The 144,179-nt window shown below is 44.4% G+C and overlaps 1 protein-coding gene and 2 non-coding genes across 3 annotated transcripts; all 3 read right to left on the reverse strand.

The window, feature by feature from the left end:
- Positions 1–5,429: 5,429 nt before the first annotated feature.
- On the reverse strand, positions 5,430–90,299 carry SPATS1 (spermatogenesis associated serine rich 1). The gene is made up of 7 exons (XM_040348484.1): positions 90,149–90,299; positions 78,728–78,812; positions 74,968–75,092; positions 66,960–67,124; positions 29,680–29,797; positions 10,809–10,871; positions 5,430–5,714 (listed from the first exon to the last, which is right to left on the reverse strand). Exons 1-7 carry the CDS (start codon positions 90,180–90,182, stop codon positions 5,594–5,596), a joined length of 711 nt encoding a protein of 236 aa, XP_040204418.1. The 5' UTR covers positions 90,183–90,299; the 3' UTR covers positions 5,430–5,593.
- Positions 90,300–95,152: 4,853 nt separating this feature from the next.
- Positions 95,153–95,240, reverse strand: TRNAR-UCU. The gene is given in 2 exon segments: positions 95,153–95,188; positions 95,204–95,240. It is a non-coding gene; the product is annotated as a tRNA-Arg (tRNA).
- Positions 95,241–99,434: 4,194 nt separating this feature from the next.
- Positions 99,435–99,519, reverse strand: TRNAR-UCU. Its single transcript is given in 2 exon segments — positions 99,435–99,470; positions 99,483–99,519. It is a non-coding gene; the product is annotated as a tRNA-Arg (tRNA).
- Positions 99,520–144,179: the final 44,660 nt, after the last annotated feature.

Consider the following 144,179-nt stretch of genomic DNA (forward strand, 5'->3'; position numbering starts at 1 on the left):
AGGCGTACGAAGCCAGACGCCTGTCGGATCGAAGCCAAAAGCCGTCGTATCTTGATTTGAGGATTCAAACTAAAGATACGACGCGGCAAATTTGAAAATACGCCAGAGTATCAGTAGATACGCCGGCGTATTTCTTCTATGAATCTGGCCCAAGGTCTTCAAGAAGTAATTTCTGCTAAAGGGGACAATACAAACTTCTAAAGCCAGGGATGCACATACTTTTTTTTAGTACACCATAACATCTATTAATAATTTTAGAGAATAAACAATCGAAATGACAATTTTTTTCCTGTGTTTTTATTCCTGTATATCATCTTTATCTATGGGCACTACTAAAAAAAGATCAAATTCTGATTTTTCCTGTTCAGATATATAAAAAAAAGTAACAATGCTCATTTGGGTGTACTTACTTACTACACACGTAACTCTTGAGTGTATAACGTAAAACTGTTGCCAGGTTATAGACATTTAACTATTTACATATTATTAACAAGCAGTAAAAAAAATCTGTAAAAGAAGATCTCACTGAACTCTGTATCTGAAGGCATCATGGAGTAATACATCCTCAAAATGCTTCAGGATCTCAATCACTAACTAGAAAGAGAAGACATGTGACATCTTGGTGTTGGGCAGCAAGGAAGTGACATCAAAAGAGAAGTAATTTCACAAAATAAGTAATTTCATTTTAAAAAACTATCTCTCTTCAGCAGATGTTTATGGTAAGGTCCATGAAAAACTGGAATCACTTTCTTTCACGGTTTGTTGTTTGATCCTGTCTTTGTTCTCAGTGGCCCAGATTCAAGAAGCAATTGCGCCTGTGTAACCATAGGTTACACAGCGCAATTGCTTACTTGCCCCGGCGTTACGAATGCTCCTGATTCAGGAACATCGTAACGCCGTCAGGTAGATTTGCCCTTTATTTGCGGAGGCGCAGGGCAGCGTTTTTGCCCTGCGCCCCCGCAAATTTACTGCGCTACCCGCGATTCACGGAGCAGTAGCTCCGTAAATTGCGTGTGCGCTGTGTAAACTTGCCCTGCGTAAGGGCGCCTAATGTAAATGATCCCGTAGGGGGGCGGGAATTATTTAAATTAGGCGCGCTCCCGCGCCGAGCGTAGAGCGCATGCTCCGTCTGGAAACTTTCCCGACGTGCATTGCGGCAAATGACGTCGCAAGGACGTCATTTGCTTCAAAGTGAACGTGAATGGCGTCCAGCACCATTCACGAAACACTTACGCAAATTACGTAAAATTCGAACGTCGCGACGCGGGAACGACAGGTATACTTTAGCATTGGCTGCCCCTGCTATTAGAAGGGGCAGCCTTACGCTAAACACGCCGTACGGAAACGACGAAAATTGCATACGCAGGGCTCGCGCAACATTGTGAATCGGTGTTAGTATGCAATTTGCATACTATACACTGAGCACAATAGGAGCGCCCCCTAGCGGTCATCGCTAGAATGCAGCCTAAGATATGCGTGGCATAAGAGCCTTATGCCACGCAGATTTTAGGCTGCAGACGGCGTTACGATGTTCCTGAATCAGGAGCATTCGTAACGCCGGGGCAAGTAAGCAATTGCGCTGTGTAACCTATGGTTACACAGGCGCAATTGCTTCTTGAATCTGGGCCTCTGTGTGTACCCTGTGTCTTTCCAGTGTGCTATTTGGTTGCCCTGTGCCCGCACCGGTGTGCTAGAGAGCTGAAACTTGGGGGCTGCCTCGCACAATATCCACACCTCCAGTGACTCCTTAAACCCTGGTGAAAACCTGGTGGCTCCTTAAACCCTGCAACTATGACACATGTCCGTTTACGTGTGGTTAAACGCTCCCGCAGTTGTGGAGATCCATTCCCGGGTACACCTGGTTAGTTGTCCATTGGTCTTTTAGATCTTGAGCTACAGTCCCAGGTGGTCTTACCCTCTGATTGTGCCATTTTTTCCCAAGTTCTCCTACCTTTCTATCTCCTTCAGCTGTCTGAATGAGCAATGTGTCTTTCTGTCACTTCTCCCTTGCTAATAATCAAGATTTTGCTGCATCCTGGCCAAAGAGGGAGCAACTTCCATTAGAGAAATTGGACATCACAGTTCATTGATTCTACTAATGATGTCTTTAGCGTAGTATTCAAACCTGGTTCAGCTAATGGCAGAGCCTTGGCTGGCAAATGTTTACCAAAGATAAAGAAAATCTACCTGTGCTATTCTCCTCAGAGAGCAACAAGGACGCATTTGGAAAATTACCAACTTTATTCAGAACAAAAAAGTTATTTGTTTCCATAAACACCTTTGTGAAGTATGACCTCTCTTTTCGAGAAGAAGTAAATTAGCTTCATGCATACTGATGGTTACAGAAAAGGTATTTGCATAGGGTTAGGTAGCCCCTATCCCAGGTGCAGAGGCTTGATTGTAACTTGAACCTCTAATAACTCTTAGTCCTAAACCCTTTCTTTCACATAAAATCGTGGAGTATCACGCTCGAAAAAAAATTATACTTAGCAAAGTACCGCTACCAAAAACCTAAACCTAACTCCTCACAACTTCTAAGAATAACCCAACCTGAGTCCAGGGACTTATGCTAAGTACACACCATCACTTCATGTGATGAAAAAAAATGACATTTTTAAAAACGTCAATTTAAATGACCGTGTGTGGGGGAAAACGTCGTTGTATGTCTTGTGAAAAACGACAAAAAAAAATTGAAGCATGCTTTAATTTTATGTGTCATTTTTCAAAACGTCGTTTTTTGTTTCACAGAAATTGACCGTGTGTAGCAAAAAACGACGATTAAAACAACGTTTTTAAACCCGCGCATGCCCAGAAGCTAGTTATAAAGCGAGCTTCAATGGAAAAAAAGTGGTGAACGTAACCTCGCTTTGCTAGAGCATTGTGAAAAAACAATGGTATGTAGGCAACGTCGTTTTTGAAAATTGTAGTTTCAAAAACGTCGTTAAGTCTAAGTCTAAGCCTATTCCTGAAAATGATCCTTTAAAGCAGTGGTCATCAACCTTGTCCTCAGGGCCCACTAACAGGCCAGATTTTATGTATTACCTTGGGAAGATGCAGATTAGAATTCTGCAATCACTGAGCAGCAAATTATATCACCTGTGATGTATTTCAGTTATCTTGCAAACCTGGCCTGTTAGTGGGCCCAGAGGACAGGGTTGATGACCACTGCTTTAAAAGATATCTAAACCCAAGAACAAAAATGTTATACATTTCAGCTTAACAGTCCTTAGATATGGTGACTGCATTCGTTTTTTCAAGGTAAGAATGTTATCTGCAAGTATAGAAAAAATGTTGACCTCAAGATATCCAGTGTGTCCCTGTAACTTTTTGTGCATTGGACTGAAATCTTAAGCTATGTTATCAGCCTCCCCATTTATATTCCATGGACTATGGAACATTTCCCCCCTTTTTATGGAGATGAAGGGAGGGGATGTGTTTGTAGTTTAATCAGGAGAGCAGCCCAGGGTGATAATTCTGCTCCATTATAGGTATAGTATAGTGAGCGTTGTCACCCAATGACAGGAGGTTTGTTACTTAACACTTTCCCTACCGAGTCATTGTAAAATGACGTCGGCGGGAACCCTCCCTCCCTCCCTCAGAGTGGACGTCATATGAAGTCCTTGCATTCCTGGGCGGCTAGGGGGCGTGTGTGTGTCCCTGCCGCATTGCTTGGGACCTGGTGCGCGTGCCCGGCGGCCGCGATGTCTGCCGGGCACCCGTGAAATAAAAATAAATAAAAATGCATCAATTCTATTCCCTATTTTGTAGATGCTAGAACTTTTGAGCAAACCGATCAAATACGCTTATTGAGATTATTTTTTTTTTACCATGATATTTATTAAATCAAAAAGTAAAAGATATTGTCCCGGATTTACAAAGCACTTACGCCGACTTATCTCAAGATACGCAGACGTAAGTGCAAATGTGCGCCGTCGTATCTGTGTGCCGAACCCTCAAACTAAGATACGCCTAAAAACAGGCTTCATCCCGCCGACGTAACTTGCCTACGCTGGCGTAGGGTGGGCGCACATTTACGCTGGCCGCATGGTGGCGCTGCCATTGATTAGCCATTTAAATATGCAAATGAGGAAAATACAGCGATTCACGAACCTGCGAGCACCCAACGCAGGCTACGAGAGGTGCGCGTAAGTTGTACGTCCGGCGTAAAGTTAAGCCCCATGTAACCCAGCAGCAGACATGCAAAGGTCTGCACCAAGGAATACAAGCCGGCGTATTTTACGTAGTTTATGTTGGACGTGTGTCTGGATGGGCGTAGGTTACGTTCATGGCGTATGCAGTGATCCGGCGTATCTTAGGTAGTTGTTCTGACGTGGTTATGAGCATGCGCACGGGGATGCGTCCACGACACGACGCATGTGCAGTTCGTTCAAAGTACTTGTCTGGTTCTCAAACCATCATTTGCATGGTGTCACGCCTCATTTGCATGGCTTTGCATGGGGCAAGCCCACTTCCACCTACGCCGGCCTGCGCCTTCGAAACCTACGCCGACGCAGCTTTGGGAGCACTGGCTTCCTGAATTCCATGCTTGCCTCTCTGCGTTGCGTCGGCGTAGCATACATTGATTTGCGCTACGGCGGCGTAATGTGCGCCTGCTGTCTGTGAATCTGGGCCATTGTGTTTTTTTCAAAATTTACGCTTTTATTTTGTTCATGGCGCAAAAAATAAGAACCGCAGAGGTGATTAAATACCACCAAAAGAAAGCTCTATTTGTGGGAAAAAAAGGAAGTCAATTTTGTTTGGGATCCACGTCGCACGACCGCGCAATTGTCATTCAAAGTGCGACAGCGCTGAAAACTAAAAATTGGTCTGGGCAGGAAGGGGGTGAAAATGCCATGTATGGAAGTGGTTTAAGTATCAACAGGTGAAAATTTAGGGGGGGGGAGCCTCAAAATAGAACACCAAGCAGCTACAATATACTACATTTTTGTTCTTGTGTGTAGATAAGCTTTCTCTTACCCAAACCTTAATCCTGAGGCCCCGTACACACGACAGAGGAACTCGACGTGCTTGGCACGTCGAGTTCCTCGTCGAGTTTTGGGATGAAGCCGCCGAGGAGCTCGGCGGGCCGCCTTCTCCCATAGAACAACGAGAAAATAGAGAACATGTTCTCTATTTTCTCGTCGAGTTCCTCGGCGGCTCCATCGAGCCAAAAGTGTACAGACGACAGAGTTTCTCGGCAGAATCCGGGTTTTGACCGAGTTTCTCGGTGAATTCTGCCGAGAAACGCTGTCGTGTGTACGAGGCCTGACACCTAAAGGATAAATCTACTTTTAATACCAAAGCTCACACCTCTTCACAAAAAATATAAACTCTTTTAGAGACCTCAAATACAGATCCTTGCTGTATTGCACTGCCCTGGTCAAAGCAGCCCTAGGCAGTGTTTTGAACTGGAAAGAAACGAGGCACTGTTGTTTTACTGTACTTATTACTGGCCACAGATTTAAAAATAATATTACCACAATGAACATAATAATATAACAATGCAACAACAATACAAAAAATTTAAAAATTGGATGAAGAAAGTATTGCACTGTGCTGCATTTGTTCCCCTCTATTCAAGTTTTATGTTGCATCAGTTGCTGGGTACGTCAAGGAGGAAGTTTCGTTGGGCAGGTTTCCAGGAGTTAAGCTCTTTTACATTTCTCATTTCTTCTTCCAGACTCTTCTTCTGAACTCTGACTTTATAAGGAACACTGGGGATGTACAAAGTCACTATTATTCAATTAAGAAAACATCAAAATGTAATATATGACATATGTCATCCTTCAATGTCTGCATACTCTTCATAAAAAACTGAACTTAATTGCATATTTATCATAAAGATCTCAACATTCCAAAGCATTGTTCCCCTGAAACAAAATAACACTTTGAGGGCTGGTGAAAATCATCAAAAGAAAATCACCATGCCCCTTACTTAAAGCGGTGGTTCACCCTCTATAACAACATTTTAGCATAAAATTAGGCATAGTAGCGCGAGCTACAGTATGCCTGTATTTATTTTTTTAGCCCCGTACTCACTGTTTAATCCTATAGTGAAGATTCAGACTCCCCGCGGGGAATGGGCGTTCCTATCAAGAGGGAGGATGATTGACGGCCGGCTCTGGCACGTCACGCTCCCCGAAGACAGCCGGAGTAGGTCTCGGCTCTTCATGGCGCTATACAGCGCCTGCGCACAGACTATGTGCAGGCGCCGTGAAGAGCCAAGTCCTATTTCGGCTATTTCCGGAGAAGCGTGACGTGCCAGAGCCGGCCGTCAATCACCTTCCCTCTGGATAGGAACGCCCATTCCCCGCGGGGAGTCGGAATCTTCAATATACGATTGCACAGTGAGTACCGGGCTAAAAAAAAAAAATACAGGCATACTGTAGCTCGCGCTACTATGCCTAATTTTATGCTAGAGGAAATTTTTTTTTTTTTTTTTATAGGGTGAACCCCTGCTTTAAACACTTCCCATCCGCCCATCGACTATTTACAGCCACAAGGTGGCTCTAAAATGCCGGTAGGCCGTCAATATACTGTACAGCCTCTGGCCTCCTGCCGCTGGGGCGCACGCGTGCCCACCGCGTCACTCAGGTGCCGATCCGCTTGCCTGGCGGCCACGATGTCCGCCAACCACCCGCGATCGGCAGTCACAGAGCCAGGGACGTGGATCTCTGTGTGTAAACACAGAGATCCACGTGCTGTCAGGGAGAGGAGACCGATGGTGTGTCCCTTGTACATAGGGACAACCATCGGTCACCTCCCCCAGTCAGTCCCCTCCCACCACAGTAAGAATCACCTAGCAGGGAACACATTTAACCTCTTGATTGCCCCCTAGTGTTAACCCCTTCCCTGCCGGTCAGATTTATACAGTAATCAGTGCATACTGTATTTATAGCACTGTTCGCTGTATAAATGTGAATGGTCCCAAAAATGTGTCAAAAGTGTCCAATGTGTCCGCTGTAATATCGCAGTCCTGACAAAAATCGCAGATCGCCGCCATTACTAGTAAAATAAAAATAATAAAAAAATATCATAATTCTATCCCCTTTTTTGTAGGAGCTATAACGTTTGCGCAAACCAATCACTATGCGCTTATTGCGATTTTTTTTTACCAAAAATATGTAGAAGAATACGTATCGGCCTAAACCGAGAAAAAAATATATAAAAAAAATGGATATTTATTATAGCAAAAAGTAAAAATATTGTATTTTTTTTTCCGCTCTATTTTTGTTTATAGCGCAAAAAATAAAAACCGCAGAGATGATCAAATACCACCAAAATAAATCTCTATTTGTTGGAAAAAAATTACGTAAATTTTGTTTGAGAGCCACGTTGCACGACCGCGCAATTGTCAGTTAAAGCGACACAGTGGCGAAGCACAAAAAGTGGCCTGGTCATTGGCCAGCCACATGGTCCGGGGCTGAAGTGGTTGATAAAGCGATAGTTCCAACTACTGCACTAAGGAGCATTTTATCTATGTTTATCATTTTCTTGCTGCAAATTACAGAGCTGAGTTAAGGACTTCTCTCATTCATCCCAAGGGACAGAGCTGTTGTACAGATCTCCAGTGTGTTGCGACCATTCATTTGCTGATGGTCAGTGGCATGTTGGTAAGTGGTTGGGCTGTTCTTCTTGAATGTCACACTTTTAACCACTGGATGTTCCTTGTGCATGAATAATAATTATTGAGTGGACTGGACTACACCTGTTGTAGTGTCACGTTTGCTGTGTTGAGCGTCGTACACACGCACGGTTTTCTTGGCAAGAATACTGCTGGCAGAGCTTTCTTGCCGAGTAAACCGAGCATGTTTACGAGGCTTTGAGGTTTCTCGTCAAGAAATCTGCCCAGAATCTCAACGAGAAAAATAGAGAACCTGCTCTCTATTGTCTCGTCGTGAGATTCTCGGCAGTGTTTTCCTGCCGAGAAACCCGAGCGTGTGTATACTTACCTCTCCATGGAAACCTGCGCATGCTCGAAATGACTTTGACGCATGCGCAGTAGCTTCCAAGGAATAGGTAGGGTAAAGCAAGATGGCGGCGCGTTCGTGCCATTTAAAAGAACAGCAGTTCTTTTGAATGGCCCGTGTGTACACTCGGCTGGCAAGAGAATCTTGCCATGAATCTCATCAGGAAAAACAAAGCTTTTTTCCTGATGAGATTCTGGGCCTTGTGTACAGGGCTTTAGGCTTTGTTCACATTTGATTATTCACATGTGAGTGTGTACTTTGCCTTTTCATGGTGGTGTTACAGTACATACTACACTGTTTTTTGTGCTGCATACCGCCTTCTTAACATTTGGTTCACAGTTCAAGAAAGAAAGAGCGGAAGCCTCTTCATAGATGTCCATTCTGATTATTTCTATTAACATCAAGCTCTTTATTACCACTCATACATAGGGGGTTATTGAATTCCGGTAAGCCGTATAGTTTGTCATCCTGGATGTTATCCAGATGGTTTCTAAGCTTACAAGGACTGTTTACATTACTGACTCGATTTATCTGTAGCTATATTTCTCACATGGCTGATTAGGCTTTCACCATTTTTAGGTATTCTATGTGGATAAAATGGTATACTTTAAGTGCTGCACTTTTCGCCTGGCCTGAGGTGCGCGCTCTGAATCCTAGTTCCGGGACCACGTTGGCTCGGGGCTGCGGATTGGCCTGAGGGCCCAGTTGTCTGGCTGGGGCCTGTACTGCAAAGGTGATCCTGTGCTGTCCGTCCTGCGGGAGGAAGCCACCTGATGAAGGAAGCCAGGGGAGGACCTATCCTGGAGAGGACCATGCAAGAGGCTGGTACCTTGGAAGAAGGCCTGGAAAATTCATCAGGAAGTGTAAAGCCCTGTACACACGATCGGATATCTGATGGAATCTAAGCCAATGGATTTTTTCGTTGGATATCCGATGAAGCTGACTTTACATCAGTCTTGCCTACACACCATCGGTCATAACACTACGGCGTGCTGAGAAAAATGAAGTTCAATACTTCCGAGCATGCGTTGACTTGATTCTGAGCATGCATGTCGCCCCAAGTCGCGCGACATGAGAAATTCAATTAAAGTGAATGGAGCCGTCTTAACCACTTAAGACCCGGACCAATATGCAGGTAAAGGACCTTGTCCCTTTTTGCGATTCGGCACTACGTCACTTTAACTGACAATTGCGCGGTCGTGCGACGTGGCTCCCAAACAATATTGGCGTCCTTTTTTTCCCACAAATAGAGTTTTCTTTTGGTGGTATTTTATCACCTCTGCGGTTTTTATTTTTTGCACTATAAACAAAAACAGAGCGACAATTTTGAAAAAAATTCAATATTTTTTACTTTTTGCTATAATAAATATCCCCAAAAAATATCTAAAAATATTTTTTTTCCTCAGTTTAAGCCGGTACGTATTCTTTTACCTTTTTTTGGTAAAAAAAATCGCAATAAGCGTTTAACGATTGGTTTGCGCAAAATTTATAGCGTTTACAAAATAGGGGATCATTTTATGGCATTTTTATTAATATTTTTTTTTTACTACTAATGGCGGTGATCAGCGATTTTTTTCATGACTGCGACATTATGGTGGACACATCGGACAATTTTGACACATTTTTGGGACCATTGTATTTTTCACAGCAAAAAATGCTATAAAAATGCATTGATTACTGTGAAAATGACAATTGCAGTTTAAGAGTTAACCACTAGGGGGCGCAGTATGGGTTAAGTGTGACCTCATATGTGTTTCTAACTGTAGGGGGGCGGGGCTGGACATGTGACGTCATTGATCGTCTTTCCCTATATCAGGGAACAGACGATCAATGACACTGCCACTTTGAAGAACAGGGAAGGTGTGTTTACACACACCTCTCCCCGTTCTTCTGCTCCTGTGACCGATCACGGGACACCGGCGGCGATCGGGTCTGTGGGTCCCACGGCGCGGTCACGGAGCTTCGGACCCACGGCTGGGCTCTTAAAGGCGACGTAGCTGGACGTGCTTGTGCCCAGCCGTGCCATTCTGCCGACGTATATGTGCAGGAGGCGGTCCTTAAGTGGTTAATGTACACTACTGAAGTCGCTCCAACTTCAGAAAAGGTTCCTGTACTACTTCAAGGTGACTTCTAGGCAACTTCTACCCATTCATTTCAATGGAAGTCGCCTCCAAAGTCGGATCTCTGTCTTAAAGTGGATGTAAACCCGATTATTTTTTTTTTTTTGATGTCACAATGCATATAATACATAATACTTGCTATCATCTGTGCCCAGTCTTGCCACACATAATTAATCCAGCTCTGAGCAATCCTCTTTTATTGTTCAGTGAAATAAAACAGATTTACAGAGAAAAACCTTAGTCCGTTCCGCCTCCTTGCTGTGAGTGACAGGTTATTTTACATATCTCATGCACTAGCCTGGAGACAGACATTATTTTTTAATTCCCACCCCCACTCCTTTTCTGAAGTCATGTGGTTACTTTTCTGGATTTTGACTGGATGTTACTGATCATAGCAGAATTTAGTGTAGGGAATACACAGGAAAAAATGCATGTTGACAAGGGGAGTGTAGAGGTGGGCGGGGAGTCTACTGATATCATGACTCCACTCACAGAGCTCCAGACAACAGATCCACCCACAGAATCTGCAGTTTTTCAGTTCTTATAACAGACAGAGGGGAGACATTTGACAGGTAAGGATACATGCAGGAGGCATCTATATCCTTATAGATCGGCACTATGGCAGTAGTTTAGAAAGAATGAGAGTGGGTTTACATCCGCTTTAATGTTAGGAATTGAACATACTATACACTAGCCAATAAATGGCTACCATACTTACCTTGGTGTCTTGGGCATTTTCTGAAGAGGAATAAATGTGTCAGCTTTAACTTTAAATGACTCCCTGTAAGACAACATTAAATGCATTAATAACATAAGCAGATAGAAAAAGAAAAAGAAAAAGAAAAAACAGGAACGCAGGCACACAGGCCCAGATTCTGAAAGGGCTTACGACGGCGCAACGCAATGTACGCCGTCGTAAGTCCTAATCTGGGCCGTCGTATCTATGCGACTGATTCTTAGAATCAGTTACGCATAGATATCCATTAGATCCGACAGGCGTAAGGCTCTTACGCTGTCGGATCTTAAATGCATTTATTTTTTCGCCGCTAGGTGTCGCCTCCGTCGTTTTCCCCGTCGAGTATGCAAATTAGCAAAATACGCGAATTCCCGAACGTACTCGCGGTCGACGCAGTGAAGTTACGATGTTTACGTTAGATTTGCAACGCGTAAAGTTGCCCCTGCTATATGAGGGGCAACCAATGTTAAGTATGGCCGTCGTTCCCGCGTCAAAATTAAAAAATTGACGTCGTTTGCGTAAGTCGTCCGTGAATGGGGCTGGACGCCATTTACGTTCACGCCGAAACCAATGACGTCCTTGCGACGTCATTTGGAGCAATGCACCCTGGGATATTTTCAGGACGGCACATGCGCAGTACGTTCGGCGCGGGAACGCGCCTAATTTAAATGCTCCACGCAAGTTCTTTGTGAATAAAGCACTTGCCTGTAAAACTTGCGGCGGCGTAACGTAAACCAGATACATTACGCCCGCACAGTTTTACGCCCAGATACGAGAATCTGGGGCATTGTCTTTAGGAAATCACTATGGATAACCATCTTGGTTTTACACCAGTGGTCATTTTGTATTCGGCTTCATAAGTTAAAGTGTGTATAGCCAAACAAAAATGTGTTTTGAATAGAGTGTGGATGTATAAGGACCCCTGTCAGGTTTGTACTACTGTAACCTGTTTGTCCTGGTGATCACTGTCACTGAAACCAAAACATATTGGAAATCCAAAAATACATTTTTAACATAGCCTAAAGTGGTTGTAAATCATTACATATACAGTGCCTTGAAAAAGTATTCATACCCCTTGAAAGTTTCCACATTTTGTTATGTTAGAACCAAAACTGTAAATGTATTTTATTGGGATTTTATGTGATAGACCAACACAAAGTGGCACATAATTGTGAAGTGGAAGTAAAATGATAAAAGGTTTTAAATTTTTTTTTTTTTTACAAATAAATATTTGAAAATGGGGTGCATTTGTATTCAGCCCTCTTTACTCTGACACCCCTAACTAAATTCTGGTGGAGCCAATTGCCTTTCGAAGTCACCTAATCCGTAAATATTGTTTGGTTGTGTCTAAAAATCCAAGCCTCTTTTCCAATTTTTCTCCTAAGTAGTAACTAGAGTCCACCTGTGTATAATTTAATCTCATTAAAAATACAGATGTTCTGTGAAGCCCTCAGAGGTTTGTTAGAGAACCTTAGTGAACAAACTACATAAAAAACACACCAGACAGGTCAGGGATAAAGTTGTGGAGAAGTTTAAAGGTTCGATTATAAAAAAAATATCCCAAGCTTTGAACATCTCACGGACTACTGTTCAATCCATCATCTAAAAAAATGGAACGAGTATGGCACAACTTTACACCTACCAAGACATGGCCGTCCACCTAAACTGACAGGCCGGACAAGGGGAGCATTCATCAGAGAAGCAGCCAAGAGGCTCATGGTTACTCTGGAGGAGCTGCAGAAATCCACAGCACAGTACAACTATTAGTCGTGGACTCCACAAATGTGGCCTTTATGGAAGAGTGACAAGGAGAAAGCCATTGTTGAAAGAAAGCCATAAGAAGTCCCGTTTGCAGTTTGAGGGAAGTCATGTGGGGGACACAGCAAACATGGTTGCTGTGTCAGAAGGTGCTCTGGTCAGATGGGACCAAAATTTAATTTTTTGGCCTAAAAGGAAAATGCTATGTGTGGCGGAAAACTAACACTGAACATCACCCTGAACACACCACCCCTACTGTGATACATGGTGGTGGTAGCATCATGTTGTGGGGATGCTTTTCTTCAGCAGGGACAGGAAAGCTGGTCAGAGTTGATGGGAAGATGGATGGAGCAAAATTCAGGGCAATCATAGAAAGTCTGCAAAAGACTTGAGACTGGGGAGGAGGTTCAACTTCCAGCAGGAAAACGACCCTAAACATACAGCCAGAGCTACAATGGAATGGTTTAGAATAGATCAAATGTGTGGAGAGCTCAGAGATGATTGGAGATAAGGAACACCCCCCCTCCCCGTTACAAAACACACATGAACAATCACAGCTCCCTCTTTGTTTACCTTTTTTCTCTTGGTGTCCGGAATACTTGTGAAAAGTGGCCCATGCAGATCGCAGAGGAACGAGGCAGGAGACAGAAATGACACTTAGGCCCCGTACACACGACCGAACATGTCTGCTGAAACTGGTCCGTCGGACCAGTTTCCGCGGACATGTTTGTCGTCTGTACGGCTGACCGGACAATTTTCCATCGGATCGGACAGGTTTCCAGCGGACAAATGTTTCTTAGCATGCTAAGAAACATGTCCGCTGGAAGCCTGTCCGTCGGAAATGTTCGGTCGTCTGTACGACTCACCGGACATGTCCGCTCGGCCGAAAGCCCTCACATGCGTCGAAGTGATTCGACGCATGCGTGAAAGCATTGACCTTTCAGGGTCGCGCACGTTAGCGCGTCATCGTCGCGGCGCGGCCACGTCACCGCGTATCCTGTCCGCGCGGATTTCTGTTTGATGGTGTGTACAACCATCAGACAGAAATCTCCAAGCGGACATGTCCGATGAAAACGGTCCGCGGACCGTTTTCATCAAACATGTCCCCTCGTGTGTACGAGGCCTTATTACTCTGGATTGAAACAGGTACACACCATAGAGGGCTATGCTTTGTTCATATTTCATGTCTGAGGTTTACAACCACTTCAATACCGGGCTTTTATACTTTTATGATTAAGCACTAATTTATAGTGCGAAACGCATCAGTTGTTTTACTCCCGTGTTGTGTGCTGTGACTTGTAGTGCATTTTTCCTTTTTTAAATAAAGACAACCATCAAGGTTTTTTGGAGTGCGGCTGTCCATATTTTCTTTTTCCATTTCCTGCTGCCTCTAGATCTCAGGACAGGAAGGAGAGAAATACAAAACCTTTGGCAGGTAAAACATCTCCCATATTTGTATTTCCTCCATGTCTTTAGCTGTTTGTTTGGCGTACGGCTTTAATGAATTTGTTTGCATGAAATTAAACCGATTTTTCAAACATTAAAGCACAGTATTTCTTTTACAGAAATGCCATACTTGTATTTTTTTCTGCTATAAATCATCCCGCGTTGAAGCAATTACCTGGTCATGTGGACATCTGCCCAAAAAAATTTAGTCACATTAAACTTGTGCACTGTTAGCATTTTACTAATAATGATGCAGCTTTGCTGAGACCTCAGCCTGGCCAAGAAGTTCCTGAGATACAAATATAGTGCTGATATAAGTGAATTTCCTCCTATTTACTATGTGGAAGGCTTCGGGAACAGCTGCATGGTGCATAATGCCATCAGAAAGTTATTTGGTAGATTTATACTTCTTTTTTTAAGAAATAAAAGAGGCAATAGGCTTTTCACACACTAATAGAAGCTTTTGTCCAACTGGTGTCTCTTTCAATGCAGAAGACTTTCAATCTAAAACCGCTGCCATGCTGTATATTAACACTTGACTGGTTGTACAACCCATTTCTCCAATGCAAAGATACTGTATCACACTCGACAAAATCCCTATGTTCAGAGGAGATACAAGTCGTTTTTTTTTTGCATTTTTTCCAAGCCTTGGAAGCCATCCTGCCTTCAAGCGGTGGTTCACCCTTATTAACATCTTTTTAGCATAAAATTCGGCATAGTAGCGCGAGCTACAGTATGCCTGTCTTTATTTTTTTATCCCCGTACTCACTGTGCACTCGTAGATAGAAGATTACGACTCCCCGCGGGGAATGGGCGTTCCTATGGAGAGGGAAGGTGATTGACGGCCGGCTCTGGCACGTCACGCTCCCCGAAGACAGCCGGAACAGGTCTCGGCTCTTCACGGCGCTATACGGCGCCTGCGCACAGACTATGCGCAGGCGCCGTGAAGCGCCAAGTCCTATTTCGGCTATTTCCGGAGAAGCGTGACGTGCCAGAGCCAGCCGTCAATCACCTTCTCTCTCCATAGAAACGCCCATTCCCCGCTGGGAGTCGTAATCTTTTATCTACGAGTGCACAGTGAGTACGGGGATAAAAAAATAAAGACAGGCATACTGTAGCTCGCGCTACTATGCCGAATTTTATGCTAGAGGGAAAAAATGTTTTATCAATAGGGTGAACCCCCGCTTTAACCAGATGTGACTATTTAAATTTAGTAGTGCTAAGCTTTAGTCAGCTTAGCTGAATGGATAGTTCAGCTTTCTTAAGCTCTGTATACTGTTAAGCCTAGTACACACAGGCAGTTTTTTTATGGTTAAATCCAGTGGGCGAAATAAAAAAAAAAAAAAAACTGAGGTCGCTATACTAACTATGTAATGTTAGTACAGCGATCTCCCCGCGGTGCTATTGTGGTCTGACAGGGGGGCCGCCTTGGATTCTGATTGTCTGACAGTTTTCCAGCATGCTCGTTTGACAGAAGTGGGTTGTGAGATCGGTTCTGTCGGATGAGAAGCTGTACACACGGCACAAAAGTTGGCCGGTAACTGCCGAACCAATCGTTTTTGATCCATGTGTACCCACCATAATTTTTTATGCTGCCAGTAGGTGTCACTGTCGCCTCTGACAATAGTATGAGAGCTACATCAGCCTTTTTAAGCCAGAGTGCCTCCAGGTTTCCTCAGGGGTGCCTTGGCGAAATTCCCACAAATTGGCCAAAAATGTAATACAAGTCAGTGGGTGGGTCAAACCTGCCTTTTAGTTACAGAAAACCACAGGCTTTCATCATTACACTGGCTGCACCATTACAACCTTCCAGCTGCTGGCGTCCCAACAACCAACAACATCATCAGTTTAGAAGGAGGACATTGGGTACCTACACAGCAACCTTCTTTGCCCCCACCTGCCTCTCTCCACCAGCACTGGGACCACATTAGCTGGGTGAGGGAGAGAAACTGAGGGAGAAGAGAAACATTGGAAGACTAGTCAGTACCCGTGTATATTTGCTTTGAAAGAATATAAGGATCTACCGCTTACTGGGCTGACGGACAAAGTCCCGCCTCCTGGGATGGCTCCTATGATAGGCAGCACACTGGTGACGTCTACCATATGAGGCGGGACTTCGTCTGAGGACAGCAGCTGTGTGGGGTAAACAGATCCCCACTCTGTATAATTCATCTCCTCCCTCGCTATATAGGCACTTGTAACGAGACCCAGAGTATGACAGGGGTTAAAGTCGTTTAGGATATTCCATTCCCGAACACCAAGGCATCTACCAACACTCCACTCAGGCGAACAAGAAACCCATATGAATAATTCTCCCCCAAATACGAGACGAGGCTACGTGTTGAAGGTCAAACAGGAATATGAGTATATTGGAAGGAATACAGGCTCTTTAGATAAAAAAGTGCAGCGCTAAATTATGAAAAGTCTAGACTGGAATCCTGACATTAAATGTAAAGTCCTTGATATGAACTTCAATCTATAATGCAGTCCCTGTGGTGAGAACTTCAAATATAATAACACATCTATTAAAAGTGAATAAAAAATGTAAAGTAAACGTCCAATTAACACAGCAAAGAGTGTTGCTGAATAAAGTCCACACATGTGTTTCCCAGTAGGTGAGTGGAATCACCAAACAGGTGTGAAATAATGAGGTGAAAGAGTTCATAGGTATACTCCCAATGCATGTGTCACGATCGCTACCGTGCCAAACAGACAGCGAGGCGTGGTCACGCCCCCAAGTGGCTCTGGGTGGGATTGAACCCAGGACTTCTCCATTGCTGCTCCAGGACTTTGCCTCTGAGCCACTTCTCAAGTTGATATTCTGCTTGCTGTCCATCAAAGCCTGGTTCTGAACTATGTGCTGATTGCCTGTCTTTGGATCTCCCTGCAATCTGCACCTGCCTATCCTGGTCCAGCTGAGGCAGGTTACCCAATCAACCAGGGTATAAAGCACTGCCTCACTCTGAGGGATTTGTCAGTTCATTGTTCTCTGATGGTCCTGTCTGTGCCAACGGATCCCGTGTTCCTGTGGTTGTCTTCAGCCTACTAGACTGACCCCGGCTTCTGACCCTTTTGGCTTATGTACCCTGGAATGCTGCTGTCTCCTGCCCTTTGACCCCGGCCTGTACTTTCGGATTTTCCCTGCCTTCTCCAGCACTTGACCCACGGCTTGTGCCCCGGATTTGTCTTTGGTTCCTGTCTGCAACCCTGAACTTTCCGTCAGTAGTTACCTGACTCTCTCTGGAATCCTGGACCACGGCTATACTTCAACTATCCTTGGCAAATCCCTATCAAGCCCCCGTGCACAGACTCACAGCCCAGGTAGTGTCTTACCTTATTACTGTGGGCTGTGTGTATTTGTAAGGGTGAGCATACAAACTTGCAAAATGGACTCCACTCAAGGTAAGCCCTTACATAATGAACTGACCCATAACATGGAGTCTGCAGAGTTGTATAAAATGCTCACCTACCTGGCTCTGCAAGTCTCCAGCCTGGGCCATACCATTCTGGAACTACAGCAAGAAGCTCAAGTACTTAAAGGGACAGAACGCCCAGCCCCGGAACCAGCATGTCCTGAGCCATTTGTTGTTATGCCAGAGAAATTTGATGGTAGCCGTGCATCCTTCTTGTCTTTTAAGATGGATTGTGAGCTGCTGTTTGCTCTTAAACCTAGGACCTATGCCACGGACTATGTGAAGGTGCGTGCTTCCATCAACCTGCTAACAGGGCAAATCAAATCTTGGGCTCATCTGCTGTTGCAGGAAAAGAGTCCAGTCTTGGACACCTGGGAAAGTTTCATGTTTGCTCTGGACTCTAACATTTCTGTTTCCAAGAGAACCAGTATTCCCAAGTCCGCTCTCGGTTCACGTGGCCTACGGGTATCCAGGGACAGGAATCCCCACTACAGATATGACATAAAGCCAGTCCAGCATGTGCCAAGGTATGAAGCTCTGTATGTGCCCAGCCAACAAGCTCCAACACCACAAAGCCTTGACGATCCTGTGGATGTACACACGCCTACCTTGGAGGATGAGGAACCCATGCAGATCGGGGCCATCCGGTCCAGCCTATCTAAGGTAGAAAGAGAGCGGAGGAGAGGCTATGGACTTTGTTTTTATTGTGGTGTTAGCGGGCACTTTATATCTCTCTGCCCAACTCGCCCACCTCGGCCAAAGGTTCTTCAGGTGGGTACTATTGGGAGTTTTTTCTCTACCCCAGAATCTTTGCCTGCTATGCAGCTTGAAGTTCCTTTGCCCCAGTCTGACATTCCGGTGACTACTCTCCAGTCCGATGCACCTGTTCTTCAGCTTGCTGTACCTACCTTCCCAGTTGAAGTTCCGGCTCCAGTGTCCCCGGCTCTAGTGTCTCCAGTTCCAGTTCCTGTGTCTCCAGTTCCTGTGTCTCCAGTTCCTGTGTCTCCAGTTCCTGTGTCTCCAGTTCCTGTGTCTCCAGTTTCAGTTCCTGTGTCTCCAGTTTCAGTTCCTGTGTCTCCAGTTTCAGTTCCTGTGTCTCCAGTTTCAGTTCCTGTGTCTCCAGTTTCAGTTCCTGTGTCTCCAGTTTCAGTTCCTGTGTCCCCAGTTTCAGTTCCTGTGTCCCCAAGTGAAGTTCTTCCTCCTGACTGCACATATGCCTCGAATGGTACTATGGTCCGTAAGCAGGATCTAGCAGTGTTTGAACGAGCTTTACGAGCAGTGAGTGCACCCCCTACCAGAACTTCAAAAGCAGCGAAGTCCAAAAAGAAAAAGTAAAAGTCTTCGGACTCTGTCATTGGTGCTTTGTTTCCCCATGGTTTGGACGTTACAGACTGTGCCTATGAGGAAGCTCCTTCCAACGCCCGGAGGTCATTTTTAAGGGGGGGGGACTGTCAGTGGCTCTGGGTGGGATTGAACCCAGGACTTCTCCATTGCTGCTCCAGGACTTTGCCTCTGAGCCACTTCTCAAGTTGATATTCTGCTTGCTGTCCATCAAAGCCTGGTTCTGAACTATGTGCTGATTGCCTGTCTTTGGATCTCCCTGCAATCTGCACCTGCCTATCCTGGTCCAGCTGAGGCAGGTTACCCAATCAACCAGGGTATAAAGCACTGCCTCACTCTGAGGGATTTGTCAGTTCATTGTTCTCTGATGGTCCTGTCTGTGCCAACGGATCCTGTGTTCCTGTGGTTGTCTTCAGCTTACTAGACTGACCCCGGCTTCTGACCCTTTTGGCTTATGTACCCTGGAATGCTGCTGTCTCCTGCCCTTTGACCCCGGCCTGTACTTTCGGATTTTCCCTGCCTTCTCCAGCACTTGACCCACGGCTTGTGCCCCGGATTTGTCTTTGGTTCCTGTCTGCAACCCTGAACTATCCGTCAGTAGTTACCTGACTCTCTGGAATCCTGGACCACGGTGTGATACATTTGCCTATATGTCTCAGTTTACTGCTCCCTGCTAGCCATATGGGTAGAGGTAGAAAGGAATTTCATGTGTGATTCATTCCTCTGACAGGTTATTGACGTGCTAATGTCCCCTCACTATTCTAAACGTTAATTGATCTATTGTGTTGTGTGAAGAAGATCTGTATTTACCCTTAAAAGATGTGTATTGTATCATCAGGCTAAATGATTAGAGAAGTAGTATGTTAATTATTCTGATTGCTTCAGTGTATTAATTAACTCCACTGATGTCTTTATCTAAAGAAACGTGTCTGCATGGTCGGCTCCGACTTGTCTCCTATAATCTGTATGGGAAACCCCACTGTGTGAGGGGGGCGTTCCTAACAGGCTGTAACGACATATAAGCTGAGTTTTTGTGTCATGAAACTGTCTTGTTCTAGCAGTAAGCTTGGCATGTGTGGCTTTCTGGGCGATTCCAGGGATATCCCTCCTCGTGGAATATTGGGGTGATTTTCGTTATGGGAAGAAGGGAACGTTGACGGGGATATCATACCGATACCGTCACAATTGGATGGTAGCAGCGGGATCTTCCCTTCTACTCTCCCTTACACCAGGATTCCAAGCAGACACTGGGAACAGTGAATGGAAAGCTGCTACACCCTGCTTAAAAGAAATACACTGAAAGAACTACTGGAAGTTCGTGGAAGGATTGCTAGCAACAAAACCAAGTGGCTCATCATAGCAGAATCAATGGAGATAGACCAGGAGGACGTGATTGCAGCAACGCCAGCAGTACAAGAGATGGAGACACCAGTGATTCAGGAGGAGTCACCAACCAACAAGCTAATGAGAGAGAAGCTAGCGTGGTTCGGCCCGAGCCCAACGCCGGATGTGGTGCTGAAAGTGATGGACCTGTTAGCGGAGGAAACTAAACAAATAAGAGACGCAGAGCTACAGTTAAAACTGGCAGCAGTCCGACAAGCAGCCGCACATTCTCCAAACAGTGAGTACAGCACAGCAGACGCAAGGAAGATTCCGTTTAGCGCTTTTAAAGCTTTTGATGAAAAGGACTGTGAGATTGATCTACCTGGCAGACTTTGAGCGACAATGTAACCTGCACCGAATAGCTAGAAGAGAGTGGGTTGCAATATTGTCAGGCAAACTGTCAGGCAAAGCTTCTGATGCTTTCCGGACCGTGCCAGATCAGGATATCCATAGCTACGCCCGGGTTAAAGAAGTGCTCCTGGCTCGTTATGCAGTAACCCCAGAGTCCCACCGACAGAAGTTCAGGGACTCACGCAAAACCACGAAAGACTCTTACGCGGAATGGGCATGCCAGTTGTCCCTGTCGGCCTCTAACTGGGTTAACAGCAGCCAGGCCACCACCGCAGAGGACATTTTGCAACTAATGCTCCTGGAGCAATTTTACAATCACATCCAGACGGACGTCAAAGATTGGGTGAGAGATCGCAGGCCCATGACTCTACCAGAGGCCGCGAAGTTGGCAGATGAATATGCGGATACTCGCAAGACAAACCAGGTCCCACCACGGGTACAACCTCCACGACCAACGGCGCCCTCACACCCACCAGCCGCTAGATACCAACCTCCTAACAGACCGGTGACATCTAGCCCTCGCTATCCACGCCAGGAGGACAACGAACAACGCTGCTTCCGGTGCAAACAGTTGGGTCACTTCAAGCAGAATTGCCCCCTGAATGACAACACCAGGTCAAATTGGTCTCAACCTGGGTACCGCCCACCAGCAGCAGCCCATTGTGTAGACTCGGCTTGGGATCCCCAGGAGCTGGGTCAGGAAGAACCATTGGGCACCCCTTACGAAGCCCTCATGGTACAATCTGGTATTACGGACAACAGGGAACACCATTGTCAGCTGGTCATGGGCGACAGCCATGAGCCGGAGGGGCCTTGGAGGGAGCTGGGCAGAAAGAGGCACCGCCAGCTACCCTCCAAGAAGAAGAGGTCCTGGAAGCCGTATAACAAGCTGACCTGGGAGGAGAAGAAGCGACTGGAGGAGAGGGAGTCGCAGCGGGCATCCCAGATGCGGGCCGAGATGTTCACCAAGGGCCCACCGGTGGCCCCTTACACCACCACCCAGTTCCTGATGATGAAGAACCACGTGGAAAGCCTGCAGGACATGAGCAAGCAGGAGCTGATCCGTGAGTACATAGAGCTGGAGGAGTGCATAAGCCGCATGGAGGAGGAGAACAACCACCTGAGGTCACAGCAGGCTGACCCCCCCAGGCTCCATGAACTGGAGATGGAGCTGGAGAAGCTCCAAGAGGAGAACCGGCGGCTGCGGAGGGAGCAGGGGGTGGCTGATCTTATGGGGCTCTGATTCCCCTCCCCCCCCCGGACTCTGAGCACCAGTGCTACAGCATTTCAACAAATATAACTTTTTCTTTTTATGAATCTCCTGTGATTGTCACTTCAGAGCCATAACCTGCCCCCTCCCATAGCGGGACACCTAGACGGCGGCGCACAGACCCATTCGCTGTCTTCACACTGACTTCTGGTGACTTTGCAGATCGCACAAAGACTTGGGGACTGACCGGCGTGTGATCTGACGACCCGGTGACATACTTGAGTCTGAAGCAGTTGCCAAGGGAGGTCAGTCACGCCAAACGGAGTTAACATCGGACTAAAAGCTCTGAACCCGTCAACCCTACTGGACCAGGGAAGGTCCAACCGGGTTTGCCAGAGCAGGGAGCAAAAGGGGGGCCATTGTGATACATTTGCCTATATGTCTCAGTTTACTGCTCCCTGCTAGCCATATGGGTAGAGGTAGAAAGGAATTTCATGTGTGATTCATTCCTCTGACAGGTTATTGACGTGCTAATGTCCCCTCACTATTCTAAACGTTAATTGATCTATTGTGTTGTGTGAAGAAGATCTGTGTTTACCCTTAAAAGATGTGTATTGTATCATCAGGCTAAATGATTAGAGAAGTAGTATGTTAATTATTCTGATTGCTTCAGTGTATTAATTAACTCCACTGATGTCTTTATCTAAAGAAACGTGTCTGCATGGTCGGCTCCGACTTGTCTCCTATAATCTGTATGGGAAACCCCACTGTGTGAGGGGGGCGTTCCTAACAGGCTGTAACCACATATAAGCTGAGTTTTTGTGTCATGAAACTGTCTTGTTCTAGCAGTAAGCTTGGCATGTGTGGCTTTCTGGGCGATTCCAGGGATATCCCTCCTCGTGGAATATTGGGGTGATTTTCGTTATGGGAAGAAGGGAACGTTGACGGGGATATCATACCGATACCGTCACACACGGCTATACTTCAACTATCCTTGGCAAATCCCTATCAAGCCCCCGTGCACAGACTCGCAGCCCAGGTAGTGTCTTACCTTATTACTGTGGGCTGTGTGTATTTGTAAGGGTGAGCATACAAACTTGCAAAATGGATTCCACTCAAGGTAAGCCCTTACAGCATGAGACATTCCACATAGGAATAATTCGATTAGAATCAGTAACAATGGTTTGTCTGAAGCAATCCTCAAAAGGTAAAAAATAGGTAAAATGGATACTCTTACCAGCTCTGGTGGACTTACATGCTAATACTAGCAGTGAGTCAGATAGGCATGGTGGTCACACCGGACCCTGGGCTCTGTATGGATCAGTCAGCGGGGATGGTCACTCCAATGAGGAAGATGGAACCGATCTGGAGCTGAAGCCTTGTTTTTAGAACGGGAACCCAAATGTGTGGAGCCAGCAATGGAATGGCCGGGCTCATAAGACAATGCAGTCGATGGGATGGTAGGAAACAGAAAAGAAAAAATGCTCCCAATGGTGCAGGTCAAAAAAAACCTTTGAAGGCTTTTTATTGAATAAAAATCACGTGATACAATTTAAAAGCAGTATGGGGTACCAGATGTACTACCCGACGCGTTTCGGCTTAAACAGCCTTCAACAGGGGTATAGCGCTGCACTTTTTTCTTTAAATTGCCTTATACTTTGTTTGTTTGTGTGCTGGCTGCTTATTGTTCATTTACTTCACTTATTATTTACCTTATAGCGCAGTTGTTTTTACATATCCACAGGCTCTTTATATACACTTGAGAATACTGCAGTAACCACGTGAACAATGACCCGGATCCACCCACAACATCACACAATGGTTACATAACGAGCCCCCAATACACATTATTCTGAGTGTCAATACATCCCTTAGCAGACAACATGTGAGTTCATTAACTAATCCCTTTAGACAGCCTAGTCATGCCTAGCCTCCTAAACTACAATACACATTATCATACATATCAACACACGATCAGATATCTGATGGAATTTTCGTTGGATATCCGATGAAACTGACTTTCATCAGTCTTGCCTACACACCATCAGTCAAAAATCCGACCAAAATGCGGTTGATTAAAACACTACGACGTGCTGAAAAAAATGAAGTTTAATGCTTCTGAGCATGCATCGACTTGATTCTGAGCATGCGTGGATTTTTGATCGATGGACTTCCACACAGACGATCGTTTTTTTTCTATTGTTTTTTATCCATAGGAAAAATTTAAAACATCAATTTTTTTTCACCGATGGAAAAGTCCATTGGTCTGTTTTCATCGGACAAACCAATCATGTGTACAGGGCTTTAGAAGTTATCCTAGATTCATTTACATTATAACAGACAACAGATAAACAGGTGGTTGGAGATGATGACATTAGCATCGTTAAGCAAGGCCCAAAATAAGGAGTTATACTTCCTGGGCATAGACCTCACAGTGTACAGGGGATAACATCTTCATATTTATTGAGAGATATTGTTAATGAATATTACTGTCCCATTTGAAGTAATCCAAGACATATTCTTAATGTCCATTATTTTCTTGCTCATCCTGTGCCCAAAAGTGACTCACATTAGAGCACTAATCACAGGTAAAGCTGAGCACTAAACAGGCTGGGCTGCTGGGCACTCTTCAAATGTGCTTTAAAACGCATGGTTTTCCCTTTTATGAACAAGAAAATAATAATGTTATGCGGTTGGGCTGGTATAATAATGCTATGGGGCTGGTATAAAATGATTTTCAGAAATAACGTATATAGAACATACAATCATTCTATAAACACATACCACATACACTACACTCCGGGCCGGCACTAGTGCAAGGCAACATGGGCACTTGCCTTACGGTGCCAGGAAACAGGGCGGAAAATTTACCGCTTCGTGACAGTCGCCCGATCATCGAGTATGTGTGGTGTAGGCTGCCGCTGCGGGGGGCATCTGAAGGACGAGTCCCCGCAGCGGCTCTGATCTGTGCAGTCCCTCTGTCTCAGTGTGTGACAGTCTCACTGTCTCGTCCTTGGCTACGCAGCGCCTACGTCCTATGTCAGTGAGTGACGTAAGTGGCCCCGCCCCTGGTTCCCCTGGCTGCTCAGCCGCATGATGTGAAGGAGCGAGGGCTGCAGGAGGCGGAGCAACGGACGGACCGGACCCGCAACAGCAGGCAGTGCAGCCTGCGGCGTCATCCTGGAGGCGACGGCGACCTGTTGAGGGACTCGGGACGGGTGCTGCCCGGTGCACAGATTGGTGTTCAGAAACAGGTAAGGGGGACCGACCTGTTTTAAAGTTTCCTGTTTAAAAAAAAAAGCACTTTACAAATAGTTTGTTTGCTATCTCTCTCTGTAAAAGATAAATAAGTTAAACGATCACTTTAACCACTTAAGGACCGCCTGCTGCACATTTACGTGTCGGCAGAATGGCACGGCTGTGCACATGCACGTACAGGTACGTCCTGTGCTAGTACCCAGCCGTGGGTGGCAGGCGCGCGCCCGCGACCCGGTCCAAAGCTCCGGGACCGCGGGCCCCGCGGACCCGATCGCCGTTGGAGTCCCAAAATTGCTACCCGGAGCTGAAGAATAGGGAGAGCTGTGTGTAAACAGCTTCCCCGTTCTTCACTGTGGCGACGTCATCGATCGTGTGATCCCTTATATAGGGATAAACAATCGATGATGTCACACCTACAGCCACACCCCCTACAGTTAGAAACACATATTAGGTCATACATAACCCCTTCAGCGCCCCCTTGTGGTTAACTCCCAAACTGCAATTGTAATTTTCACAGTAAACAATGCATTTTAAATGCATTTTTTGCTGTGAAAATGACAATGGTCCCAAAAATGTGTCAAAATTGTCCGAAGTGTCCGCCATAATGTCGCATTTACAAAAAAAAAAACGCTGATCACCGCTATTAGTAGTAAAAAATAAAAAATTTAGAAAAATACAATAAAACTATCCCCTATTTTGTAAACGCTGTAAATTTTGCGCAAACCAACCGATGAACGCTTATTGCGTTTTTTTTTTTTTACCAAAAATACTGTAGGTAGAAGAATACGTATCGGCCTAAACTGAGGAAAAAAATGTGTTTTTTTATATATTTTTGGGGGATATTTATTATAGCAAAAAGTAAAAAATATTGTTTTTTTTTTCAAAATTGTCGCTCTATTTTTGTTTATAGCGCAAAAAAATAAAAACCGCAGAGGTGATCAAATACCACTAAAAGAAAGCTCTATTTGTGGGAACAAAAGGACGCCAATTTTGTTTGGGAGCCACGTCGCACGACCGCGCAATTGTCTGTTAAAGCGACGCAGTGCCGAATCGCAAAACCTGGCCGGGTCCTTTAGCTGCCTAAAGGTCCGGGTCTTAAGTGGTTAAGCATCATAACCATTAGGCTGCATTCACACCTAGGCGACAAAACGCCTGAAGCGCGACGCTACAGTATGCTGGAGGGGAGAAATAACATGATTCTCTATGGAGATGCTTCACATCTCCACGCCGAACACCGAAACGCCGAACGCCTGAAGCTCAAACAAGTCCCGGACCCTTTTTTGTCGCGGCATATCGGGCGGCTTCGGCGTTCTCCATACCCGACAATGACCTATATAAAACCGCGGTTAAAAAACGCATCGTTTTGTCGCGGCAAATAACGCCGCAATTTGTCGCGGCAAATCGCGGTAAAAAACGCCGCAAATCTCCTACGCCTAGGTGTGAATGCAGCCTTAAAGCAACACTAAAGGCAAACTTTTTTTTTTTTTTAAATAACAAACATGTTATACTTACCTCCACTGTGCAGCTCGTTTTGCACGAATGCAGTGTCCCCGAATCCAGTCTTCTGGGGTCCCTCGGTGGCTGTCTCGGCTCCTCCTCGCAAAAGCTTTCCACCATCATGCGAGCTCGCACGGTGGAAAGCTTTTGCGAGCGCGCTCCCGTGATACAGCGGCGGGCATAGCCGCCGACTGTATCACTCGGCCCCGCCCCCTGGTGCGCCGCGTCATCCGCTGTGATTGACAGCAGCGCCAGCCAATGGCTGCGCTGCTATCAATCCGTCCAGCCTAGCCAATTAACGGGCAGGCTGGGAACCGAAGAGGATCACAGGGACTTTCGAGGGGTCAGGTAAGTAAAACGGGGGTTCGGGGGGGGGCGGTACCGTCGGATGTTTTTTCACCTTAATGCATAGGATGCATTAAGGTGAAAAAACATTTACCTTTACAACCCCTTTAATGGAGCACATATATAATGTATGGTGTGTGTGTGTGCGCGCGTGTGCGTGCCGGGGGGGGGGGGGGTTTGGGGCATCAAAATGTACCTTCGCCTGAGTTGGCAAAAATCCTTGCACCGGCCCTGGCTGCCTTTATCATTTGAGGAAAATATGCTTATAAAATAGTTTACCATTTGCCAATAAAAAAATAAAAATGTCCCCGGATTTCATTTTAAAAATCTGGTCACCCTACACTAGGGACATGTTACATGTCACACCCTAAATTTAGGTGTAACATGTAACATGCTCCTAAATGTGAAGTTAGCCTTTAAGGGAAAATGTACAACAAGGTAAATTATTGGCACTACCGTATTTTATTTTCCGGCGTATAAGACGACTTTCTGGATGCAAAAAAATGCATCCAAAGTCGGGGGTCGTCTTATACGCCGGGTACGGTCTCCGTGCTGCAAGCGTCAATGATTTAAAATACGCTCCTTCTCTTCAGCGTGTTCTGTGATAGGCGGAACACAAATCTTCCCAGCAGCGCCTCTGTTCTGTGTTCCTCCTATCACAGATGCCTTCTCATCCTCGGACGAGATGAGAAAACGTCCGTGATAGGCGGAACACAGAACAGAGGCGCTGCTGGGAAATTTTGTGTTCCGCCTATCACAGAACACGCTGAAGAGAAGGCGCGGCTTTCAAATCATTGACGCGCGCAGCACGGAGACTGTCACCGCCTGTCTATTCACACAAAAAAGTGAGTGATCGCACTGTCTGTTTGCGGTGATTGCACTGGGGGCAAGTGATGGTACAGAGAGGGGCAAGTGATGGTACAGTGAGGGGCAAGTGATGGTACAGAGAGGGGCAAGTGATGGTACAGAGAGGGGCAAGTGATGGTACAGTGAGGGGCAAGTGATGGTACAGAGAGGGGCAAGTGATGGTACAGAGAGGGGCAAGTGATGGTACAGAGAGGGGCAAGTGATGGTACAGTGAGGGGCAAGTGATGGTACAGAGAGGGGCAAGTGATGGTACAGTGAGGGGCAAGTGATGGTACAGAGAGGGGCAAGTGATGGTACAGAGAGGGGCAAGTGATGGTACAGTGAGGGGCAAGTGATGGTACAGTGAGGGGCAAGTGATGGCACAGTGAGGGGGCAAGTGATGGTACAGTGAGGGGCAAGTGATGGTACAGTGAGGGGCAAGTGATGGTACAGTGAGGGGCAAGTGATGGTACAGTGAGGGGCAAGTGATGGTACAGTGAGGGGCAAGTGATGGTACAGTGAGGGGCAAGTGATGGCACAGTGAGGGGCAAGTGATGGCACAGTGAGGGGCATGGAATGTAATGGTACAGTGAGGGGCAAGTGATGGCACAGTGAGGGGCAAGTGATGGCACAGTGAGGGGCAAGTGATGGCACAGTGAGGGGCAAGTGATGGTACAGAGGGGGGCAAGTGATGGTACAGTGAGGGGCAAGTGATGGTACAGTGAGGGGCAAGTGATGGTACAGAGAGGGGCAAGTGATGGTACAGTGAGGGGCAAGTGATGGTACAGTGAGGGGCAAGTGATGGCACAGTGAGGGGCAATTGATGGTACAGTGAGGGGCAAGTGATGGTACAGTGAGGGGCAAGTGATGGCACAGTAAGGGGCAAGTGATGGCACAGTGAGGGGCAAGTGATGGTACAGAGGGGGGCAAGTGATGGTACAGAGGGGGGCAAGTGATGGTACAGTGAGGGGCAAGTGATGGTACAGTGAGGGGCAAGTGATGGTACAGTGAGGGGCAAGTGATGGTACAGTGAGGGGCAAGTGATGGCACAGTGAGGGGCAAGTGATGGCACAGTGAGGGGCAAGTGATGGTACAGTGAGGGGAAAGTGATGGTACAGTGGGGGGCAAGTGATGGTACAGAGGGGGGCAAGTGATGGTACAGTGAGGGGCAAGTGATGGCACAGTGAGGGGCAAGTGATGGTACAGTGAGGGGAAAGTGATGGTACAGTGGGGGGCAAGTGATGGTACAGAGGGGGGCAAGTGATGGTACAGTGAGGGGCAAGTGATGGTACAGTGAGGGGCAAGTGATGGCACAGTGAGGGGCAAGTGATGGTACAGTAAGGGGCAAGTGATGGCACAGTGAGGAATGTAATGTAATGGCACAGTGAGGTTTGAAAAAGCCTGTTTCTGTCAGCGGTTCTGGCTACCCCTCAGTTTCCAGAAAGACTAGTAAGAAGGGGGTAGTCTTATATGGCGAGTATATCCCAAAACCAAATTTTTTCCTGGAAAATTAGGGGGTCGTCTTATACGCCCAGTTGTCTTATACGCTGGAAAATACGGTATATAAATATCTGTAATATATAAATTCTGTCTTTTTTTTTTATATATCTATCCAAAGTTCAGCTTTAAGCAATTACTGCTCCATATTCTGACAATGTACCTCACTTATATGTGTTTTAGTAAGTAGTAAAAAGGTAGTGAATGGGAAATGGAATTTATATCAGTCAGCTTTATTTGGTTTTAAACATTTAGCATCAAAATGGCTAATCATTGTTTTTTTTTTTAGCATTTAATAAAAGATTCCTATGGATGACTGATCACCTGATCCTGCCAGCACACTGCTGCCCACATTCATTGCTCTGGAGGTGAGGATTTTGGTGCTTTTTTGCAAACATAGCATTTCAGCTAATAAAAAATTAGTTACCAATAAAAAGCTGGATTTACAAGTAATTTGGCTCAGTACACAAAAGATATGCCAATAAAAACACCTAATAAAAACACCCACCTGAAATTCACCACCGGCATTGTTGATCCAAATTTATGGAAGTCGGGGCTGTATTCCACTGTATGGAAAGGTTTATCACCTGGCTGGGCCTCAGGGATTCCATTTCTGAGATCAGAGACTTGAAAAACAAACAGAAAAGGATGATCACCTTAATAATATGCATTCATGTTTAAAACAGAACTCCAGCCACAAATAACTAGATAAAATAAGAAACAGCATTTGTTTTAATATTCAGCTTCAATGCAGAGATTTCCCCCATAGTACTTTTTTCAGCTATCAGATATCCACAGTCTGATTGCCAGCATCATTCAACTCACTTCCTCTAGACCCAAGTTTCCCTGGGCCCTCCCCAGCCTGTGACTGGACAGTGAAAGGAGAAGCAGTATAGTGATGAGTCGTAACTTGTCTCTAGTCACTGTTTTCTACTCCTATCGGCATACTTGTCCTTGCATTGCTTCTTCCTCTCACACTCCAGCCCTGTTGTTCCGGGACTGCAAGAGGAAAATATCAGGTCACATTAAGGTACTTACACAGTTTGTATTAAAGTGGAGGTTCCACCAAAAAAAAAATATTTCACCAAAAATCTAAAAAATAAATAAATAAATGTTACTCACCCTAAATAGCTGTTGCTATGCGGAAGTGCCGAATCTGCCTCTTCATCGTCCGTGGTGGATTCTCTTCCTCCTCCTACACTGGGTGTCTTCTTGTGAATGGGGCGCGCTGCATTCTGGGAACTGTGTGTGTCCCAGAAAGCAGCGGCCCATTCACAAAGCGCCGCGCTGCTCGCGCATGCGCAGTAGGAAAAGGGCAGTGAAGCCGTACCGCTTCACTGCCTGTTTCCCTTACTGTGGATGGCGGCGCTTGGAGCTGCTAGGATCGAGGATCGGCCTCGGCGGGGGCAGACATTGCTGGCGGCTAGGACAGGTAAGTGTCCTTATTAAAAGTCAGCAGCTACAGTGTTAGTAGCTGCTGACTTTTATTTTTTTACTTTTTTAAATGGAACATCCGCTTTAACTGCTTGCCGATCGTATACTGTACGGCTCTCCTGCGCATGATCACATATCTAGTGCATGATCCGGCACTTCCGGGTCTGGAGCACGCAATGCGCGCTGTCGGTCGATCCGCTCATGCTGTGATTAGACACAGCGGGAGCTGGTCTGCGGGTACCGTGGACTCGATGATCGCCGGTACCCACGGTTTGTTGGGCAGAGAGTCAGCCTTGCAAACAAGGCAGATTGCCGTTCTGTCAGTAAAGAAGGCATTGATCCTGTGTTCCTACAAAGCAGGAACATGTATTAATGCCTTCCCATAGTAAAAGCACCTCCTACACAGTGAAAAAACACATTGTTAAACACACAGTTAACCCTTTGATCGCATCATATGTTAACCCTTTGATCGCGTCATATGTTACCCCTTCCCAGTCAGTGCCATTAGAACAGTGACAGTGCATATTTTTAGCACTGATCACTGTATTAGTGACACTGGTCTCCAAAAAGTGTCAAAAGCGTGGGGACCATCGAGACCCTTACAGGTGTACTGCCTGTACCCCCCTGATGGTGGTTCTGGCCATTATATGGCTACTGTCTCAATCTACTCTCTGGTTTCTCAGTGCTCTGCATATAAATCCTTGGCCTTGCTTGGCTTTAGCTCTCTCCCCACTGGCCTGAGGAGGATAATGCATAATAACATCAGTATCTCAGTGGAGAGAGAAAAGATTAAAGGGCAATGTCTCCATCTCCATATTGCTGTAGCCCAGCACCTGTCTACACTTAGGCATCCTCCCGCTGAACCCTGACCCGGAAGTGACGCTAATCCAGCAGCACACTCGGGAAACAAGCTCCCCTTCTCTAGTGTTCCAAGGGCGTTTGGCCCCCACCGACGCTGCCATCTGAGGCAAGGGAACCAGCTGTATCCAGTCCGTTGGTCACCGAGTGATCAGAGTCTTTCCCAAGACCCCCAGCGGGTGAACTTTTATCTTTGATGCCTGTCATATTGCTCCATTTGTGAGTACATTACTCTTGTGATTTTATTTTATTTCATTAAATACTCACTTACTACGCTTAGAAGGCGCCGCTCTCTCTTCTTTCTTAAGCCCTGTACACACAGGCCAGAATCTCACCAGGAATCCTGACGAGATTCTTGGCAAGAATCTCTTGCTGCCCGAGTGTACAGACACTCCTTTCAAAAGAACCGTGGTTCTGTTGAATGGCAAGAACGCGGTGACGTCATCGCGTACGACGAGCATGCGCTCGTCACATTCAATGCCGTCGCCGCCATCTTGCTGCACCCTACCTATGCCTAGAAAGCTACCGCGCATGCGTTGAAGTCATTTTGAGCATGCGCAGGTTTCCACAGCGACAGGCAAGTATACACACTCTCCGGTTTCTCGGCAGGAAAACACTGCCGAGAATCACAACGAGAAATTAGAGAGCAGGTTCTCGTCGAGATTTTAGGCAGTTTTCTTGAAACCTGAAAGCCTCGTACACACGCTCGGTATACTCGGCAAGAAAGCTCTGCCAGCAGTTTTCTCGCTGGTTCTTGCCAAGTAAACCGAGCGAGTGTACGAGGCTTCAGTAGTGGCTGCTGCTGGCTGTTCAATATCTGCGCATGTGCAGAGCCAATACCAAGTTTAGCGGAATCCAAGAGAAGGTGCACTGTGCATGTACACATTTTGAGTGGCCACTAGAGTCCACAATACGGTCAATTTCAGCCTATCCCACAAATGGCAGGGTGCAGAGGTATGGAGTGCCAGGAGATGACCCAGAAGAACTGTACTGTATCTGGCCATGGGAGGACCTTCACCATTTTTAACAGGAAGATCTATGGTGTTTACTATTCAGTTGATGTAGAGTTACTTAGGGGCTGAAAATCTTCTTGAAAGGTGAACAATGTTCGAATTTTTTTTAACTAAAACTGCTGTTATATATTGTGCCACGTCATGCAGATTTGTAAATGAAAGGTCCACTTTAAAGGGTCACTAAAGGAAAACATTTTTTTGCTGAAATGACTGTTTACAGGGTATAGAGACATAATAGTTAAAGCGGAGTTCCGGCCACAATTTCACCTTTTAAACATAAATACCCCAGTAATACACAAGCTTAATGTATTCGAGTAAAGTTAGTCTGTAAACTAAGGTCCGTTTTGTTAGGTTGTTACAGCATTTAGACACTTTATAAAATAGAAATAGACCGTGACCATCTTAAGTGTGGGCATCATGAAGCCAGACTGTATGACTTCCTGGATTTCAGCCTTGCAGATCTCGCACAGGCTCAGTGCTGCACAAGCAGTGTCAGATCAGGTTTCAGCACCTGTGCTGTCCAAGTCACATGATTCTTTGAGACTGGGGAGTGCACAGACTCCTGGAAAGTTACACCCACTACATTCCCAGGAGTCTGTGCGGTGTAGGTTAGGAAGCATTAAGCACCTAGGTGCAGGAAGAGGGAAGATTAACTATTCTGCCTAGCAACAACACTTTGAAGGCATCTAAAAAAAAAAAAAAAATTCGTAAAGGACTAATGACCTTTTTTTAAAACTACTGATGTTATGTTATATTTATGGGTGGAACTCCACTTTAACCGATTCCTTTTAAAAATGATTAAAAATAGATAAAAACCAATCATATAATGTGCCTACAGTTTAGTTTCGTTTTTGCTGTTGTTTCCTGGTTCTCTGATGTACAGAGCCAGAGAGCCAATAGAGGGCAGTGAAGGTTTTTCAAAACGAAACTGGATTGGTGCTGAGGGGTTTTAGACACACCTCCTTGATTAGTCACCACAGTGAGAAAGCTCCCAGTACTGTGGTGATCAGGAAACAGACAACCAGGAAGTGTCCAGAACAGAGAGGAATTACAGCAACATCAAAGCAAAAACGAACAATGAGGACATGAAACCAGGACTGCAGTAAGGTAAAGGAAGCTATTTAGCTAAAAAAAAAAAAAATTCCTTTAGTGACCCTTTAAATCAACTATATACCACAAGGCACACTGAGAGAACCAAAGACTAGCCCTGCAGAATAAGAAAACATTTTGGAGGCAGGCAGTGGCATTTAGAAGAGGGTTTTTTCTTCTTTTTCACTGTACAAAAAGCAACATGACTTACTACTTGTGTGGTCTGCAGAATGTATCACTGCAGTTCCAATGTTATGGTGTAATTTATGGAAGGGATGAGTCGCTCTCTTTAGCTTTCACAGAGTGTCCCTCTATATGAATAATTAATCTGGACACGCATGCTGCAACTATCTATCTTCCGTGGGACTCACCATTAGGTTTCCTTGTAAGAAACAAGCATGCTGGGTCAGTACAGCTCATCACCAGGGGAGGATTAAGAATACTGCTGCCTACACAAAATGATTGTGACAATGATAATGCCGGATGAAAGATAACCAACACAACTTTATTTAAAAGCAAGGCAGAGCGCTACCTTAAAACAAGGTCAATGTCATGTTTTTCTTTTTACACTTTATCATTCCACCAAGTATCATTTACATACCCTGATACAATGTCAGAAAAGCATCAGGATCATTAACCCCTTCACTGCCAGTGCCATTTTCACAGAATTCAGTGCATTTTTATAGCACTGATCGCTGTAAAAATTACAATGGTCCCAAAAATGTGTCATAATGTCGTAGTCACGATAAAAATCACTGATCGCTGCCATTACTAGTTAAAAAAAAAATATTAATAAAAATGCCATAAAACTATCCCTTATTTTGTAGACGCTAAGGCCGGGTACACACGAGAGGATTTATCCGCGGATACAGTCCTCCGGACCGTTTCCGCGGATAAATCCTCTGAGGATTTTGATCCGATGGAGTGTACACACCATCGGATCGAAATCCGCGCCGAATTTCCATCGCGATGACGTGTCGCGCCGTCGCCGCGATGATGACGCGGCGACGTGCGCGACGCTGTCATATAAGGAATTCCACGCATGCGTCAAATCATTACGACGCATGCGAGGGATGGGTTCGGACGGATCGATCCGGTGAGTCTGTACAGACCAGCGGATCGATCCGCTGGAGCCGATTCCAGCGGATAGATTTCTTAGCATGCTAAGAAATTTTTATCCGCTGGAAATCGGTCGGCCCGAAAAAAATCCGCGGAAAAATATCCGCTGGGTTGTACACACCAGCGGATCTATCCGCTGGAACTGATCCACAGATCAATTCCAGCGGATAGATCCTCTCGTGTGTACGGGGCCAAAGGGCCAGATTCTCAGAGCAAGTACGCCGGCGTATCTACTGATACACCGGCGTACTTTCAAATTTGCCGCGTCGTATCTTTAGTTTGAATCCTCAAACCAAGATACGACGGCTTCTGGCTTCGATCCGACAGGCGTACGGCTTCGTACGCCTTCGGATCGTAGGTGCAATACTTTGGCGCAATACTTTGGCGCCCGCTGGGTGGAGTTTGTGTCGTTTTCCGCGTCGGGTATGCAAATTAGCTTTTTCCGGCGATCCACAAAGGTACGCGCGGCCGTCGCATTCTCTTACGTCGGCGCTAGTCAGCTTTTCCCGGCGTATAGTTAAAGCTGCTATTTTGTGGCGTATAGATAGACTTGCCATGTTAAAGTATGGCCGTCGTTCCCGCGTCAAATTTTAAATATTTTTTTTTTTGGCGTAAGTGAATAGGAAAGGACGTAACTCACGTCGAAGTTCAAAAAATGACGTTGGTGCGACGTCATTTCGCACAAAGCACGGTGGGAAATTTCAAAACGGAGCATGCGCAGTTCAATCGGCGCAGGGACGCGCTTCATTTAAATGAATCACGCCCCCTACCCGCCCAATTTTAAAATACGCCCCGAGAGATACACTACGCCGCCGTAACTTACGGCGCAAAATCTTCCGGGATTTGAAAAAGAGCCAGGTAAGATACGGCGGTGTAGCGTATCTCTGATACGCTGCGCCAGGGCAATTCTATGTGAATCTGGCCCTATAACTTTTGTGCAAACTGATCAATAAACACTCATTGCAATTTTTTTTTTTTAGCAAAAATATGTAGAATATGTATCGGCCTAAACTGAGGGGGAAAAAAAATGTAGATATTTTTGGGGGATATTTATTATAGCAAAAAGTAAAAAATATTGCATTATTTTCAAAATTGTCTTTCTATTTTTGTTTATAGCGCAAAAAATAAAAACCGCGGAGGTGATCAAATAACACCGAAAGAAAGCTCTATTTGTGGGAAAAAAGGACGTCCATTTTGTTTGTAAGCCACGTCGCACGACCGCGCAATTGTCAGTTAAAGAGACGCAGTGCCGAATCGCAAAAAGTGGCCTGGTCTTTGACCAACAAAATGGTCTGGGGCTTAAGTGGTTAAAGAGTTGCTTATATAGAATTTTAACCACTTGCCAACCAGGCCAATTCTGACATTTCTCTCCTACATGTAAAAATCATATTTTTTTGTGCTAGAAAAGTACATAGAACCCAAAAAACATTATATATGTTTTTATAGCCAAGACCCTAGAGAATACAATGGCGGTCTTTGCAACTTTTTATCTCACACGTGTTTAAAAAAACAAAAAAGAAGAAGAACTGTTTTATGCTTTTATGCTTTAAAAAAAATAGTAAAGTTAGCCCAATTTTTTTGCATAATGTGAAAGATGATGTTACTCCGAGTAAATAGATACTTAACATGTTACGCTTGTTACGGAATGGCGCCAAACTTCGGTACCTAAAAATCCCGATGATTTAAAATGTTTTACTGGTTACATGTTTTGAGTTACAGAGGAGGTCTAGGGCTGGAATTATTGCTCTCGCTCTAATGTTCGCGCCGATACCTCACGTGTGTGGATTGAACACCATTTTTATGTGGGCGGGACTTAGATATGCGTTCACGTCTGCGTGCGAGCACATGAGGACGGGGGAATTTAAAAAAAATATATTGTTAATTTTACTTTCATTTTTCTATTTTGACACTATTTAAAAAAAAAATGTTTTGATCACTTTTATTCCTATTACAAGGAATGTAAACATCCCTTGTAATAGGAATATTGCATGATCGGTCCTCTTTACAGTGAGATATGGGGTCAATAAGACCCTACATCTCACCCCTAGGCTGGGAAGCTGGGCACCGTTTGTCTGAATGCAGAGGCCGGGCGTGAGGTCATAACATCGCGCCCGGCCTCCAAACAATCATGGAGACTTTGGGGACCATCTGGAAATCTCTATGGTCAGCATCCAGGGCCGTCCGACCCATTCTCCAACTCACCGATGGCAGGGGTGAGTTGGTAGAAGCATCGGAGGGCGACGGGAGGGGGGGGATGTTCCCCCCATCGTCTCCCTATGAACAATCAATCGGCTGATATCTAAATGATGCCTGCTGGGCCAGATTTACCATTGGGCTTGACTGGGCTCAAGCCCATGTGCCCCGCCCAATAAGTGGCCCATGGGCCCCGTTTACATAAAAAAAAATTCAATACTATGCCAGTCATTTAATTTTCCATTTAAAGTGTGTTGATTGGTCTAGCATTTTTACCTGTTTTAGGGACATTGATCATTTTTGTCCTCCGTCCAAGTAGACAAACTGTCTCTCTTTTATTATTACCCTTGTGAAGCTATTTTTTCAATATTATGCCCGGTGTCTGTCCTTTTGCTGGATGTGGCATATAACTTTGGCTCCAACTGCTGGATTTGCCCTTTGAATACATTGCACTCTGACTTGTGTCAGTGCTTTTTTGTGCCTATGCGCAGTATACATCCTTCGGGACAACGCTATGTTTACTATTGAAGACGACGCGTCATCATTATGCGACGCAGTCGCGATGACGTCATAACGCCCGGTCATTCTTCTGCGCATGTGCGGGCATCCGAATGACACTATTTATAGCTGCGGCGGCTACCGATGGATAGACGTGAGGGATCGTACGGAGGAACTATATGATCCCTCTCCATCTGACAGATACAGCGGAAGCTTTTTCCTTGCCAGGCTCTTTGTGGTGATATTGGGTTATTTATCCCCATACACACATTCATTTTATGCTGTTTTGCTTCCCTAGGCATACCCCTTTGAAGTGGGAGAACTGTACCCTCCACTTTTCATCATGGGTTGCTTATACCAGTATAATTGAATCTGATCCTGGAATTTTGGATATGCTTGAGTCAATTTCGGGTAGGGCCAGAAAGTGACTCAAGCCCAGGGGCCCCCCACCACCCTAAGTCCTGCCCTGGATGCCTGTTGCTGCAGGAATCATTCAGATATCCCCGCTCAAAGTTAAGGACGTCATATGACAGCCGGAGCCATTTGTAAATACTCGGAAAAACTCAGTTCCTGAGCCTTTCAGAGGTTTTCCGAGTTCAGCCGAGCTGTCCCCAAGTGTTTCCGAGGCTCTCTGACGCCCCCACCTCTGGCCACATGCTGTATTGCATGCCATAGAAGTCAATGCAGAACAAATTATTTTCGTTTCCATTGACTTCTATGGGGAAACTCGCTTTGATATGCGAGTGCTTTGGATTATAAGAATTCTCCTGGAACGGATTATGCTCATAATCCAAGGTTCCACTGTGTGTGTATATATATATATATATATATATATATATATATATCAGTGCTGTCAGTTAAACGCGTTATTAACGGCGTTAACACAAACCCATGTTAACGCCGTCAATTTTTTTATCGCGCGATTAACGAGGCGGCGTTCGGGGGTTATACCGGGATGATGCCTGCAGCCGCAGGCATCATCCCGGTACCATTGTTTAGAGCGGGCGATCGGCTATCCAAACATAACAACCGATGCGGCTAAAAGCCGCTCGGTTGTTATGCCGGAGGAGCGGGAGGGGACATCCCCCCCTCCCGCCGCCTTTCGCCACTCTGACCGGGCCTCCCGTCCCACCGGGAGACCCGATCCTCCATCCGGCGCCTTCTGTGTCCAGGCGGAGACTGACACTAAGCCGTAAACGGCTTTGATTCAGTCTCCGCATTGAAACCACGGAAGCGGCATCATGACGTCACTTCCGGGTTTCTCGGCTGCCAATGGCGCCGGATTTAAAAAAGTACACAGTATTCAGAATCGCCGTTTTCGGCGATCTGAATACTTTGAAGTGCAAAGGAGGGCTCGGAGGTCTTTTAGACCCCCGATCCCTCCATAAAGAGTACCTGTCACCACCTATTACTGTCACAAGGGATGTTTACATTCCTTGTGACAGCAATAAAAGTGATCAAAATGTAAAAAAAAAAAAACACAATTTAATATTATAAAAAAAAAAAAAAAAAAAAATAAGAAAACAAAAAAAATAATGTTTTAAAGGGTGAACCTCCTTAATCGCGCGATTAATCGTGAGTTAACTATGACATTAATGCGATTAATCGCGATTAGAAATTTTAATCGCTTGACAGCACTAATATATATATATACACATATATATATATATATATATATATATATATATATATATATATATATATATATAATGTTTGGTGTTCTATGCAATATTCTAGCATTAGGGAGTGCGCCTAATTTAAATGGCACACGCCTATTTGAATTGGCCCTCCTTGCGCCGGAGGCCGCCGGCGTAGGTTTTCATCGCAAGTGCTTGGTGAATCAGGCACTTGCGATGAAAAATTGCGGCGGTGTAACGTATCTAGGATACGTTACGCCGCCGCGATTCTACGTGAATCTGGCCCTAAGTGTCAGAATTGGCCTGGATCGGAAGAGGTTAAAGCAGTTCCAGAAACTTTTTTTTTTCTTTTGGGATAAAGTTTTCTGGTTTTCTTTAACTCTCTAACAGACACTTTGACTGGATACTTCCAGTTATAACGGGACATCATTTTCTAACTGACACTTTAACTGGAATATCTTGTTCTTTAAAGGAAGTTGAAAAATAACTTACCAGCTGGATTATCAGATGATAATTAATGGAAAAAGCCTAGTACAATACATTTTGGATTTTGGATTTAATACGGCTTTAAGTACAACTAAGCTATTCTGGACTTCAATTCTAAAATGCTGTACAGAAAATGCACATCTAAGCATTAACCCAATCACTATTCTATTTAGCTATAGTAATAAGTGAAAAAGGAGGGCGCTAGAAATGATTATAAAAAACACTCATAAATATTAAATATACTAAAGTGAGAAAAATACAAATCATAAAAAATTCTCCCAAGTGGAAAAACCAGTGATAAACAATTAGTGGTAATAAATCACCAAAAAGTATTGCACACATAATATAAGTCCATAAAGAAAGTGTTTGACTCTTTCTAAGGAAAAATATACAAAGCAGAAAAAAGAAAAAAAATTGTCCCAATTGAAAAAAAAAAATGTGATTAATTTCCAAAATCCATCCACCAACAAAAAAACAAAATCTTGCTGTAAAAGGATTATTGTCCAGACAGTGCAAACTTGTTCCTTCACCATACGCAAGGATAAGACACCCAAAGTGCACAGAAGGGGAATGGTGCTTACCAGACTCAATGGATCTTTTTGATTAGAAAAAGATCTAATGCGCTTAGCAGGAGCGTGCCTGCACACTTGGCCATAAACGGGAGATGTGGGTATTGGCTCAAGACCTCCATTGCAGAGATGGAACATGGAATGAAAAAGCCAAAACTTCCATAGTGCAAACCATTTAATAAAATAATAAAATGACAGAACAAAAAAGGCCAAATGGCCATTAAAAGGTGGGGCTGCAGACTCGTAAAGGAAAAGCACTTGTGGTTCCTCCACTTCCTCGACGGCGTGCGTTTCACCAGTCGGAAGCTCAAGCCAGATTGCCGGATGTGACATAGGGAGTACATGTGACCAGGCTGCGTCGCGACATACGTTTCGTAAAATTAACGTCTTCAAGCAGTCAAGCCTTCTGGGGAAATAACCAGATGTTATTTCCCCAGAAGGCACTAGACATGTGCATTCGTTTTCATCCGAATGCATTTTCGTCCGAATTTCAGGTATTTTCGTTATAGTTTTAACAAACGATAACGTAAGCACAGAGGACTAAAACCGAAAGATCCGACATTAACAAATGCTTTATTTTCGTTTTCGTTGCGGTCGAATGTGCCTAACCTTAACTCTATTAGTCCAATATTATTCTACATAAAGAGAAAAGATTTGACATAGAGAGAAAAGATTCGCCATAGAGAGACATGAAGATTCGCCATAGAGAGACATGAAGATTCAACATAGACATGAAGGGCCAGATTCACGTAGCGCAGCAGATCTATAGATCCGCTCTATCTACGTGAATTAAGATCCGCTCCCGCAAGTTTAGGAGGCAAGTGGCTAATTCACAAACAACTTACCTCCAAACTTGCGACGGCGGATCCTAACTCCCCCGGCGGAATTCAAATTCCGCGGCTAGGGGAGTGTACTATTTAAATCAGGCGCGTTCCCGCGCCGATTTAAATGCGCAGGCGCCATCCGGGGAATTTCCCGGCGTGCATTGCTCCCACTGACGTCACTAGGACGTCAGTGGTTGCGACGTGAGCGGGACTTGCGACGTGAGCGGGACTTGCGACGCGCGTGTTCGTGAATCGACGTACGCAAACGACGTAGGAAAATTCAAATTCGACGCGGGAACGCCGGCTATACTTAACATTGGCTGCGCCTGATAAAAGAAGGGGTAAGTATACAACGGAAAACCGATATGGAAACGACGTAAGAACACTGCGACGGGTCCGCGTACGTTCGTGAATTTGCGTATCTCGCCGATTTACATATTATTTATCGTAAATCAGCGGGAACGCCCCCGACGCCATTTTTAAATTGAAAAAAAGATCTGACAGTGTAACACATTGTAACACTGTCGGATCTAGCCCTATCTATGCGTAACTGATTCTATGAATCAGGCGCATAGATAGGATCAGTGTAAGTCAGAGATACGATGGTGTATCTGTAGATACACCGTCGTATCTCTTTGTGAATCTGGCCCCAAGAGTCTAAAAACATTTTTTTTTTTTTAAAGATTCTATTGAATCTTTTTTTTTTTCTTAGAACATTCGACAGACACCATAAGCCTTCAATGACAGATTCGACCTTAATTTGTACTTTCGGACGAATGCATTTTTTTAACGAAGAACTAAATAAATAAAAACAAATTTCGGGTGTAACTAAATACATTTATTTTTCGGACGAAAACGAAATTACGAAACAAAATATTTCAGTGTACACATGTCTAGAAGGCACTCTTCTACCAGATCTGGACTGGTAGACTGAATAAATCAAATGATGTATTCCTTTCAGAGAGGAGAACTCCATACTGGGATGAAATGCACTTAAAAAGTTACATAGCATAAAGTAGATGTAAATCCTAATAGAATTACATTTAGTTGCTAAAGTGCTGTGTATCATGAACATTTTTATTTTATTTTTTATTAAGGTGTTTCTATCTTTTTTCCTCCTTTGACGTATCTTAGCACTCCCGCAGCTTCCCTTTAACCACTTCCTGTCTACATGAAGGCACCTCAGTAATGGCTGCATAGCATTTCTTAATGGGTAACCAACAGTGGACTATTCCTGTATAATACAAGTTGAAACAACCACTTGTAGTCTCCTGTGAAAGCCTGTGTGGCAAGGTGACAACTATTGAGTGAGTACTATTGGGAGACAAGAATAAAGCCTTGTCACCCTATAATAGAACATGCCTGAACAAGGATCTTCCGGCAGGATCACTAGGGATTGCTTTAATTCAAATTGAAATTGAAAATTACTTTTTAAAATTACATTAACATGTGAATGCTTCTATGAGATTTAAGTGATTGGTTTTACAGTTTAGCAGTTTATTTGGCTTTAAACATAACAATATGCGATTTCCCCAGAATGAAATCTTAATTTAGCCATGGAAGGATCAAAATTCAATCCATGTGTGGGTATCCCTGTTCATCAGAAGTCAGCTTCTGCTGAATGGGAATGTTGGGAAACTTTTGGCACATTTAGTGGCCAATGATTAGTGTCATTGCCGTCTTTAAGGAAGGGCAAACGGGGAAGCTGCCCTGGGCCCTGTCATTGTTGTGGGGCCCAAAGCAGCTGCCCCATACTTGCCAACTATCCCAGTTTAAATTGCCTTGTCCCTTGAAGTTTTAGTTCTTTGTTGTGTCCTGATATCTCAGTGTGAAGTGCTGCTACTAATGCTGTCCAGCTCTGCCCTATTGTTGTGTACAGATGACTCACCTGCAAACCTAGTGTTTACATGTAATATGTAAATAACAGGAGCATTCATATGTAAATAGCGGCAGCATTCATATGTAAATAGCGGCAGCATTAATTTTTAAATAGCTGAGGACAGCAGCATTCATATGTAAATAAAGGCAGCATTCATATGTAAATAGCGGCAGCATTCATATATAAATAGCTGAGGCCAGCTGCATTCATATGTAAATAAAGGCAGGATTCATATGTATAGCATGCCCCTCTGCAGTGAAGAGATGATGTGAGCAGTATTACTGTACAGTAATCTCTAGCAACCAATTAACACAAAGAAATCATGCGCTGTAACCTGTAGCAACTAATCAGTGAGCTGCAATGTGTGCTGTAACCTCTAGCAACCAGCCAGTAAGTGGTAATGATATGCTATAACCTCTGACAACCAATTGCAATCACTGCCTGATCTGATACAGTAAACTTATTTTAAGTCTAGCTGATATTCATTGTATGTCTCAGAGCAGGTGGAAAACAAAGAACATTTTTGCCCAGGGTCCAATCAACATTAAAGAAAGCCCTGATTAGTGTATTCTCATAGTGGTAAAAAATAAATAAAAAAAGCTTAAAATGTACATGTATATGTTAAAATCAAATAATATATATATATATTTTTTAATGAAGTATGTCTCTACCTTGCTTTGTGCACTGGTCCAAATTATTTGATGGAAAGGGGATTACGGTGTGGGGTTGTTTTTCAAAGGTTGGGCTTGGCCCCTTAGTTCCAGTGAAGGGAACTCTTAAAGCGGTGGTTCACCCTCCTTAACATCATTATACCATTACATTCGGCATCGTAGCGCGAGCTACGGTATGCCGTTCTTAAATGTTTAATCCCCGTACTCACTGTGCTATCGATCATTGAAGTTTCCGACTCCCGCGGGGAATGGGCGTGCCTATGGAGAGGGAGGATGATTGACGGCCGGCTCTGGCACGTCACGCTCCCCGAAGACAGCCGGAGTAGGTCTCGGCTCTTCACGGCGCCTGCGCACAGGCTATGCGCAGGCGCCGTGAAGAGCCAAGCCTATTTCGGCTATTTCCGGAGGAGCGTGACGTGCCAGGGCCGGCCGTCAATCACCTTCTCTCACCATAGGAACGCCCATTCCCCGGAATCTTCAATGATCCATAGCACAGTGAGTACGGGGATAAAAAATGTAAGACCGGCATACTGTAGCTCGCGCTACGATGCCGAATGTAATGGTATAATAACATTTTTTTTTTTTTTTTTTAACAGGGTGAACCCCCGCGTTAAGGCGTCAGCATACCAAAACATTTTGAACAGTTTCATGCTCCCAACTTTGTGGGAACTGTTTAGGGAATGGCCCCTTCCTGTTCCAACATGACTGTGCACCAGTGCACAAAGCAAGGTCCGTAAAGACATTTATGAGCAAGTTTGGGGTGGAGGAACTTGACTGGCCTGCACAGAGTCCTGACCACAACCCGATAGAACACCTTTGGGATGAATTAGAGAGGAGACTGCGAGCCAAGCCTTCTCGTCCACATCAGTGCCTGACCTCACAAATGTGCTTCTGGAAGAATGGTCAAACATTCCCATAGACACACTCCTAAACCTTGTGGACAACCTTCCCAGAAGAGTTGAAGCTGTTATAGGTGCAAAAGGTGGGCCAACTCCATATTAAACCCTACGGACTAAGACTGGGATGCCATTAAAGTTCATGTGCGTGTAAAGGCAGGCGTCCCAATACTTTTGGTAATAAAGTGTATATATAGATCCATATAGATATAGATCTATGTATAGATATATAGATCTATATACAGTATATATAGATATATATACACTGCTCAAAAAAATTAAAGAAACACTTTTGAATCCGAACTCCTGGGATATTGATCTGGTCAGTTAAGTAGCAGAGGAAGTTGTTAATCAGTTTCAGCTGCTTTGCTGTTAATTGAAATGAACAACAGGTTCACTAGATGGGCAACAATGAGACAACCTCCAAAACGGGAATGTTTTTTCAGGTGGAGGTGTCTGACATTTTTTTCCCTACTCATCTTTTCTGACTGTTTTTCACTATTTTTGCATTTGGCTAGGGTCAGTGTCACTGCTGGTAACACGAGGCGATACTTGGACCCTATAAAGGTTGCACAGGCAGTCCAACTCCTCCAGGATGGCACATCAATACGTGTCATTGCCAGAAGGTTTGCCTTGTCTCCCAGCACAGTCTCAAGAGCATGGAGGAGATTCCAGGAGACAGGCAGTTACTCTAGGAGAGCTGGACAGAGCCATAGAAGGTCCTTAACCCATCAGCAGGAGCGGCATCTGCTCCTTTGTGCAAGGAGGAACAGGATGAGCACTGCCAGAGCCCTACAAAATGACTTCCAGCAGGCCACTGGTGTGAATGTCTCTGACCAAACAATCAGAAATAGACTTCATGGGGGTGGCCTGAGGGCCCGAAGTCCTCTAGTGGGCTCTGTGCTCACTGCCGCACACTGTGGAGCTCGATTGGCATTTTCCATTGAACACTAGAATTGGTAGGTCCACCACTGGTGCCCCATGCTTTTCACAGATGAGAGCAGGTTCACCCTGAGCATATGTGACAGACATAAAAAGGGCCTGGAGAAGCCGCAGAGAACTTTATGCTGCCTGTAACATCGTTCAGCATGACCGGTTTGGTGGTGGGTCTGTGATGGTCTGGGGAGGCATATCCATGGAGGGACGCACAGACCTCTACAGGCTACACAATGGCACCCTGACTGCCATTAGGTATCAGGGTGAAATCCTTGGACCCATTGTCAGACCCTACGCTGGTGAAGTGGGTCCTGGGTTCCTCCTGGTGCACGACAATGCCCGGCCTCATGTGGCGAGAGTATGCAGCCAGTTCCTGGAGGATGAAGAAATTGATACCATTGAATGGCCCCCCACGCTCACCTGACCTAAATCCAAAAGAACGCCAGGTTGCACCTCAGTCTGTTCAGGAGTTCAGTGATGCTCTGGTCCAGATCTGGGAGGAAATACCCCAGGACACCATCCTTCGTCTCATTAGGAGCATGCCATGATGTTGTCAGGCATGCATACAAGCACTTGGGGGCCGTACAAACTACTGAGGACCATTTTGAATTGTTGCAATGAATTTTCAGCAAAATGGACTAGCTTGCTGCATAATTTTTTCACTTTGATTTTCGGGGTGTCTTTGAATTCAGACCTCTGTAGGTGGATAATTTTCATTTCCATCAAATGATGTGCCATCCTTTCATTCCCAACACATTACCCAGTCTATATCAGTATAAATATACAGCATGAGATTTTTGCCCGTTGAGATCAGATATGTTTTCAAAGCGTTCCTTTAATTTTTTTGAGCAGTGTATATATATATATATATGTAAAAAACAGACACAGTGGCCAGGATTCAGATAGCCTTTACGCCGGCGTATCTATTGATACGCCGCGTAAGTGCTACGAAGCGCCGGCGTATCTTCTTTCTGTATTCAGAAAGCTAGATACGCCAGAATTTCACCGTCATATCTTAGGCTGCATATTTACACTGGCCGCTAGGTTGCGCTTCCGTATATTTACGCGATGAATATGCTAATTAGGTAGATACGCCAAATCATAAACGTACGTCCGCCTGGCGCATTTTTTTACGTTGTTTACGTTAGGCGTTTTCCGGCGTAAAGTTACCCCTGCTATATGAGGGGTACCCTATGTTAAGTATGGACGTCGTTCCCGCATCGAGTTCTGAAAATTTTACGTCGTTTGCGTAATTCGTTCGCGAATAGGGCTGTACGTCAGTTACGTTCATGTCTAAAGCAATGACGACTTGCGGCGTAATTTCGAGCATGCGCACTGGGATTTTTTCACGAACGGCGCATGCCGTCAAATCCGTGGGGTCACAGTGAATTTAAATAAAACACGCCCACATCATCCAGATTTGATTTACGCAGGCTTACACCGGACCAAAGACGTTATGCCGCCGTAACTAAGGGCGCAAGTTCATTCTGAATACGGAACTTGCGCCCTAATGTACAGTGGCGTAACGTATCTGAGATGTAACGTATCTCAGATACGTTACGCCGCTGTAAATTAGGGCGCAAGTTCCGTATTCAGAATGAACTTGCGCCCTTAGTTACGGCCACACGGATAGATACACCAATGTATCTGAATCCGGGCCAGTATATATATATATATATATATATATATATATATATATATATATATATATATAATCTATCATCGTGGTTAATGCTTCAGAGTGGTTTTGCTGGGTCTGAAAAAAGCCTTTATTAAAAAGTCATGCATGATATTTATTGATTGCCTATGAAAGTGATAAATGGTGGATGATATATATGCTGACTTGGTTTTTCGATCACAGCTGCTGCCTTATAGGAGCTGTCATTGTGATTACTGTAATACGTAGCTTATGTTTTGTATGCTAAATTTAAAGAACTCCAGGCCGACTATAAGTCCTAAGTAAAGTTATAAAGGCCTATTAAATAGAACCTGAGTATGCAATGTCTGTTAACATGTTTAGTATGACAGATTGCGAAAAGATTTAAAAAATAATTTTTGTAATTTCTGTCAGACAGAACAAAAATTGAACTTCTGTGCTGTACCTAAAAGCTTAGATAAAAAAAATGCTGATCTTAAAGGTTTTCTAAACCCAAGAATAGAAATGTAATATATTGCAGGCTCAGGTTTCCAGTACTTTGACAGGTTGGTAGCATTAACTTTCTTTTTTCCAGGTTAAAGTAGAACTATAGGCAAAACTTTTTCTTTAATTTTGAATAGAGTAAGAGAGGGTTATAACCCCTGTAATGTTTATTGTTACCACTTTTGTCCCATTAGGAAGATTTACCTTCACTTCCTGCCCAATAGCCAAAACAGGAAGTGAGCGGAAATTCCTGCAGATTAAAGGAATTCCTTGGGGTCACCAGAACTAGTGTCCCAATTGGAAGATTTGCCCTCTATTACTTTTCTTAAGACAATACAAAATTTGGGATATCATTCTACTTTCACTTTTAATAATAACGGTAAATAGGACAAATTGAAAGGATGAATCTCATTAAAGCGGAGTTCCACCAATATAAAAGTCAGCAGCTACAAATACTTATACTACAAATTAATCGGACACTCACCTGTCCCAGGTTCCAGTGATGCGGGCGTACAAAGCCCTGCTCATCTACCCCTCCTCTTTGCGGCGCCAGCATCGTGACTGTGGGCGCCCAGCTGTGGTTTCATAGCCGGGCACACACTGCGTATGCGCGAAACGCGCTGCCTACCGTTATTGACCAAGCAAGCATCTGGGACCGGTGACGTGTCCCAGATGATTGCCGAATTGGAGGGGGAAGAGGTGAACTTCCTTCCGGCGCCGCGGTGCCCCGGGAGGAAGTGGGAGCTGAAACCCTCTAAAAAAAATGTTTTCTGCTCCCCCCCCCCAAAAAAAAGGGTCACCTTCCCTTAAAGTGGAAGTTCCATTTTTGGGTGGAGTTCCGCTTTAATAAGGGCACAGACAGCCATAAAACCTGTCAGGTGTTCTAATGTTTTTAATAACATTTTCAGCAATTACATAAAATACCTGTTATTGTTGGCAGAAATGTAGTGGTGAACTAAAAGAATAAACCAATACTATTTTGATTCTGTGAATTACTAATCCCCCACGCCTCATGTATCAGAGATGAAGAAAGGAAGACTTGAAGCCAAGCCAAGGTTTAAATAGCAACCCCCACCCCCCCCCTCGGAGTCCCCATTTTGCTTACCTGAGACCCGAATCTCCGTGTGCACGATCCTGCATTGTTCTCCCCATGGCTGATCGGCTTCTCATTGGATAGATTGATAGCAGCGCAGCCATTGGCTCCCGCTGCTGTCAATCAAATCCAGTGACGCAACCGTCAGGGGGCGGGGCCGAGTCATACACTCGGCGGCTATGCACGCCGAGTGTATAACACGGAAGTGCGCCCGCAAGGTAACCCCCTCGGGAGAGAGCTTCCCAGAGGGGGTTGGCTCTTGCGGGGAGGAGCCGAGGCAGCCACCGGGGGACCCCAGAAGAGGACGTTCGGGGTCACTCTGTGCAAAACGAACTGCACAGTGGAGGTAAGTATGATATGTTTTTATTTTAATTTTTTTAAACCCTGAATCTTTAGTGTCCCTTTAAGTTTCTTTAAGATCTTCTAGCAGAATACAGGTCACCAATTGGTATTTTGATATGTGACTAGTTGCTGGACCAATCCAAGATTCAAAATATGTATCTATTGGTTTGCCTTTTCCCTCAAAATTACAATGAAGGGTGATTTTTTTTTATTATGCATTCTGTTTTCTATAAGGCTCCATGCACACTGAAGCTCATAAACTGAAGTTTTTGGAAGTTTGGGCATTTTTTTAACAGCCCATAAACTCCACTCTCTGTTATCCTATGTGTCCATGCACACATGGAATTTTTTGGAAGTTTATCAACCGTGGAGTTTATGGGCTGTTTTCTGAACGCCCTAAAATCACGTTCAGAAGTCATTTTTCTGACCACAAAAAACGCCAAATGCTCATAAACACTCATAAACGTTGATAAATGCTTAAACGTTTTTGATCCATTGGAAAACTTTGTTAACCACTTGACGCCCACCCTATTACAAAATGGCGGCGGCAAAGTGGTTTCAATAACCTGACCAGTCGTAATATGACGTCTTCAGGATATTGAGCCGCTGCGCGCCCCCAGGGGCGCCCATCGCGGCTATCGTTGTTGCGGGGTGTCCGTCTGACACCCCGCAACACTGATCTAGGCAAATAGTCTCTGACGGAGACTCTTTACCACGTGATCAGCCGTGTCCAATCACGTCTGATCACGATGTAAGCAGGAAAAGCTGGTAATCGGCTTTTCCTCACTCGCGTCTGTCAGACGCGAGTAGAGGAGAGTCGATCGACTGCTCCTCTGACAGGGGGGGGGTTTGTGCTGATTGATTATCAGCGCAGCCCCCCCCCCCGAGGATGCCCACACTGGACCACCAGGGATGCTACTAGACCACCAGGGATGCCCACCACAGGTATGCCACCCTAGACCACCAGGGATGACAATCAGAAATTAATAATGGATGCCAATCAGTGCCCACAATGGATGCCAATCAGTGCCCACAATGGACATCACTGATTGGCAGGCATTATTGTTTGGCACTGATTGGCATCCATTAGTACAACACATTACAGTACATTAGTGCCACCTATCAGTGCCCATCCATTCCCATCCGTGCCGCGTATCAGTGCCCATCCATGCCGCGTATCAGTGCCCATCCGTGCCCATCCATGCCGCATATCGGTGCCCATCCATGCCACCTATCAGTGCCCATCCGTGCCGCATATTAGTGCCCATAATCCGTGCCCATCAATGCCACCTCATCAGTGCCACCTCTTTGGTGCCCATCAGTGTCGCCTTATCAGTGCCCATCAGTGCCGTACCATCAGTGCCTATCAGTGAAGGAGAAAACGTAATTATTTACAATGTTTTGTAACTGAAACAGAACATTTTTTTTTTTCTACATTTTCGGTAATTTTTTTATTTTTTTAGCAGAAAATAAAAATCCCAAAATACCACCAAAAAAAACTCTATTTGTGGGAACAAAATGATAAAAATTTTGTTTGGGTACAGTGTAGCATGACCGCGCAATTGTCATTCAAACTGCAATAGCGCTGAAAGCTGAAAATTGGTCTGGGCAGGAAGGTGTATAAGTGCCCTTTATGGAATTGGTTAAAACACTAAAGAACGCTAGTGCGGAAAAACACTGAAACATACTAATAAACTGTAAAAACTTTGAAAAACTCACTGCACATCTACTGGCGTTTTTGTGCATAGAGCCTAAAAGTACAACTTTCATTAATTATTTAAATGAATTAATATTAATCAGTCACATGAACATATTTTAGGGTGCTGTGTAACCCCACTTGCCTTCATATTCTACATATTCATAGGCAGATTCATAGCGAGTTACGCCGGCGTATCAGTAGATACGCCGTCATAGCTCTGAATCTATGCCAGGCGTTAATTTAAGCGTATTCTGGAAACCAGATACGCTTAAATTAGGCTAAGATACGAGCGGCGTAAGTCTCCTACGCCGTCGTATCTTAAAGTGTAATTTTTAGGCTGGCCGCTAGGTGGCGCTTCGGTTGAGTTCGACGTAGAATATGTAAATGACTAGATACGCCGATTCACGAACGTACGTGCGCCCGTCGCAGTAAAGATACGCCGTTTCCGTAAGAGATACGCGGCGTAAAGACAAAGCTGCCCCTAGGATGCGTAGTCAATGTTAAGTATGGCCGTCGTTCCCGCGTCGAAATTTGAAAATTTTACGTCGTTTGCGTAAGTCGTCCGTGAATGGGGCTGGACGTAATTTACGTTCACGTCGAAACCAATACGTACTTTGGAGCAATGCACACTGGGATATGTACATGGACGGCGCATGTGCCGTTCGTAAAAAACGGCAATCACGTCGGGTCACGAGTAATTAACATAAAACACGCCCCCCCATCCTCATTTGAATTAGGCGCGCTTACGCCGGCCGCATTTACGCTACGCCGCCGTAAGTTAGGAGGCAAGTACTTTGTGAATACAGTACTTGCCTCTCTGACTTAAGGCGGCGTAGCGGAAATACGATATGCTACGCCGCCTTAAAGTTGCGGCGGCGTACCTGAATCTAGGTATCAGTGTGACAAATGTAAAGCTACCATGTTTAAGAAATAGATTTTGAATAACACCTAGGATATATCAGATTAAAAATACATTATGCACCCTTCATAAAAATAGGCCAAATGTATAAGTATAAATATATACTTTATATTCTAAAGGTTGAGGCGACCCATAATGTAACAAAAATAGAAGCACACTCAGGTTAAAGAATGGTGGATTTAAAGGTCGCTCAAGGCTATACAGCATAAAATAGGCCTGATTTCTTAAGATTTTAATATTTTCTAAATTATGGGGTTTATATAGGAGATGTTACCCCTCTAACAATGACAAGGCTGCCACTGGGGCAGTACAGGTATTACTTTTATCCTAGGCCTACAAGAGAAGATAGTCACAGTGACAGTAGTGAGTTATAGTAGATACCCTCACTGGTCACTTTATTAGGTACACCTTGCTAGCACCAGGTTGGACCCCCTTTCGTCACCCTCACAACTACTTTAATTCTTTGTTTACATGCCCTGGCAGAGTTTATGATTTCTTGCCCATTTTTCTGGGAATATGAATGATAACACAAAAACTTTTCTTTCACTCATGGTTAGTGTTTGGCTGAAGCCATTTATTATCAATCAACTGTGTTTACTCTTGTTAAGTCATAATGGCAGCAGAAACTACCCTAATGGCCCTGATAAAAAGTTTACATACCCCAGTTCTTAATAACGTGTATTTCCCCCTTTGACATCAATGACAGCTTGCAGTATTTTGTGGTATTTGTAGATGAGGCTCTTTATCTTCTCAGATGGTAAAGCTGCCCATTCCTCTTGGTAAAAAGCCTCCAGTTCCTGTAAATTCTCGGGCTATTTTGCATGAACTGCACATTTAAGATCTCCCCAGAGTGGTTCAATGATACTGAGGTCAGGAGACTGGGATGGCCATTCCAGAACTTTCACTTTATTCTGCTGTAGCCAATGGAAGGTCGACTTGGCGTTGAGTTTTGGATCATTGTCAAGTTGGAATGTCCAAGTACGTCCCATGCGCAGCTTCCTGGCTGATGAATGCAAATGTTCCTCCAGTATTTTTTGATAACATACTGCATTCATCTTGCCATCAATTTTGACAAAATTTCCTGTGCCTTTGTAGCTCACACATCCCCAAAATATCAGCGATCCACCTCCGTGTTTCACAGTAGGAATGGTGGACCTTTCATCATAGGCCTTGTAAACTTCTCTCCAAATGTAGTGTTTATGGTTGTGGCCAAAAAGCCAAATTTTGGTCTCATCACTCCAAATTACTTTGTGCCAGAAGGTTTAAGACTTGTCTCTGTGCTGTTTGGCGTATTATAAGCAACATACTTTGTGGCATTTGCGGAGTAATGGCTTTCTTCTGGCCACTCGACCATGCAGCCCATTTTTCTTCAAGAGTCTCCTTATTGTGCATCTTGAAACAGCCACACCACATGTTTTCAGAGAGTCCTGTATTTCACCCGAAGTTATTTGTGTGGTTTTCTTTGCATCCCGAACAATTTTCCTGGCAGTTGTGGCTGGCATCGTGTTACATGCACTGGAGAGCAGGGGAGACATTGGGGTCTAAACAGTACCTGCCATCTTCCCAGTGTTATCACATAAGAACTTTTTAACTCCTTGTGATTGTAATAATGTAAAAATAAATAAAAAAAAATTATAATAAAATGTATTTAAAAAAATTAAGCGTAACCCCACTTGCTCTGCACCCACTTACAAACACAGACCCTGGGTACGCACATGTACCGTATTTATCGGCGTATACGCGCACTTTTTTGCCCTGAAAATCAGGGCAAAATCGTTGGGCGCGGTATACGCCGATACCCACTTTCCCGCGCCGAGTTTTGAATACTGCGCCGACATATACCGTGCGCAGTACACTCGGGTATAGTCGGGCAGTCTCGGCTCCTTCCGCACTCAAGTCCTGGACGTACAGGACGTCAGCGCGGGTAGCCGAGCATTGCCGACAATACACGAGCGTACTTCAAGCTCGGCGCGGGAAACGAGCGGGGATGACGCGAGGACGCCGCAGAAGGACGCCGGACCCGCCGCAGAGGACACCGGACCCGCCGCAGAAGGACACCCGAAGCTGCAGAAGGACACCCGAAGCCGCAGAAGGACGCCGGACCCGCCGAAGAGGACACCCGAAGCCGCAGAAGGACGCCGGACCCGACGAGGCCGCCGATGGACGCCGCGCAAGACACCAAAACTGTAAGTACAAAAAAAAAACTTTTTTTCCACAGGATTGGGGGCCACTTTAGGGGTGCGCGGTATACGCGGGAGCGCGTTATACCGCGATAAATACGGTATTTAAACTGCGGTGGCACCACACATGTGAGGGATCTCCATGAACATCAGAATGAGAGAAAAGGCTGGGTTCATACTATTGTGAATTAGATGCAGTTCCCCCGCATCCAATTTGCATAGCAGATGATTGTGGCAGGCCTTTAATGTGACACCCATAGAGATTTTGTACGATAGGCACACGCAAATTTAAGACTTGACATGTTTGGTATCTATTTACTCAAAGCAACCTCAGCTTATATATTTAAAAAAAAAAATGGGTATTAAATTGTGTGTTCTTGCACTAAAATTAATTTTAGCATATTTTTTCCTGAAAATGTGAGTTTTATAAACAATTGCACAAATATCATGTGACATAAAAATTGCTATCATATTTTTATTCTACAGGGTCTCTTCTTTTAGAAAATGTATAATGTCCTGTGGATTTAAGCAATTTTATGGTCAAAAATTAAGGGGCAGATCCACAAAGATCTGCCCCGGCGCAGCGTATCAGAGATACGCTACGCCGCCGTAACTTACTTGGGTTATCTTCGAATCCGACTAGAGACGACGTAAAGGAATGCGCCGGCCGCTCGTACGTTCGTGGATCGTCGTAAATAGTTAATTTGCATACCCGACGCGGAAAAGGACGTGAACGCCACCCAGCGGACGCTGAAGTATTGCATCTTAGATCTGAAGGCGTACGAAGCCTGTCGGATCTAACCCAGATGCCGTTGTATCTTGGTTTGAGGATTCAAACCAAAGATACGGCGCGGGTAATTTGAAAGTACGCCTGCGTATCAGTAGATACACCGGCGTACTCGCTCTGTGGATCTGCCCCTAAGATTTTTTTTTTTATGTGTGCAAAAAGATTTAAAAAAATATTCTAATGCCGAACTAGTTAACCAGTAATAGAATAATAGAAAAGGAACATATGACCAGCTGTTGTAAAACGATTCCTGAAGGTAAAAAGATGATACAGAGCAATGCTGGTCTACAATATCTCCTTATCATTCATTTCCCAAAAGTAATATCTATGGAAAATTCACATGCATGCTTTCTCCCAACACAGCCCAGGAATCTTCCATTCATTTATAATTGAACATCTTATATCTTGCATGGTCACACATGTTAGAAAGTGATGACTTCTGACTTTTAGAGCAATCCTATTGTGTGCTATGTTTTAATGGGCAATGTGTTTACGTCTTGGGCTGTTTTCCTCTCTTTCTGCTGGCTCATTCAATTTTTGAGATATAAAAAGAAGCATGAAATATTCATTACTGGATGAAGTACACAAGGATTCTTGTGGAAAGGTTATCGGATTTTCTCGTGAAATAGCCTTTTTTATGATATGGCCCTTTCTGTACAACTATAACACATAAGGTCCCTCTTCAGGATAAACAGCAGCATTGCGGGCAATAAACTTTTCACTTGGCAATACTGTATACTGTATATAGTGAAAAAGTACCGTAAGTATGCGCCATGGAATCTGTAAACCTTTAACCACTTAAGCCCCAGACCATTTTGTTGCTAAATGACCGGGCCACTTTTTGCGATTCGGCACTGCGTCGCTTTAACAGGCAATTGCGCGGTCGTGCGACGTGGCTCCCAAACAAAATTGACGTCCTTTTTTCCCACAAATAGAGCTGTCTTTTGGTGGTAATTGATCACATCTGCGGTTTTTATTTTTTGCGCTATAAGCAAAAATAGAGCGACAATTTTGAAAAAAAAATGCAGTATTTTTTACTTTTTTGCTATAATAAATATCCCCCAAAAATATATATAAAAAAATGTTTTTCCTCAGTTTAGGCCGATACGTATTCTTCTACATAATTTTGGTAAAAAAAATAGCAATAAGCGTTTATTGATTGGTTTGCGTAAAAGTTATAGCGTCCACAAAATAGGGGATAGTTTTATAGCCTTTTTATTATTATTTTTTTTTTTTGCTAGTAATGGCAGGAATCAGCGATTTTTATCATGACTGCGGCATTATGGCAGACACATCAGACACTTTTGACAAATTTTTGGGCCCATTGTCATTTTTACAGCAATCAGTACTATAAAAATGCAATGCAACTGGCAGTGAAGGGGTTAACCACTAGGTGGTGCTGTAGGGGTTAAGTGTTCCCTAGGGAGTGATTCTCACTGTAGGGGGCGTGGCTTGCTGTGATACATCACTGATCATTGTTCCTGATGACAGGGAACACGTTCAGTGACAGTGTCACTAGGCAGAACAGGGAGATGTTGTGTTTACACTAACAGCTCCCCATTCTATCTCTCCGTGAGACGATCGCGGGTATGCCCACAGCGATCAAGTCTGTGGGACCCGCGAACGGGCTCACGGAGATCACGCGCGTCCACAACAACCGCTTGTTAAAGGGGATGTACATATACGTCCTTCTGCCTACCCCTGCCATTCTGCAGATGTATATCTGCGTGCGCCAGGAGGCAAGCGGTTAAACATATTTAAATAAGCAAACATTAGATTTTCATTCAAACAGTGCCTACAGATGAAGGTGATATACTTAATAACAATTCAAGGAACATATGCCTTTTAAATCATTTTTATTTATAAAAAATATCAAGAGATATAATGGTGTTCCATGGAAAAAGTAAGTATACCCTTGACCAAAACTGTCCACTAGGGATGAGCAAACAACATGGGGCCAGATTCAGAAAGCTTTTACGCCGGTGTATCTATTGATACATAGGGTCATGGCTCTTTGTAATACAACACGCCCACTGCCTTGATAATTTGAATTAGGCGGGCTTACGCCGGCCCATTTACGCTATGCTGCCGTAACTTAGGGCGCAAGTTCTTTCTGAATACGGTACTCGCCTCTCTAAGTTACGGCGGCGTAGCGTATATGAGATGCGCTACGCCCGCCTAAAAATACGCCAGTCTTTCTGAATCTGGCCCATAAAGTTTAGTTTGTTGGACATCTGCTAATCCCCAAACATGGAATACAACAATGAGCATGCATCCCCCTGAACCGTAACAGGCCACATGCCCTCTCAACATTTGGAGAGTACTTTGCAGGAACCTCCCCAATTTGCAATGTTGATGTGGGAATCTGCAAGAAGGACTCATCAGAATCTGGAATCCCCTTAAAGATAAGGGGGCCCCAGATATCTAATCCTCTCCCCTATGTAAATAGTAAGGGCTACATAGTACCCCCTCTTACTCATTTATAAAATATATATATATAGAAGAACACAGAGATAACTTGAAAAATTCCTGTTTTTAAAAAAAATACAATAATTAACATTGTCCACCAGTGTAAATCCAATGTGCGGGTATTCCGTCACTTCCTCGATGCCGCAGTGTCTCCTGGGAGCTTTTGTCATTGTTCCCAGAAGACATTGCGGAGGTCTGCCGCGAGTTATCGCGGGATTTAGAAAGAACTTGTTCCCAGGAGACATTGCGGGGGTCTGCCACGAGTTATCGTGGGATTTAGAAAGAACTTGTTCCCAGGAGACATTGCGGGGGTCTGCTGCGAGTTATCGCGGGATTTAGAAAGAACTTGTTCCCAGGAGACATTGCGGGGGTCTGCTGCGAGTTATCGCGGGATTTAGAAAGAACTTGTTCCCAGGAGACATTGCGGAGGTCTGCCGCGAGTTATCGTGGGATTTAGAAAGAACTTGTTCCCAGGAGACATTGCGGGGGTCTGCTGCGAGTTATTGCGGGATTTAGAAAGAACTTGCTTCTTTCTAAATCCCGCGATAACTCGCGGCAGACTTCCGCAATGTCTCCTGGGAACAATGACAAAAGCTCCCAGGAGACATTGCGGCATCGAGGAAGTGACGGAAAACCCGCACACTACCCGATGAATCCATATACAGGAAGCGGCCAGAAACATAAAGGATTACTAAGGTACAGTGGATCGGAAAAAAAAAACATGCGGTTTAGTAATTCTGCATATGAGCGTATCATTTTTTTTATTTTTTTTGGTGGGGGAGTGGATCTTGGGTGGGAGTTTCCACACTTTTTTCCCCAGGACTTGACCCCTGGATATCCCTAACCAAAATCTAGTGGAACCGATTGCCAATTGCCTTCAGAAGTCACCTAATTGGTAAATAGAGTCCACCTGTGAGTAATTTAATCTCAGTATAAATATATGAATGAATTTCGCTGCACTGTAATATATATCATTTCCATACCTCCAGAGACTGTCACTTTATTTGGTGGACCATATTTTTCACACATTCTTGTTCCACTGGCCAAGCTCTACCTTATGCCCACATCTTCCATCTTTGAAAATCGTTGTTTTCCTTTATATTGCACACCCAAGCTTTTTGTCACTTCCAGTTTCAGAGCTGTCATTCCCCAGCCACTGTGACCAGGGAAGAAGCACCTGATCTGTGCTTGATTGTCTTTAATGGATTGGTGAGATGACATTAGGGGTGTAATAGACCCCTAATGTGTCCTTAAAAGGAACCTGACACTTTCAATACCAATGGACAATGTGGCTTGCCAACCCCCTATGCGAAAGCAATAACGTTAAGTAAAAAGAAAAAAAAAGTGTACAAATATTATTGTTAAAGTGGTATTAAATCCAATCATTATACTGCAGCTTACAAATTCTTATGCCGCGTACAGACGGTCGTTTTATGTGATGAAACAAAACAACGTTTTTGAAACTTCATTTTAAAAAACGACGTTGCCTACACACCATCGTTTTTTCAAAATGCTCTAGCAAAGCGCGGTTACGTTCAGCACTCTTTTCCATTGAAGCTCGCTTCATAACTTGCTTCTGAGCATGCGCGGGTTTAAAAACGTCGTTTTGCCTACACACTATCATTTTAAATGACACAAAAAACGACGTTTTGAAAAACGACACAAAAAATTCAAGCATGTTCGAATTATTTTTTTGTCGTTTTTCAGAAGACATAAAACAACGTTTTCCCCACACACGGTCATTTTAAATGACGTTTTTAAAAACAACGTTTTTTTTCATCACAAAAAAACAGCCGTCTGTACGCGGCATTAGATGTGATGCATTCATTTTCTTTTTTATGATTTCTTTCCTTTCTTTTCACCCGGTGATCTGGCCAGTGATCTGTTGTTTCTCAACAGATCAAGCTCTTCTGTAGATGTAGCAGTTGAAGGGTTGAGACAAACCATTTACCACTAAGAGGGGTGCTTACAATAATTAGAATGTATGGGCCAGAATCACGTAGGTGAGCGGCGACGTAACGTATCGTAGATACGTTACACCGACGCAAGTTTTCATCGCAAGTGCCTGATTCACAAAGCACTTGCGATGAAAACTACGCTGGCAGCCTCTGAGGCAAGGCGGGCCAATTCAAATGGGCGTGTGCCATTTAAATTAGGCGCGCTCCCGCGCCGGACCTACTGCGCATGCTCAGTTTCGCAATTCCCGTCGTGCTTTGCGCGCCGTGACGTCATTTTTTCGAGCGGCGACGCGCGTAGCGTACTTCCGTATTCCCGGACGTGTTACGCAAACGACGTTAAATTTTAAATTTCGACGTGGGAACGACGGCCATACTTTAGACAGCAATACGATTGCTGACTAAAGTTAGGGCACCCAAAACGACGACTAACTTTACGAAACTAGACTAGCGGCGACGTAGCGAACGTGAAAATCCGTCGTGGATCGCCGTAAATCCTAATTTGCATACCCGACGCTGGTTTACGACGCAAACTCCCCCCATCGGCGGCCGCGGTACTGCATCCTAAGATCCGACAGTGTAAAACAATTACACCTGTCGGATCTAAGGGCTATCTATGCGTAACTGATTCTATGAATCAGCCGCATAGATAGAAACAGAGATACGACGGCGTATCAGGAGATACGCGGTCGTATCCCTTTTGTGAATCTGGCCCTATGTATTTATTTATTTATGTAAAACCTTTATAACAAAAAGTAAAAAAAAAACTGTTTGCTGTAACTGTTTATAAAGGGTAAGCTGGAGTTGGGCTTTAATCTGTTAGTGTTACTAAATCTGCTAGTACATCTGCTTTTCTTCAACTGCAAACATTTTAGGCTATTTATGAAAAACATTAACAAAAAGAAAAAGGACCATTTACATTCCTATTTTAAACTTCTAAAGAAATAAATGATGAAACCTGGTTGGACACTGTGGGCAGTAATTACTTTAAGAAACAGCCAGTTTGTAAGATTCATACACAGACTTTATTTTTTCTTTCCTCATAATTTTAACGCTTTTGCTAATTTTTGTATGATTTTTTCTTGGCTCTCAGAACTATATAACTATATTATGTATGCATGCAGCTCTAAAGATGAGGAATGACTGCATTTGCTAAAAGTAATAAACTAAGTGCACTACTATGTTATGCAAGGCAGCTGCTTTTAAACCGATTTTATACTCTAAATGGAAAATCTCCATAAGATCATGAGTCACCGAGGCTTCTGAGTTTTGACAGGACTGGCAGCTGCACATACAGTATATATATATTTTATATATATATATATATATATATATATATATATATATATATATATATATATATATATACAGTACAGACCAAAAGTTTGGACACACCTCTCATTCAAAGAGTTTTCTTTATTTTCATGACTATGACAATTGTAGATTCACACTGAAGGCATCAAAACTAAATATAAAAATAAATAAAATATATTTCATATTCTAGGTTCTTCAAAGTAGCCACCTTTTGTTTTGATTACTGCTTGGCACACTCTTGGCATTCTCTTTATGAGCTTCAAGAGGTAGTCACCTGGCGCAGCACCCCATCACTCTCCTTCTTGGTCAAATAGCCCTTACACAGCCTGGAGGTGTGTTTGGGGTCATTGTCCTGTTAAAAAATAAATGATGGTCCAACTAAACGCAAACCGGATGGAATAGCATGCCGCTGCAAGATGCTGTGGTAGCCATGCTGGTTCAGTATGCCTTCAATTTTGATTAAATCCCCAACAGTGTCACCAGCAAAGCACCCCCACACCATCACACCTCCTCCTCCATGCTTCACCGTGGGAACCAGGCATGTAGAGTCCATCCCTTCACCTTTTCTGCGTCGCACAAAGACACGGGGTTGGAACCAAAGGGCCAGATCCACAGCCAGTGGGTGTAACTTAAATATTCGGATTTACAGTAGGTGCACGCGATATTGTGTCAATCTCGCTCCCTTTCTCGGCGAGATTGAGCACCTACGAGCCCCATCGCGGGAGCCAGCGCCGAGCTGGCTTGCCGCGATAGAGACAAAGCCGTCATAGAAGCGACGGCAGATCCGACTTGGATTCCCGCCAATTCTACACGTGTGCGGCGTTTGTTATGAATCCTGAGGGGGAAGTCCCCGCCGGATTTTAAATAAAAATCCGGCATGGGTTCCCCCCTCAGGAGCATACCGGGCCCTTAGGTCTGTTATGGGTTGTAAGGAGAGCCCCCCCCCTACGCCGAAAAAACGGCGTAGGGGGTCCCCCTACAATCCATACCAGACCCGTATCCAAAGCACGCTACCCGGCCGGCCAGGAAAGGAGTGGGGATGAGCGAGCGCCCCCCCCCCCCTCCTGAGCCGTACCAGGCTGCATGCCCTCAACATGGGGGGGTTGGGTGCTCTGGGGCAGAGGGGCGCACTGCGGCCCCCCCACCTCAGAGCACCCTGTCCCCATGTTGATGAGGACAGGGCCCCTTCCCGACAACCCTGGCCGTTGGTTGTCGGGGTATGCGGTCGGGAGGCTTATCGGAATCTGGGAGCCCCCTTTAATAAGGGGGCCCCCAGATACCGGCCCCCCACCCTAAGTGAATGGATATGGGGTACATCGTACCCCTAACCATTCACCTGTAGGAAAAATGTCAAAGTTAATAAATACACCACACAAGGGTTTTTAAAATAATTTATTTTTCTGCTCCGGAGGCTCCCCCTGTCTTCTTTATTAGCTCTGTTTACCAGGGGGGGCTTCTTCTTTGACGTCTTCGGGTGGGTGGGGGCCGCCGTCTGGTTCTCTTCCACCGCCGGGGGGGTCGCTATCCCGACGGGTCTTCTCCGCTATCCGGGGGGTCTTCTCAACTCTCCGGGGGTCTCCTTCTATCTTCGCCGCTCTCCGCTGTTGACTCGGCGCACCCCGGTTCTTCCTCCAGCTGTCCGGTGCCTTCTCCTTCAGCGCTGAACGTCTATCTTCTTCTTCCGTGCTGTGACGTATTCTTCTTGTTCCGGGCTGTGACGTCATCTTCTTCACTTCTCCAGATGTTGACACGCCGGCTGTTCTCGCTGAAATGGCAGGTGCGCTGCTTTCATCGGACCTATATAGGCCTCACAGTCCCATCATGCTCTGTACCTACCCATGTGATACCTACCCACGTGGGTAGGTATCACATGGGTAGGTACAGAGCATGATGGGACTGTGAGGCCTATATAGGTCCGATGAAAGCAGCGCACCTGCCATTTCAGCGAGAAGAGCCGGCGTGTCAACATCGGGAGAAGAGAAGAAGAGAAGACGTCACAGCACAGCGGCCTGAAGGGAGAAGTAGAAGTCGTCACAGAACAGCGGAAGAAGAGGAGAAGACGTCACAGAACAGCGGAAGAAGGAGAAGGCACCGGACAGCGGGAGGAAGAACCGGGGTGCGCCGAGTCAAGAGCGGAGAGCGGCGAACATAGAAGAAGACCCCCCGGAGCGGAGAAGACGTCACAGAAGAGCGGTGAAGACCCCGGAGAGCAGGAGAAGACCCCCGGAAATCGGAAGAAGAAGCTCCCCCTGGTAAAAGAGCTAAAGAAGACAGGGGGAGCCTCCGGAGCAGACTAATAAAATATTTTAATACCCTGTGTTTTTTATTTGTGTTTTTACCACTTTTCCTCCCGGTGAATGGGTAGGGGTACGATGTACCCCATATCCATTCACTTAGGGTGGGGGGCCGGTATCTGGGGGCCCCCTTATTAAAGGGGGCTCCCAGATTCCGATAAGCCTCCTGCCCGCATACCCCGACAACCAACGGCCAGGGTTGTCGGGAAGGGGCCCTGTCCTCATCAACATGGGGACATGGTGCTCTGGGGTGGGGGGGGCTGCAGTGCGCCCCCCTGCCCCAGAGCACCCAACCCCCCCATGTTGAGGGCATGCAGCCTGGTACGGCTCAGGAGGGGGGGGGCGCTCGCTCGTCCCCACTCCTTTCCTGGCCGGCCGGGTAGCGTGCTTTGGATACGGGTCTGGTATGGATTGTAGGGGGACCCCCTACGCCGTTTTTTCGGCGTAGGGGGGGCTCTCCTTACAACCCATAACAGACCTAAGGGCCCGGTATGCTCCTGAGGGGGGAACCCATGCCGAATTTTTATTTAAAATTCGGCGGGGACTTCCCCCTCAGGATTCATAACAAACGCCGCACACTTGTAGAATTGGCGGGAATCCAAGTCGGATCTCCCGTCGCTTCTATGACGCGCACGTTGGAATGTGCTGTCACTATTCCAGTGAGTGCGAGATGTCGGCGAGATCTCGGCACCATGTCGCCGAGAATCAGCGCGATGCTGTCATGCTAAAAACACAATATCACAACACCTACTGTAAGTTACACCGCCGTAAAATTTCTACCTAAGTGCCCGATCCACAAAGCACTTACCTAGAAATTTTCTGCGGTGTAACTTAAATCCGGCCGGCGCAAGGCCTGCCCAATCTAATGGGGCAAGTCCCAATTAAATTAGGCGCGCTCCCGCGCCGGACGTACTGCGCATGCTCCCGACGCGATTTTCCCGACGTGCATTGCGCGAAATTACGTTACGCCGAGTTTTGTGAATCGCGCCGGGTCAAAAAAGTTGCGTCGGGAAAAAAAAGAGATGCGGCGGGAAAAAAAAAATGTAAAATTTTTTTTGACAGCGTCGAGGGAAAGAAGGGTCTACTTTTACATGGTGTACTAACTTTACACTTTGTAAAAGCAGCCCTAATTTTGCGACAGCAAACTAATACTTATGGAGAAAAAACGAAGCGTAAAAGCTTTGTGGATCTCCGTAAGTGCTAATTTGCATACCCGACGCGGAATTTCGACGAGAAATGCCCCCAGCGGCGGCCGCGGTACTGCATCCTAAGATCCGACAGTGTAAGTCCCTTACACATGTCGGATCTTCTGCCTATCTATGAGAAACTGATTCTGTGGATCAGTTCCATAGATAGAAACAGGGATACGACGGCGTATCAGTAGATACGCCGGCGTATCCCTTTTGTGGATCAGGCCCAAAGATCTCAAGTTTGGACTCATCAGACCAAAGCACATATTTTCACTGGTCTAATGTCCATTCCTTGTGTTCTTTAGCCCAAACAAGTCTCTTCTGCTTGTTGCCTTTCTTTAGCAGTGGTTTCCTAGCAGATAATCTACCATGAAGGCCTGATTCACACAGTCTTGTTGTGCTGGTGACATTTCTTTACTTATGCTAGCATTTCACTCACAGGGCTGAGTCCATGGCTAAAATAGAGGATCAAGAAAGGATATTGAGTGCCAGTCACTTTATTATTTTTAAAATGTTATTGCATAAATGGTTAAGGAGGTGAGGATTAGGGGTACCAGGCATGGGCGTCCGCTGAAATTTTTTCAGAGGGGGGCGCTTCCGCAGCGGTGACACACATTTAACCCTTTCTTCAAATGCTAGCAGGGGTTAAAAGTGTCCCACTAGCGGCTGAATAGCGCAGCTAAAACGATGGTAAAGCGGCGCTTTACCGATAACGCGGCCAGTCTGCAGTGTGAAATAGCTATTGAGATAATTCAGCTTCACTCCATGCCCATATAAATATAGCCTAGAGAATGTACAGACCCCCCTTCAGCACAGACCCCACCTTCAGCACAGACCCCTCCATTCAGCACAGACCCCCCATTCTGCACGGACCCCTCCATTCAGCACAGATGGACCCCCCTTCAGCACAGCCCCCCATTCCGCACAGACCCCTCCATTCATCACAGACCCCCCCTTCAGCACAGATGGACCCCCATTCAGCACAGATGGACCTCCCCTCCCCCATCTCATTCAGTACCTCAGATCAGCCATCAGCATGGCTGGGTCACAGCAGGTTCCCTCCCCCTGTGTACACATAAACACTGGAGGGTGAGGCAGCTTCACTCTGCTCGCTGTGTCTGTGTGACATCCGGCCCGGGACCGCTCAGACAGCCCGCGGCCGCAAGACTCTTCAACGCCTTCTTGATTTTCCAGGGGGGGTCAATTGCCACCCCTTGCCCTATGGAGCGGACGCCCATGGTACCAGGTACCATAGCAGATCACTCTCCGAATCCAGACCAATGTCCATCATCACAGTGTCAGAACCTTTAAGCCGACCTGGCAACACTGCAAGCACATTCCCAAATTTCAGTGAGTCCTCCAAGTGAGTCACCAGGCCCTTTGAGAGGCCTTCTTCCTGACTCTCTAGCAAGGGGCCTCCTCCTTGTCACAGTTTTAAATTGACATATAGCGCCTTGAAAAAGTATTCATACCCCTTGACATTTTCCCCATTTTGTCATGTTACAACCAAAAACATAAATGTATTTTATTGGGATTTTATGTGATAGACCAACACAAAGTGGCACATAATTGTGAAGTGGAAGGAAAATGATGGTATAAATACAGCTGTTCTGTGACACCCTTAAGCCCCATACACACTATTAGGCCCCTTTCACATAGACGTATAGAATTTAGCCACAGGACAACTATTAGTGGTGCCCTCCACAAATCTAGCCTTTATGGAAGAGTGGCAAGAAGAAAGCCATTGTTGAAAGAAAGCAATACGAAGTCCTGTTTGCAGTTTGTGAGAATCCATGTGGGGGACACAGCAAACATGTGGAAGAAGGTGCTCTGGTCAGATGAGACCAAAATTAAATGTTTTGGCCTAAAAGCAAAACGCTACGTGTGGCGGAAAACTAACACTGCACATCACCCTGAACACACCATCCCCACTGTGAAACATGGTGGTGGCAGTATTATGTTGTGAGGATGCGTTTCTTTGGCAGGTAAGCTGGTCAGAGTTGATGGTAGGATGGATGAAGCCAAATACAGAGCAATCTTAGAAGAAAACCTGTTAGAGTCTGCAAAAGACTTGAGACTGGGGCGAAGGTTCACCTTTCAGCAGGACAACGACCCAAAAGATACATCCAGAGCTACAATGGAATGGTTTAGATCAAAGCATATTCATGTGTTAGAATGGCCCAATCAAAGTCCAGACCTAAATACAATTGAGAATCTGTGGAAAAATAAGCATGTGACCAGTGAAATCAGAACCCCCAACCTGCATCCTTGCTTCAGGAGAATAATTGAAAGAATACTGAAACCAATAGACTATTAGTTAACATTTGAAAAAAATGGGGCCAGAAGCCACTACAAAGTAAAGGATTAAAAGAAAATGGGATTGAAAGGTAAATCAGAGAGAAAACAAAAAAATATACTGGAAATGTATTAAAAGTAGCAAGTGAATAGTAGACACTTGGGGCCAGATTCTTGTATATTCTGCGGCGGCGTAGCGTAAGCCATTTACACTACGCCGCCGCAAATTACTGGAGCAAGTGCCGTATTCTCCAAGCACTTGCTCCGTAATGTGCGGCGGCGTAGTAAATGGCCCGGCGTAAGGCCGCGTAATTCAAAGGGGGCGGCTTGTATTTAAATTAGGCGCGCCCCCGCGACGATCGAACTGTGCATGCGCCGGGCATAAAAATAGCCCAGTGCGCATGCTCCAGCTCACGACGGAAAACGTCAATGACGCCGGCGTGAGCGTCATTGACGTAAAGTCGTATTCGCGAACGACTTACGAAAACGACGTAAACGACGGAAAAAGCTGACGCTGACCCGACGCCATACTTAACATGGCATACGACGGACCTTCGTAAACTTGCCCCTCATATAGCAGGGGCAAGTTTACGCTTACAGAAACGTCGTAAAATCACTGCGTCGTCCGCGCGTACGTTCGGGAATCTCGCTTAACTAGCTAATTTGCATAGACGACGGGGATAACGACGATGCGACACCTAGCGGCGGGAAAAAAAATTGCATTCAAGATCTGACAGCGTAAGAGCCTTACGCCTGTCAGATCTAATGGGTATCTATGCGTAACTGATTCTAAGAATCAGTCGCATAGATACCCTGGGCCAGATTACGACTTGCGCCGTCGTAAGCCTTTTAAGAATCTGGCCCTAAGAGAGCACCAGGATATGTGAACAGCCGGCCTGCAGTAGCAGGTTTCAAATGTAAATGGCGCTTATCACAGCTTTCAGTCCTGATGTTAAACGAAAGGTACTGTCTGGGTTTTCTATACTCAATAACAAGAATTGCAAATTACCTTTCTTTTTCCTTCCCAAGCAGGTTGGTAATGACTGTACATGTGAAGACATCTGATTGCTTTGATGAACTCCGTCAATAATGCAGCGTTTGCCATTGTGATAAGTGAAGGGGAATCCCAAGTTGGGGTAAAAGCTCCATTCAGCTCCACCAGCTAAACCACTTCCTGAAAGATACAGAATAAACATGCTTTATCAATTTCCCAAACTTGGCCAACTTGACTCCACCTGGTCTATCAGCACTCATCCATCCTGATCTACTCCAATCATACCCTTAATCTAATCATACCCTACTCCAATCGTACCCTACTCCAATCATACCCAACTCCTATCATACCCAACTCCTATCATACCCAACTCCTATCATACCCAACTCCTATCGTACCCAACTCCTATCGTACCCTACTCCAATCGTACCCTACTCCAATCGTACCCTACTCCAATCGTACCCTACTCCAATTGTACCCTACTCCAATCATACTTTACTTTAATCATACTCTACTCTAACCGTACTCTACTATAATCTTAGGCTACTCTAATCATACTCTATTCTGGTCATACTCTACTTTAATCATACCCTACACCAGTGGTTGCAAACCATGGCACCCCAAATGTTTTGGAACTTAATTTCCCACAATGCTCATGCACTCTGCAGTGTAGTTGAGCATCTTGGGAAATGTAGTTCCAAAACATCTGGGGTGCCAAGGTTCGCCATCACTGGCCTACACCAATCATACCCCATTCCAATCATACTCTACTCCAATCATACCCTATTACAATCATACTCTACTTCAATCATACCCTACTACAATTATACTCTACTCAAATCATATCAACTCCAATCATACTCCACTGTAATCACACTTCACTTTAATTACACTCTATTCCAATCATACCGTATTCTAATTATACTGTACTCTAATCATACTCTACTCCAATCATGCTGTATTCTAATTATACTGCACTCTAATCATACTCTAGTCCAATCATGCTGTATTCTAATTATACTGCACTCTAATCATACTCTACTCCAATCATGCTGTATTCTAATTATACTGCACTCTAATCATACTCTAGTCCAATCATACTGTATTCTAATTATACTTTACTCCAATCATACTGTACTTTTATCATACTCTATGTGGCGGAAAACTAACACTGCACATCACCCTGAACACACCATCCCCACTGTGAAACATGGTGGGAATATTTCTTAAGTTTCGGCGCATGTCAATTCATCTCCACTTGCATGTCCTTCTACCTTGGCTCAAGTCCCGGCCAGCTAGATAGATGTGCTTTTCGAACCATGGCTGCCCTATGGCCAATTCGAGTAGAGTATGATTAAAGTGGAGTCATTTTGGAGTAGAGTATAATTATATTAGAGTATTATTAGCGTAAAATATACTTTGAGTAGAACATGATTTGAGTAGACTATGAGGGTTATTTACGAAAGGCAAATCCAATTTGCACTACAAGTGCAAAGTGCCTTTGAAAGTGCACTTGGAAGTGAGGGAGTGAGTATTACCGTGCTACCAAGAAGTGGGGGAAGGAGAAAAGGGAAGGGGGTACGGCTGCGGCACTGAAAGGTGTATCAGACCATAACAGATATAAAGAAAAGGGTAGTGCTGCGCTGTAAATAGGGAATGGGGTACAAGTGTAGAGGAAGTGTAGCAAATCCTTATATGTAAAAAGACCCTGTAGTAGCCGGGGCACGGAGAGTAAGACTTGGCAGGATGTGAGGCGGGCGGTGGCGGCGACGGGCAGAGTTGCTGATTCCTGCCATTACTAGTAAAAAAATAATAATATGTCCCTGGATTTAATTTGAAAAATCTGGTCACCTTACCCTAAGAGCAGTGTTAAAAACGTCCCGTGTGCATGAAGCCTAATTATATCTACAACTACTATCAAGTAGAATCAAGCTTTTAAAAAACCAACAAAAAACAACAACATAGGATTGTATTCACAGATTTGATCAAATTGCTGTGTACGGTCTCTAATAAGAAGATTCTACTGTCCCATTAATTCTTTAGGAGTGAGATGGTGCCATCTGCTGGTTTCAATAGAACATTACACATTGTAGCTGTTGCAGGCTGTGAGAATTGCCACTTGAGCCATTTACTTCCTAAATCCTCTTGAGTCTCAGAGCTTGTTTTTCATATCAGTGAAACCTCATCATGCATATTATACCTTTTAGCATTTGTAGTCTACTCTATTAAACGTTATTTTTTCAGCACAGACAGGGATTTAATTTGGTTGCAAATTTGAATACATATACAGAATTATTTCCTTGGATTTTATTGGCAATCAGTATTAAAAAGATGATATTTCGACACTTGTATGCTACTGGAACAAAATAATCTCGGTCATTAATCAGGCTTTTAAATTATCCGTTCAAAATGATCCCCTGGTCTGTATCCTGGGATTTCTTGATGAAGAACTATTTACGCCCCATGCCCGGACTGCTGTTTTTCACCTGTTGTCAATTCATTCTGTTGAAATGGATATCACCTCTCTCCCTACTTTTAAAGGGTGGCACACCCAAGTAAATACTACCTTACTAAAAGAAAGGCATATCCCGAGGTACCCCTTTTAAATGTAATAAACTATGGGACCCCTGGTTACAGGTCCCAGGGTTATCTCCAATAGCTCTTGTCTTTGAGAAAATCTTGCAAGGCTGATAAAGTTGTTTCAGGTATGCTTATCTAGATTTTTTTTTTCAGTTTCCTTGAACGTGATTGGATATTCTTTGCAAAGTGAAGCCTTATCTCATTTACTAAGCTCTGGAGCAACTGCACTTGCAGAGGACAACTGCACTTTGCAAAGTTCACAGTGTATTTGCCTTTAGAAAATCAACCCCAATGTGTATGTTTTTCACACAACTTGTCATATATGATATCTTGTTTTACTGACTTTTCTTACTGTACCACAAATCTAAGTATGAAAATTGTCCGGTGCATTCTAGAACAGCTACACCACACTTGGAATTCATGCCCTTTTTCCTATGCCTACTGTTTTGAGTGGTTGTTTGTATGTATGAACTCAAAAACTCTTTATAAAAAATATTTTATAAAAAAAAAAAAAAGGTTTGAAAAAAATAATTTTCCTGAATTTTTTTTTTTTTTTCCAATGCTACATTTACATAACTTGCAATTGAGATTAAATTGGGTTGATAAGGCAGTGGTGACAATAGATAGATTCATGCAATGCATGAATCTATCTATCTATTGGTGATGATTAGTGTTGCTCACGAATATTCGTATTGCGAATATTCGGCTCGAATATGGCATATTCGAGTATTCGCGATATATTTCGAATTTCGCAATGAATATTCGCAATTCCGAATATTCGCATTTTTTCAATTTTATTTTTAAAACAGATCACATCCTATCGACGTCTAAAAGCATTGCTGGTATGATTAGAGACCCTGGGCCGAGTAGCTAAGCTGAGGCGATCCTTTTATGTTGCCGAATATAAAAAAAAAAAAAATTGCGAAATTTCGCTAATGCAAATGCGAAAATGATTGCGAATTTTCGATAACTGTGGTAGGAGAACTCTGATTGTCTCTGATGCAAAAGGGGGGGGCTTTGTGTATGTTTCTGTTATGAATATTTGTATGTTTGATATTATTTTTTTTGTAAGAAGGAAAAAATTGCGCATACCTTAAAAAAAGGGGAGAATACAGCAGCAACTCAAAAATGTTATACAACATAAATTAATACAAGACAGAAAATGGAGTCGCTCTACAAGAATAAAAAATATGTCTAGTGACAAGACATGTGGGCAAATTATAAAATAAGCAAGCGCAAATAACTTGTGAAATACACAGTGAAACAAATATATAAAGAAATATAGTCCCAATAATAGAAAAATAATCTTTCATAAAAATGTCTTTGATATGTGAAGTGAAAAAAAGTCCAAAGCATGCAGCATGAACGTGTTCAATCTTCAAGGTGTTTGATTGACAAACGGCTGTGACAGATGGATAGAGTAAAGAATCACCACCAATGCAAAACACTTTTTATTTTCTATTGTAAAATATCACGAATATTCTGAGCCAATCAGAGTGCTCCTTCCGCATTTGCCGAATATTCGCAATTATTTTGTATTGTAAAATATCAAGAATATTCTGAGCCAATCAGAGTGCTCCTTCCGCATTTGCCGAATATTCGCAATTATTTTGTATTGTAAAATATCACGAATATTCTGAGCCAATCAGAGTGCTCCTACAGCATTTGTCGAAATTGCGCAGTAAATATCGCATTCGCATTTTGCGAAATTTCGAAAAAATATCAAGAATATTCTGAGCCAATCAGAGTGCTCCTACCGCAGTTATCGAAAATTCGCAATTATTTTCGCATTCGCAATAGCGAAAATTCGCAATCATTTCATTTCGATAAAATATCACGAATATTCGAATTTAGCGAATATATCTCGAATATTCGACTATATATTCGAGATATATCGCAAAATCGAATATGGCGTATTCTGCTCAACACTAGTGATGATAGATGGGTGCAGGAGAGAGGGGGCAGCGCTCCTGCGCCCTTTATTGGCGCACAGCTACTGGTCACAAGATAATTAATGTTATTCGCTTTTCCTGTGGTGATAATGTAATGGCTGATCGGTGTATATCCCAGATTCAGCTTGTAATCATGTAGAAAGTAAATTTCACGTAAGTTGCCAATAATTATTGTGCTGGCTGTAGATTTTACTGGAATTTTATACAACATACTCAACAGTGTCAATGTATTTTTAACTGTTGACTGTTGGTGAACAGCAATTTTTTGGGGGTATGAAAGCATCAAGATTCTTTGCTTCAAACTACTCCAGTGTAGCTATGGCTATGTGTTCAGGTCCTTTTCCTGCTTAACCACTTAAGACCCGGACCAAAATGCAGCTAAAGGACCTTGCCCCTTTTTGCGATTCGGCACTGCGTCGCTTTAACTGACAATTGCGCGGTCATGCGACGTGGCTCCCAAACAAAATTGGCGTCCTTTTTTTCCCCACAAATAGAGCTTTCTTTTGGTGGTATTTGATCACCTCTGCAGTTTTTATTTTTTGCGCTATAAACAAAAATAGAGCGACAATTTTGAAAAAAATACAATATTTTTTACTTTTTGCTATAATAAATATCCCCCAAAAATATATAAAAAAAAATGTTTTTCCTCAGTTTAGGACGATACTTATTCTTTTACCTATTTTTGGTAAAAAAAAAATCGCAATAAGCGTTTATCGTTTGGTTTGTTCAAAATTGATAGCGTTTACAAAATAGGGGATAGTTTTATTGCATTTTTATTAATTTTTTTTTTTTACTACTAATGGTGGCGATCAGCGATTTTTTTCGTGACTGCGGACAATTTTGACACATTTTTGGGACCATTAAAAATGCACTGTTTACTGTGGAAATGACAGTTGCAGTTTGGGAGTTAACCACAAGGGGGCGCAGTTGAGGTATGTGTTCCCTGAAGTGTGTTTACAACTGTAGGGGGGTGTGGCTGTAGGTCTGACATCATCGATTGTGTCCCCCTATAAAAGGGATCACACGATCGATGACAGCGCCAGAGTGAAGAACGGGGAAGCCGTGTTTACAAACGGCTCTCCCCGTTCTTCAGCTCCGGGGACCGATCGCGGGACTCCAGCGGCGATCGGGTCCGCGGGTCTCGTGGTCCCAGTCACGGAGCTTCGGACCGGGTGGCCGGAGCGCGCCGCGGGCGCGTGCCCGCGACCCACGGCTGGGTACTAGTACAGGACATACCTATACGTACATGTGCCCAGCCGTGCCATTCTGCCGACGTATATGTGCAGGAGGCGATCTTTAAGTGGTTAAAACTGGACCGGCACCCCAGTCTTAGGTTTCTCGTAGACTGAAATAAGTCTTCCTCTGGTAAAACTGACGGAGAATGCTAAATTTTACAATTGTCACTGAAAAAGAAGTAAAGGGGTCATCTTTCAATGGGGACACCTGTTCTATTGGCAAACGTAAAAAGTGGATTTTTTCCTAATTTTATAGAGATTTCGAGCTTACTACTTTCCCTCTTTCTTTCCCAACTTTCAGTCTCAAGAATGTCCTGATGTTATCTCATAGTCTTTCACACGGATCTCATTTTCTAGACATGTGTTTTTTATGGGTAATTTGATATGATTTTTATTAGATTGTTCTTATTATCATGATTGGAATACCATTTTAGTCTTTTGGTGTGTAGCCCATCTATTAGGGATTCTGTATATGCTTAAAGTTGTCTATACTCATATCTCCCCTGTTGATTATTTTCGGACAACATGATGCCCTGTTAGGTCCCTTTCACACTGGGGCGAGAGGTGTGCTGATGGTATAGCGGCACTGTTTTTAGCGGCGCTATACCGTCGGAATTGCAGCGTAATTGCGGCGGTATTTGGCCTCTAGCAGCCGAAAAAGGGTTAATACCGGTCTAGCCACGGTGTCCCATTGTTTTCAATAGGAAGGAGCGGTGGAGGAGCGGTAAACTCACCGCTCCATGCGGCTAGCAGAACTTTTGGAGAGGTCCTGCTAGCGCACCGCCCCAGTGTGAAATCCCTCAGCTTTCACACTGAGACTGCAGGGCAGGAGTTTTTCAGGCGGTATTTAGTTGCTATTTTTAGTGCTAAACTGCCTAAAAAACTCCTCAGTGTGAAAGGAGCCTGAGGCCTCGTACACACGACCGAGGAACTCGTCGGAAAAGACACATCGTTTTCCTCGACGAGTTCCTTGTCAGGCTTGTCGAGAAACTCGACAAGCTTTCTTTGCGTACACACAGTCAAGACCAAATCTCGTCGTTCTCAAACGCGGTGACGTACAACACATACAACGGCAGGGAAAGTTCGATTCCACTGGCACAACCCTTGGGGCTGCTTTTGCTAATCTCATGTTACTGCGTGTTAAGTAAAAGTTTAGTAAGAGACAATTTGTACTTTTCAGTCTGTTACAGCGTGACAAATGTGCTATCTCCATTACAAACGCTACTTTTACCGAAGGTGCGCTCCCGTCTCATACTTTATTCTGAGCATGCGTGGGTTTCTTAGCATACACACGAATGTGTTTCTTGTCGAAAACCAGCCCGACGAGGAAATTGAGACTCCCATCGAGGAAAAAGAGAACTTGTTCTCTTTAATTCCTCGTCGAGTTCCTCGACAGTTTTCTCGATGAAAAGCATACACACGACCGTTTTTCTCGGCAAAAAAGCTCTGCCACCAAGTTTCTTGATGGATTCTGTCGAGGGAAACGTGTGTACGAGGCCTAAGGCATTTTCCTTTTTTTTTCTTTTCTTTTTTTTAATAAACATTTTCTACTTGTTAAAAAAAACCCTCAAAACTCAAACAGAGGTTCTTGCTCTTCCTTACTCCATACTTAAAGCGGTGGTTCACCCTAAATAACACGTTTCTACCATGAAATCCAGCATACTAGCGTGAGCTACAGTATGCCTTTATTTTTTATTTTTTGCGCCGTACTCACAGTTTAATCCTGTAGTTAAGTTTCAGACTCCCCGCGGGGAATGGGCGTTCCTATGCAGAGGGGAACATGATTGACGGCCGGCTATGGCGCGTCACGCTTCCCGAAAATAGCCGGAGTAGGACTCGGCTCTTCACGTCGCTCAACGGCGCCTGCGCACAGACTAGGAGCTGACTGCGCAGGCGCCGTGAAGAGCCAAGTCCTATTTTGGCTATTTTTGGGAAGCGTGACGCGCCATAGCCGGCCGTCAATCATGTTCCCCTCTGCATAGGAACGCCCATTCCCCGCGGGGAGTCTGAAACGTAACTACGGAATTAAACTGTGAGTACGGCGCAAAAAAATAAAATAAAGGCATACTGTAGCTCGCGCTAGTATGCTGGATGACATGGTAGAACATTTTTTTTTTTTAGGGTGAACCCCCGCTTTAAAAAAAAGGTGTGGCTAGAGTTACACTTTAAAATATGAAGAGAATATGAAAGCTAAAAGTTTTGAACAACTGGATTTCCGTAGATCCTAAATAATCCCCATGAATTAAGGAGACTTACTTGGATAAGAACGTTGAAGTCTGATTCGATCCGGGAACTTGTTTAATTTGATGTGAGGCAGTGGAGCATCTGAGTATCTTGGAGAGGGCAACCATCTTGCAGAAGGCTTCCAATCTAGATCACAGCTGTAATGAAAAAGTGGCAATAAAGTACTTAGCTACAGTTCTGGTAAATCAGTGTGCTCCTAATAGTAGCTAGACTTCGCCTCAGCCACCAGTCAGATCCATACCTGCCCAGTGATTTGGAATGTTATGGGTAGCCATGTGAAAATAACAGAAAAGATTAATGGGTCAAACCTGGCATCATGGAGGGTTAACCTATCCAGACCAGGGCTCCTGAAGCTAGAATGCACCAATGACTTAAAGTGGAGTTCCACCCATAAATATAACATTACATCAGTAGTTTTAAAAAAAATTCATTAGTCCTTTACAAATTTTTTTTTTTTTTTAAGATGCCTTCAAAGTGTTGTTGCTAGGCAGAATAGTTAATCTTCCCACTTCCTGCACCTAGGTGCTTAATGCTTCCTAACCTACACCGCACAGACTCCTGGGAATGTAGTGGGTGTAACTTTCCAGGAGTCTGTGCACTCCCCAGTCTCAAAGAATCATGTGACTTGGACAGCACAGGTGCTGAAACCTGATCTGACACTGCTTGTGCAGCACTGAGCATGTGCGAGATCTGCAAGGCTGAAATCCAGGAAGTCATACAGTCTGGCTTCATGATGCCCACACTTAAGATGGCCCCAGTCAATTTCTATTTTATAAAGTGTCTAAATGCTGTAACAACCTAACAAAACGGACCTTAGTTTACAGGCCAACTGTAGTAGAATACATTAAAGCGGTGGTTCACCCTAATAAAACATTTTTTTTTATAGCATTAAATTAGGCATAGTAGCGCGAGCTACAGTATGCCTGTATTGATTTTTTTAGCTCGGTACTCACTGTGCAATCCTCTATAGAAGATTCCGACTCCCCGCGGGGAATGGGCGTTCCTATCCAGAGGGAGGATGATTGACGGCCGGCTATGGCTCATCACGCTTCTCCGGAAATAGCCGAAATAGGACTTGGCGCTTCACGGCGCCTGCGCATAGTCTGTGCGCAGGCGCCGTATAGCGCCGTGAAGAGCCGAGACCTGTTCCGGCTATCTTCGGGGAGCGTGACGTGCCAGAGCCGGCCGTCAATCATCCTCCGTCTTGATAGGAACGCCCATTCCCCGCGGGGAGTCGGAATCTTCTATAGAGGATTGCACAGTGAGTACCGGGCTAAAAAAATCAATACAGGCATACTGTAGCTCGGGCTACTATGCCTAATTTAATGCTAAAATGTTGTTAGTGTGGGTGAACCACCGCTTTAAGCTTGTGTATTACAGGGGTATTTATATTTAAAAAGTGAAATTGTGGCCGGAACTCCGCTTTAACAAAATATTCCACACTTTAGTTGCTCCAGGAACAGTTTGAAATTGGTGACTCCCAACTAAATTTGGCAGTTTCTTGCAGTCCATTTTAAATGACAAATGTAATTGGTAGTCAACACATTCATTCTTAAAACTTGTACATGAGAAACTGAAATGAGAAGATGTCTTGAAACACTGGTGCCTCCTAGTTTCAACATTCCTGGTGTGACTAGGCCAACTCTGCAATCGGTGGTGCCAAGATTACCATACTGTAAGTAAGGGCAAAATAGAGGTGTAGTCTATGAATCCCGAATCCCTCTTCTTTACTGTATGTATATACTACTATATGAGGGATCAGGAATATTCAGAAGCATTCAGAATTACTTCTAGGATTTCCTACCTTTTTTTAGGAGGTCCAGTCTGTTCAACAGAACCCCTAAAAATGTTGTAAAAAATAAATAAATAAGTGGTACTCCCGCGCTAACACTCTTATTGAGTAAATAAATAAAAATGCTGCAACAAACGCCAGTTAGCTTTCCCAAAACTATGGAGTGTATACAAATATTACAGTAAATGTTGCTTCTCTACTATTCAGTGTTTAACAACTTGGCGCCCGCGCTATAGCTGAATGAATAGACGTCCCCCCCTTCGCTCACTCTCCCTGTGCCCCTGCAAGGCGCAAGCGGCAAGCTTATAAAAATAAAAAATGCTCGAGCAAAGCGCGGTGACGTACAACACGTACGACGGCACTATAAAGGGGAAGTTCCATTCGGATGGCGCCACCCTTATGCTGCTTTTGCTGATTTCGTGTTAGTAAAAGTTTGGTGAGAGAAGATTCACGCTTTTCAGTTTTCGTGCTTTTCAGTCTGTCATAACTTGCTTCTGAGCATGCAAATTTTTTCCACGTCGTTAAAGCCTACACACAACCGTTTTAACGTGAAAAACAACAACGTGAAAAACGATGCAAAAAATTAGAGCATGTTCTAAATTTTTAATGCCCACGATCTTTTTAATGACCATTTAAAAAAAAAAAAATGTTCACGTCATGAAAAACGGTCGTGTGTACGCGGCATGAGATAAAAGAAAGGGGATCTCAGGCTTGCCAGAAAAGAAAACACCAGTGTTACATCTTCCGGCGCCGGAAGTGACGGCATGACCTTGCTTCTGCCCCTCTGGGGGTCATAGAGATTGACGGAGACTATCTGGTCCGCAGTCAGCTCTATGATGAGGGCTCTTACTTTGCAGGAAATTTCTGGCTGAAAAAAGGAGCAGCTGCAGGCATCATTCAGATATCTCCACTCAAAGTCCAGGATGCCATATGACGTTCTATGGGCAGGAAGTGGTTAATGGCAGGTTCCATTTATTCACATCTATAGGGTGTACGTAGGCTCAAAATGATAATAGTAAGTCCTGGATATCAACCATGGCATACATAAAAAGAAACTTTAGTCAACTGATTACCGTATTTTCCGGCGTATAAGATGACTTTTTGGATGCAAAAAAATGCATCCAAAGTCGGGGGTCGTCTTATACGCCGGGTACGGTCTCCGTGCAGCTGCGATCGTCATAATTTCAAAGCTGCGCGCCGTCTTCTCAGCACGTCCTCGCTGTCCTGTGATTGGCGGAACAGAAATCTTCCCAGCAGCGCCTCTGTTCTGTTTTCCGCCTATCACGGATGCCTTCTCATCCTCGGACGAGATGAGAAGGCATCCGTGATTGGCGGAACATAGAACAGAGGCGCTACTGGGAAAATGTGTGTTCTGCCAATCACAGGACACGCTGAGAAGACGGCGCGCGGCTTTGAAATCATGGACGCTCGCAGCAGACGGAGACTGTCACCGCCTGCAAAACGTGAGTGATGGCACAGTGGGGGGGAAAGTGGGGGCATGCAATGTGATGGCACTGTGGGGGAATGCAATGTGATGGCACTGTGGGGCATGCAATGTGATGGCACTGTGGGGGAATGCAATGTGATGGCACTGTGGGGGAATGCAATGTGATGGCACTGTGGGGGCATGCAATGTGATGGCACTGTGGGGGAAAGTAATGTGATGGCACTGTGGGGGCATTTAATGTAATGGCACAGTGGGGGCATGTAATGGCACAGTGGGGGCATGTAATGGCACAGTGGGGGCATGTAATGGCACAGTGGGGCTTGAAAAAAAGGGGGTAGTCTTATACAGTGAGTATATCCCAAAACCAAAAATTTTCCTGGAAAATTAGGGGGTCGTCTTATACGCCGGAAAATACAAAGGAATTCCTTGAGGATAAGTCTTTATATCTAATGTCTTTTCTGTGTATGTTGCATTGAACATTACTTCAATTAACTTGTCCTTTAAGAAGGATAGGATTTATGATTACTACTTACTTAGAATACGAGAGTGCAGTGTTGCGGATAAGAGGTAAGCTGATTCCTTTATCCGTCTTTTCTTTAGGATGGCCTTCTCCATCATCTGAAAAAAATGTAGACCATTGCTCTTAATCTAAGAAATTACATAACATTCAATAGGAAAAGATATAAAAAAGGCGCAAAAGTAAACTGATCTAAAATGCTCTGGTCCTTAAGCCTGTAAGATAATAACAATGTTGTAAATCTCAAAATAAAATCAAAAACTGAATATTAGGCCCTAATTTCGTTACATTCATTTGAATGATGCAGTGTCCTTCATTCTGAATAGCAACCCAATGGGCCTTGCCAACAGACATATATTGCATTGTACCCGTAGAAATGCTACATGCACCTTTTTTGGTGCACTGACTAGACAGTCCATGCAAATTATCAGGCTTCCTTAAGCCAATGCACATTAACACGCAACATTGCACTGATGCACCCCAATGGTGTCAATGAGCTTTAAAGTATTCCTGTCCCTATACTAAAGATTCAAAGTCAGATTATACCTGTTAAAAAAAGGATGCACTTACATTTCCCACTCCCCAAGCTACTGAAACAACAAATTAAAATTGTGGAGGAAACAAATGTTAATGGACCATCCACATGTGTTAGCCTCTACACCCCACCCCCCCCCCCCCATAAATGTGAAGATACACTTGTGTAGCATAGGTAGGTCATAAATTATTCATAAGGAGTTAATAAAAATCCCATAGGAAGGGTGTTGTACTTCAGTAGGCAGCTTCACCTGAGACAGGAACAAATCTCTGAAATTACAAATAGGAACACAAGGGGGCACCAGCTAAGTGCAGCATCAATGGGTTTATTACGATCAGAAAGCCAATGGGGGCAATGGTTTGAGAGAGGAACCAATAGGAATTCTGAAACGCATTACCATAGCAACCAGACCGCTCCAGGTGTGACATCACATCCTGCCCTGTGCTTCACAGTGGCTCTCCTCACTTCCTCCTTACATTGGACTTGGTTTCCTCACTGACAACACAGTGGGGGTTATTTACGAAAGGCAAATCCACTTTGCACTACAAGTGCAAACTACTAATGCAAAGTGCACGTGAAATTGCACTGAAAGTGCACTTGGAAGTGCAGTCGCTGTAGATCTGAGGGGGACATGCAAGGAAAATAAAACACAGCATTTTAACTTGCACATGATTGGATGATAAAATCAGCAGAGCTTTCCCTCATTTCAGATCTTCCCCTCATATTTACAGCGACTGCACTTCCAAGTACACTTTCAGTGCAATTTCAAGTGCACTTTGCACTTTTAATTTGCACTTGTAGTGCAAAGTGCATTTGCCTTTCGTAAAATAACCCCCACTGTTTGCTGTTACAAGCAGCTGTTCCGGTGGACGGCTTCCATCCAATGCGGCATGGCTGCAGATAAGCTCTTTGATTTTATTACTTTGGCTTTTTAATCATATTAAAGAGGAAGTAAACCCTCTCGTCCAAAAATAAATAAAAAAGACAACCTGCAAGACAAAGGCATAATGAGCTAGTATTCATAGCATACTAGCTCATTATGAATTACTTACCTGAGATGGAAGCCCCCGCAGAGGCCCTCGTTCGCCTCCTCCGACGCCGCCATGATACCCGGAGTGACTTACGGGTATCGCTGCTACAGCGCTGTAAATGGCCGGAGCAGCGATGACGTCACACCCTCGCATGTGCGAGGGAGCCGCCACTAAAGGCTCGATGCCGTTAGTAGCGGCACTCTCAGTGCGCCTGCTCCCGATGTTTACGGTGCATGCACCATGGACATTGGTGTCGCTATTTTTTGCGAATATCTCCTAGACCTTTTAGGTTTGGGAGATATTTCTTGCACCTGTGATAGACGTGCTAAAATGAAAATGTTATTTTGTGTTATGATTAGAATCACTGAAATGTTTCTCTTTCCTATATTCCTTATACTGTTTATTTGTTTTTATACGCATTATGCATATGTATGTATGGGAATGATCAATACTGCTTATTTTCCTTGAGGATTTTATATCAGATATTGTTTTAAAGTAATGAACTCAGCATTGAAAATACAAAGGATTATTATTAAGAGCAGATGCTGTCATCCTCCATTTTCCCCTCATGTTACAAATGTGTCCTCCGGCCCTTCCCCCTACTGCATTCCTAAATGGCTTCACTTCAAACCCCCCTCCTTTCTACTGCATTCTAAAGTGGACTTTAACCTTCCCTCCCCCTTCCTCTCTTTAGCCCACCAAGGGATTTGGTGTCTCATGAAAAGCAGAACTGTTTTCCAAATAAGGACTTCCATCTCCTTGCTCCTATGGCCCCTGCCATCGTCTGAAAACAAGATGGCTCCTGGACTTTAGCAATATGTGCTATGGGCTATAGACATCACAAGGTACATCTTCATCAATCAATTACACAATTTGGGGATATACTTTAACGGGTGCATGCGCTGTAGATTTTCTTTGAACAGTTTTTGATCAATTCCATTTCTAATGTTTCGAAAATCGATCGTTTAGGCTCAAAAAATCTGACGGGTCGTTTTTTTACAATAAAACGTTGTATTTCGATAATCGGAATTACACCAATAATGTTTCAAAAGTCGAACGATCGAGGGAATAGACCTCTTATTTGAATGATTTTCTAACCATGTATGGCCGGCATTAGATCACCAGATTACCACGAGAATAGTACAGCGCTGGACCACAGTTATGTCTGAATAAAAAAAAAAAACCTGAGTAGGAAGACTGCTGAGTTGTTATATTATATTTCACCAATGTCTTTAAATCCATGTCTTTATGGACCTTGCTTTGTGCACTGGTCCAAATCATTTGGTGGAGGGGGGATTACGGTGAGAGGTTGTTTTTCAGGGGTTGAGCTTGGCCTCTTAGTTCCAGTGAAGGGAACTCTTAAGGTGTCAGCATACCAAGACATTTTAGACAATTTCATGCTCCCAACTTTGTGGGAACAGTTTGGGGAAGGTCCCTTCCTGTTCCAACATGACTGCGCACCAGTGCACAAAGCAAGGTCCATAAAGACATGGATGAGCGAGTTTGGGGTGGAGGAACTTGACTGGCCTGCACCTTAAAGCGGGACTCCACCCTAAAGTGGAACTCCCACTGATCGGAACCCTCCCCCCTCCGGTGTCACATTTGACACCTTTCAGGGGGGTGCAGACACCTGTCTAAAGATTTACACCCACTTCCGGCCACACAGTCTGCGGGCATGACGTCACCTTCCGCCCCCCCCCCCCCCCTCCCCGTTGTGTTCTGGGAACAATCGGCTCCCAGTACACAGCAGGAGCCAATTGGCAGGTGTAGCGCGACTCGCACATGCAACGTAGGGAACCGGGCAGTGAAGCCGGAGCGCTTCACTTCCTGATTCCCTAACCAAGGATGGCGGGGGGCAGCAGAGTGATGAGCGATCGCTCGTCCTCTGCTGCGGACGGCGCTGGACTCCAGGACAGGTAAGTGTCCTAATATTAAAAGTCAGCAGCTGCAGTACTTGTAGCTGCTGGCTTTTAATATTTTTTTTCCGCGCACATCCGCTTTAACCCGATAGAACACCTTCGGGATGAATTAGAGCAGAGATTACAAGCCAAGCCTTCTCCTCCAACATCAGTGCCTGACCTCCCAAATGCGCTTCTGGAAGAATGGTCAAACATTCCCATTCCCACTTTCCCATAGACACACCTAAACTTTGTGGATATTCTTCCCAGAAGAGTTGAAGCTGTTATAGCTGCAAACGGTGGGCCAACTCAATATTGAACCCTACGGACTAAGACTGGGATGCCATTAAAGTTCATGTGTGTGTATATAAAGGCAGGTGTCCCAATACTTTTGGTAACATAGTGGGGGTTATTTACGAAAGGCAAATCCACGTTGCACTAAGTGCAAACTACAAGTACAAGCACTTGAAATTGCACTGAAAATGCACTTAGAAGTGCAGTCGCTGTAAATCTGAGGGGTAGATCTGAAATGAGGGGAAGCTCTGCTGATTTTATTATCCAATCATGTGCAAGCTAAAATGCTGTTTTTTATTTTCCTTGCATTTCCCCCTCGGCTTTACAGCAACTGCACTTCCAAGTGCACTTTCAGTGCAATTTCAAGTGCACTTTGCACTTGTAGTGCAAAGTGTATTTCCCTTTCGTAAATTGCCCCCAGTGTGTTAGAGTGTGTGTGTATATATATATATATATATAAAAAAAAATTGCATATTAGAAATTGACTTTTCCTGGATTAATCACATTTTTACATTCAATGACATTGATAATAAAAGATAATTTATACAAAGGAAAGAAACACTGAAAGAAAGTATTTTAAATATTCGATTTTTCTGTGTTTTTACCTGCATTAAAGGGTCTCTTTAACGAGTCATTCACATGGTAACAAATGAATGTTAATGTGTGCAAAGTTAAGGCAGCCCATACTTCCTAATGCACAAAAACTTGCCTTACATTATTATTGGAAAGTTGTAAAGTGCACCGCACAGAGCAATCATATCCGGTTTTGTGGTGTGCTATAATACTGTGGATACTTTTTTATTTTTTGTATGAGCATGTGGGTGGCATTAGGACTGTGAACCACAATCGACATATACAGAACATTATTGTGCATTACATTACCACGCACTTTTTAACACATATGCGCTGAACAAGATTTACCTCTATAAACTGCTGCCTAACTGCAGAAACCTGATTTACATAGACGTGCCCACAGGGTGTGCGAGGTGTGCCTGGGCACACCCTAATAACCCTGTGCTGGGCAGAGTCCCCTACTACTTGACTGAAGAAAAAAGGATTGGGGAATCTCTGGGCCAAATCCTCAAAAGAGATACGACGGAGTAACTGCTGTTACTCCGTCGTATCCCTGGTCCTAACTATGGAACTGATCCACAGAATCAGTTTCCCATAGATAGGCAGAAGATCCGACATGTGTAATTGAATTACACTGTCGGATCTTAAGGATGCAATTCTAGGCCGGCCGCTAGGTGGCGAGGCCATTGCGGCCGGCCTAGAATATGCAAATGACCAGTTACGGCGATCCACGAACGCTCCGACGGGCCCGTCGCTCTAAATCGACGTCGTTTACGTCGAGTTCCGCCGCGTAAAACTAGGGTAGAGCCCTAGTTGTCTTAAGCCATGTTAAGTATGGCCGTCGTGCCCGCGTCGAATTTTAAATTCTACGTCGTTTGCGTAAGACGTCCGTGAATGGCGCTGGACGCCATTTACGTTAACGTCTAAGCAAATGACGTCGAAGCTTACCCGACGGAGCATGCGCAGTACGTCCGGCGCGGGAGCGCGCCTAATTTAAATGGGGCGAGTCCCATTTGAATAGGAACTCCTTGCGCCGGCCGGATTTAAGTTACAGCGCCGCAAATTTCCAGGTAAGTGCTTTGTGGATCGGCAACCTAACGTGGAAATTTTGCGGCGGTGTAACTTAAATCCGAAAAGTTACGTTGCGCCGCTTCTTTGTGGGTTACCCCCTCTGTCCTTAGTCCCTTTCTCTGTTTCAAAAGTGAGACATCCGGGGCTCCGAATTGTTTTTGTAAAAAACAATAATTAAAAACAATAATAAATAATAAAAAAAAGTAAAAAAAAATATTAAAAAAAATAAACTACTGACACCGTCCACTGCTCTACCAACACTGTCCATTTCCATATATATATATATATATATATATATATATATATATATATATATATATATATATATATATATATATATATACAGTGGGGATCGAAAGTTTGGGCACCCCAGGTAAAAATTTGTATTAATGTGCATAATGAAGCCAAGGAAAGATGGAAAAATCTCCAAAAGGCATCAAATTACAGATTAGACATTCTTATAATATGTCAAAAAAAGTTAGATTTTATTTCCATCATTTACACTTTCAAAATTACAGAAAACAAAAAAATGGTGTCTGCAAAAGTTTGGGCACCCTGCAGAATTTATAGCATGCACTGCCCCCTTTGCAAAGCTGAGACCTGCCAGTGTCATGGGTTGTTCTCAATCATCGTCTGGGAAGACCAGGTGATGTCAATCTCAAAGGTTTTAAATGCCCAGACTCATCTGACCTTGCCCCAACAATCAGCACCATGGGTTATTCTAAGCAATTGTCTAGCAAACTGAAACTGAAAATAGTTGACCCTTACAAAGCTGGAAAAGGCTATAAGATGATAGCAAAGCATTTTCAGATGTCAATTTCCTCTGTTCGGAATGTAATTAAGAAATAGCAGTCATCAGGAACAGTGGAAGTTAAAGCAAGATTTGGAAGACCAAGAAAAATATCAGACAGAACAGCTCGCAGGATTGTGAGAAAAGCAATTCAAAACCCACGTTTGACTGCACGATCCCTCCAGAAAGATCTGGCAAACACTGGAGTTGTGGTACACTATTCCACTATTAAGAGATACTTGTACAAATATGGTCTTCATGGAAGAGTCATCAGAAGAAAACCTCTTCTTTTTTTTATTTTTATTTTTTTTTTTTTTTTTAAAGTGTATTTTGTGCGTGTACTCGAGAGAGGAGCCGGACTGCAGGAGTTGGGAGTAGGCATGCCTCCCCCAGAGACAATCTGCCACCTTTCTCCATGCCCCGGGTGGCAATGGCGGGTGTGAGGGGGTCCTCCCACACAGCCCGCCCTACCTGCTCCGCTTTGAAGCCCAACGGGGCAGAGGGACTCCCTATAAGGGAGTGAGAGGATTAGCCCGCTCAACCAGCCCCATTAGTCCTTCGCCTCTCTTTTAGAGACCGCGTGGTCAAAGTGCGTGTGTTAACCCAATTTAGAGTGCATGTGTAGGTGTGGTGGTTTTTGTGGGAGGGGGGTGGGCGTACTAAGCACAGGCTTACCTTGCATAGCACACCCACCGGGAGCCGGGCTGAGACCACCAAACTCAATTCACATGAAGCCGAGACCGGGATCCGAACCTCTAGCTGCAGAGGTGAATGGCTTGTCAGCGCAGTGCCAATCGCGTTGAGCCACCGCAGCTCCCTCTCAGAAAACCTCTTCTACGTCCTCACCACAAAAATCTGCATTTGAACTTTGCAAATAAACATATAGACAAGCCTGATGCATTTTAAATAGAAAGGTTAAAATATAACTTTTTGGCCGGAATGAGCAAAGGTATGTTTGGAGAAGAAAGGGCACAGAATTTAATGAAAAGAACCTTTGTCCAACTGTTAAGCATGGGAGTGGATCAATCATGCTTTGGGGTTGTATTGCAGCCAGTGGCACAGGGAACATTTCACGAGTAGAAGGAAAAATGGATTCAATAAAATTTCAGCAAATTTTGGATGGTAACTTGATGCCATCTGTGAAAAAGGTGAAGGTAAAGAGAGAATGGCTTCTACAAATGGATAATGATCCTAAACATACCTCAAAATCCACGGGGGATTACATCAAGCGGCGTAAACTGAAGGTTTTGCCATGGCCTTCACAATCTCCTGACCTCAACAGAATTGAAAATCTATGGATAGACCTTAAAAGAGCAGTGCGTGACAGACAGCCCAGAAATCTCAAAGAACTGGTAGACTTTTGTAAGGAAGAATGGGCAAAGATACCTCAAACAAGAATTAAAAGACCTTTGTCTGGCTACAAAAAGCGTTTACAAGCTGTGATACATGCCAAAGGGGGCAGTACAAGATATTAACTCTGCAGGGTACCCAAACTTTTGCAGACGCCATTTTTTTGTTTTCTGTAATTTTGAAAGTGTAAATGATGGAAATAAAATCTAACTTTTTTGGACATATTATAAGAATGTCTAATCTGTAATTTGATGCCTTTTGGAGATTTTTCCATCTTTCCTTGGCTTCGTTATGCACATTAATACAATTTTTTACCTGGGGTGCCCAAACTTTCGATCCCCACTGTATATATATATATATATATATATATATATATATACCATATATACTCGAGTATAAGCAGAGGGGTAGATTCAGGTAGGGGCGCGCAAAACTGCGGCGGTGTAACGTATGACATTTACGTTACACAGCCGCAAGTTTTATGGGCAAGTGCTTGATTCACAAAGCACTTGCCTATAAAGGTGCGGCGGCGTAGCGTAAAAGGTGCCGGCGTAAGCGCGCGTAATTCAAATGATCCCGTAGGGGGCGTGGATCATTTAAATTAGGCGCGTTCCCGCGCCGAACGTACTGCGCATGCGCTGTCCCTAAAATTTCCCGACATGCATTGCGGCAATTGACGTCGCAAGGATGTCATTGGTATCGAAGTGAACGTAAATGGCGTCCAGCGCCATTCACAGACGACTTACGCAAACAACGTAAAATTTTCAAATCGCGATGCGGGAACGACGTCCGTACTTAACATTGGCTGCGCCTCCTAATAGCAGGAGCAGCCTTACGACGAAAACGACGTACGCAAACGACGTAAAAAACTACCGCCGGGCGCACGTACGTTCGTGAATCGGCGTAAGTATGCAATTTGCATACTGTACGCTGACATCTATGGGAGCGCCACCTAGCGGCCATCATCAGAATGCACCCTAAGATACGACGGCATAAGAGACTTATGCCAGTCGTATCTTAGGCTAAAGTCGGCGTATCTAGCTTTCTGAATACAGAAAGTAGATACGCCGGCGCTACTTAGAAATTACGCTGCGTATCTATGGATACGCAGGCGTAATTGCTCTCTGAATCTACCCCAGAGTTTTTTAGCACATTTTTTTGTGCTGAAAATGCCCCCTCGGCTTATACTCGAGTCACCTTTTTGCGCCTGATCTCCTGGATTTTGGGGACCCAATACCGGCCGGCCATAGGTCCCCTGGACCCCAAACTTGGCACACATGTTTCCTCTACAAGCGTGCAAAGTTTGTTGTCCGTGGGACCTATGGCCGGGGAGCACCGATTTTTCAAATCCGGGCACCCCTTCCATAGACTCCAATGTTAAACGTCAGTCTAGTCATGGACTATCAGACGAGCAGAACTAGGGGGGTGAGACTTTGCACACAGACCCAGCTGCATGATATACAATACGAGCGCCGGAGAACAGAAAGAGGGGAGCGCTGCAGTCGCCGCTTAAAGCAGCCCCAGGGCCAGTTCGGCCCTGCTCCTGGCTCTCCCTGACGATTCCAGGGGGGGGGCAAACGACCCCCCTTGCCCTATGGAGCGGACGCCCATGCCTAGGCTTATACTCGAGTCAATAGGTTTTCCCAGTTTTCTATGGTAAAATTAGGTGCCTCGGCTTATATTTGTGTCGGCTTATACTCAAGTATATACGGTATATATATATATATATATATATATTTATATTTACACACACACGCATGTGTGTTTGAGCTTTGGTGTGCACACCCTAATGCAATAGACTGCGCACACCTATACTGATTTACATAAAAGAAAAATAGGCCATCGCCAACTTGCCGACCCACCTAACTGGAAATGTAGGTCACATTTTGTACTTTAAATACCATTGTTATGGCAGCAGTTAGATGCCATAACCCCAGTATTGTTTTTTCCCCTTAGGAAGTCAGCTTTCTGTTAAAAGTGATCCCAGCTATGGGAGAGGTGCCTATGAAGATTGTTTGTCGCAATTCCACAAGCGTGCGCAATTTGAAAGCATGACATGTTAAGTATCTATTTACTCTGCATAATATTATTATACAGGATTTATATAGTGCCAACAGTTTTCTCAGCGCTTTACAACATCAGGGAAGACAGTACAGTTACAATACAATTCAATACAGGAGGGATCAAAGGGCCCTGCTCGTTAGAGCTTACATCATATTTCACATAATACAAAAAATTGGGGTTACTATGTTTTTTTTTTTCTAAATCATTAAAATAACTTTATTTCCTCCAATTTTTTTTTTTTTAAACCACTTAAGGACCGCCTCATGTAAATATACTTTAGCAGAATGGCACGGACAGGCACATGTACGTACCTGTACGTCCTCTGCTTGACGTGGGTCGGGGGTCCAATCGGGACCCCCCCCCCGGTACATGCGGCGGTCGGTAAGCCTCGGGGAGCGATCCGGGACAACGGCGCGGCTATACGTTTATAGCCGCCCCGTCGCGATCGCTCCCCGGAGCTGAAGAACGGGGAGAGCCGTATGTAAACACGGCTTCCCCGTGCTTCACTGTGGCGGTGCATCGATCGAGTGATCCCTTATATAAGGGAGACTCGATCGATGACGTCAGTCCTACAGCCACACCCCCCTACAGTTGTAAACACACACAAAGTGAACCCTAAATGTTACAGCGCCCCCTGTGTTTAACTCCCAAACTGCAACTGTCATTTTCACAATAAAGAATGCAATTTAAATGCATTTTTTGCTGTGAAAATGACAATGGTCCCAAAAATGTGTCAAAATTGTCCGAAGTGTCCGCCATAATGTCGCAGTCACGAAAAAAATCGCTGATCGCCGCCATTATTGGAAAAAAAAAATGCAATAAAACTATCCCCTATTTTGTAAACGCTATAAATTTTGCGCAAACCAACCGATAAACGATTATTGCGATTTTTTTTTTTACCAAAAATAGGTAGAAGAATAAGTATCGGCCTAAACTGAGGAAAAAAAAAATTGATATATGTTTTTGGGGGATATTTATTATAGCAAAAAGTAAAAAATATTGCATTTTTTTCAAAATTGTCGCTCTATTTTTGTTTATAGCGCAAAAAATAAAAACCGCAGAGGTGATCGAATACCACCAAAAGAGAGCTCTATTTGTGGGGAAAAATAGAACGCCAATTTTGTTTGGGAGCCACGTCGCACGACCGCGCAATTGTCTGTTAAAGCGACGCAGTCCCGAACTGTAAAAACCCCTTGGGTCTTTAGGCAGCATATTGGTCCGGGGCTTAAGTGGTTAAAGACCACTGCGCAAATACAGTGTGACATAAAATATTGCAAGAACTGCCATTTTATTCTCTAGGGTCTATGCTAAAAATATACCATATTTGACGGTGTATAACACGCACAGGCGTATAACACGCATCCTAATTTTAAGAGGGAAGTTTCAGGGAAAAAAAAAATTACATGGCCCCCTGCGTATAACACGCAGACACAGTTTACCCTCTATTTTCAGGGTAAAAAAGTGAGTGTTATACGCCAATAAATACAGAATATATATATATATATATATATATATATAATGTTTGGGGGTTCTACGTCATTTTCTAGCAAATACAGATTTTTACTTGTAAACAACAAATGTCAGAAATGTATCCTTGATGCATGTATCCTTTAAAAAGTTTTGTTAAAACAAAGTGGTATATTTAAAAAATACTAAATATTCACAAATGTGGTTAATGCTATGGCAAATAAAAAATAATAATTAGCAAAGCATAATTATTATTTTTTGCGACGCTCAAGATTATTATTATTTAATCTTTTTCATATTTAGTGCTAAAATCTGCAGATGGCGAGAATCGGCATAATGTAAATCCATTATTCCATGAACATACCTTTATGGGAAAGGGGGTCCTGCAGCATTGTCATGACTTCCACAGCTCGTCTTTATGGGAGAGATCAGAACTTCCCCAACTTGTATACACAACCTCCAACGTACTCATCATGTTGTGGTAAACAGACTCTCCATTCAAACCTGACAACTAGTCCTTCTTGTGAACAATGGTGTGTCCTAGGAGACCACAGAATAAACAGCAGGAGCAAAATACTGTACATGTCTGACACTGATGGAACACCGCCAATATAGATCTATAGTTTACAGCAGGACAGAGAGTAATGTTAAAGCAATAAATATACTGTATTTACAGTACATGTATAATGGATTTTGATTTACCGGTACATTTATTTTTGTAATAATTTAGTAACAGTGTTTTATTTTTTATTTTGTTTCTTATATATGTACTATTTTTCTATTTTCTAATGACTTTAGAATTATGTGTCTCTTTTGTATCAAATTTACGATGTTACGTTTAATCAGATTTTATTGAAAAATATTTGACATACAACATGTTGTATATAGATGGTATTATCATACCACCAGTCACAATACAACACAAAACATATATACAAATGGCATTGGCTATATTGGTATCAAGTGTGTTATAACTTGGCTCAGGGTTGGTAACTCCCAGCACACGTGCTGCCTTCACACGTTGGCTTCCTGGACAGTTTCACTGACCCAGCACAGCATCTATCATTTTTTTTTCCTTTTCAGGCTCCATGCACACTAGCATTTTTCATAATCTCAAAAGAAGCTAACAAAAAAAAAATAATAGCATTGTTATGCCAGCTTCTAGTAGCATTTTAGTAGCCTTTAGAAGCAGTTAGGAGCAACTAGGAACATTGAGCCAGATTCACTTACCTGCTCCGCGGCGTAACGTATCCCGTTTACGTTACACCGCCGCAAGTTTTCAGCGTAAGTGCTTGATTCACAAAGCACTTGCCTGTAAACTTACGGCGGTGTAACGTAAAGGCGTCCGGAGCGTGAAGTGACGTCATTTTTTTGAACGGCGACGTGCGTAACGTACTTTCGTGTTCCCGGACGTCTTACGCAAAAAAAAAAAAAATTGAAATTCAATGCGGGAACGACGGCCATACTTTAACATGGCTCGTCTAAAGTTATGCCATGTAAAAACAGGCTTAACTTTGCGACGGGAAAAAATTACTAGCGACGACGTAACGAACGCGAAAACCGTCGTGGATCGCCGTAAAAGCTCATTTGCATACCCGACGCTGGAAAACAACGCGAACTCCACCCAGCGGCGGCCGAAGTATTGCAGCCTAAGATCCGAAGGCGTACGAAGCCGTAAGCCTGTCGGATCTTAGCCAAAAGCCGTCTTATCTTGTTTGTAAATTACAAATTAAGATACGACGCGGCAAATTTGAAAATACGCCGGAGTATCAGTAGATACTCTGGCGTATCTCGTCTGTGAATCTGGCCCATTACCTTTTATATTGGCGTTTTCGCAGTACATGGAAAAAAGAAACCCCAAAAAAGCTGTTAGTAGAATTTTAGCAGCATTTAGAAGCAGTTAGTACCGTTTAGGAGCATTAAGCGTTTTTTTTTCTGCTGGGAAAAACGCTCTAAAAGCTCTACAAAAACATTTTTTTTTCTGTTCGTAGATGATGAAGCTCCAAAAATGCTAATAGCCTAAAAAAGTAGTGTGGATGGACCCACTATTTTATCTTCTAGGAGCATAAAACAAAATGCTAATAACAGCTTCTAGGAGCATAAAAAAAGCTAGTGTGCATGGAGCCACATTATTGCCCCGGACATCTAGCTCTTGCCCCCAGAGCGCACAGCCACATAAACTCCTGCCAGGAAATGCTGGAAGCGACAGCGGAGCAGAGAGAACAGTGTCGAGAAAAGAAGATACAGATGACCGAGAGGTGTAGTACGAGATACAAGCGACCAGTAGATGCAGTGCCCAGAAGAGATGAACAGGAGATGCAGTGTCGGGTACAGATAAGAATCGGGGTACAGCGATGTGGGCAGATGAGCAAGAGGTACAGTACAAGGTACAGATGAGTAGTGGGGTACAGTGGTGGGGCAGATAAACAGAAGGTACAGCGGTGGAGCAGATGAGATGTCGGTAGATGAGCAGGGAGTACAACAGTGGGACAGAAGAGAAGGGGGGTACACTGATGGACAAAAAAGAGAAAGGAGGCACTGCAGTGGGGCAGATGAGAAGTGTGGTACAGCGGTGGAGCAGATGGTAAAGGGGGTACAGCAATGGGGCAGAAGAGAAAGGAGTACATCAGTGGAGCAGATAAGCATAGGGGTACAGCAGTGTGGCAGATGAGAAGTGGGGTACAGCGGTGGAGCAGATGGGAAAGGAAGTTCAGTGGTGGGGCAGAAGAGAAGGGAATACAGCAATGGAGCAGATAAGCATAGTGGTACAGAAGTGGGGCAGAAGAGAAAGTGAGTACAGTGGTGGGGCAGAAGAGAAAGTGAGTACAGTGGTGGGGCAGAAGAGAAAGTGAGTACAGTGGTGGGGCAGAAGAGAAAGTGAGTACAGTGGTGGGGCAGAAGAGAAAGTGAGTACAGTGGTGGGGCAGAAGAGAAAGTGAGTACAGTGGTGGGGCAGAAGAGAAAGTGAGTACAGTGGTGGGGCAGAAGAGAAAGTGAGTACAGTGGTGGGGCAGAAGAGAAAGTGAGTACAGTGGTGGGGCAGAAGAGAAAGTGAGTACAGTGGTGGGGCAGAAGAGAAGGGAGTACAGCAGTGGAGCAGATGAGCAGGAGAGTACAGCAGTGGGGCAGATGGGAAAGGGGTAAAGCAGTGAGGCAGATAAGAAAGGGGGGTACTTTTGTGGGGCAGATGACGTAACTTTTTTTCATGCTAGAACATTGTGCACATGACATACAGGGGTAAGATTCATTTTGTTTCATTCCCCAAAAATGTGGGTATCCCTTTAATTCTGTTCCCACAGAAACATGCTTTAATTATTATTATATATTAGCCATGGACGTGGCCCTGGTTACACAAAGATCTAAAATTCAGAAAATGATTGGCTAAACAATGCAAGTGCTATTTTGGACTCTATTTATCCTTTTTAACAAAATCAATAATACAGGGGTTGGATAAAAAGTTTTGTGCATCATAACACCTCTGGTAGTAAAATAGTACACATCAACAAGGGGACAAGGTGCCATGAAAGGGGGAGTCTGCCCTATTGACACCGCCCTCTGCCCTATTGACACCGCCCTCTGCCCTATTGACACCGCCCTCTGCCCTATTGACACCATCCTCTGCCCTATTGACACCGTCCACTCTGTTTCACATCTTCCACATATGTTCCACATCTGACGGAACACAGGCACATAGTGGTAGATCCTGGCTGGAGAATTGGTGAGTGTGTCTAAACCCCCCCCCCCCCCCATGTTAATTGCAGATGTCCCTCCCTCTGCTCTGAGTCTCTGACTGAGGGCTAGGGTTACATGCACACCGGTGATAAGGGATGGTGTGCATTGTAACAGCAGTTCCTCCTGCGGCTGTCAGTGGGTACATGCTGCTGCTTGCCCTGTTCACTATAATGATCGCTGCTGCATGCACTTTTAGCTGGATTCAGGTAGACTTACGCCGGCGTATCTACTGATACGCCGTCGTAAGTCCAAATGTGCGCCGTCGTATCTATGCGCTGATTCTTAAAATGAGATACGCCTGAATTTTGCCAAGATACGACCGACGCAAGTCTCCTACGCCGTCGTATCTTGGGTGCATATTTACGCTGGCCGCTAGGGGCGCTTCCGTTAATTTACGCGTCGAATATGTAAATGAGCAAGATACGCCGATTCACGAACAAACGTAAGCCTGACGCAGTAAGCTACGCCGTTTACGTAAGGCTTACGTCCTGCGTAAATATAAAACACCTCTATAGGTGGCGCAGCCAATGCAAAGGTATGGACGACGGAACAGCCGTCGGGTTTTACGCCGTTTACGTAAGTCGTACGTGAATGGGGCTGGGCGTAGGTTATGTTCACGTCGTTGCCATTGAGCCGTCGTATCTTACGGCGTAAATTCGACGTGATTCTGAGCATGCGCCATTCGAACGGGAATTCATTTACATGGGGTCACGGCTAATTTTAATACAACACGCCCACTACCTTCATAATTTTGAATTACGCGGACTTACGCCGGCCCATTTACGCTACGACGACGTAACTTAGGGAGCAAGTGCTTTGTGAATACTGTACTTGCCTCTCTATGTTACGTCGGCGTATCGCATATGAGATGCGCTACGCCCGCACAGAGATACGCCGCTCTCTGTGAATCTGGCTATTTGTGTCCAGCAACAATCACCACAGGTAATCGCTAGCTGCGCAGAAAGCAACAAATTCCGTGGCTAGGGGGCGTGTAGTATTTAAATCAGGCGCGTTCCCGCGCCAATCGAACATCGCTTGCGCCGTCCGCAAATTTACCCAGCGTGCATTGCGCTAAATGACGTCGCAAGGACGTCATTGGTTTCGACGTGAACGTAAATGGCGTCCAGCCCCACAGACGAGTTACGCAAACGACGTAAAATTTTTAAATCGCGATGCGGGAACGACGGCCATACTTAACATTGGCTGCGCCTCATAGACCCAGGGGTAACTATCCGCCTGAAAAAGCCGACCGCAAACGACGTAAAAAAAAGCGCCGGGCGGTCGTTCGTTTCTGAATCGGCGTATCTCCTTATTTGCATATTCGTCGCGTAAATAAACCGAAACGCCACCTAGCGGCCGGCCTGGAATTGCAGCCTAAGATCCGACGGTGTAACACAGTTACACCTGTCGGATCTTAGGAATATCTATGCGTAACTGATTCTCTGAATCAGTCGCATAGATACGACCGGCAGAACTCAGAGATACGACGGCGTATCAGGAGATACACCGTCGTATCTCTTTGTGAATCTGGCCCCAAGGATTTTAGTTTTAGTTTTAGTTTATCATATTTTCAATATGAAAGGAGTATCCATATAATAATGTGTTACTACTATGATTTATGTATTTGACCAAAACACGACTCTGGTGGGACTCGAACCCACAACCTTTGAATTACTACTATATGTTCTAGAAGTCCAATGCGCTATCCATTGCGCCACAGAGCCAGCTACTCATGTGTGCTCTACGACCTGAATTATTCCACTGGAGGTTGAAAATACCAGACCACCTGTTTCTGTAACATCAGGAAAACTGGGAAATTGTCTTAGCAATTAGCCTTGGTTCACACATGAGGTGCGAATTTGCAACAAATTTGCACCGTACTTAAATTGCAAACCCATCTATGCAAGTAGTGTATGTTAATTTAACGACCCCCAGCAATCGGTTTGTCAAACGCAGTGCAATTTGCAGAATAAGAACGCATAGGTGTTCACACCCATGCGATCCGATTCTGGTGCTGACAAAAAAAAGGGTCCTACACTGGTTTGGTGCAAAAATGCGGTGTGATTTGAGCCATACAAATCCATGGCTTAAATTGCACCCCAGAGACACCACATGTAATTTGCGCAGGAATGTGTTGTGTCAATGCAAATTACATGCGGTGTCTCGCACCACATCAATGAGGACGCAGGCTTATTGTCGTTTTTTTTTTCTGGCACCCATCTATGGTAACATACAGTATGTTCCCTCCCTCAGTTTACATATCGCCTTGAACTCCATTTGGACCAATGACAGTTGGCTCTTAATTGTAAATCTTCTACAGTTTAAATGGTGGGCTATAATCAGTGGCGGTCTGTCCATAGAGGGCGCTGGAGCGCCGCCCCCTCTGGCTCCGCACCGCCACTGAAATAACATACATTAATGCATTGCATGAATGTATGTTATTGTTGCCAGCTGCCGCTGGTCTAATTCAGGTGGCCGGACATTGAGCGCCGACCACCTGAATAATGGCAGCTGGTTGGCTGTGCGGAAGTGCCTATCAAAGCCAGCGGCTCTGATAGGCTTTCCGAGTACAGCCCTCGTTTCCCGGATGCTTTATCCAGGGAGAGTACGGGGTGCGTTCCTTGGATAAGACGGCCGTCTCAGCCAATCAGGTTCGCCGATTCTGGTTATCGGTAACCTGATTGGCTGAAGCGTCACCAAGGTGGGAGAAGACATCGAGGGCCGTAGAAGGATTAAGGTAAGTGCATTTTACAGGGCACAGCGGCGACAATGGGCACAGTGGTGACAATGGGCACAGTGGCATCAATGGGCACAGTGGCATCAAGGGCACAGTGGTGACAATGGGCACAGTGGCAACAATTAAAGGGCACAGTGACATGCACAGTGGCAACAATGGGCACAGTGGCGACAGTTAAAGGGCACAGTGGTGACAATTGGCACAGTGGCGACAATTGAGGGGCACAGTGGCGACAATTGAGGGGCACAGTGGCTGCGTTTGATGGCATGGCACAGTGGTGACAATTGATGGCACAGTGACTGCGTTTGATGGCATGGCACAGTGGCTGCGTTTGATGGCATGGCACAGTGGTGACAATTGATGGCACAGTGGCTGCGTTTGATAGCATGGTAAAGTGACTGCTTTTAATGGCATGGCACAGTAACTGCATTTGATGGCATGGCACAGTGGTGACAATTGATGGCACAGCTACTGCGTTTGATGGCATGGCACAGTGGTGACAATTGATGGCACAGTGACTGTGTTTGATGGCATGGCACAATGACTGTGTTTGATGGCATGGCACAGTGACTGTGTTTGATGGCATGGCACAGTGACTGCGTTTGATGGCATGGCACAACGTCTGCGTTTGATGGCATGGCACAGCGACTGCGTTTGATGGCATGACACAGCGACTGCGTTTGATGGCATGGCACAGCGACTGCGTTTGATGGCATGACACAGTGACTGCGTTTGATGGCATGGCATAGTGGTGATAATTGATGCCACAGTGGCTGCATTTGATGGGCACAGTGAGGCTGCAATTTTTTTCTTTTCTTTTTTTTTTTTTCGTTTGCGCCCCCCCAAAAATGTTGAGCACTAGCCGCCACTGGCTATAATACACCACAGTTTGTGATCAAGGTGTATAAAACTTTACTTTTGTTAAAGAAAACCTTCTTACTCTGAGACCTGAGACTCCTCCAACCATTCACCTGTGTTACCAGCTCTAAGATCCCTCCAGCCGTTTGACAGTGTTATCAGACCTAGACTGGACTCCACTGTGAGAGATGCTGTATGTGAGTTTACTGTACTGACAGAGTACTGTAAGCATGAGAGTACTGTGCTGTTTATTGACATCATTTTTTCTATAGTCTGTTACTATAGAGCAGGGGTGCCCAACCAGTGGCACGCGGAGCCCTCTAATGTGGCCCGTGTCCTCCTGCTCAGGGGTGTCGGGTTGGCAAGCCCAGATTGCACGTTGCCTACATGCCATGCCAGAGCATCAGTGTTGTGAATGAAGCCAGTGGTAGAGAAAGAAAACAGCTGCGGAGCAGAGCCGCAGTATGGTATCAAAGATAAGCCAATGCTTTCTGTAAAGCACCGGCTCCTATCATAAGTGGAGTGATACCAAATGCACTCTGCCTGGGACAGCAAGTTTATTACTAAAATCACAATGTAGATATGGATGTATACATGTCCGCTGAAATTTTTTCAGGGAGAGGCGCTTCGGCAGCGGCCATACACAGTCGCATTTAACCCTTTCTTCAAACGCTAGCGGTGGTTAAAAGCGCTCCCGCTAGCGACCGAATAGCACAGCTAAAATGATGGTAAAGCGCCACGTTACCAATAAGGCGACCAGCTGGAAGTGTGAAATAGCTCTTGAGATAATTCAGCTTCACTCCATGCCCATATAAATATAGCCTAGAGAATGTACAGACCCCACTTCAGCACAGATGGACCCCCCTTCAGCACAGACCCCCCATTCTGCACAGACCCCTCCATTCAGCACAGATGGACCCCCCTTCCGCACAGACCCCCCAATTCTGCACAGACCCCCCTTCAGCACAGATGGACCCCCTTTAAGCACAGACCCCCCCTTCAGCACATACCCCCCTTCAGTACAGACCCCCCCTTCATCACAGATGGACCCCCCATTCAGCACAAACCCCCCTCCCCCATCCCATTCAGTACCTCAGATCAGCCATCAGCGTGGCACAGGCACAGCAGGTTCCCTCCCCCTGTGTACACATAAACACTGGAGGGGATGCAGCTTCACTCTGCTCGCTGTGCCTGTGTGACATCCAACCCGGGACCGCTCAGACAGCCCGTGGGCGCAAAACTCTTCAACACCTTCTCGATTTTCCAGGGGGGGTCAATTGCCCCCACTTGCCCTATGGAGCGGACGCCCATGGATGTATATCTGTTCTGCAGTGGTTATTGAGCTGCTTTCAAACTGATCCGCAGGTGCACCTACGGCTTACCTGCACTGAGCCATAGACTTCTGGTTTTACCTGGGGTTTAGGTGAGCTTTCAGAAAGTGCATCACACCTGCAGGATATGATAGAATTATATGGCAAAGTGCAGCTAACCCACAGGAAAGCCACAAGTGCACTGCTCTGCATCCACGGTGTGGGTAGACCACAGACCATCAGTGTAAAAGTAGCCTTAGGCCCCTTTAACATGATCTGTCTGACGCAATCGGACCCTCCCTTCACCTCTTTGGAGCTGCAGATGTAAACAGACTTGTGTCTGTTTACACCTACCTACTTCCAATCCGATCTGCTAAAAAACAGAAGTGGATTGGTCCCCTTCCATTTGATCAGATGAAAGGGGCCCATAGAGTAGTGTGGGCTGTGTCTGTGTCTGCTTTGCATACGCAGAGTGGACGCAGACCTGTCATCTGCTCATTGTGGCCCGTGACTGGTTACTAAGTCGCTTAATTGGCCCTTGCTCTTTAAAAGGTTGGGCACCTCTGCTATAGAGAGTACTTTCACTTATAGCTATGGCAGAAACCAAGTAAAAGGGAGTCATGGCAAAAACTCAGACAAATGTTCCTCCTGATGAACACCTCTACAATGCTTAACCTCAGAGTAACAATGATTCACTTACCATGGAGCAGGACCTGATTTTAACACAGGTCCAAAGGCGTAACTAGAACCTTCATGGCCACGGCGCAAGAAACCATGAAGAGCCCTGCTGACGCCCGCCCATGTGCTTCCCACTGATGCTGGGGCCCTTTATTCCCATCAGAGGACCCTTGATTACGGCTCCACAATGGGATCCTTTCGCGTGTTCTGCTCTGAACCCCCTTACTGCCATCTTGGTGACAGAACTCCAGGTCCCGGTCACAAGTACGACCTTTGTGACCCTGGTAGTTCCGCCACTGGTGTCTGTTTTTATTTTTCTGTATTTGACCAAAACACGACTCTGGTGGGACTCGAACCCACAACCTTTGAATTACTACATGTTCTAGAAGTCCAATGCGCTATCCATTGCGCCACAGAGCCAGATACATCATAGCTGCAACCAGTGACATGAGACGTTTTATGGTAGGATAGAAAGGAGCCATTCAATTTCTCTACTACTTGCTTCGTGCATTGGCGGCACCCTTGGTCTCCTAAGAAGTCATTGATTGCTAAGCATACCCACCTGGAGCGGTAACTCCCTTTCCCCATCCATCCATGATTATACCTGTGAGAAGTACAATAAAGCATCCTCAAAATGATTTTGGCTGGGTATACAGTCTCCTAACCTGGTCATGCATGAAGATAATTTTATCTGGTTCCTGATAAACCAGCAAAATTCTACTTTGAGGGTAGCCCTGGCAGTACTTACCCATCTGTCCTTCTTTGGTGACCAAATCCCTCTGACCATCGTACAGCTTCAATTTGACCTATTTTTGGCCTGATAGCTCTATACCAAATGTACTATTTAACTTCTAAAAGTGTTATGTTTCACTAAGTGTTTTATCCAGCCTCATATTATAGTACAGCATTTGTTATTTTGAAAAGCCAATAAAACAAAAATAAAAATAAAGTAAAAAAAATACTTGTGTGGGCTAGCCAATTTTTTTCTGCTTATTATGCCCCATTCACACCTGAGCATAGCGTTTTCAAGCAGAAAGTCGCGCAATTTTACCGCAATTTTTGCAGAGTTTTTTACCGCGTTGTTGCCGCGATTTTGTACAGGTCAAAAGGTCACCAATGTAAAAAGCAGAAAAACGCCCAAATCTGCCTAAAAAAAAAGTCCCAGAACTTGTTTGAGCTTCAGGCGTTTTGGATCTTCTGGCTTCAGGCGTTTTGGAGTGGAGATGTGAACCAACTCCATAGAGAATAATAGATTTTTTCCCCCTCCAGTGTTTTGTAGCTTGAGGCTTCAAGCTACAAAACGCTCAGGTGTGAATGGGGTCTTAGATCTTTGTTGCCTGCTTAACCGGGGGCCGTGGTAGGGACGTGTCCTCTGCCTTCATACAGTGTGCAAAAAGATGTCCCTCTTTATAATTTCAGAAAGTTGAGCGGTATGCTCTCCAATGCAAAAATTGTGTGACTAAGGGCTGGTTCCCACCACAAAAACACCCTCCAGATCCCATCCAGATGCATTTTTGAATGCGCATTTTAACACGTTCAGGTGTGTTTTTGATAGACATGTGCAATTAGTTTTGTTCCATAACGTGTATCTTAACGAATTTCGACAAATTATTTAATTCAGAAACATCCGAATGAATGAAAACCCATTTAATTAATTTTTCAGAATAAATTTGCATATTTAAAAATTCTAAATGTGCATATTCATAAATTTGAGCATTTGTAAATTTGGAAATTCAACAGTTCCGAAATTCTGAAATTCGAAATGTGAAAATTTGAAAAACCCCAAAATTCGAAAATCTGAAATAATAACTAACTATTAAATTATAGGTTTTGGAATTTCCTTTTCAAATTTGGCTGTTGGGGAACGTAACGATTAGGAATTTATGAATTATCTGAAATAACGAATGCCATATCTAAACGAATGGAACGTAATGAATTAATAATAATAAATAACAATAATAATAATAAAAACATTTTATTATTATTATTAATTCATTCCATTCCAATTGTTTAGATGCGGAATTCGTTATTTTAAATAATTCGTAATTTTGGATAAATTCGTATTTGTTACATTCACTAACAGTCAAATTTGACTGGGAAAAAACAATACCTATAATTTAATAGTTACCGTATTTATCGGCGTATACCGCGCACTTTTTTGCCCTGAAAATCAGGGCAAAATCGTGGGTGCGCGATATACGCCGATACCCGCTTTCCTGCGCCGAGTTTGAATACTGTGCCGGCATATACCGAGCGCAGTACACTCGTGTATAGTCGGGCAGTCTCGGCCCCTCTCGCGCTGACGTCCTGGACGTACAGGACGTGAGCGCGAGTGTAGCCGAGACTGCCCGACTATACACGAGTGTACTGCGCTCGGTATATGCCGGTGCAGTATTCAAACTCGGCTCGGGAAAGCGGTAAACGAGCGGGGAGGACGCCGCAGAAGGACGCCGGACCCGACGAAGAGGACACCCGAAGCCGCAGACGGACGCTGGACCCAACGAGGCCGCCGATGGACGCCGCGCAAGACACCAAACTAAGTACAAAAATCTTTTTTTCACAGGAATTTCGGGGCAACTTTAGGGGGTGCGCGCTATACGCGGGAGCGTGCTATACCCCAATAAATACGGTAGTTTGTTATTATTTAGAATTTTCGGATTTAGGTTCTTTCAAAATTTTTGGATTTTCTTACTTATTTTTGGATTTTCAGATTTTTGCTATTTAGAATTTACGAATTTTCGAATTTACGAATTTACGAATCATAATTAAAGTTATTGCGATCATAATGAATCACCTGAAAAATGAAAAAAAATATATAAAAGAATAAAACGAAAAACAAACAAATTTTTTGGCAGTACACATGTCTAGTTTTTGATGTGTTTCCGGATGCATTTCACATGTTTTTTCCATTTTTTTTTCACTGTACTGGAGACTGGAGTGTTTTTGATGCAATGCTTCAGTGCATTCCAGTGCATTTTCAATGCTTTTAACTGCGTTCCAGTACAGTTCAATGCAGGAAAAATACAGCAGGTTTTACTTTTTTTCTGGAATGGGAATGCCGTGCAACTGACCGCACTGGTGTGAACTATGCCATTGGAAACCATATAACCTACTTTTTATGTGTTTTTGATGCAGAAAAAAAACTCACTGCACTTCATGTGGTGTGAACTGGCCATAACAGTGGCTGCATACAAAAAGAGGCATCCGCTGTTTGGGTATTCTGTAGTTCGTGTAGATGCAGGCAGGGCCGCCATCAGGGGGGTACAGGCATTACACCTGTAAGGGGTCCAATGGTCCCCAGGGGCCCGGGTCCCCCCCCCCTGTTTTTTTGTCTGACCCCCCCTTTAACAACTCGAGGCAGCGACCCTACCCCCTTTTCTTTTTTCCGTCTGACTTTAGCAACTCACGACAGGAGAGAGAAGAGAAGACTTGACTTGGTTTTGTTCGCCAGCATGCTCCGTTAGCAGTCCCGCGGATCCCGCAGACTCGATGTCCACTAGGTGCCCGCGATCGTCTCACGAAGAGGCAGAACGGGGAGATGCCTATGTAAGCAAGGCATTTCCCTGTTCTGCCTAGCAACATGACAGAGATCTACTGCTTCCTGTCATCGGTAGCAGTGATCACTGTCATGTCACTTGTAGCCCAGCCCCCTACAGTAAGAATCACTCCCTAGGAAACACTTAACCCCTTGATCGCCCTCTAGTGTTTAGTCCCTTCCCTGCCAGTGTCATTAACACAGTAATCGGTGCATTTCTATAGCACTGATCGCTGTATAAATGACAATGGTCCCAAAATAGCATTAAAAGTGTACTATGTGTCCGCCATAATGTCGCAGTCGTGATAAAAATCGCTGATTGCCGCCATTATTACTAAAAAAAAATTATAATAAAAATGCCATAAAACTATCCCCTATTTTGTAGACGCTATAACTTTTGCGCAAACCAATTAATATATACGCTTATTGCGATTTTTTTTTTTACCAAAAATATGTAGAAGAATACATATCGGCCTAAACTTAGAAAGAAATCTTGCTTTTTTTTCAAAAATTGTCGCTCTTTTTTTATTTATAGCGCAAAAAAAAAAAAACGCAGAGGTGATCAAATACCACCAAAAGAAAGCTATATTTCTGGGAAAAAAAGAACGTAAATTTTGTTTGGTTGCAACGTCACTCGACCCCACAATTGGTAGTTAAAGCTACGCAGTGCCGAATCGCAAAAAGTGCTCTGGTCAGGAAAGGGGTAAATTCTTCTGGGGCTGAAGTGGTTAATTATACAGTTATCCGAATTATTCCACTAGAGGGCGACAAAACCACACAACATTGTGGTCCCTCTTTTTTTTGTACCTAGCTGGGTAAACGTAAGGACATCAAATTGCCAGTTTGCTCAGTTTGTTGAGTTTCAGCTTATGGAAATGATATCCTTCTTTCATTGTGGGAGGAGCATTCAATGAATTATGTGCTGGTTCTATGATTGGAGAAGGCGATAACTACGTTCAATTCAATAAACATTCACTTAAAGGGAAATTACAATTCTGCTGTAACTCACTGTGAGCAGGCAGGCTTTTTATTGCAGAAGAAACATGCAATGTGTCTTTTACAATAAGTGACACCTACCTGTCCGGTCCACAGAATGAGTTGAGCCGCAGGCGGGTGGCCTGATCCTGTGCGCTGGAATGACTAGTTCCTGCACATCTGCAGAAGTGACATCATCCCGCACCGGCCAACGAAGAGGCCTGAAAACCAGCACACAAGAGAAGATTCTGGTGCCGGTGGGACCATTGGAAAGGTGAGTATTGTAGCACCCTGCTCCTGATGACCAGGCGCTATGTTTAAATTTAGTGTATGTCTGAGCTGGTAGTTGATTCAAACTTTGGGATGATTGAGGCTAAATCAGCCTCTGTTCCGGCTATGGCTGTGCTTGAGGGAATTCTCACTGTTGCCTGTTGGTGGCGTTACCACCCCAGGCCAATGTTGGAATACAAGCAGGCCAGAGACTATTGATTGCTTCCCCTAGGAACAGCCCAGTGGGAGTGGTCTCCCCACTGGGCATACTGGAGAAGGGTACTTAAGGGGGAAGGTGCCATTTTTTGGGGATCTTTGCCTTGTGGCCCTCCTGGCTCGAGGTATGCGATGATTGATTTTCAGCCGCCGGGCCACGTTCGTCTGAGGCTGCATCCCTGCCACGCAGGCCCAGTTATGCTGACTGGGACCTGTACTTTGGAGGTGATCCTGTGCGTCCGTCCTGAGTGAGGAAGCCACTCAATGGAGGAAACCAGGGAAGGATCTGTCCTGGAGAGGACCAAGCAGAAGGCTGGTATCTCGGGGAAGGCCTGGTGACTTTCTTGGAGGATGCACTGAAGCCTATGTTACTTTACAGTGTGCCGGGTCGGCTTAAAGGTTCTAAACTGTAAGGCCTCGTACACACGACCAAACATGTCCGCTGAAACTGGTCCGCGGACCAGTTTCCGGACATGTTCGGTCGTGTGTAGGGCCTATCGGACCGTTTTTCCGCGGACATTTTTCCAGCCGACCGTTTTCCAGCGGACAACAATTTCTTAGCATGCTAAGAAACTTGTCCATCGGACATGTTCGATGGTTAGTACACAAAAGCATCGGACTAAAAACCTGCGCATGCTCAGAAAAAATGAGGGGACGGGATCGCTCGTTCTGGTAAAACTTGCGGTTGTCCCCCCCCCCATATGCAGTCATGTCCCCCCCATATGCAGCCATGTCCCCCCCTTTATGCAGCCATGTCCCCCCCCATATGCCGCCATGTCCCCCCCCATATGCCGCCATGTCCCCCCACAGATGCCGCCATGTCCCCCCACAGATGCCGCCATGTCCCCCCACACATGCCGCCATGTCCCCCCACACATGCCGCCATGTCCCCCCACACATGCCGCCATGTCCCCCCATATAAGCAGCCATGTCCCCCCATATAAGCAGCCATGTCCCCCCATATAAGCAGCCATGTCCCCCCATATAAGCAGCCATGTCCCCCCATATAAGCAGCCATGTCCCCCATAAGCAGCCATGTCCCCCATAAATGCAGCCATGTCCCCCCATAAGCAGCCATGTCCCCCATATAAGCAGCCATGTCCCCCCATAAGCAGCCATGTCCCCCCCCCTTACCTGCATGCTGCCGCACCGCTAATACAAGCGGGGAACATTACAGCTTTCATTTGAATAGCTGTAATGTTCCCGCCGCGCTGCGTATAGACACTCCCCCTTGCTCGGGATTGGACAGATCATCCGAGCAAGGGGGAGTGTCTATACGCGGCGCGGGGGGAACATTACAGCTATTCAAATGAAAGCTGTAATGTTCCCCGCTCGTATTAACCAAGCGGCCGGCGGGATGCGGTGTATCGGCGGCGGCAGCGGCGGGGGGGCTGAGTATTCTATTTAGGCATCGGCGGTATTTGCGGGCGTACAAGTACTCCCGCAAATACTCGGTATCGGTACTAGTATCGGTATCGGGACAACCCTAGTTTGAACGTAAAGAAAAAAGCCATTTATTTTGGCAAATCAAAAAATTAGAAATAACCAGAATGGCAGCACTTGATCAGATAGCAAAATACATGCAGACTTGGAATTCCAACATGATCAAGGAGAAAATGAATAACCTCAGGAGGCACGAAAAAAAAAACAGAAGCCGCAGCACATGACCAAAGGAACCCAAGCTGTGATAGTCCAACAAGCTCACTTTTTGGGTGAATCAACTGGAAGGCAGGGAATCACTTTGTCTTCTTTGCAGCTTTCCTTCCAGGCTGCCTTGCAGCGGAACTTCCACGGGCCCGTACACAGACCCTTGCAGGTGGGGATGATGTGGCAGCAGGAGGAGGTACCAGTTGTTGAGCAGGCCGGGCCGGGTCATTTAGCTCAGTGTCCCTGGTCAGCATGTCCCTGTGCATCCACCAAAGGACCTGATTGATCAGGTCCTTTGCCAGGACCCTTTGCTCCTCCCCCCCTTGGTTCAGTTCATGCGCAATGGAGGCGCTGTAGGCTTCAGTGGCGTTGAGGGGGGCCCTCATTAAAGCACTAGCCTCCCTTATCATTTGAAGACTCTCGTCCTCCACCTGCCTCATGCGCCTCCTTAGGCCTGGTCGCCTCATCTGGAGGGGAGGAACCTGGCTGATGGTGCTGAGCCTGGGCCTGGGGACCTGCTGAACTCCACTGGGCCCGGCCTCCTCCTGGCTGCCACTCGCCCCTTCCGCCTGGCTGACAGGTTCCTCAGGAGCTGCCACCTCCTGGCTGGTCTCTTCTTCCTGTGTCAAAAAAAGGGACATGTTGTAATATTTTGCTCAATCAAATCACACACATTTTCATGCTCTAGACTGGTTTAGTTTTTCTTCATTTAACTTGAACAGACTCTCCTTCTGACCCCTGCAGTTGGCACCTATTTTTATGCCCACGACTTGTGTTTTTTTTCCCCCAAGCTTGGTTTTTTGTTTACAATATCAACTCAATAAACAAACAATAATTAGCAGCCAAGAAATATGTTGGAAACTACTATACCTCACTGAAGATTCGCATATCTGGGTCCATGTCAGCCAGCCCCTCGGCGGACTCTGCAGGGGTGTGGGGATCCGTGGAAGTTCCGCTGCAAGGAAGCGTGGAAGGAAGGCTGGAAGGAAGACTCCGAAAGGATCGTCCAAGTTATTTGTCCATAAATATACATTTTTGGTTTATATTTATATCACGCTACATCGCCATCCTAAATATACAGCCTTAAGTACCAGTGTGGACTATTTTTCATGCTCCTTTCTCACTAGGTCTGCCCAAAGCTTTTTATCCAAGAATATCTACTTTTTGGTGCAAACTTACTAGAAATGTATGTGCTGCTTTAAACCCCACATATAGCCCTTAGCTCTAACTATATATTGATGTTCCTTGATTAACCTAACGCAGTAATATTGAACATCTTTTTAGTACTTATTTGTTTCACCAACCATGGATACACTTGGTTCGACCCCGATTAATACAATTCTTTCCACCGCTTCCGCTGGTGGGTCCAACGCCTCACTTTAGGCTTCCTGGCACGGTGGGGAGATGTGGAAAGTTTTAACTTTCTCCCCTTTAATTTGCTTTCCCAGGGTTGCGCTATGTTCCCTTGCCAACCACCAGGGAAGACATTACGTGCCAGTGGCGTCCCTTGATCAGCGCTAGACAGTGAGTGGCGCGGTGCGCAGGTGCGGCCTTGGCCCTGCGTGCGTCCCTGCGTCATGACGTCACGTCTTCACTGAGGAGGTGATGGCAGCTGCCGGGGTGTTTGCTCAGTGGAACGCCGAGGGAGCTGCTGAGTACTTGCCCAACGGCACTTGGAACAACCGCGGGGAGGGAGATGATGACACCTGATACCAATTGATTTAGACTATATTTAAGCTTTTTACCTCCCTTGATCTGATTGTGATCCTGGGACAGCTCCCTCCACACATACATTAGGATGAAGACCATGTGAGTACTATTACTTAGCACACTTCCATTTATCCTTCCTTTTTGCTTTTACCCCCATGGTATACTTTATAATCCCTTTATATTATTATTTAATGCTACCTACTAACACTGGGACATGCACTCAGCACTGCTATTCACTTCCTTATACACCGTTTTACCTACCATTTATATTCACCCCGTTTACTTGCTATCACATTTTTTCTGGCACACACTCTCACTTTTTCCCTTTTATCCTTTTTTGCCCCTTTCACACATTTCTTTGACCTACACACTCACTTTTATTCATTCACTACACTCTCACATATTTCTCTCAACCCTCTCTCCCCTCTTCATTCACATCACACTGATAGCAGTATGATGTTCATTTTACCAGCACAAAATCTTTGGTTTTGGTATACTTCCAACCACACCTTTGCAATATCATGCATTGGTGTATTTAGACTTAGTAACATATTCTACTCCAATATTTACCTTATATATATATATATATATATATATATATATATACCCATGTTTATGATCCTATTAGTTTGTCACATGTGGTCGGGGTCATAGCTTAATGGATGTTATCTATGCTTATGCAACATTATAGCTTCATTTCCACTGGCGTTTTTACAGCCACTGTTGTTAGCCTTTTTTACAGCTTAAAAACGCCTGTCCATGTTTATTTTTGTAAACTGCAACTTTAAAAATGCCGCGGTAGCGTTTTTGAGCGTTTTCGCGCGTTTTTGAGCATTTTTGAGCGTTTTTTAACGTCTGGCGTTTTTACAGCTCTAATCTGGAGCTTCAGAACGCCCTGGTCCTGCGTTTTTTTTACAGCTCAAAAACGCCTATGCCATTTGCAGCTCAAAAACGCTTATGTGGGCATGATGCCATAGAATAACATGGACAGGCGTTTTTAAGCTGTAAAAAACGCTCAGAAAAGTGGCTGTAAAAACGTCAGTGGAAATGAAGCCTATTAGTACTCATATTTAATTAAACCAAATATTTAATCTATATAGGTGTCCTCTGATCTTCTCCTCCCCTGTGGGGAGGGAGATGATGACACCTGATACCAATTGATTGAGACTCTATTTAAGCCTCTTACCGTCCTTGGATCTGATTGTGATCCTGGGACAGCTCCCTCCACACATACATTAGGATGGAGCCTATGTAAGTACTATTACTTAGCATACTTCCATTTATCTCCCCCTTTTTGCTATACCCCCATGGTATACTTCACAATCCCTTTATATTATTATTTAATTGTACCAACCAACACTGGGACATGCACTCAACATTGCTATCTATTTCCTCATACACACTTTCACCTACCATTTATATTCACCCCTTTCAGTTGCAATCACATTTCTTCTGGCACATACTTTCACCCTTTTTTCTCCTTTATCCTTTTTTTGCCCCTTTCACACATTTCACTCACATACACTCACATTTATTTGCTCACCACACTCACACATTTCTTTCAATCTTTTTTTCCTCCCTTCATTAACTTTCATCACATAACATTTTTATTTTGTTCAAGTGTTCATTCATTCCATTCACTCACATTTTACACATCCTGCCCTATCACACTGATACCAGTATGATGTTCATTCTACCAGTACAAAACCTTAGTTTTTGGTATACTTCCATCCATACCTTTGCAATACCAGCATTGATGTATTAAGCCTTAGTAACATATTCCATTCTAATACTTACCTCCTACATATGCCCATGTTCATGATCCTATTAGATCATTACATGTGGTCGGGGTCATAGCCCAATGAATGTTATTTATGCTTATGTAACACTATTAGTACCCACATTATTACTCCTATTAACCACTTGCCGACCTCCTCATGTAGATATATACGTCAGCAGAATGGCACGGACAGGCACATCAACGTACCTGTACGTGCTCTGCTTGACGTGGGTGGGGGGTCCGATCGGGACCCCCCCCCCCGCTACATCCTGCGGTCGGTAAGCCTCGGGGAGCGATCCAGGACGACGGCGCGGCTATTCGTTTATAGCCGCTCCGTCGCGATCGCTCCCCGGAGCTGAAGAACGGGGAGAGGCGTGTGTAAACCCGGCTTCCCCGTGCTTCACTATGGCGGCGCATCGATCGAGTGATCCCTTTTATAGGGAAGACTCGATCGATGATGTCAGTCCTACAGCCACACCCCCCTACAGTAGTAAACAAACACCAAGTGAACACTAAATGTTACAGCGCCCCCTGTGTTTAACTCCCAAACTGCAACTGCCATTTTCACAATAAAGAATGCAATTTAAAATGCATTTTTTGCTGTGAAAATGACAATGGTCCCAAAAATGTGTCAAAATTGTCCGAAGTGTCCGCCATAATGTCGCAGTCACGAAAAAAATCGCTGATCGCCGCCATTAGTAGTAAAAAAAATAAAAAAAATAAAAATGCAATAAAACTATCCCCTATTTTGTAAACGCTATAAATTTTGCGCAAACCAACCGATAAACGATTATTGAGATTTTTTTTTTTTTACCAAAAATGGGTAGAAGAATACGTATCGGCCTAAACTGAGGGAATTTTTTTTTTATATATATGTTTTTGGGGGATATATATTACAGCAAAAAGTAAAAACTATTGCATTTTTTTCAAAATTGTCGCTATATTTTTGTTTATAGCGCAAAAAATAAAAACAGCAGAGGTGATCAAATACCGCCAAAAGAAAGCTCTATTTGTGGGGAAAAAAGGACGCCAATTTTGTTTGGGAGCCACGTCGCACGACCGCGCAATTGTCTGTTAAAGCGACGCAGTCCCGAACTGTAAAAATCCCTTGGGTCTTTAGGCAGCATATTGGTCCGGGGCTTAAGTGGTTAAATTTAACTAAATATTCAATCAATACAGGTGTCTTCTGGTCAGGGGCAGACTGGCCTGGGTGACCGGAATGCATCTCCCTAACCCCCCCCCCCCCCCACCCGGGCCGCTCTAATGTTCTTTACAAGGGCCGCTGAGCTGGCTGAGAGCGGCAGCTCGGGTGGCAGGCACGGCCGAATTCAGTACTGCAGCAGCGATGATTCTGTTCTGGGCTGACACCGTCTGTGTGTAAGGGCCCTTTCACACTGGTGCGTTTTTGCCGCGTTTTCGCCGTAAAAATAGCGCTATTAAAACGCTCCCCATGCCCCTCTCCATTGAAATGAATTAAAAACGCTGTAAAATCGTGGTGTTTTACCGTGATTTTAACGCTCCGTTTTTAATTCATTTCAATGGAGGGGGCATGGGGAGCGTTTTATGGGCGTTTTAATAGCGCTATTTTTACCGCCAAAACGCGGGAAAAACGCACCAGTGTGAAAGGGCCCTTACAGAGTTCAGCCCAGCCCCTCCCTCCTCCACACGAAGCTCTAACTATCAGAGGCTGGGTGGATCTGCTCTCTTTTTCCCCGCCCACACTTCTGGCAGAACGTGTGTTGTCTGTGAAGACGATATGTAGGCGGGAAAGTTAAAACAGAGTAGTCTGCTCAGCAAGCATCCACAGCCTTAGAAAAAAAACAAAAAAAAGTGAGCCACCTGGGACTGTCCATTGCCACCAAGTAAGTGACAAGTGAGCCTTCTCCTCCCTCCCTTCCTGCCCTTCCCCCTCTGCACAGTACTAGACTAGCAGCCTGTTATTACTTGCACTGCAGCCTGTAACAGTTTCTTGCCCTTCTATGTTTTTTTTGATGTGGGTTCACACACACGTACGATGCAGTTTGGCCGCAATGCTGGTGTACTGGCACTGTCTTGCTGCATGTTACCCCACAGTCCCATAGACTTCTATTAGGTTGTACATTTTTGCTGCATGTTTCTGAATGTGCACAAAAAGTCCTGCATGCTGCATCTTTGGTGCAATTCCAGAAAATGCAGCAAATGCACACAACCTAAAAGAAGTCTGAGGGACTGAGGGACTGCGGCTATGGAAAACTGCAGGAATCTATCCATGGCCACTGTTCCCACCCCCTATTTAGGTGTCCTGTCCGGAGGGGGTGTCACAGTGGCTGCATTTGATGGGGCGCAGTGGCTGCATTTGATGGGGCGCAGTGGCTGCATTTGATGGGGCGCAGTGGCTGCATTTGATGAGGCGCAGTGGCTGCATTTGATGTTGGTTTTTTTTCCGGCATTTTTTCAGTTTGCTTGTGCGCCCCCTTAACAGGCACTCCCACTCCACTGAAAAGTGATCAATGCTCAGGTCACTTTTCAGAGACACTTGACAGGCAGTGAGGAGGTGATATCTAATTTCCTCCCTGACTGTTATTGACCTCCTAAATGCCAGTCCCTCCAGGAAATTCACATTGAACTCCACCTCATTTTCATTACTCTCTGTAGTTCTTGTTCTCTCACCTTATTCTTTGCACATCTAATACATAATGAGAGTTCTGGAATTCAAAGTGAATTTCTACACCTAAGTGGAGCGCCCCTTTCAGAAGATTTGAGGATACTATTAAACCCAGAGACTGGCGGACTTAGGCCATCGTAGATAGAAATTCTGCCAATTCGATCTATCAACTGACTTAAGTACAACCAGCGTGTCCTTTTTTTCTTTTTGTCAATCACTGCTGGCTGCTATAGCTGCCGGCAGTGATCACTGTATTCTGATGGCTGGGAAATGTTCACCTCGGAGCACACAGCGACACATTTCTCTTACAGAAGCATGGCAAATCAAGTGCCAGGCCTAGCATTACACCTGTGTGGCTGCAACCAAGTCTGGGCACAGGCCAGCACAGGCTCCTGGAAAAGCAGGAGGGTGGCCAGTAAGGATGAGCTCTGGCGTGTTCTCATAGAACACATGCAGAGCCCGCCAGGAAGTGTGCACGGCGCTGCGCTAATAACAGCCAGGGAGACATCTCACGATCCCCGCAGCCGAGCATCGGGACATTGTCTCCCTGGCTGTGATTAGCACAGCGCCGTGCACACTTCCTGGCGGGCTCTGCACGTGTTCTATGCGAACACGCCAGAGCCCATCCTTAGTGGCCAGTAAGAGGAAAGCTGGGTTACTTACATCATATCCCTGCTGCTTCTAAACCTGCTCCACTGCCGCACCAGGCCCACAATGCCTTTAATCTGGTCCTGGGGGCCAGTGCCTGCACATGCACAGCACTGCCCACACGGAGACAGTGACCACTTCACATTGACCGCACAGAGAGACTGCGCAACATTGCTTCCAGAGAGAAACGGCAATGTGGAGCGTTTTTTTTTTTTTTTTTTTTTTTTTTTTGTGCCGGCAATGTGAAGCGGTTTCTCTCTGTTTAGGCAACGTGGAACAGTCTTTCTCTGAGCTGGAAATGTGGAGCAATTTCTCTCTCTGTGCAGGCAATGTGGAGCAGTCTCTCTCTCTCTCTCTCTCTCTCTCTCTCTCTCTCTCTCTCTCTCTCTCTCTCTCTCTCTCTCTCTCTCTCTCTCTCTCTCTCTCTCTCTCTCTCTCTCTCTCTCTCTCTCTCTCTCTCTCTCTCTCTCTCTCTCTCTCTCTCTCTCTCTCTCTCTCTCTCCAATGTGGAGAAGTCTCTCTCTGTGCGGGCAATGTGGAACAGATGGATGGTGAGCTGGTTCAATGGGCCACTTGACTAGACTTGCCCCCCAGGCCTAAGGCTGCCAGCCCTCCCCTGCTTCTGGTCGTCTCCTCCCCCTATGGTCCACACTTGCGACTCCTCCTTGTAAGCCTTGATTGGTGGGTTCCCGTCAGGCGGAACGTGGGTTCTCTTGTTATGGGGGTCTTCGGATAATTTTTACTTCTCAGCAACCATCTCTGATTACATGTTATTTCATTAATCCTTGAGTGGTAAATATAATTTCAACTATATCCTCTCAGCAGATATTACACATTTTTGTTAGAGGGATGTCATTTTACTAATTCTTCTAATTGTATCCATCAGAGTACAATTCCCCTGAAGAAGACCGTGCCAGTTTCGGTCGAAACGCGTCGGGGTACTCATATGGAAACCAATTGAACTACGATGTAACATGTATTGTATTGTCCCTTTTTTTTTTTTTATTTTTTTTTTTTTTTTTGCCACTGTTATTTCTTTATCCATGTATAATCAGAGTGTACTATATGTATATTATCTACACTTTTTTTTACAAATGCTCCAACCATGTTGTACATTTTTTTGTAAAATAATGTTGAAACCAAGTAAAGATTTTAACTTCAATATTATTCAACTACTGTCATTTACCAAGAACATCATGCCGCCAAAAAAAACCACTGGGGGACCTTCTCATTTTTGATGTTGTAATTTCTTACCTTCGTCTCTGTAGCTCCTCGCTTAGAACGCTCGAGTAATCTCTGCGTAACCTACATAATCACGTTGTTTTCCTTTTATACACTCCGGGTATGCATGAAACACCGCCCATTACGGATCATTTCCTCTTTTCCACGCCCCTAATCACTGTGAAACGGAAAGATGGCAATGTCACACGAGCGTGCATTAAGCTCTCAGCATGAAAATGAAGGGACAGAGGCAGGAACGTCCCGATCCAGGCCCAAACGCTACAAGGCAACTAATATGTCTTTACAAGAGATGGTGGAGTTGGTTGACATCATGCGGAGGAAGGACTACGACGGGGAACATGGCCCATACAAGACCCCTAACCGGAGAAAGGGTAAAATTATGGACAAGGTGGCGAGGAGAATTTATGAGATGTTTGGGGTCACCAGGCCGAAAGAGCAGCTCCGTAAACGTTGGTCGGACTTGAAACTGCGGGAGCCACATCAGTTTAAGAAGATAAAGAAAATTATTAAGAAAAGTAGGTGCTTTTATATTTTTTCTTGTCAATTGTCTTTCTTAATTTGTTGGCATGTATATTTCTACATCTGCCTGGTTGTACTTTGGAACACATGTACAATTTTTATGTGGTTTTTGTAAATGGCAATTTTTTTATTTTTTTTAACGATCGTAGTAGTAAACATTGTTCCATCACATCGTTTCTCCGAAATCCGATGTTGTTCCAGGAACAGCACACCTGGACATGGCTATTTGGTGTAAAACAACGTTTGTAAACATTGGGGGAAAGATGATGTGTTTGTTCAAACTTACTAGAATGTGAAAGGCAACCAGGATTCATTCTCAACAGTTATAATAAGCAGCTGTTTTACCATCTGGACTCAAGAGCACCTGTGTCTCCACCAAAACCACATAATTTTTTGAGGGTCTCCCATAAATAATTTTTAGGGGGTCCATCCATGTGTGTCACTTCGCTAAAAAGGGGCAGGATCACAGCTTGGGCTAAGTCATATAAAAACAAAGTTTTGGTTTGGTGGAAGAAGCCAAAAAAAAAAAAAATTGAGAAATCACTTCTAAGCAATGTGTGCAATTTCTGCTCTCCAATATCTGTGTGCTGATGAGTATACCTTTTTTGTTTTGTGTTCTTTAGGGGAAAGAAGAGGACAGCATTTGGAGGAGGCAGGGAGACTCTCCAAAAAAAAGACATCTCGGCATGTGGAGGAGGAGAATGTGGAAGGAGTGGTGGAAGGAAGAGAGGAGGAGGAAGAAGACATTTTGGAAGGAGGAGTTGTGGAAGAAGAAGGAGGAGGAGGAGTTGTGGAAGAAGAAGGAGGAGGAGGAGTTGTGGAAGGAGGAGGAGGAGTTGTGGAAGAAGAAGGAGGAGGAGGAGTTGTGGAAGAAGAAGGAGGAGGAGTTGTGGAAGAAGGAGGAGTTGTGGAAATTGCCAGCCCATCAGGTCAGTGTCACCCCAGCTTCATAGGGCAAAAGAGATGTAGATAGGCCTGCACAATACTAATTATTATTTTTTTATGGTGTTTTTTTTTTTTTTAGGGGATGAAGATGGTGTTGGCACATCTGCTAATCCGCACTTTTCACGTGCAAGTGCACAAATCATCATCCAGCAGATAATGGAGTGCAGCACAGAAATGGACAATATGAGGCAAAGGATGATGGTAATTGAACAGAATTACAAAAACATCATCAACATGATGGGCCGTGTCAAAGACTGAACCCCCCCTGCCACCCCCAACCGTTTTAAAAGCAATACGCCAAAATTTGAAGATGCGCGCACACAGTGTGTCAACATGTGCTATCTGCCATCACAGAATATCGATTGTCTGTGCTTTGTGGGTACAAACCCCTCCTTAAGTAGGTGAGAGGAAGGGTTTGCACCCACAAAACATACATTGATCACCCATGATAGCAGATAGCGCATGTGGACATTTGTCATGGTATCTCTGGAGAAAAATCCCCATTTGGCAAATCACACTAAATGTGTGCATCTTCAAATTTTGGCGTGTTCTGGGGTGACATCACACCATGACTGTTGTGAATAATTAAAAGTTTGAACTTTGTAAGTTCTATTGTTTGTAAATTTTTACATTTGGATTAAAAAACAGATTTCGAAAATCCAAAACCAAAAAAAAAGATTTTTGGCTAATGAACACGCTGAAAATAAATATTTTTTTTTATAACACAAAAAAGAGTGGCTTCTTCTTTCTATGCTCAATACCCAGTTTGTAGATGAGTGAATAATGTGCAATTGTGGTTATTTACTAAAACATGAAAACTACATTTGGCACTAGAAGTGCACTAGTTAGTTGGAGAACCAGGAAGACAGAAAAAAAAGAAAAAGCAATAATGACAAACAGTCCAATGGTCTAATTATTTCTTGGAATATTTCTTTCTTTTGGGGGCTGAATTAAAAAGAAATATGATCAGGCATAGCAATGGCCCCCCGACCCATGAAGTACTCAACATATTTGTCGCGTACCTCACAAGCAGATTGGGTGGCCAAGCCAGCGTGACCAGTGTCCAGCCCAGGAAGGGTATCTGAGGGTAGTCCTGCCTCAGCACCGGTGTTGGGTAGGTACGCCTGGGAGTGCCTGCATAAAAAATTGTGCAAAATGCAGCAGGCAAAAACAAGTGTTCAATTTATATTCCGCCAGGTGTATCGCTGTCTGGAACAGGCAGAACCGGCTGGCGAGTATCCCAAAGGCATTCTCGACTACCCTCCGGGCTCTGGCCAGCCGATAATTGAACACTCTCCTCTCCGAGGTGAGGGTCGCATGAGGTGAGGTCCAAGCCCGACAGCTTCGTCCGCTAAAAAAACAAACGGAAGTCCTTCCACATTGTCTTCATCCGGTGGCAGTTCCAGACCACCAGTTTGTAGACGCCTGTAGAATGCAGTCCGCGCGAACACTTCCCCATCAGACAGCCGGCCGTTCTTCCCCCCCACGGCCACATACAAAAATTCGTAGTGTGCCGACACCACCGCCATCAACACGATACTATTAAAACCTTTGTAATTAAAATAGTAGGACCCCCGAACGGGGTGGCGGCACTATGCGGACGTGTTCACCATCTATTGCTCCTCCGCAATTTGGAAAATCTCACCGCTGGGCAAATTGGGAAGCCACAGTCTGCCATTCCTGTGGCGTGGAGGGAAGCTGTGGGGACAAACAAAATAAAAATATTAGTACTTTGGCACATAAACATTGCAAACACAATACAAAAACCATCCTTGTGCAACATTACAGTATTCACATTTCAGAAAATAATTGTGGAGTATTTCTGGCAACAAATATAGGCCCACTTAATTCTCAGACTCCACACCCCTCTGATGGGGCAATAAACATTTTTAGGGGGGGGCAGAACTACAATGGAGTAGACAAAAAAGACTAAATAAATTGGCTAGGTGTGTTTGTCCCTAGGCTAGCATGCTGGACAGGTTAATAGTGGTAAGGAAAAAATATGCAGGTAGGCCAACAAAAAGAACATGGAAAGCTTATCAACATGCATGGGGAGAAAAGGGAACATTTAACACACAGCATATTACAATCATGGTTATTAGGGAAAAAAACAAGAAATACAATACTTTAGCACACATTATTAAAGACAGATTATGATGTTAAAATGAGGAAACTTACCTTTAAGATACTCCTCCTGCAGAACTTGTATGATGGCAGAACACGTCTCTGGTATGATGATCCCAAGCGCCTGGGCAGAGATGCCTGTCGAGAACTTGAGGTCCTGCAGGCTCCTCCCAGTCGCCAGGCACCGCAACGTGGCAATAAGCCTCTGCTCGGCCGTCACAGTGTCCTGCCTCGTGATATAGGGGGACAGAAGATCCAGCAGACGGTGGAAAACGGGGTCTGTCATACGGAGAAAGTTCCTGTAGTCATCAGGATTATTCTCCTGGATTTCCCTAAGCAGAGGCATATGAGAAAATTGGTCACGCTGGCGCAACCAATTCTTGGCCCAGGAACTCCTCGTCCCCCTGTTCCTGGCCAAACTCCTGGATTGATGATAAAATCCAGAACCAAGCCCATATCTAGCACCAACTCGACTAAAGTGACGGTGCTGCTCCATCATGGCTTTAAACCGGCCGGCTGGTCAGTCAAGAACGCACTCAAACAGAAAGCACACCCAAATCCAGCAATACCTGTAAAGAACGCACGACAAACAAATACGAGCGGACAGGACGCCACTGCAAGGCAGAAATGACCTGAAAGCCTGTACTGATTGCCAACTACGATCCCACAAGCACACACTGAACCCGAGAATACGACCTGTAAAGCGCGGAGACTGAAAAGCGCGAATCGGCTCTAACCAAACCTTCGCTAACACGAGGGAACATGTAACTAGCAAAAGCGGAACTGAGGGCGGCGCCGTTGACTTTGGCCTTTCCCTTTATAGTGACGTCGTACGTGGTTTACGTGCCCGCGTTCTGGTCCGAGGGGATTTTTGTCCGCTGGTGTGTACGCACCAGCGGACCAACGGACAATTCAGCCTTGTCCGCTGGAAACGGCCTGTCGGACAGGTTTCATTGGACAGATCCGGTTGTGTGTACAAGGCCTAAGGCTGGATATCTGAATGCTAAATCCTGTGGCAGAGGCTTATTGTACAGTTCAACTTCATCATACTAGAGTCTGTGGCAGAGACTGTTATTCTTTCTTTTTGTTTGTGCATCACCCCGGCTGCTAGGCCGGTGAGAGGGGCCTATCCGGGTGAGCAATACCCACTCGGAGGAAAGTGGTGAGTGTGACTTTTGAAGCTTAAAAGCTCCCCAGTGATCTGCATTTAGTGCCGGAACCTTCCCCTGACCCTCAATCCCTCTATCTATACATGTTTGTGTGAATAAAGCTTAACAAAAAAGGATTTGCAACTTGTGTGGACATTGAAGTTTCTACAGACTCTCATTCCCCTAGACAACGAATGGTGAGGTAACGTGCAGGCCCAAATCTAAACCAGCAGCTCCGTCGGGGGTAGTGCTGCAGTATTTTTCCCCTTTCGCTTTAAACGGAACTATACTCAGCTCCAGCGATGTGGCGCCCCGAAGCTCCCCGTCTGGCCTTTGACATCTTCAGGTGGCCGGCCTCCAGGTCTCGATCGCAGGCTGCTTTCATTGGCCAGGTAGGGATGATGTCACTCCCGCACATGAGCTGGAGTTTAGTCAGATTCAGCTTTTCCGAATTTGAACAGCGAGCTGCAGGTGCAGGGTTCACTGTACAATGGCGAGCAGGCAGGGAAGTCATTTTAATGCAGAAGAGACTAAGCATGTCCCTCCTGCATTAAAGCTTCCTGTCTGTTCACCCTTTTTTGGCCTAAAGTTCCACTTTAAATACTGAAACTTTGATTTATGTGAGCAAAAAGCAGCTCTGGTGGGACTCGAACCCACAACCTTTGAATTGCTACATAGTCCAGAAGTCCAATGCACTATAAATTGCGCCACATAGCCAATATTCTGTACACCCCCTGGTAGTACTTGGCCTTCTAACCTTGCAAAAGCTACAGTTACAATCATCTAAATCCTAGGTCCTTTAATAGCACTACATAGCAATGACATTTCCCTTGTCACTGGAGGGACTAGACCAGGGGTGCCCAACCTTTTGAAGATTAAGGGCCACTTAAGCAACTTGGTAATCGGTCATGGGCCACAATGAGCGGAGCGGGTGGATGGCAGCCCACTCTACTCTATAGAACCCACTCTACTCTTTTTTTTATTTTTTTGGGGATCGGATTGGAGGTAGGCGTTTGTAAACGGACACAGGTCCATTTTCATCTGCCACTCCTTAGAGGTGAATGGAGGGTCCGATTGGGTCTGACGGACTGTGTGAAAGGGGCCTAAGGCTGCTTTCACTCTGATGCACGAGTGCAGCACAGTTCATCTGTGACTTCTATTAAATCCTGTAGGTGTGGTGCACTTTCAGAAAGCACACCAAACTCGCAGGTAATAGAAGTGTATGGCTCAGTGCAGGTAACCCCGCAGGTGCACTGCTCTGTGAATCAGTTTAAAAGAAGCTCAGTAACCACTGCAGAACAGATATGCCTATATATATATATATATATATATATATATATATATATATATATATATATATATATATATATATATATATATATATATATATATACACACACATACACACACATACACACACACACACTATATCCGTTAGAGTCTAATAGACTGCAACATACATATATAATGTATTGGTTTTATTAAGTGGATATATGCCATGATTTTTGGCAATATTTTATATGATGTAAAATAAAAGCCTTGAGTTTTATGCAATTCTTTTCTGATAGTCTAGTCCAGGGGTGCCCAACCAGTGGCCCGCGGAGCCCTCTGATGTGGCACGCGACCTCCTGCTCTGGGATGGAATAGAATACTGTTGTTAAAGGTAAGTGTATTACTAAAATCAGTAATATATATATACTGTATATAATACTGATTTTAGTAATACACTTACCTTTAACAACAGTATTCTATTCCATCCCAGAGCAGGAGGGTGCCACATCAGAGGGCTCCGCGGGCCACTGGTTGGGCACCCCTGGACTAGACTATCAGAAAAGAATTGCATAAAACTCAAGGCTTTTATTTTACATCATATAAAATATTGCCAAAAATCATGGCATATATCCACTATATAAAACCAATACATTATATATGTATGTTGCAGTCTATTAGACTCTAACGTAATTGACTCTAACTGATATAGTGTGTGTGTGTGTGTGTGTGTGTGTGTGTGTGTGTGTGTGTGTGTGTGTGTGTGTATGTATATATATATATATATATATATATATATATATATATATATATATATATATATATATATATATATATATATATATATATTCACTGGCCACGTTATGAGGTACACCTTGCTAGTACCGGGTTGGACCCCCTTTTTCCTTCAGAACTGCCCTAATTCTTTGTGACATAGATACAACAAGGTGTTGCAAATATTCCTCAGAGATTTTGGTCCATGTTGACATAACATCCCCCACACCATTACACCACCACCAGCCTGAACCGTGGATACAAAGCACGATGGATCCATGCTTTCATGTTGTTTTACTCCAAATTATGACCCTACTTTCTGAATGTTGCAGCTGAAATCGAGACTAAGCAGACCAAGCAAAATTTTTCCAAATTTCTATTGTTCAATTTTGGTGAGCCTGTGCAAATTGTACCCTCAGTTCCCTGTTCTTAGCTGACAGGAGTGGCATCCAATGTGGTCTTATGCTGCTGTAGCCCATCTGCTTCAAGGTTCGATGCGTTGTGCTTTCAGAGATTGTATTCTGCATACCTTGATTGCAACGAGTGGTCATTTGAGTTACTGTTGCCTTTCTATCATCTCAAACCTATCCATTCTCCTCTGACATCAACAAGACATTTTCATCCACAGACTCTACACAACTGCCGCTCACTAGATATTTTCTCTTTTTCGGACCATTGTCTGTAAACCCTAGAGATGGTTTTGTAATCAGCAGTTTTTGAAATACTCAGACCAGCTGGTCTGGCACCAACAACCATTTCAAAGTCACTTAAATCCCCTTTCTTCCCCATTCTGATGTTCACTTTGAACTTCAGCAAATCGTCTTTACCACATCTAGATGTCTAACCACTAGCCGATCGCGCACCGCCGTTCTACGTCGGCTCGGCTGGGCGAGAGCACGTAGTATAACGTCCTCTCTCTCAGCCGCCACTAGGGGCGCGCGCGCCCCCCCGCTCGCCCCCGACTCCCGTGCATGTGCCCGGCGGGCGCGATCGCCGCCGGGCACACGCGATCGCTCGGTACAGAGCGGGGACCGGGAGCTGTGTGTGTAAACACACAGCTCTCGGTCCTGTCAGCAGGGGAAATGCTGATATTCTGTTCATACAATGTATGAACAGAAGATCAGTGTTTCCCCTAGTGAGGCCCCCCCCCCCCACAGTAAACACACCCAGGGACATACTTAACCCCTTCCCCGCCCCCTAGTGTTAACCCCTTCACTGCCAGTGGCATTTTTATAGTAATCCAATGCATTTTTATAGCACTGATCGCTATGAAAATGCCGATGGTCCAAAAAATGTGTCAAAAGTGTCCGAAGTGTCCGCCATAATGTCGCAATACCGAAAAAAAATCGCTGATCGCCGCCATTACTAGTAAAAAATATATATTAATAAAAATGACATAAAAATACCCCCTATTTTGTAAACGCTATAACTTTTGCGCAAACCAATCAATAAACGCTTATTGCGTTTTTTTTTTTTTTTTTTTTTTTTTTTTTTTTTTTTTTTACGAAAAATATGTAGAAGAATACGTATCGGCCTAAACTGAGGAAAAATTATTTTTTTTATATATTTTTGGGGGATATTTATTACAGCAAAAAGTAAAAAATATTCATTTTTTTTCAAAATTGTCGCTCTATTTTTGTTTATAGCGCAAAAAAAAAAAACGCAGAGGTGAACAAATACCACCAAAAGAAAGCTCTATTTGTGGGGGAAAAAAGGACGCCAATTTTGTTTGGGAGCCCCGTCGCACGACCGCGCAATTGTCTGTTAAAGCGACGCAGTCCCGAATCGCAAAAAATACTCTGGTCTTTGGGCAGCAATATGGTCCGGGGGGTAAGTGGCTAAATGCATTGAGTTGCTGCCATATGATTAGCCTAACAATTTGTGTTAGGGCCCTTTCACACGGGGCGGATCAGTAATGATCCACCTCCGTATGTCCGTAAGCTCAGCGGGGATCGCTCCATATATCCCCGCTGAGCCGGCGGATGACAGGCCGGTCTCCGCACACTGTGCAGGGACCACCCTGTCTTTTCTTCGCTCTCCCCTATGGGGGGATCGGATGAACACGGACCGTGTGTCCGTGTTCATCCGATCCGCAGACATTAGAAAAAATAGGATCTTCTTCCGTCTGCAAAATCGGATCTTTGCGGAGACGGGTGATTACGGGTGTCAGCGGATGTTTATCCGCTAACACCCGCAATCACATAGGGACCAATGTATGTCCCTTTTTCCTCCGCAAACGGATGGATGAAAAAGCGGACATACGGTCCACACGTGTGAAAGGGGCCTTACCAAGCAAATGAACAGGTGCACCAAATAAAGTGGGTGGTAAGTGTGTGTATGTGTGTGTATATGTATATGTATATGTATATGTATGTATATATATATATATATATATATATATATATATATATATATACCGTGTTTGCCCGAAAATAAGACTGGGTCTTATATTAATTCTGGCTACAAAAAACACACTAGGGCTTATTTTCAGGTGGTGTCTTATTTATTTACGGTATGTACAAAAAAAGTGTGTCTCCCCCTGTCAGCTCCGGAGTCAGCCTTGTGAAATTCTGGAATCCCAAAAATAAACCTTTGTTTAAAGACCTTATAAAATTATGTAATTTGTTCTGTAAAAAGATGATATGATGTGCAGTGTGTCTCCTTGTGTAACATTATTGTGGAAAATACCTCATTTACAGTGCCGCTGGCCGCTCACATGACCCGCCGGAGCTCTTCTTCCCCACTCCAAATACTGCAGAGGGAGGGGCCAAGATCCCCAATGACGTCAGCCACACTCTGAGTACTGCAGTGGGAGGGGCTGCTGACATCAGCCCGGAGGAGAGGAGAAGAGCTTTGGCGGGTCACGTGAGCGACCGGCAGTGCTGTAAATAAGGTATTTTCCACAATAAATTTACACAAGGAGACACACATTATATAACCTTTTTACAGAACGGATTACATGTTTTACAAGGACTTTAACTAGGGCTTATTTTTGGGGTAGGGCTTATATTGCAGCCACCCCAGAAACTCACGCTAGGTCTTATTTTCGGGGTAGGGCTTATTTTTGGAGAAACAGGGTATATATATATATATCAGTTATATAATGTATACATAGGTTATTCATCACTGCTATATCTCATCCCCCTTGGGTCCAGAGAAATACTTGATCCTGAAAGAATATTTATGGAGTAGATGAAGAAGTGGCTAAATGATGATGTGTTTCACATCATGTGCTTCCTCAGTAAACATAGGGATAATCTATAATAAAAATAAATCACATTAGTTATTACAAAACTTTGTTCAGAATGAAGTCATTCTCTGGACCCAAGAGGTCTGTGACGAATTAGGATCTATATTTTTAGAGCAGTTATCAGATGAGTTAGAGGCTGGCCAATAGGGATAAACATACATATATTGTGTTGGCTTTATTGATTTTCCTTGTCAAAATATCTTTATTATGTGATTCAGAAAGAATTGTACAAGTAACACATAACAAATGCATTACATAGGGGAGAAACTCCTTTGCACATATACAATAGTATATTAATCCAATGAAGATTTAACTAATACAATATTTGATTAAAAAAAATTTGGTTACTATCGATAACATATAGGCAGGAAGCTATAAAGCGATTCTCATTAAAATAACGCCTTGTATTAATAAATTCCTAAGTTAGAATTTCGGTTAATACAAATAAATATCAAGCTAATAATGAGAGTTTCGAAAACATAGTAGTGAATCAGAAACAAAAAGAAGTAAAAAGAAAAACCTGAGAAGAAGAGAGGGGGGTAAAATAAAAGTCTGCAGGACCAGGCCGAGATCCACTGCCACTGACTAAAAAGGAAAATAGGCATTTATAATGCTTAGGCTACCATGGCATAAGTACTTTGGGCTAGATTCATAAAAGAGATACGACGGCGTATCTCCTGATACGCCGTCGTATCTCTGAGATACGAAGGTCGTATCTATGCGCCTGATTCATAGAATCAGGTTACACATAGATCTCTCTAAGATCCGACAGGTGTAAGTGACTTACACCGTCGGATCTTAGGCTGCAATTCTAGGCCGGCCGCTAGGTGGCGATTCCATTGCGGTCGGCGTAGAATATGCAAATGACTAGTTACGCCGATTCACGAACGTACGTTTTGCCCGTCGCTGTAAATTTACGTTGTTTCCGTAGACATACGCGGCGTAAAACTAAACCTGCCCTCTAGGTGGTCTAGCCAATGTTAAGTATGGCCGTCGTTCCTGCGTCGAAATTTGAAATTTCACGTAGTTTGCGTAAGTCGTCCATGAATGGCACTGGACGCCATTTACGTTAACGACGAAAACAATGACGTCCTTGCGACGTCATTTAGCGCAATGCACGTCGGGAAATTTTAGGGACGGAGCATGCGCAGTACGTTCGGCGCTCGGAACGCGCCTAATTTAAATGGTCCCCGCCCCATTTGAATTAGACGGGCTTGCGCTGGGCGGATTTACGCTACGCCGCCGCAACTTTACAGGCAAGTGCTTTGTGAATCAAGCACTTGCCCGTACAACTTGCGGCAGTGTAACGTAAATGTAATACGTTACGCCGCTGCAGAGTAAGGCGATTCTACGTGAATCTGCCCCCTTGTTATTAAAGGATATTGGCATTAGTGTTGAGCAGAATATGCCATATTCGATTTCGCGATATATCTCGAATATATATTCGAATATTCGAGATATATTCGCTAAATTCGAATATTCGTGATATTTTATCGAAATGAAATTATTGCGATTTTTCGCTATTGCGAATGCGAAAATAATTGCGATTTTTTGATAACTGCGGTAGGAGCACTCTGATTGGCTCAGAATATTCGTGATATTTTATCGAAATATCGCAACATGCGAATGCGATATTTATTGCGCAATTTCGAGAAATGCTGGAGGAGCGCTCTGATTGGCTCAGAATATTCGTGATATTTTATCGAAATATCGCAACATGCGAATGCGATATTTATTGCGCAATTTCGAGAAATGCTGTAGGAGCACTCTGATTGGCTCAGAATATTCGTGATATTTTATCGAAATATCGCAACATGCGAATGCGATATTTATTGCGCAATTTCGGCAAATGCGGAAGGAGCACTCTGATTGGCTCAGAATATTCGTGATATTTTACAATACAAAATAATTGCGAATATTCGGCAAATGCAGAAGGAGCACTCTGATTGGCTCAGAATATTCTTGATATTTTACAATACAAAATAATTGCGAATATTCGGCAAATGCAGAAGGAGCACTCTGATTGGCTCAGAATATTCTTGATATTTTACAATACAAAATAATTGCGAATATTCGGCAAATGCGGAAGGAGCACTCTGATTGGCTCAGAATATTCTTGATATTTTACAATAGAAAATAAAAAGTGTTTTGCATTGGTGGTGATTCTTTACTCTATCCATCTGTCACAGCCGTTTGTCAATCAAACACCTTGAAGATTGAACACGTTCATGCTGCATGCTTTGGACTTTTTTTCACTTCACATATCAAAGACATTTTTATGAAAGATTATTTTTCTATTATTGGGACTATATTTCTTTATATATTTGTTTCACTGTGTATTTCACAAGTTATTTGCGCTTGCTTATTTTATAATTTGCCCACATGTCTTGTCACTAGACATATTTTTTATTCTTGTAGAGCGACTCCATTTTCTGTCTTGTATTAATTTATGTTGTATAACATTTTTGAGTTGCTGCTGTATTCTCCCCTTTTTTAAGGTATGCGCAATTTTTTCCTTCTTACAAAAAATAATAATATCAAACATACAAATATTCATAACATACACATACACAAAGCCCCCCCCTTTTGCATCAGAGACAATCAGAGTTCTCCTACCACAGTTATCGAAAATTCGCAATCATTTTCGCATTCGCAATAGCGAAAAATCGCAATTTTTTTTTTTTTCAATTTGGCAACATAAAAGGATCGCCTCAGCTTAGCTACTCGGCCCAGGGTCTCTAATCATACCAGCAATGCTTTTAGACGTCGATAGGATGTGATCTGTTTTAAAAATCAAATTGAAAAAATGCGAATATTCGGAATTGCGAATATTCACCGCGAAATTCGAAATATAGCGCGATTTCTCGAATATGCTATATTCGAGTCGAATATTCGCAATGCGAATATTCGTGAGCAACACTAATTGGCATTGCATATGTAATCCAAGGTTTCCATATTCTCTCAAACTCCGTAATCGTGTCCGTATCTTTAGCCGTCATTTTAGCATAGGTCATAGAGTTATTCATCCTTTCTTTAACTTCATTTTAGATCCGATTAGGAGATTTCCAGGCCTTTGCTAATGTCTGCTTCGCTGTTGTGAAGAGCTGCAATAGCAGTTTAAATTGCATATGTGTTATATTACCAGGTTTCAAGTTGAACAATGCTGTTTTGAGGGCTAAAGGAATTTTCTTTTTAGTCAATATACCGTATTTATTCGAGTATAACGCGCAAAATTTTATACCAAAAAAAAAATCAAAGTTTTGGGTGCGCGTTATAAACGAGGACTGTGGTGGGAGGGCAGTGGCGGGACCGATACCGAGTATTAACGGGAGTACTCGTACTCCCGCTAATACCGCCGATACTAGAATAGAATACTTCCCCCCCGCCGCCGCTACCGCCACCAACGCCGCTACAATGCTAATCACCGCGGCGCGGGGAACATTACAGACAGCTTTCGTTTAAATAGCTGTTTTCCCCGCCGCGCATAGACACTCCCCCTTGGACGGATCTGTCCAATCGCGAGCAAGGGGTAGTGTCTATGCGCGGCAGGGAAAACAGCTGTTCAAACGAACGCTGTCTGTAATGTTCCCGCGCCGCGGTGATTAACAGTAGGTGGCTGGACATACGGGGGACATGGCTGGACATACAATAAATACAATAAATGATTTTTGGCAATTACAATGATTTTATACCGATTTTTTTAATCGAAAATTAGGGGTGCGCGTTATACACGTGTGCGCATTATACTCGAATAAATACAGTACTTGCAATTTTGAAAATCTCTGTCCAAAATGTCAGCGCCTTCGGACACGACCACCAAATATGATGATATGTACCTGTATCAGAACATCCCCTAAAACATTGCGCAGAATAGTTTTGCACATATTTTGCTACCCTAGCCGGTACTACCCTGTTTCCCCAAAAATAAGACCTACCCTGAAAATAAGACCTAGCGTTATTTTCCAGGAGAGCTGCAATATAAGACATACCCCAAAAATAAGCCCTAGTTAAAAATGCTTGTAAAATCCTATAATCCACTCTATTACAGTAGTATATAATGTACAATGTGTGTGTTTCTGTAATATAATTATGGGGAAGAGAGCTCCGGCGGGTCACAGAAGCACAGAATGGCGCTATAACAAAGGTATTTGGCACAATTATATTACAGGAACACATACATTGTACATTATATACTACTGTAATAGAGTGGATTGTAGGATTTTACAAGACACCATATTACATGGTAAGACCTACCCCCGAAAATAAGCCCTACTGTGTCTTTTGTTGGCATAATTAATATAAGACCCAGGCTTATTTTCAGGGAAACACGGTAAGTAGCATCTTGTTAATACTTTATAATTTGCCTCCATCGCGAGTACGTTTGGGGAGGCTGTTTTTGTGTTATACTATATTTGATTCCAATCAGAGGCTTTTAGTTCAGATTCTAGATCCTCCTCCCGTTTTCGGATATAGGATAGTTTTTCCATGTTGAATTGTATTAGTGATTGAGAATATAAAGCAGATATTGTACCCCTAGCATGCGGATCTTTTTTACAAATATTTTCAAAAATAGACAAGCGGGTTAACAAAGGTGAAGAAGTTATTAGAGGCGTAAAAAAGTTTTTTTATTTGGAGGTATCTGAATAATTCCGTTTGCGGTATACCATATGATTCACATAATGTTGGGAATGGGATGAAAGATGTGGAGTCTACAAATTTGGACATGCACAGGATATCCCTAGAAGCCCATTCCCTAAAAGATTCGGGAGAGACCCATGCAGGATAAAATGCCGGATTTTTATAGAATTGTAACAATGGATTGTGAGGAGATTGTAGTTTTTTTATTTTGAATCTATCCCAAAGGGAAAGTAAATGTTTAATAATGGGGTTTCTTATATTTCTGCGCACTTTAGGGGAGACCCAAAGCACATTGGATAGTGGAATGGGATCGCATTCAATTGCTTCTATTGATACCCAGAGTGGTATTTCGTGTTGTGCATGATATTTAGCGAGTGTTGCTATTTGTGCAGCTCTGTAGTAATGCGCAAAGTTGGGATACCCAAGTCCACCCTTTACTTTGGGGAGGTATAGCGTTTGTGTTTTTATTCTCGGTTTGGAAGAACCCCAGACAAAAGATGAAACGCTCTTCTGTACTATCCTCAGGTAATATGCAGGTAATGGGATGGGTAGCACTCTAAAGAAATATAAAAGTTTTGGTAATATCGTCATTTTGACTGCATTGATTCTTCCAAACCATGATAATGGGAGATGGGTCCATGAATTCATTAAATTCGATATATGTTTTAGAGGCTTTATTGATTTTCTATGGTGATGTTTTCTATGATGTAAAAATAAAAAAAGAAGAGTTTTATTGTCAGAACCAGGACCCAAAAGCTTCAGCTTTGTCCATGAGCAGAACCACCTGACATGCTGGAGAGCTTCTGTTCTGATCCTCTGTATAATCTCATTCTGTACCTTGTTTCTGTTGAACCTTGAACTCTTTGCTCCTCCCACGAACTTCCTATTTAAACCATGCCTTTGCACTTCCTGTTTACCAGATAATTGTGCTCTGTACGGTTGATATCTTGCTCCTATGCATACCTGCAGCTGTCCTTATCTACACTACTACGTGTTATCAACCTTGATGTGTTCCTCAACTACTGCTGCTTGATCCCAGCCTGCAACCACTTGTTAGGTGACATGGGTGACCTGCCTGTGTACTTATCCAGCTGGTTGGTGGGAGCCTCTTTACTGCTATAGCTACTGGTCTCTGAACCTGACCATGACATTTATGTAAAGCTTTTCTGTCTTGTTTGGCACCTAAAAAGTCCCATGTGTTTAATTATAAATTGGTTTTCCTAAAGGAGTTCTCCAAGCTAAAACTTTTAACCCCCGCTGTGCCCGGGCTGTAAAACTATACAAAATAAACTTTCACTTACCAGCCTACGATCCCCCGTTGTTCCGATATCGCCGCCCGTGCTCCGGTCCCTGTCAGCTTCCTCTTCCTGCGGGTCGGTGACTTCACTCTGCGCTCAGCCGATCAGCGGCCGCGGCGGGACATTGCTGCGGCCGCTGATAGGCTGAGCGCACTGTGAGTCACCGACCCGCAGGAAGTGGAAGAGACCGGGACCGGAGAACGGGCGGCGATATCGGAACAACGGGGGATCGTAGGCTGGTAAGTGAAAGTTTATTTTGTATAGTTTTACAGCCCGGGCACAGCGGGGGTTAAAAGTTTTAGCTTGGAGAACTCTTTTAAAAGGTTCTTGCATTTGCAGTGTTAGCCTAGCTTCACACATATGCAGTGTGGGAAACTCAGCGATCCCTGGGGGTTTCCCGCACCGAATTGCAATCATAATGTGTTTGCGATCCACTAGGGGCGTCAATACAAAGTTAACGGCACCCCAAAAGGTTTACAAACGCAGTGTGGGTTTGCCCGCACTGAATTGCATAATACAAGACCACCATGTGATGCAGGTCGCTGTGCGGCTCCAAAAACGGTGCCCGCGCTTTTTTGGTGTGATGCGATTTGAGCTCATTCAAAGTGAATGGGCTAAATCGTACCGCACTGGATCACATGTGAATTGCACAGGAATATGGTACGGTTCCTGTGCGATTCACATGCGAGTTATGGTGTGAACTAAGGCTTAAGGTCCATAAAGTAGTTTAAAGGCTAAGGGAAACCCCTCAACTCAACTCTTGAAGAGCCTTTTGAAAATAGAAAGTATTGCTGTGTCTTGGGGCCCTTTCACACGTACGGACCGTATGTCCACATTTTCATCCGTCCGTTGCGGATGAAAACGGGACATACATGGGTCCCTATGTGGTTACGGGTGTCAGCGGATGACCATCCGCTGACACCCGTAATTTGTCCGCCTCAGCAAAGATCCGCATTTTCGGACGGAAGAAAACCCTATTTTTCTTCCGTCTGCCGGATCGGGTGAACACGGACATACGGTCCGTGTTCATCCGATTTCCCCATAGGGGAGAGCGGAGGAAAGACAGGGCAGTCCCTGCACAGTGTGCGGAGACCGCCCTGTCAGCTGCCAGCTCAGCGGGGATTTTACGGAGGATCCCCGCTGAGCTGTACGGACACACGGAGGCGGATCATTACTGATCCGCCCCGTGTGAAAGGGCCCTTACTTCCACCACAAATCCAAAAAATAACCTGCCTGATTATATTGCCCTTTACGCCCAGGAACGTTCAACTGCTTCAAACGTATTGTTAAAACCTTCCTTACAGTATTTAATAATTAGCTATACAATACAGCCTGCTCACTTACATAAAATAATAATTTAGTAAAATGCATCATATATGGCACAGTGAAAAAAAAAAAAAATCTTCCTCAAAGTTGAAATGTTATCTTTGTTTAAAGTATATGTAAAGTCACTTTTTTTTTTTTTTTTTTGTACGGTATGTCAAACAAAGGTTTTTTTTTTTCTGTCTATATTCTTGGGGAGATTTGCCATCACTTCCTGTTCCCTAGACACAGCAGGAAGCAAGAGGAAGTAAAAATATGGGAAATCCTCTTAGAAAATTGTAACCACAACAAGTGGCCCGGATTCAGATAGAATTCTATCTATCGGCGGGCGTAACGTATATCTATCGGCGGGCGTAACGTATCTCAGATACGGTACGCCGCCGTAACTCAGGGCGCAAGTTCCGTATGCAGAAAGAACTTGCGCCCTTAGTTACGGCGGCGTAACGTATGTGTCGGCGTAAGCCCGCCTAATTCAAATGGGGATGATGTGGGGGCGTGTTTTATTTAAATGAATGGTGACCCCGCGCACTGGACGTATTTTACGAACGGCGCATGCGCCGTTCGTGAAAAAATTCCAGTGCGCATGCTCGAAATTAGGCCGCAAATCGTCATTGCTTTAGACGTGAACGTAACTTACGTACAGCCCTATTCGCGAACGACTTACGCAAACGACGTCAAGTTTTCAAAACTCGACGCAGGAAAGAGGTCCATACTTAACATTGGCTACGCCTCATATAGCAGGGGTAACTTTATGCCGGAAAAAGCCTAACGTAAAAAAGTGTGCCGGCCGGACGTACGTTTCTGAATCGGCGTATCTACCTAATTAGCATATTCATTGCGTAACTATACGAAAGCGCCATCTAGCGGCCAGCGTAAATATGCAGCCTAAGATACGACGTGTAAGACACTTACGCTGGTCGGATCTTAGGGAAATCTATGCGTAACTGATTCTATGAATCAGTTGCATAGATACGACGCCGCACACTCAGATACGCCGTCGTATCTCCTTTCTGAATCTGGCCCAGTGTCTCCACTGGAAGATTTCTCTTATATTTCTGTTTTAGAATCTTGGATTTTTCTTCACTTTTAGTCCCAGTAACAAAGGTCACCAGGACAAACCGAGAGGGTAAATCTCCCCAAGAAAGACACAGGCTACAATAAAAATATAACAAAGGTTGTACCCCTGTACATTCCATCCAAAAACCAAGAAGAAACATGCAAAAAGATACATTTTCCATTTCTTCATTCTGCTACAATGTTTTTAGCCTCTTCATTCAACAGTTATGTGAATTATTCCACTAGAGGGCGATATAACCCTACCAGATCTGGACAGTTTTGACCAGTGTCTATAATTCTCAGATTTTACCTTGTAGTGTACAGCAGTGTTTCTCAACCTTTTTTCAGTCATGTAACTCTTTAAAAGTTCGCAAATTCTCGAGACATCCCAGTCTAAAAACGTACATATTATTTATCAATGGAAAACCTGAACCTGGGACAATACACAGAACTGTCCTAATGAAATTAACTTCATATCATAAGCCCCCTTTCACATCAGAGATCCTCATATCACATCAGAGGTCCCCATATCACATCAGAGCCCCTCTTTACATCAGAGGTCCCCATATCACATCAGAGCCCCTCTTTACATCAGAGCTCCCCCTATCACATCAGAGCCCCTCTTTACATCAGAGATCCCCCACATTACATCAGAGCCCCTCTTTACATCAGAGATCCCCCACATTACATCAGAGCCCCTCTTTACATCAGAGATCCCCCACATTACATCAGAGGTTCCCACATCACATCAGAGCTCCCTCTTTACATCAGAGCCCCTCTTAACATCAGAGCTCCCCCTATCACATCAGAGCCCCTCTTTACATCAGAGATCCCTACATTACATCAGAAGTCCCCCATCACATAAAAGCCCCATTACATCAAAGACCCCCTTAACATCAGAGGCCCCACATACCCATCAGAGGTCCCCTCATCACATCAGAGCCCCTCTTTACATCAGAGATCCCTACATTACATCAGAAGAGCCCCATCACATCAGAGCCCCTCTTTACATCAGAGGCCCCACATCACATCAGAGCCCCTCTTTACATCAGAGGCCCCCACATCACATCAGAGCCCCTCCTTACATCAGAGGTCCCCTCATCACATCAGAGACCCTCTTTACATCAGAGGTCCAACATCACATCAGAGCCCCTTTTTACATCAGATGTCCCCACATTTCATAGGGCCCCTCTTTACATCAGAGCTCCAACATCACATCAGAGGTCCCCACATTTCATCAGGGCCCCTCTTTACATCAGAAGTCCCCCCATCACATCAGAGCCCCCATCACATCAAAGATCCCCTTCACATCAGAGGTCCCCACATCACATCAGAGCCTCCCTTCACATCCGAGGTCCCCACATCACATCAGAGCCCCTCTTTACATCGGAGGTTCCCACATCACATTAGAGCCCCTCTTTACACCAGAGGTCCCCACATTACATCAGAACCCCTCTTTACACCAGAGGTCCCACTCCCCACATTACATTAGAGCCCCTCTTTACATCAGAGGTCCCCACATGACATCAGAGCCCCTCTTTACATCAGAGCCCCTCTTTACATCAGAGGTCCCCACATCACAGGTTTAATACTGCTTTAATGTTTATTAGATATCAGCCTCAAGTTATCAATATTTGGCACAGAAGGCACTCTGTACAAAATTTTTACTTATGCCGCGTACTTTGGATGGTTTTTCTGACGGAATTCTGCTCAAGCTTGGCTTGCATACACACGGTCACACAAGTTCTCTGAACTTTTGTCTGTCAAGAACGCGGTGACGTACAACACTACGATGAGCCGAGAAAATTAAGTTCAATGCTTCCGAGAATGCGTCAAATTATTTCCGAGCATGCAAAGGAATTTTGCGCATCGGAATTGCTACAGACGATCGGAATTTCCGATTGGAATTTTTTCCTTTGGAAAATTTGAGAACCAGCTCTCAAATTTTTGTTAGCAGAAATTCCGACAGGATAAGACACGGTCGGAATTTCCAACCAAAAGCTTACAGTACATCAGACTTTTCTTGTCGGAAATTCCAACCGTGTGTACTGGGCATAAGTTGACTTAAATTGGTTGTTCAACCTGATTTTCTTTCTGGGGTCCCCAAAGAATCGAGGTTAAGGATCAGGAGGTTGATATAGCGAGACAGGATATGTGTTTGGAATTGATGTTATACTATCTGTATTCCTTGGGAAAGATAGGTAGAGAGACAGTGGCGACCCGTCCATAGAGGATGCCCCCCTAATCCATGTGTCTGGCCCCTAATCTACATGCAGGGCGCCGGATGCATGGATTGCAGTGTTGTTTTTTTTTTTTTTTAAAGTACATTATTAGAGTTCTGAGCCCCCAGCCCATCCACTTGTGTGACAATAGCAAATTAATATTTGCTATTGTCTTCCTGATTCTCCTCCCGGCCTATCGGGAAGCAGTTCCTGTAACCCGATTTGCTAGGAAGTCTTAGAACTTCCAGGTCAATCGTGTCTCAGGACACACTTCCTGTTCGTCCAGGAGGAGAATCAATGGCCCGACTCGTCCTTCCCCCTGACTTGAAAGGTAATGCCCTGATTGCTGCCATCCTGTCCATCTCCCGCACAGGTCTACCGCCGCATTCCTGTCCGTCTCCCATGGGGGAGGGGGGTAGGTTTGATCGCCACATTCATGTCCGTCTCCCACGGGGGTGGTGTGGAGTTTGCCGCCCCGTCAATATATTGAGCACGGGCCACCACTGTAGACGAAGAATAAATATGTATAAGAGTAGTTAGTTCTATTAGTATAGTGGGGATTACAGAGGGGTGGAATTGGTAGGGATTGGATAAGAAGAGGATGGGAGTGGTTGAGGTTATCACCCTTCTCCATCATGGTTTGCAAAGAAGTAGGGATCTTTCGTTCAGAGAGAATGGCATTAAACTCTTGTGAGAGTCTAAATATTGATCAGGAGGCCCACGATATCATGAAGTGGTCTGATCTGTCATCTTCTTTAGATAGGAGTTCTCAATCTTTTATTGAATCCAGCTCAGACGCCCACTCTGCCAATGTCGGAATTGTGGTGGATTTCCACTATCGGGGCGGATTCTCCATCTTTTAACCTGGAGACTTTCTTTAAATCCGACTAGAACAAAGACAACCTATAAATAGAAAATCAAACTCTACAAATATTTTGCAGTACAGCAGCCATCGGGGATTGGTGCACACTTGAATCACACGGTGTTGCAGTACACATGATACAGATTGTGGCTTATTCTTGGTCAGACTCTTCTCCCATTCTCCCCAAGCTATGTGTGACCCAGACATAACAAACCACAAGTTTATGCCTCAGCCCAGTGGAAAACCATTCCTGAACATTTCGGTGTTAGGTAGCAGTGACAGGCTCACAGATGAAAGGAAAAGCATGGGAAATCCAGCCAGTAATGTTAAGTAAAGAGCAAAACAAGACTTCACTGAGCTGAGGCATGGAAATCTAAGTTCTCTTGTTCATGTAATACCAAACCTTCATATGGGCATACGGCTTGTTTGCTGTAGAGGAGGAAAAGCATGCCAAAAGAGCTAGAATTGAAGCCAGGAAACTAGCATTTCCAAAGGAGGCCAGCAATGGCAGCACCTATATTTTGCCAGGACAAGCTTTCTCAATATGTATATTTATGTTGCATTTATTATCTTAAAGCCTCACTGCAACTCTTCTAAAAGCCTACTGGCATGAAAAAGCAGCATTAAAAACACATCTAATGCATGTTTTTTTTTTTTTTTTTTATGTATTTAGAAACATTCAGGCGCATCATGCGTTTTGGAGTTCATTCATTTAATTGGGAAAATGTCAATCTATTCTGGCCACTAACTGCACCTAGCATTTAAAGTGGAAATTTTGTCAGAAAATTTAGCCCTGCTAGATTACTAGCCGTTGTTTCTAATTTTTAGGGACTCTTTAATGATGGGAATAGTACCACTAGATTGGTGCAGGGTCAATGTAGTGCCTATATTTAAAAAGGGATCAAAGCCTTTACCAAGTAACTGTTAGTTTAACCACTTAAGCCCCGGACCAATATGCAGCCTAAAGACCCAAGGTGTTTTTACAGTTCGGGACTGCGTCGCTTTAACAGACAATTGCGCGGTCGTGCGATGTGGCTCCCAAACAAAATTGGCGTCCTTTTTTCCACACAAATAGAGCTTTCTTTTGGTGGTATTTGATCACATCTGCGGTTTTTAGTTTTTGCGCTATAAACAAAAATAGAGCGACAATTTTGAAAAAAATTCAATATTTTTTACTTTTTGCTGTAATAAATATCCCCCAAAAACATATATAAAAACATTTTTTTTCCTCAGTTTAGGCCGATACGTATTCTTCTACCTATTTTTAGTAAAAAAAATCGCAATAAGCGTTTATCGATTGGTTTGCGCAAAATTTATAGTGTTCACAAAATAGGGGATAGTTTTATTGCATTTTTATTAATTTTTTTTTTTTTACTACTAATGGCGGCGATCAGCAATTTTTTTCGTGACTGCGACATTATGGCGGACACTTCGGACAATTTTGACACATTTTTGGGACCATTGTCATTTTCACAGCAAAAAATGCATTTAAATTGCATTCTTTATTGTGAAAATGACAGTTGCAGTTTGGGAGTTAACCACAGGTGGCGCTGTAGGAGTTAGGGTGCACCTAGTATGTGTTTACAACTGTTTGGGGGTGTGGCTGTAGGAATGACGTCATCGATCGTGTCTTCCCTATAAAGGGAATGACGCGATCGATGCGCCGCCATAGTGAAGGACGGGGAAGCCGTGTTTACACACGGCTCTCCCCGTTCTTCAGCTCCGGGGAGCGATCGCGACGGAGCGGCTATAAACAAATAGCCGCGCCGTGGTCCCGGATCGCTCCCCGAGCGGACCCGACCTCCGCATGTAGCGGGGGGGGTCCCAATCGGACCCCCCACCCGCTAATAGGCGAGGACGTACGTGTACGCCCATGTGCCTGTACGTGCCATATTGTGGACGTATATGTACATGCGGGGGTCGGGAACTGGTTAACTTCTATAGTTGTCAAACAAACCTGATTTCCTTTTATGAAGAGGTAAGTAAAACCTTGGACAGAGGAGTGGCGGTGGATGTGGTATACTTGGATTTTGCAAAAGCATTTGACACAGTTCCCCACACATGGCTCATGTGTAAGGTAAAGTCCACAGGATTGGAAATATCAGTTTGTAAATGGATAGAAAACTGGCTAAAAGACAGAATTCAGAGAGTAGTGGTTAAAGGGGTTGTAAAGGTTTGTTTTTTATCTTCTAATTAGGTTCCTTTAAGCTAGTGCATTGTTGGTTCACTTACCTTTTCGTTCGATTTCCCTTCTAAATGTTTTTCTTCTTTGTCTGAATTTCTCACTTCCTGTTCCTCCTCAGTAAGCTTGCCCCCATCAGCCGTTCTGGCTAGGGGTTAGTCAGCGTGCTCGCCCCCTCCCTTGGGACTACATGGGAGACGCCTCCTCCTTTCCCCACGGCCAGACCATTCAGAAAGCGCTGTATGGAATGGTTTCCATTACCACAAATGGCGGCAGCAGCACCCGAGAGCCAATAGAAACATCAGCTGGGGTGCCGACATTGCTGGATTCCAGGACAGGTACTGTAAGTGTCCTAATATTAAAAGTCAGCAGCTACAGCATGAGTAGTTAATAATAACATGAAATGCCAAGCTGCGGTTTTTAAAGTGAGCAAAGTCCTTTCTTATATTAAGAGAGGTATGGACTCCAGAGAGAGAGAGATATCATTTTGCCCCTGTACAAATCATTAGTAAGACCTCATCTGGAATATGCAGTTAGGTGTGAGCACCAGTTCTCAAGAGATGGGCATCCAAACTGATAAGCAGTGTTACTCATCTTACTTTAAAAAAGTAATACGTTACAGTAACAAATTACTTCTCCGAAAAAGTAATTGCGTTAGTGACTCAGTTACTACATTGAAAAAGTAATTAGTTACTCAGCAAAGTAACTGACTTTTTTTTTTAATATTCTACAAGGCAATTACATTCTATAACATCTTTAAAGTGGGGGTTCACCCTATATAAAAAAAAAAAAAAAAAATTCCCTCTAGCATTAAATCCAGCATAGTAGCGCGAGCTACACTATGCCGGTCTTCATTTTTTTTCCCCCGTACTCACTGTTATAGCGTACATAGAAGATTCCGGGGAATGGGCGTTCCTATGGACAGGGAAGGTGATTGACGGCCGGCCGTGGCACGTCACGCTTCTCCGGAAATAGCCGAAATAGGCTTGGCTCTTCACGGCGCCTGCGCATAGCCTGTGCGCAGGCGCCGTGAAGAGCCGAGACCTACTCCGGCTGTCTTCGGGGAGCGTGACGTGCCAGAGCCGGCCGTCAATCACCCTCCCTCTTGCTAGGAACGCCCATTCCCCGCGGCAGACAGAATCGTCAATGCACGATATAACCGTGAGTACCGGGATAAAAAAATTAAGACCGGCATAGTGTAGCTCGCGCTACTATGCCGGATTTTATGCTGCATTGTTCTTAAAGAGGGTGAACCACCGCTTTAATATCAAAGATGTTTATATTAACTGATTGAAGAATAAAAACACTATATACAGTATTTTAGAACATTTGGTGTTTATTTGAACCCAACTCAATAGATTGCAGCCTGTCATATATATGAATGATATGCACAGAAACATATAAAAAATTAAATATTGAAACTAAAATTCAAGTGCAAAATTAAGACACACAAATGTAAACATGGGTAAAAAGAAACAAAGGAAAATCTGGCCTTTAATTAGTGCAATTATTTGTATAATTGTGTAAAAAGAAACAAAGGAAAACCTGGCCATTAGTGCAAATCTCTGTAACTGTATATTAAGCCTACTAGTGCACAATAAACAGAAGTTTTGTTACTGTACTGAATAGTTAAGAGTTGGAGAACACTTATCCACTCTTAACTATTCAGTACATTAACAAAACTTCTGTTTATTGTGCACTAGTAGGCTGAATATACAGTTACAGAGATTTGCACTAATAGCCAGATTTTCCTTTGTTTCTTTTTAAACAATTATACAGATACAGATAATTAATTGCACTAATTAACGGCCAGATTTTCCTTCGTTTCTTATACTAATAAGAAACAAAGGAAACTCTCGCCTTTTAATTAGTGCAATTATCTGTATCTGTATAATACTGCACAATAAACAGAACACTATCCAACTCTCCATATAGATTAACATGTTGTTCGTTGTCTGTGAAAATGAACAATACATTAATCTATACTAAAATACTCCTCATCTAGCAAGTAAACCAGTGGTTGCAACATAGGAGGAGAAGCTTTTCGAATCTTTTGTCTGACAGTCTCTTCGGAGAGAAGACAAGCTTGCCCGGGCTGAACAGTCTCTCAACAGGTGCACTAGATGGAGTAGCAGCATTGTAACGTAGTGAAATTTTCTTGATGAGAGAAAATCCACACAGAGAGTCAACATTTTGTACTGAAGATCTAATATAGTCTGCCACCTGGTTTTCTGCTAAAGAGGTTGTTTCCTCCTCATCCTCCTCAAAGGAAAAAAATCGTTCTCTTTGGCTGAATCTGTGTGATGTTGTGTAGATGTGCTGTTGTTACCTTGTTGTGGTTCTTTAAGGACAATTCTTCGGCACTCTGCCAGCAAACTTGCCTTAGCCTTATCCTTTAACTCCTGTGACCGCAGCCAGCAAAGTTTGAATTTTGGAAGAGTTACGGCAGCAAGTATAGCCTCTTCATTTCCCACGACATCAGCAAATCTGGTTTTGATAGCCTGAAATAATAATCAAAATTAGTAGCAGTTGTATTTATTATTATTATGAGTACTACAGCAATGTTCACTTAATAAATAATAAAATATTACATTCTATGGTGTCAGGAAGGTCCCTCAGTATTTGCAGGCCACTTTGAAGGGCTTCTGTCTTCAGCATTAAGGTCTCAATTGTTGGTAGGAGTGTACCATGAAAACAATTCTCTTCTCCCTGAAGTATATCCAAGGCAACTGTAAGGGGCTTCATCGCAATACAGTACTCCTTTAAAAACTGTTGTTCCCTCTCTGTTATTGCTGTCAGTCCTAATTTGGAGGAAATGGTGTTAAGGTCTACCATGGATATTTCACAGATTCGAGCCAGGGTATCATAGAAGGAATTCCATTGTGTTGTACAAGGTACAAGCAGCTTTTTTTACACCAACTCATCAACTGTTTCAGTAGCCATAGCTGATCGACTAGTCTTGTTCCATAGGGCAGTACATTTGGCAGTACCACTTCTATAAACAGCCTTTTTTTGCAGAATTTGACAGCAGCCACTTGTCAACATCTGTGCATGAAATCAGGCTCAGTGTGTGTGATGCACATCTCTTGTGGGGGGGCAAAGTGATCACATCACCATCATTATCATCACCAGTTGCATGTAGAGCATCATTAATGTCTGTAAACGTCACCTCATCTTCATCTTCTTCAGAATCACTTTCCTCAAGTGGCTGGTACCTCTTAAATGCTTTAACAAAATTAGAGCCATTATCAGTCACTGTGAATTTGTGTGTTATCCCATATGTTGAGTGTATATTGTCAAGCTCAACTGCTATGGCGTCATGACTATGATGCCCCTTAAACCGTCTGCAGGCAAGAGCTGCTTTCTCTCTTTCCATGTTATTTGGATTGATCCAATGTGCTGTCACACCCAGGTAACTTTTATTGTGGCAAGTCCAGATGTCTGCTGTAGTTGAAATGTACTGTAATTCCTCAAATGACGTTTTGAGCTCAATAATACATTTTTCGTATTCACTGTCTATGAATTTAGCAAAAGTGTTTCGGCATGGGGCAACCCCCTTTCCTCCTCCTCGTATTGGTATTTTAGCAAGGATAGCTCTGAATGACTCAGACACCACAGTGGACAGGGGGAGCATGTTTTCAACAACATACCTTCCAATCAATGTATTCAGCTCGGGCTTGGTCACCTGTTGCTGACCCGAAAAATCGAGCGTTGCTTGTTTTAAGAGAGTGGGTCCAGCTAGTTCGCTAGCTGCATTCGGGGTTGGGTTAGCAGCAACAAGTGTCATGTTAGCATGTGTTGATGTGAGGTGCAGATGTGGATAAAGTCTTTTTTTCTGAGCATAGCGTGCATGTTCCATAAACATTCTTGCCTTTAATTTCAATTAAGGAGAAGTAGTGGCGGTACTTCCAGTTTGAGAATGCTAACTTTGATTTTCCCCAGCTCGTCGCCATTGTCGCTGACGACTGGTGGTGTGGCACTGCACTGGTGGGGGTACTGGCCGTGTGGTACGGTGGTACCTGACCTGAGTCTGACTCCTGAGTCCACTCCAGTCCTGACTTCTGAGTCCTGAGTGACTGTGGTATTTTATGGGTTTTTTTTGGTACCTGCTGCTGGCTGGTGGTGGTGGTGTGGCACACTGTGGGGGTCTGAGTCCTAACCATATTTTTTTTTGTATCTGCTGGAGTGGCTGGCTGCTGCTGGTGTGGCTGGTGGTGTGTGGCACACTGGTGGACGGTGGTGGGGGTCTTGATCCTGACTGTGACTGAGTCTTTAACTGTATTTTTTTTTTTACCTGTGCTCCTGCTTCTGCTGCTGCTGCAGTGCTGCCTGGCTGGGTGCTGGTGGTGGCTGAATGGTTGTGGTGTGTGGCACTGGTCCGTCTGGCTCTGTCCTCCAGGCCTCAGGCCTGTCTGTCTGCCTCTCTTCTGGCTGTGGCTGGCAAGCAATGCGGTGGTGGACTACAGTGCTGGCCCTGGAGTCCTGACCTAGAGGACTAATATATTTATATTAATAATTAATTTATTATTTATAGATTTATTTATTTTTTTATATCCCTGCGCGCCTGGCCTCTTACCTCCTGGCCTGGTGCACTGTCTCTTAGTCCTCCGCCGCACGCAGTCCGCACTGGCATGAGAGAGAGAGTCGCGTGTGCCTCTCTCTCTTCTCCTCAGTCCTCTCTCTGACATCGTCGGCTGTGAGGAGGCCAGTACCGCGGACAACGCTGGCAGAAGCAATTACTCTGCTGCCATCTAGTGGCGGTAGATGTAATTGCGGTAATGCCGCCCAAGTAATGGGAACAACGTTACCATGAGGGGAAGAGTAATCAGTTAGATTACTCGTTACCCTCAAAAGTAACTGCGTTAAGTAACGGTGTTTACTTTAACGCAGTTACTGACAACACTGCTAAGAGGCCTGGAGGAGCTCCACTATGAGGATAGATTGGAGGAACTGAATTTATTTTCTCTTGAGAAGAGCAGATTAAAGTGTTTGTAACCTTTTAAAAAAAATTCACTGCCAGCCGCTCTCTTTTATCGAGCCATAACACACTGTGCAAGTGTTTGTTGAAAACAAAGTCTCTAAATACTTGTTTTTCAGATCTCTTCTGGCCGGTCATGTGACTCCCAGATGCTCTCCTACTCCATCTATGGGCTACAATGGGAAGGACCGAGATCTCCTTCTGACGTCAGCCAGGGAGATCATGTGACCGCTGTGCTGTTCGCTCAGCCCCTTCCACTGTAGCCCTTAGATGGGGGAGGAGAGCGGCTGGATAAAAGAGAGGGGCTGGCAGTGATTTTTTTTTTTACAATTTACTTTGCTACTTATAGTGGCAGGAGGGAGGGCAGAGACAGCTCACACACACAGAAGCTGACAGGCAGGGAGGAGAGGGAGAGAGGAGAGCTGCGGATGACGGATGCACATAAACTGACCACGGTAATCGGTGCTCAGCATCCATGAATACCGTGGTCAGTACACAGAGGGGGAAACAGGGACAGGCAGGATCAGCCAGTTTTTTTACAGCTTAGAGAGGGGCAGACTAGCCAGCGCAAGCACTGTGCTGTTTAATCTTCTTTAAGGGAACAGGATCTCTTTTTTTTATTTTAGGGTTACAACCACTTTAACTTTAACAAATGCATAAGTCCGTATAATGAACTTGGTGTTGAGTTGTTCACTTAAAAGTGGATGTAAACCGCAAAAAATATATTTTAATTAAGGCTTGTACCTTGTACAGTATAGCATTTCATGTCATCTGTGCCCAGTCTTGCCATGAAGAGTTAATCCAGCTCTAAGCAATCCTCTTATCTTTTTTCAGTGAGATAAAAGATAAAAATGTACAGACAGAGGAATAGTAGTCTGTTTCTCCCCCTTTCTGTAAGTGACATGTGATTTACATATCTCATGCAAGAACCTGAGAGAGACATTCTGTGTACTTCAGATCCCCTCCTCCTTTTGTTTCCAACTCGCCCCCCAGGATTAACTGCTCTACACCTCAGCATGATTGGGCATGCTGAAGTCATGTGGTGACGTTTCTGGGTTTTGACTGGATGTTGGTGATCATAGCAGAAGTTGAGTGTAAGAAAGACAATGCATGTTGAGTGTAAAGGTGGGCAGGGAGTCTACTGACATCACGACTCCACCCACCGAGCTCCGGACAACAGATCCACCCACAGAATCTGCAGTTTTTCGGGTCTCATAACAGACAAAGGGGAGACATTTGACAGGTAAGAATACATGCAGGAGGCATGCATATTTTTATAGGTAACCACTACGGCAGTAGTTGCAATTGGCGCCTTTTCGCCGCACTGTGTTCCACGCTGGAGCGCATACGGCGACCGCGCAATGACGTCATCGCCCGGCGCTGCGTGCGTTCCAGCCTTGAACGCAGAAGTGCCGAGCGTAATTACGCTCTATTCAGCACACCTGTCTCTGCACTATAAACAGAACAGCGTGTAGTATACACGCTGTTCTATTATTGTCAGCTGTAGCCGGCCACGCTACAAACTACTAATTCCATCAATCCCCAAGCTGCAGATCATGCCTCGCTGGGCCTCTATCTCTACCTAGCTTATGCCTTTATTGGATCCATGCTGCTATTGCTGGGGACACCCTAAAGATATCTTCCTCTAGGACATCCTACACTATGGAATCCCATTGCTGCTAAGATACTACAACACTCATCATCTGGAAATGGATAAGTAGCAATTACTTCTATTGTACTGCTCTACAATTACCTGCTTCATACATTGCTTCTACCTAGTACGATATTTAAATCTGGCTTACTGAATATTAACCTACTGCTTGGT

The sequence above is a fragment of the Rana temporaria genome, chromosome 4 (genome assembly GCF_905171775.1).
Source record: "Rana temporaria chromosome 4, aRanTem1.1, whole genome shotgun sequence".
NCBI lineage: Eukaryota > Metazoa > Chordata > Amphibia > Anura > Ranidae > Rana > Rana temporaria.

Excerpts from the sequence above, each read along its gene's own strand:
- SPATS1 (XM_040348484.1), bottom strand. The coding sequence starts at position 90,182 with ATGACAATGCTGCAGGACCCCCTTTCCCATAAAG. Across the intron at positions 78,813-90,148 it reads GGACCCCCTTTCCCATAAAG|ATGATGGAGAAGGCCATCCT; the intron begins GTATGTTCATGG and ends CATTTTTTTCAG. Across the intron at positions 75,093-78,727 it reads ACTGCACTCTCGTATTCTAA|CTGTGATCTAGATTGGAAGC; the intron begins GTAAGTAGTAAT and ends TTTTCATTACAG.